Source organism: Haemaphysalis longicornis, unplaced genomic scaffold (assembly GCF_048455015.1).
Source record: "Haemaphysalis longicornis isolate Haplotype H1 unplaced genomic scaffold, Haemaphysalis longicornis Haplotype H1 scaffold_5, whole genome shotgun sequence".
Lineage (NCBI taxonomy): Eukaryota > Metazoa > Arthropoda > Arachnida > Ixodida > Ixodidae > Haemaphysalis > Haemaphysalis longicornis.
In genome coordinates, this window is record NW_027526385.1 from 18,219,280 (window position 1) to 18,363,458 (window position 144,179).

Below are 144,179 nucleotides of genomic sequence, written 5' to 3' on the forward strand. Positions count from 1 at the left end.
ATCGTTTACATAAATATTGAAAAAAAAGGTCCTGCAATAAGGTAGCAAATTGGGCGAGTTGGAGTGCGTTCATGATAGTCAGTGCCGACGAAAACCGGACAAGAAGAGTAAGGACGACAAAATGTCCTAAAATACTCCCTTCGGGGACACCATAGGCAGTCGACTTAATGGAGGCAACATACTTATTTATAGCTACATATTGATGACGATTAGACAAATAGCTTTGGATTAGCTGTAGGCCAGTACCTCCGAACCGGGGATATTGCAATTTCCGTAACAGTAGTTCGCGGTTCAGAGAATAAAAAGCCTTTGTAAAGTCTGCAAATATTTCGAGTACAATTTTTTGTTTTCAATTTTTTGAAGTTCTTTTTGTGTAAGCAGTGCAAGTTCTGTTGAACGCGCCTTTCGGAAACCGTATTGGGAATCAATCATCAGGTCGTATTTGTCTGTAAATGTTCATAGGCGCGAATGCAGACGTTTTTCAGAGGCTTTCGAGATAACCGGTAAAATTGTAACGCGTCTATATCTTCCTAAATTATTCTTATCACCTTTCTTATATATAACTGTAACCTTAGCTGTTCTCAGTGCCGCAGGAAAAGTACCAGTAGGCAGACAAATATTAAATATATGTGACAGCGGGTGGGCAATGATATGCGCGCCAAATTTTACTGGACGTATTTGAACATGAAAAGAATCCGGGTAGCTACTGTTTTTTAAATGCATAATAGTTGAGTAGACCTCAGCCTCTGGTACAGCCTGCAAAAATATAGTGTCAGAGCACGGGTTTGTTAAGTACCTTGAAATTTCCCCAGTACCGGTTGAAAAAGACAAGCTAACGAAGTAATCATTAAATGCCTCTGCAAGCTATGTCTCAGCAATCGTTTTTCCGCCAATGACCGCTTCAGTGATTGCCTTTGGCGAGCTAGCTGTTAAAAACACCGAGTTAATTTTTTCCCACCTAGCGGTTGTGTCGTGACAACTTGCATGAAATTGTTAGTTAAAGTAGTTATTCCTGGCCTGTTTATTTTCTTTATTATTGTGATTGCGAAAAGTTTTAAATCGTTTAAGCACCTCGGAATCAGGCTCTTAGCTTGCCCCCAAGTATAGACGTTTCTGATTGACATGACTGTTCCTTACACGACGCCGTGGTTGAAGTCAAGAAGAGATGCACACGCTTTCATAGTTTCATCTGGTTTGCTGCGAGGGTGAGCCGTTTGACGTGAATGTGTTTCAGTAGCTTACGTCCTGGCGATTAGTGTGGGCGTTAAGCATTTAAATTATAATACACAGCGCTCGTCAGCCGTTCAGTTTCAGAAGCGAAAATTCCGTTTTAACTGCTAGCGCACGCGGAATACTGACGATCTTTAGGGCTCAAAATACTCTTTCAACGCTGGTATCTACTGCGGGGTCACTTTTCTACACCCAAATTCTACTCGATTTAGGAAAACTAGAACTTATTTCTCTACTTTGTAAGAATAAAGTGAAAAGTGCCAAAGAGCAAGTTACCAAGCTTCGGCTTTTCGCGCTAGCGATCAAGCCCTTCAATGGGAGGCAAAAGTTGGAGTCATTTTCTGGTTTCGTGGTACAATCGATAGTAGGGTGCCAAATTCGTCCCTGCCGTAGTGCGATTGCTAACGTGTTCGGCTACTCTGATACCAAAGGGTAGGTCTAGGTGGGGCTCTTCGTAGGCGGCGGTGGTCGGAGGAGACGGCTAAGGTTGTGTCTCGTTTTGGTAAGACCTGGGCATTTAGAATTTGAAGGCAGTGGGCGAAACATCTCTTTGCATAACGTTGCTACTGCCTATTATTGCTTCTTATGTTCGCCCACTCCCATTTCTGGCTTTATGATTCGGCACGATGTTAGGCTGCGCATAGTCGGTAACCTCTGCTTTGCATGCAGGTTCGTCGGCGTTAGGTGCAAGTAAGTATTGGATGCAATCGTGAAAGGTATCAGCGCTAACCTTTGCTGCCTCAACTCCCGACGACACTGTGTCTCGGTAGGTGGCCACCTCCTGCTTCGTGGCCTGACTCCCAGTCCCCGATAGTCGCCGCTCGAAACTCCCCTGCTTGCTGTCTCCGGTGATGGAACGAGAAATACGCCGGGATACCGTTTCTTGCTTAGCCTCGAGGGGAGAGTATTGGACCAGCTGCTTTTCGGCAGGCCCCGTGTTCGAGGGCCCGAAGATGTACTTGCGGAACAGCACCCACAAGCACACGCCCAGCAGAGCCAGGACAACGATGATCACCACAATGGTTATCACTTCGGTGTACGGGTCTGCTGCCATGATGCAGACGATGTCCGGCGGTTGTGCTAAAGACGGGACCCTGAAATATTAGCCGGTGCTAGGTACCAGTGTAATGGCTCGTGCCCACTCAGGGGGATTGGCCAGGAAATGGGCGCCTTACCCAAAGAAATTATGTAATTGCATTAGGCCTGATCTATTTCCTTTTCGTCTTCACGATCTAGAGTATTCTGAGCGATGGCACAGCGGAGCGACATTCGCGTTGGGCGAGAGAGTCAGCCGTGTGCCCCGCTGGTCGTGACGTGTCTTCCCGTAGCTCTGCGATATCCATCGGAATCGGGAGATTTTGAGAGCAATCGAAACCACCCTTTTATCTTATGTGATTAACTAGATTCTGAGGAGTCTCAAAAAGCAATTATTACAGAAATCTGACCAACGATTAGATTTTTACAGCGACGACAAGGGGCGGCTTAGTCCAACCCCGGCGTGGCCGGCCCTCCTCCGCGCCAACATGCCTGCGGGTGACACGGAGCGAGCAGGACAGAAAGAAGTCCTCAATCAGAAGAAATCGAACGAGAATCGACAGAACGACGACGAAGAAGCAGAACAAATGTAATTTCAGGACCAGCAAGAAACAGCAGAAAGCTGCAGGCCCGAGATGTACACACTTCCCGAGGACCTACCAAACAAAAACGACACCTCATGGGCATACTGCCTGAGCAGACGTCAGAAGCAAGCAAAGCTTGCGAATGCTGCACAGAAACCGCGTAGAAAATAAGAGAAGACATCCAAGCCTCCCCAAAGAAGACGGGAAAATTATTATCAGACCCAAGAAAGGACGGCAAGTCAAGAACTACGCGGCGCAGCAGCTTGAAAGCCGTAGAACAAGGCTGCCCCAGCGGAAGCAAACACATGAAGAATACCATCGTGAGACCAAAATTTGGCTCGAACTTAATTGTTGTAAGCACCTCCGACCAAGAGACAGCTGACGGATTCAAAAACATCGATGCGCTCTACAACTAAGCGGCAGCAGGCACGAGGTCACCGCATACGTCGCCTTCACAGCGAACGTAGTGAAAGGCGTGACCCATGGTTGCGAGCCTGGAACTACAACAGGAGAATTAATGAGCTCCCTAAGAGCGAGGACGACCAAAACCAGAATAATTTACGCGAGGATGCTGGGCACCTGGACCACGGCGCTCATCACCTTTGAAGGGGACACAGTTCCAAGGGTTGTGTACGCCTGCGGAGGTAAAACTACCTGCTATCTATACAGGTCCACCAGGCAAGTATGCTTCACCTGCCTGAAACCAGGACACAGGGCAGACGTATGCCCCATCCCTGAAGCCAGCATCTGCAAACTATGCAGCAAAAAAGACCCGAAAGAACGACACAGTTGCATAAAGAAGTGCTCATTATGCAAAGAAGAAGGACTTGTTGCCAGCAGCAAACACTGCAAATTAAAACTCAAGGCGCCAGAAATTCCTTCTGGAAACCCGAAGAGGGAGAAGAAGGGACCCATGGTCACCAAGCTCAGGTGGTTCGGCGAGGATTGGCCAGAAATGGCGCACACCCCAGGACCAGAGGAGGTGACCGCACCTAACCAGAGCGAAGCCAGGATGTCCAGGAGCAGAACCCCCACAAAGAAGAAGAAAGAAGACAACGCTGCAAAGGTGAGCTGGGCAGAGGCCACTTCCCAGGGCAATAACACACAACAACGTAAAATGCCTAAGACAGATAGGGGGCGCTGTCAAAACAGCACACGACGAAAGGGCACGCGACAGAAGAGCACCGACATAACAGCACGGCGTCAAAAGGGCACCCGACAAAACAGCACGCGACAAAACAGCACGGCGTCAAAAGCGCACGCGACGGAACAGCACGTTGAGAAAACAGCACAGCGTCAAAACAGCACAGCGACAGAACGGCACGATTTTATGGAACGCCTAAATGGGCAAATATTTTTATTTTAACATGGATAAAAACACTTTAGTGGGCGCAAACTGCTCTCTCTGAGGTTCTCTTCACGTTTCGTTACTCTTTCTCGGGAAAAATACTACGGCTTTAATTATTACAGCATGTGGGATATCTGAAATGAAAGAAGCAAAAGCCAGGGACGACATTTGGTAAAACTTTTGTTCCTTTTTAGGTAGCCCTACAATTTTTATGATAATAATAATAATAATAATAATTATAATAATAATAATAAGAAGAAGAATAATTTATTTCCGAATTTGCCGCTTACAGTTCTCCAAGACTGGTAGGCCCGGATCATTTCGTCCGCAGGCTTTCACATCTCTCCCAAAGTGGACCGCGTTAGCACGCGCTAAAACCGGTGACCGAGTCTAAAGTCAACGCCTGCGCTACGAACCCAATGGAAATACTGTTCGCCCGGAATGCGATCAGAGCAAAATCGGTAATAAAAACTGCAGGGTAGTCTTGGTATGTCTGCTTTGCGCCGCAGAAACATTTTGCAATTTTTTTATACGAGCTTTTTATTTTAGCGCCGTCTATGAAGCGACCGCCGAAACCTCCGCGCTGGGCTGTTAAGTGGGCCGTTCTTTGCGTGCGTCTGCTCGGAATCCGTGCATTACCGAGTGAACCGTATGTTTGGCGTTAAGTTAGCGGTTGCAGTGCTTGTGTGTGTGTGTTCTGTTTTGTTTTCATCATCTGCGGACGGGTTTTAGGTCCTGATTTGCTGCCAGAGCGGGAAATTCCGACCCCGGCTGTTGAGACCAGCAGCAGTAGCAGTGTGGTGGTGGTGCCGGTGGGGCTCCGCAGTTCCGCGATGAAAACGTACCGGTATGGCACCGACTGACATAGAAATCGATATCGGGGAGTAAATACATGTTTTCAATGCCACCGTGCTTGTTATGTTCACCGATTAGTCATGTTTACGGAAGCGCGGACGTCGAATGCGGAGCGCGCATAGCATATGTGGGTCACGGTGATCCGTGCTCGCGATGGACTTTCGACGAGGCGATTGCTACGCTGTTGGCATTGCAATGCAATATAATCTTTCTTAACTAGACTTATGACGGTTACTGACGAAACGAAATTACCCGGGCGGAAAAATAACGCGACCGCACAACCAGTCAAATTACTATTCGAAGGTTGAGCAAAAGGGTTGACGTTCGGGCGAGTTAATATTGGTTGATCATGATCGTGATCATGATTGACCTAACTCTGCGCAGCGCATGTGGCCTGTCGCTCGGAGCCCACCTTTGTGAAACCGCTGCTTTCACCACAAATGCTTTACGCGACCAGCAGTAACTGTTTTGTAATTGTAATACTTTAGATTCCGTGGCAACGCAAAAGGATTAAAAGCTTTTCCTTTGACCGCGTTGTGAACAGGTTGAGCTACTTTCCAAATGCAGCGTTCACGCGTACCTCGAGCTGCGTTTCCACATTTGGCTGCCTGCTTATCCTGCTATCGACCAGCAGTGTGCGATGGAGAAAGTTATCCTTTCAAATCGTTTGGCAGTGTAATGCGTTGGCCTGAAAAAAAGTAAACAAAACGCCGTGATTTTAAAGGTTAGATTAGATTAAAAGGGGATGGTTTAATGCCAATCGGCTGTAATGACCAAACAATATATGGTATTTTAAATTGACTACAAGGAACCAGAAGTTATTGTAGTGTTGTATTGTATCGGCGCTCGTGAAAGATCCCCAAGTGGTCAAAATTAACCCGCAGCCCTCCACTACTGCGCGCCTCATCACCCATGAAGCGTCGGGGCGTTAAACACCATAATGAATGAATGAATGAATCAATCAATCAATCAATCAACCAACCAATCAATGCTGTATTGTAAAGGATAAAGTTGCTTCTAACATTTCAGGGGGTTCCGTTCCCTGTCGCAGCTTTGCGTGTGATAAATGGATTTTGATCCGTCTGCTTGCCGTCCAAGTGCACCCAACAAATCCTGGAGTTGGTCGTTGGTACAAAGTCGTTGCGATTTATCCGCTCTTTCCAGCCCCTACAGGTGGCGCTGCGGAAAACAGCAATGGCGGACGAGACAGTGATCGGGCCTTCGTAGCAGCATGTGCCCCAGCATCAATAGCGGCCTAAATGAAACTTCGCAGTTCCGCTTGAAACAACTACTTTATTGAAACATTAACACATGCATACGTTGCCGATTGCGAGACAACATTCGATTCGTTTCAGGGTGTCTGCTGCGGTGTAAAAAGCGCTGCATGCGAGGCAATCCGCTGTGCATGGCTCAGGCCTAACTGAAGTGGTTTGAGAACAATACCGCCTCATTGGGCAAACAACCTAATACATAATGTGCAACGCTAAATTTTGGGAGATTATTGCAGTGTAAGTCGCCGAAGTTGTTTGCGATTGGGCAAACAACCTAATACATAATGTGCAACGCTAAATTTTGGGAGATTATTGCAGTGTAAGTCGCCGAAGTGCACGTTTTACTTAGGCGTGTTCATTTTGCTGTGTACATACTAAGCAGAAGCCCATGCGCACAATGCGCGGGCGATATGTGCGTATTGCGGTGTTTTTCTTAGATGTCCTAAAACCTAGTTGTGACTTTGGGCAGTAAAACCGCGAAGACGAGGCTCCTATTACGTCGTATCAAGTGGTATACAAACGAACATGCTAGCATTATATATGTAAAAAAAAGGTAAGCGTACGTGTGATATTGAAGCGTACATGAAAATACACGCAGTACTTTACAGGTGCGCTTTTGGCTTGTGATAATTAGAGAAACCTCCTGGCTGTAAGTACGTTATGTTGATTTGACTGCCGGTAAGATTTTTAAGTGCGTGAATGCTTATAACCAAAACCAAAACGGGGGCTACAAAATGCATTCAAGAGCTCGCATTTGAACTACCAGATGAGGTTACTATATTGTCATTGCTAAAACATCTTGCTTCGACATATATATGTATTTTTTCAGTCATTCATCAATAAACGCATCCCCACATTTGCTTCTCGCCTTCGCGTGCAAAAACGTTTCATTTGTTTCTTTACTGAAAATAAAAGCAAGCGGATTGAACAGCCTCTGCTGCTTATATGTTTGAAAGCAGTGGAATGGAGCCAATTTAAGCTCATATAAGCGAAGATTGGTTGACACATTATGCGGCAGTGACTGTAAATAGTATCCGAAAAAGGCGATCACAAGGTTGTACAAAGTTCCTACAAAATCGGCGCCCTCACAGCAAATAACCAATGAATGTGTTAGCCATAATTCAGGAAAGAATAATTTAGGCACCACGCACGCATGTGTGGGTCCGAAAGACTTCCGTTTTTCTCCGCAGCAGACGCCGATGAGGCCTAAAACTCTTTCATTTACCTGCAGCTTCTATAGCTTCAAGAAAGTTGAGAGAATATAAACGCGCGTTCTGCCTGTATTTCCCGGTTATTTGCACGGCATTGTCGATTACTATACTTGCGATTACTATTTTCCTTTCGCTTCTGCGAGGCTGCAAGGGTGCCGCCGGCCGCCTCCGCCGGAGCGTCCGGTCCGCCGATCACCGTCTCCAGGCTTCAGACAAATTCCGCGCGGCGTCACTAGCGTCGCTGGAAAGAGCGAATCAACGGAATCCACCGATATCTCAACTCTGTGTGCGTTGGGAAGCGATGCCGCAGAAACACGCCGCAACCGCACTGCATTTTCTCCAGGCAGTGTCGTGCACATGCGTGCTGTCAGCGACTGTTTCTCGCTTTCTCTGGTTGTTCAATAACCCACCACCGCGCAGTGCTGACCAGGCGACGTTTGCGCCTTGAACGGCATCGCAGCATTGGCTAAAACAGTTGAAAGTTCCGCAAAAACTAAGCACGCGGTGCGAAATACTCCTGAACTACGCAGTGGAGCACACCACGCCGAGCCAGCCGAGCGATGTTAGCAGCCCAGCGCGCTCAGGCAACGCTGGTCGGCCGCCGAGAGAACTGGTTTGGGAGTATTTTCCTCCTTTCCCGGCTGCTTATGGAAAATGGGGTATAGCAGGGGGGCAACTCATTGTACGTCTCCGCGTGCGCATTGTACGCTCTGCGTTCCACAGCAGCCACTGCTCCTTTGTTCGTCTTGGCGGCAACAAAAGCCGATCCAACCCTCGTTTTCTTGGAGGAGAGGGAGGTGGTCGAGGGGAAACGAGAGGGGGCAGTTGCTAACATGCGCATTGAGTGGAGGGATTTTGAACACGAGCCAGTTTATTTTGAGAGCGGGACTTGGAAACAGGCAAAACGCGTTCGGGTTGTTTCGTGGTCCACCCGTTCTTGCATCAATCGTTGCATCAATCGTTGGCTTTTCATTGTACCATGACAAGTGACAGTCTTTGATTCTCGCAATTTCTGGGAAAGTAAAGCCGTCAGAAAGATGCACACGAACATGTTTATGTATTTTAGCGAATGAACTGCATATGTTTCTGCACAAATGCGGTTCCCAAAAACAGAGCTTGTTGTTTATGGTGGGTGACCTGTTTTCATGAGCTCACCTGCTGCCGTCAGCAATTGTTAGGCTCCCGCAACACGCCGGCAAATTGAACAAAGCATGTTAGCCAGCACTCTTCTAAGCCTTGCAGCAAGATAATAGGCGTCATAGATAATAGTTATATGTCATATTTTAGGGGAAAATCAAAAGTATCGGAGCTGCAAGCTGCAAAAGTATCAAGGTCCAAAAGCGGCACCTTAGTGCCGCTTCGCTTGATTCTAACTGCAGATATCGAAGCATTTCAGATGAAGAGCACAGTATCGCAGCTTAGGTAACGCAATAAATCATTCATCGGGTAAAGTTCGTTTTTTTTTTTTAAATAGCGAGAAATCGGTGAGCGTGATCGCTAGTACAGCTTTATGTTGTCTGATATTCAGTGGTGCCGGCCCACTCCCATTTTCGATACATCATGTAACCTAAATAATATTGTGCCTGTAAAAGCGCTCACTGCACAGCCTGAATCGTGATACTCGCTTCTCAAGCGTTAATAAACGAAAGGATACAAGCAATGGAAGCACGGGAGAACATACTCGTACGACGACAAATTCGCATGCAGCATTTATTTCAAATAATTTCAGCCTTAGCAAATATATTATGTACGGACCGATGCAAATACATTGTGCACAAATACAAACCTGTAAAGACAAATAAACTGACCCCCTCCCTGCTTCCCTTATACAGGCGCTCATGCATAGGTGAAGTAGTGGTGGGACATTTTTTTCCTACTTTGAAGTTGGGACATGTTTTCCGGCACCATTTGTTCCGGGACTATCAGTTCCGGGGCCAGTAGCTCCGGGACCATTTGTGCCGGGACCATATCGCCCGCACATCGTGCGTATGGTCTTCTGCTTAGCAGTTACGCAGGAAAAAAACAAACACGCCTCAAGTTTAACGTACACTGCGATGACGTACACTGCAAACACCCCACGAGATTAGCGTTGCACATCCTATAGCAGTTTTTTTCGCAATAAGGCGGGTGTTCGTGAACCACTTCCGTGCGGCCGGAGCCATGCACAGCGGATTGCGTATAACGTGGCTCTTTTACGCCGCACCAGGCACCCTGAAACAAATTTAACGTTCTCTCGCATTTAGCAACATATGCCTGCGTTTATCTTTAATAAAGTAATTGTTTCTAGTAGAGCTACGGGCTTTTGGGCCTCTATTGATGCTGGCGCGCATGTTGGTATGAAGGCCGGATCACAGTCTGGTACGCCATGATGATTAAGATGATGATTATGATGATGATGATTAGAAGCCCTCCATCTGTATAGGGACGTCCGTTGCCACCAACCAACTTGCCTGTCTTATTCTACTCATTAAACCTACCCTCTATTACCCTAACGAATTAGCCCTCCGCCTACCGGTTTTAAACTCGCTTCTCCTATTGCCGTTTTCCGCAGCGCCACCTGTAGGGGCTGGAAAGAGCGGATAGCGTTGAGCCGCCGAGCCAAAGAAAGCGAGTTAGATGCCCGCAATGGTGGTTGCATTTCAAATGAAGGAGAAGAGCGAACACGCCGGAGTGTCGCCGTTTAAATGCACGCGAAGAAGTGTGAAGTCCCTCACTGCGGAGCATCCCATATTCCAAATTTAGCGTTCTGGTTTTGAAGCCTAAAAAAGCTGAAAGAAATGAAAGCTTTTGTGTGCTTCTTTTATTGAGTCCGCACTGCGAATACAAAAAAAAAAAAACGGCATCAAGGCAAGAAAAGACCTTAACCCGGTACCGAGGCATGCTTTGCAGCGGCCGTGATCTTTCGGCTCCCACAAGAAGATCTTCTCTTGCTGCTGTTTTCTTTTTGTGCTGTTTTATCGAAAGTGTAAAAAAAGAACAAGTGCCAGTTGCAATAGGCATGCCTCAGGTTATCATGAGCCGCTGCAACCCAAATCACCTGGAATATGATGGAAGCGAAAAAGCCGAAGTGTAATCCTTAAGCGCTACTATTCTGACGGATTTGCTTCTTACTGAAGTCCTACACCACTTAATTCTAATTTATACATGGGGGTTTAATTTGTTTAACAGCACAGAGGAGCTCTTAGTGGGTAAGAAATATTTCCGCAACAATATTGCGCGTCAAAGCAGCGTCCGCGAATATGAGCTACTGTGGATCGTGGCTCATTGGTGACCCGGCAGCTCACATTCTTCACTTTAGTGAAAAAGACCGTCACTATACATCGAAGTTTTCAAAAGAATGGCTTCAATGAGCAAATGAACAATTCAAACAACATTTATAAGAAAAGTAATTAAATAATAGAGGATCCAGGAACAATCCCCAGTAAATTAACACAGAAAAAAGTGTTCACGAAATATGCAGATTCATGGCTCTGCGTTAAATTACCACGAAAAGGGCACAGATGCCGTCTTCATAAAAATAGATCCCTGAATTCATGACCAAAAACCAATCAATACAACGGGATCGAGGAACCACCTTTAATAGGCAATTACTGGAGTAGTCGTTTCATAGAAATAATTGCACATATAACCATGCGTGAAAAAGAAAGTAATACGAACAAGTAAAGTCTGTAATTGATATGAACGGCTCACTATTTTGTGTTGCTTCAGCCTATCACAGGTACACCTAAATCTCTTCCTGTACCGAAATCGCCCTCCACTGGAATATGCGGGTGCCTAAATGTCCATGTACTGATATGTTCCTGCACAGATAAGTCTTGTAAAAATAAGTTCAAATGAATGTGCTTTTCTATTCCTTACTTGCCGCAGAGTTTGGATTCCGTTCCGGCTAGTGCACTATGCCATACTACCTAGCAACGCCACCGCACCCAACTTTTACAGTGCTCATCTCTTGCAGTGTGCTGTTTTGTCGCGTGCTGTTTCGTCGCCGTGCTGTTTTGTCGCCGTGCTCTTCTGTCGCGTGCTGTTTTGACGCCGTGCTGTTTTGGCGCCGTGCTCTTCTGTCGTGTGCGGTTTTGTCGCTGTGCGCTCTTGTCGCTGTGCTGTTTTGACGCGTGCTGTTTTGACGCGTGCCCTTTTGACGCCGCGCTGTTATGTCGGTGCTATTCTGTCGCGTGCCGTTTCGTCGCGTGCTGTTCTGTCGGTATACCGACAGATAGATACACAGAAAAAAATAAGTGCACTAAAAGACCTTATACTATAAATAAAATCAGAAAATGCATTGCTAAAAAAACTAGAAAAATATGAGGAGTGGAACCCCCACAAGAGAAGCTTTAGCAAGTACATCAGCAAAAAGAACCACAGGAATCCGCCTACCCAAGAACAGACAAATGCAAGAGAGCCAAGCAGAAGCCGAACTAGAAGCCAAAGTGCAGCGACACCTTAACGAATACAGGAGCTGTATCCGTAAGGAGCTAAAGTTGATGCCTGACAGAATAATACAGCTGCTCGAGAAAACAACAGGATCTGACACATAGGAGCGAGCCACCGAAAGGAAGCTCCCAGGCACAGGACAAATCAGAAGTCCAAAACAAATGATGGCAGAGAACATGACTATATGGAAATAGAGACCGAAAGAGAAGAAGAAGGTGATGAAGACCCATAATCAGGCAAGTAATAAAGAACAGCTAGTAGTATGGTAGTGGAACTGCAGAAGCATACGTAACAAGAAACACTCCCTAGAAGCATACATAATAGGCATGAATCAGAATCCAGACGTAATATGCCTCCAAGAAGTCGAATTTCAGACGAGCCTCCAAGGCTACAACAGAATGAATTATTCCAAGGACTTCAGAGCTGCCATATTTGTAAAGAAAGACATATCCAGCAGAAAGCATCACCTAATCACCAAGGAGCCCACGGCAAACCTAGTAGAGATTATACCGACCCAAAGAGGCAAAAACAGCTACTACATCCTAAATGTATACAGTTCCCCCACGAATACGAGAGAAAACTTCATGCCCATATTCCAAGAGGTCACGCAAAGAGGAAATAAGAGCAACTTAATAACTCTAGCGGATATGAATGCACTGCACAGCCAGTGGAACTACAATTTCGACTCGGTGAAAGGAACAAATTTCGTAGAACCTATTGAACATCTTGACCTACAAGCTATAAACGATAAAACCAACCCCAAAAGAACGGGAAACCAGAGATGCAGGGACACCTGCACAGACCTGACTATAGTACCGATCACAGATAGACATACAACATGGAAGAACACCAAAGACAATCTGGGCAGCGACCCCAATAAAATAGAAAAAACCACGCAAACGGAGAACTTTAGAAGAAGAGCGAGGAAACAAAAGATCACAAACTGGGATACCTTCAGGAAAAAGCTCAGTACAACAATAGAGATAAAGAATATAGACACCTGGTGCCAGAAAGTAAAAGAAGCGCTCAAGACACCCACTAAGGAATTTGTACAAGAAACTGAAAACCTCTGCGTTGACAATTACGTTATAAGTCTATGGAACAATAAGGAGAAAATCACAAAATGTTGTAAAAAGAAGCGATGCAACAAAAGCCTAAAAGCCAGGATCAAAAACCTTACGAAGCAAGCCAGAGAATACGCTACCAAATTAGCTAAACAAAACTGGCAAGGCTTCTGCGACACATTGAAGAACACCTTAAGCACATCAATAACATGGGCCATAATAAAAGGCATGCTTAGCTAAGAAAACACCAGGAGCGAAATTAGGAATAGCCTAAGCAGAGTACCCCATGGCTTTGAGGGGACAAACTAGGAACTTATAGAAGCACTTAAAGAAATATTCGAGCTAAAAACGAAGATTCTCTCCATCACAAGACCATATTAGGGGCCGGCAAACGAAAAGCTAGACCGAGACATCCCAAAAGAGGAAGTATACCAAGCTATACAAAAGTGCAAAAAGAAAAGCACACCAGGAGAAGACGGCATCAGCAACATGATCCTAAGAAACTTGGGAGAAGAACAAGTGGAAGCGTTTGCGGAATGTATGAACAATAAGATGTGGAAACCCAACTACCTGCCACCGCAGTAGAAACACTCCATAATAACAACAATACCGAAACCCGCAAAACCCCTAGGCATAGAAAATCTAAGGCCAATATCTCTCACATCGTGCATAGGAAAGGTATATGAGAGAATCATCACTAGACTAAGGAGACACCTAGAAGGAAATAACATGTTCCCAGACTGCATGATAGGTTTCAGAAGCGGACGCTCCACCCAAGATACCTTCCTGCAGCTAAACCACGACATATTAGAGAACACTAACTCCAAAGATCAAATCATCCTAGCAGTCGACCTGAAAGGAGACTTCGACAACGTGTCACACGTGGCGATACTTAAGGCGGCAGCGAAAACAAGACGCGGCAAAAAATTTACGACTACATTGCCAACTTCCTATATAACAGGACAGCTAGCATAGGAATACGAAATACTAGATCCGGACCCTTCCAGATGTCTAACAGGGGAATACCTCAGGGCTCTGTTATTTCCCCCTACTCTTCAACCTGACCATGCTAGCAATAGGAAGAACGCTGGAAGAGAACACGCAGATTGGCAAGTCCGTCTACGCAGATAATATAACCATCTGGACCAAAGAAGGCACTCTAACCGAAAAGCTTAATACTCTACAAGAAGCCATAGACAGCATAATGGTTCCAATACAAGGCAACGGCTTAAAGTGCGCTCCAGAAAAGTCAGAAATAATTAGAATCAGCCCATCGAAGGAACGCATTTTCACAATAAGCATCCAAATATCCAAACAATAAGCATCCAGACGGCAAAGATATTCATTTCAAACCAACGGTCCGAATACTGGGCATGTACATGCGAGAAGACAGAAAAGCAACCACCACGCCCAGAAAAGGTATGAGAGAAGGGGACACAATGAAACTCATCCAATCACTCATACTGAGCAGGATTGCATACAGTCTACCGTTTCACCACCTGGACCAAAGACAACAAGGAGGAGTAAACGCTATCATCAGAACGGCTTACAAGATCACCCTCGGGTTACCCATCTACACCTCCAACGAGAAGTTCTATAACCTGGGCATCTGCAATACCTTACAATAAGTCCAATAAGCCCCCCTCGAAGCACAAAAGTTGTGACCCCAGATCCCAACCATGAGGCAGAGATAATTAGAAGGATCAGAATGGGGTGGGGTGCATATGGCAGACATTCTCAGATAATGAATAGCAGCCTACCATTGTCGCTGAAGAAGAAAGTGTATGACAGCTGCATCTTACCGGTACTCACCTACGGGGCAGAAACTTGGAGGCTCACGAAGAGGGTTCAACTTAAATTGAGAACGACTCAGCGGGCAATGGAGCGGAAAATGATAGGCGTAACATTAAGGGACAAGAAGAGAGTGGAGTGGGTCAGAGAGCGAACTGGTGTTAAAGACATATTAGTAGAAATTAAGAAGAAGAAATGGAAGTGGGCAGGGCATGTATTGCGAAGGCAAGATAACCGCTGGTCATTAAGGGTAACAGAGTGGATCCCTAGAGAAGGCAAGCGTTGCAGGGGGCGGCAGAAAGTTAGTAGGGCAGATGAGATCAAGAAGTTTGCGGGGATAAATTGGTCACAGTTGGCTCAGGACCGAGGTAATTGGAGAATAATGGGAGAGGCCTTTGCCCTGCAGTGGGCGTAGATAGGCTGGTGATGATGATGATGATGATGAAGCACAAAAGGAGAGGCTATTGAAAACAACAACCGGCAGGGCAATCCTAAGAAGAACGGGACACACCATTCACACCGATTTCGTACGAAGAATAGAGTTGCAACCAAAACAACGCAAAGCTCTTAAAATTTCACCCAATCCAAAGAAAGTGAGCCCTCTCTACAACACAGGTAGAAGACTAGCAAGAATTAACTATATAAGACGCACATAAGGGAAAAAAATTCCCTCGCACTTCCCCGAGGGGGAGAGTGTGTAAGTGCGAATGCACTGTTGTTGATTGCGCGATTACGGTGGATATCGTGATCTTGGAGTGGAGAGGAGGCGCCCAACACCCGCAGTCACTGAGCGGAGAGAGGAGGAGGAGAGTAGCGCCCGCCGTTACGGCGAGGGCTACACGAGCGCCCTCACGCGTCGGAATGCGGAGCGCCCGCTACGCGAGCGAGAGCTCTCCCGCCCGAAGTGGAGAGGAGGCGCCCAACACCCGCAGTCACTGAGCGGAGAGAGGAGGAGGAGAGTAGCGCGCACCCATCTCCCCCCGTTGCTAGGGAAGACGAGGAGGAAGACGAGGAGCGCGCGCACCCGCAGCTGTTGCTATGCGGACGACGGCGGCGGACGATTCAGGCTCGCTTAAGAAGTGCATTCGCACTTAAAATCGAGATGCAGTATACACGGATGCCGCCACCAACCACCACGGAATATGATCAGCCGCAGTTGTGGATGCACGGGGCAAACTTCTGGACTTTCTCATGAGCAGAAAACAAACATCTCAAGAGGCTGAAACCACAGTTATACTAATCGGTGTAAGATGGCGAAAATATAACAATATCCTCATCATCAAGGACTCTACAGGAGATAATAAAAATCTAATATGCGGTCTTATTTCCATTGAAACCAGGAAGATTCTACCAGCCGAACCGAAAGGTCAACATAGAATATTATGGAGCCCAGCACACGAAGGCTTTAAAGGAACTGAGAGATCCTACTCCCTAGCGTGGCAAATCAGCAGCCGCAATGAAACGGACCACTCTTACGCCCTCCCTCCCTTCATGTTGCTTAATGAAAGCCTTTACACACAAAGGCCAGCCAAAAAGACCATGTCCGCACCGCATCACACGTTAGATGCCGAAGAAGTACGAAACACAAGAAAACTACAAACCAACGTTTTCCCACACAAATACACACAGTCTCTCATGTTTACAGAGATATATAACGAAGAATGCCACAAATGCAAGTTAAGAGCAGACTTATTCCACACAGTCTGGAACCGCTCTATATTTTGGCAACAGACCCCGCACGGGGCACCTTGAGCAATCCTGGTGACGGTACTGGCGATACCGCGGACCCCGAGCCCCCAAACATAAGCTGGATCCAACCGTGGCGATGTGTTTATAGGTGGAGGGTTAGAAACCACGAACGGTGGCCGTCGGAGCCCAGGTCAAGCTCCGGCGGATGGGTTCCCTGTCTGTTTACCAGGCAGGGAGCTCCGGGACCTCTCAGGCTATCAGGGTAAGGTTTGAGAAGAAAGAACCCCCGTCCCCTGCTTCTATACTATGATGTATGGCATTCTCTAAACCCCCCCCCCCCCCCCCAAACGTGATCGGCCCTGAAAAGGGGCCGCACCGAAGTATCTTTTCCTTCATTGCCATCTTTGACATTTCCTGAACCAGATAATTTTTCTCGATTTCTTGTCATGGAATCCATCAATCCAACCCACCCTCTTGCATCTCAGTCAGTCTTCTTGATTGCGAAGTATCTTGAAGCCATAGTAGGAAAATCGTATAAGTGCAAAAAACAAAAGTCTGGTGAACTCCTAATTGAAATAAATGACAAGCAGCAGTCTGCAAAGCTTCTTGCTCAGACTAGACTGGCTGATCTCGACATCCGGGTCACACCCCATCGGAGCCTCAACAGCTCGCAGGGTGTGATATCCGAGACAGACCTCCTGAACGAAACGGATGCGGATCTCCTTGCCGGCTTGAAGGATCAGGGCGTCACTGCCGTGAGACGCATCACTATCCGCAGAGACGACAGGGAGATTCCGACCAAACACATTATCTTGACTTTCGACCGCGCAGTTCTTCCACAATACATAAACGCAGGTTTTATCCGTTGCTCCATCCGTCCCTACATCCCGAACCCGCGGCGCTGTTTTAAGTGCCAGAGGTTCGGGCACGGTACGAACTCTTGCCGTGGCCGAACGACGTGTGCAAAATGCGCGGCGCACGATCATCCGAGCGAGAACTGCCCATCCGAAACTCTCACTTGTGTAAACTGCGGGGGGCCGCATGCAGCGTACTCCCGCAAGTGTGAAAAATTCCAAATGGAAAAAAAGATAATTAACATCAAGGTCTCGGAGAACATCACCTTCCCAGAGGCGCGAAAGAGGTTCGCCTCTTTCCCTCTGGGGAGGTACGCAGACGCGGCTCGCCGGGGGGCGGAGCGGCGTCTGGTTTCCACAGGGACCCAGTTCAGCGAGTCTGACCTGGTCCCGCCCCCGCCCCCCGCTGGGTTGCCTCACGCAGCCCAACCCGGCACCACGCCGCTTGCTGAGGCAGCAGCGGTTGTGGTGCAAACCACTTCTGTCGGGACCGGTGCCGCTCCCGCCTCTGTCTCCCCGTCCTCCAGTCCGTTGGAGGGTACCGAGGTGATGGACACCACGGGCCCCGCACCGGCTCCCACCGTCACCGCACCGCCCGTGCCACCTCTGGTGCCCCGGACGCCCTCGGCGGTGGCTGCTCAAACGAAGGGCTCCCGAGGGGGGGCCAAGTCCGGGGGGCCCGGTCCGTCGGGCACCCCTCGGACATCCGACGACGAGATGGATGTCGGGCCGTTCCTGCCTGCAACGCAGCGCAAGGAGCGGCCACCGACTTCCAAGCCTACAGAAAGGCCTAAAAAGCCTAACCCCAGAGTAACAGCCCCGAAAGACGACACATGAACACATACACACACTCCATTCATTCTTAAACCTAAATAATGGGAACAGAAAACATCATTCAATGGAACTGCAGAGGCCTCCTTAAAAATCTTGATGATGTGTATGATATCCTCCATGCCAATCAGCCAAGTCTCATGTGTCTCCAAGAGACTCACCTCAATTCCAAACAGACGAATTTCTTAAATAGGTACATGGTATTCAGAAAGGACAGGGTTGGCTGCACACACTCTTCAGGAGGTGTGGCAATTGTCGCCCGGAAATCCTTAGCCTGCCACCCTGTCACTCTGAACACTGTCCTCGAGGCTGTAGCAATTCGAACAATAATATTAATAGGTTGGTAACGGTGTGCTCCATTTACATTCCTCCTGATCATGCACTTTCGACCTCTGATTTCGAGGCGCTGGTCGACCAGCTGCCCGAACCATACATCCTAACAGGCGACCTTAATGCGCACAACTCTCTTTGGGGCTCCTCCAGAACGGATGCCCGAGGTCGCCTGATAGAGAAATTTCTTACATCTTCAGGAGCATGCCTTTTCAACAAAAAACAGCCTACCTACCATAACTTAGGACATAATACGTACTCACATCTCGACTTGGCTATTGGTTCTGCAATTCTCTTTCCATGTCTTGAGTGGGGCGTGGGCACGGACCCATATGGTAGTGACCACTTCCCCACATCCCTAACATACAGAGGTAAAGGCCCATGCAGTCCATCTGCCCATAACAGGTTTAATGAATCAAAAGCAAACTGGAGTACATTCACAGAAACATCTAAACTACACCACACAACCATAAAACACCTACACGTGGAGGAAGCAGCCCAACTCGTCACGGCGCACATAGTCGACGCCGCCGAAAAGTCCATGCCCCAGGCCTCCAGTGCGTCCCGCAACCCAAGGAGGCCCTGGTGGAACGAGGACTGCAGGCGGGCGCGAGAGGCCCAGAACAAGGCGTGGGGAGTCCTTCGCCGGTACCCCACGTCAGATAACCTAATTTCTTTTAAACGGGCAAAGGCTTTGGGGAAGCGAGTGCGTCGTGAGGCAAAAAGGGAGAGTTGGCGCAACTTCCTCACTTTCATCAACTCATACACCGACACACACAAAGTCTGGACACGAATACGAAAACTAAAAGGACAACAGACACACAGCCTGCCCCTGGTTAGTACAACAGGGGACACACTGGAAGACCAGGCTAACACACTTGCACAACACTTCGAACACGTGTCCAGTTCAGCACAATACACAAACACTTTCATGAAACACAAGACATCTGTAGAAAAGAAGTCCCTGCGTGATAACAACATGTCGCACACTTCTTACAATTCTCCTTTTTCTATTCATGAGCTGAAGGTTGCTCTGAGCACATGTAAGCCTTCAGCTCCAGGTGCAGACAAAATCACATACACCATGATACAACACCTACACCCAGACACTCTTGAAACACTCCTACATCTATACAACAACATATGGCTTTCGGGGCACATTCCTCGCTTTTGGAGGGAGGCCATAGTAGTGGCTTTCCTGAAGGAAGGAAAGGACCCTTCCTCTCCTGCTAGCTATCGGCCCATCGCCCTCACAAGCTGCCTGTGCAAGCTCCTCGAAAAGATGATAAATAGGAGACTCGTGTATTTTCTTGAGTACAATGGTCTTCTCGAGGGCTGCCAGGCAGGCTTCAGGGCGGGGCGGTCCATGAACGACCAACTCGTCGCGCTCGAGTCCTATATAAAGGATGCTTTCCTCCACAAACAATATTGTATGACGGTATTCTTTGATCTGGAAAAAGCGTACGATACCGCGTGGCGGTATGGCATCCTAAGCGACCTCAAGTCCTTCGGCATGTCAGGTAACATGATAAACACACTTGCCAGCTACTTGTCTCAAAGAACCTTTCGTGTGCGAGTTGGAACTGCACTGTCTAGTGTTCATGTGCAGGAAAATGGAGTGCCACAAGGTGGAGTTTTAAGTTGCACCCTTTTTATTGTGAAAATGAATTCCCTTAGGAAGGCACTGCCACCGTCGATTTCCTGTTCAGTCTATGTAGACGACATTCAACTCTCCTTTAAATCCTGTAACCTGTCTGTCTGTGAGCGCCAGGTCCAGCTTGGTGTTAACAAGCTAGCTGGCTGGGCAGATGGCAATGGTTTTAAATTTAATCCCGGGAAGTGCACTTGTATTTTGTTTTCCAAGAGGCGTGGTATCCGGCCGGATCCAGACATTCAACTCCACGGTGTCTCTATTCCTGTAAAAAAGGAACATAAGTTCTTGGGTATTATCTTTGACGAAAAGCTGACATTCATCCCACACATAAAACAACTAAAACATAAATGCTTAAAAACAATGAATATCCTGAAGGTTCGGTCGCACATCTCTTTTGGTGCTGACAAACAACTTCTCTTACGTGTTTTTACCAGCTTGATAGGTTCACGATTGGACTATGGTAGTGTTGTTTATGGGTCAGCAAGTAAAACATCTCTCAAAATGCTGGACCCAGTGCTCCATCTCGGGCTCCGCCTGGCGTGTGGCGCCTTCCGCACTAGCCCGGTCGAAAGCGTCTATGTGGAGTGCAACAAATGGAACCTACAACGTCAGCGAGCTTACACAGATCTCCTTTATGCTTTTAAAATTTCATCCATGCCTCACCATCCTTTTAAATCAGTTTTTCATGATACGTCCATGACTGAACTCCTTTTAAATCGACCATCGATCTCTGCGCCCTTCTCTTACAGAGTTAGAGAGGAGGCGTCAGAGCTTGCTGTCTCCTTTTTAGATACAATCCAAAGTTCTCTGACGGATTTTATAGCACCATGGCATCTCCGCCCTGTATCATGCGACACATCTTTTACACATATAGATAAAAAGCGAGCTCCCACATGTGCAGTTCTGCAGCATTTCTTGTATTTGCAGCAGAAGTATGAGTGCTCTGAATTTTATACGGACGCTTCTAGAACTGCTACCTCTGTGTCCTGCGCGGCGCATGGGCCCGGCCTTAGTGTCACTCGAACTCTGAATGGTCATACTAGTATCTTTACGGCAGAGGCTTACGGTGTACTTCTTGTTGTCAATCATATACTTCAAAACCACATCCCACAATCCATTATCTATACAGATTCCCTCAGTGTTGTGCGGGCACTGTCGTCAACAGTGCCTTCGAAAAACCACGTTGTCAATCTGATTGTCAAGGGTATTATGTCTGTGTATGTACGCAAATTTGAACTGGTTCTTTGCTGGGTCCCTGGCCACTGTGGTATTGCCGGGAACGAAGCAGCGGACCGAATGGCTGCTGCTGCTACACTCTCGAATACAGTAGACATAACCACAGTACCCTACACCGACGTGAAACCACACATCAGACAACAACTTCGCAAAACATGGCAAACACACTGGAGTGAACAAACAGACAACAAGTTACACGTAATAAAACCTCAATTGGGACCATACACCACCGACACACGCAATAGATACCCTGAAGTCGCCTTGGCCAGATTACGGATAGGGCACACCCATGCAACGCACTCCTATCTGCTGACGGGATCTTCTAGACCCCAGTGCAGCAGGTGCGGAGAGGCCCTATCCGTAGTGCACATACTACTCACATGCAAGGCACTTCACACAACACGATACAAACACTTCAAAGAACTCTACAGACAACATATCCCACTACATCCATCGCAGTTTCTAGGTGACGAAGCCATTGTTTCTGTTAAACGTGTGTTTGAGTATTTGTCAGACGTTAAGTTTTTAAACCTCATTTCCTATCACGCATACTGAAATCTGGCCCTATACACCAGCCATCACCATTATCTGTAACTGATTTTATTATGTTCGGTTGACATTTTTTTTTTGTAACCACTTCATTAAACAAACTTCCCTCTGGCGCTCTTTGCCCTTAGGCGGCCTTGCGCCATAAAAAACCCAACCATCATCATCATTTTGGCTACAGAACACCTACCAAACCTCCAGAGAGTCCTGGGATTTAGCACTGTCCAGCTCGGACCTTTCGACACAGCGTGAGCTGCTAGAGAGAGCCAAGCTGGCCTTTGCTACTGGAGTACTGGAAATAGGTCTTTACCCATAACTCTTTCCACATTCCCTTCTCCATAATTTCAAATAGTTTTCTCTCTCTCTTTCTCCTTCTCTCTCTTTCTCTGATTGTTTCTTTGCATTAACGAGTGCTATACCCATCATAATTGCATGAAGAAGAATAGTGAGGATTATTATTGCAAAACAGGCAAGGCTTTTCAACTTGATGTAAAAATGTAGGTTTAAACATTTTCAAATATAATGGCGAAGGGGGAAATAATGCTGGGCTCGTTGAAGGAATTGGCTTTAACATTTTTCTCTTCTCACTCAAAAAGCAGATATTCCTTTGAAAGTTGTGACTTAGAAGCATGTGAAAAGGTCTGCAAGGTACGCTGACTTCAAACGTTTCCTTTTCAAGAAGAGACTTGTATGCCTGATACCCTTCACGCAAAGATAACATGTTTTAACTTACCTGCGGTAAGTACAGGTGCACTGTCGCCCCTTATCTATGTGGGTCATGTACACCATCCATGAAAGGCAAGATGCTTGGCGGTCAGAGATACTGAGGTCACGTTGATGGAACTGACGCACTAGCGCAGTATTTTATTTGCGTTAACAATCTTCCGGGTGTGTGCAAACATGAGAATAAGAGGGCACAGATTGACATTTGCCCCTTCAAGAACACGTTTTCGATTGCGCGCCACGGTTTTATGAATGCAGTGCTGCGATGTGTGACTTCGATAAGCATACGCGAGAGATCGTTGCACGTCAGCGCCGACCCTCTCCCTTCGAGTCGTACGTCTGAAATACCCCACCATGGTACAGGAAAAGTACCACCGATTGCTCTATTAAATGTTAATTCTCCCACGAATCGGTTTTTCAGAAGTGGGAACCAATAAGTAGCAGCACCCTCAAAAGCTACCTCCCCTCGCCATCCATCGCCAAGAGCGTCCTGTTCGCTCCCGTCGGTACCTAAATCTCTCAAGGGACTACACACTGATAGCAGCTGCCTGCTTTCGTATGCTGCTGTTTTCCTTCCCCGGCGAGCGCTTACGGTTGTCTGCACTTCCAAATGGGTTTAAAAAAGCATAGAAATCCAAGGTTTTCGTGTAATATCCGTCCCATATCAAGCGATTAGTAAAAAAATCAAACAGCGTGAGGGCAGCAGGGTTCAAAAGTAGTACTTACAAACGCTGTTGGCTTGCGGCAGGGTGCACAATCCCTTTTTGAATTTCCCATATCCGTATTTCCTACCACAGATGCACAAGCACAACATAACTTCCTCACTGTGCGATTTCACTCATCCGTATCTTCTACCATAGATGCAGAAGTACAAATTCATCAAACTTCAATTAGTGATTTATAAAACACAAAATACGGATTATGGTGTTTATCTGATTAGCTCCCCCGCGCCGTGCGCAAATGAAAAAGGCTGCTCAGTGCTGCGTGCGTTAAAACAAAACAAAACAAACAAAAAACATTAGTTGGTTTGGACGTCTCAGTGATCGTGCGGTGAGTCACTGCGTAAGTCCGGCCGCAAATCGATCTACACAGGCATAAGTAGCACTGGCTTTTAGGGGTTACACATCCCATTTCGAGTAATAGCACATCAAAGAAACCAGGATGGGTGCAAACCTTATATTCGCATATTACGCTACATTGGAGGAAATCAGATTTAAAAATGGCTGCTATTTATATGCAAAAAATTGTGTGCTAAGCCGAACATCAGCCTGGCGGTGCTGTTATCGTACAAGGTTTGGGGTGTAGCTTGGAACAAATAATCATGCCCACCACAACTAATTAGTCAGATGCGAGACAAACATGAGTCGCACGACACGAGGCGCTCACGTCATCTTGGCAGCCGCACTTCTGAAGGGTCTGTAAATAATCACTTCACGCTTCAAGACCCGTCGTTTTGTGGGTCGTTAGGTGACGGCTTTCCTGGTGTAGTGACCAAAGGCATTTCTGGGAACTTTCTGGGAGGGGATACGAACATGGGTTGATTGGTAGTTGTGGAGTGTCGGTCACCCGAATGTGACGCTGTCCTTCGGGGCTGAGAGGTTGCGTGGAGTCCCAGGTGAAAACACAGGTAGTGAGGACGGTGCGCATGGCGAGGGTACCACAAGAAGCTGTGCTTATTGGAGGCGATCCACAAGAAAATGCCAATAACCAACTGTTCATCAGCGCACTGTCTACTTCTTGTTGAGACCGTTCGATGATGGTCACTGGTGGATGACAGCTTTCGTGGAAATAAGTCGCGCCTCGGGCCGACGAATCTATGTACCTGGCCGTTACGGGGAGTCCAATAGGGGCGGAGGGTTTGGAGGGCTAGCGTTCCAGCGAGAAAATGTTGAAATTTTGTTTCGTGGATGGAACTGGCATTTCTTCCCTGGGCACGAGCTGCCGGTCCTTGGAGATAGGTGAGCACCAAGCTGGCGTGAAGGGCACGCCGGTTGTGTGTTCGTTCGAGAAGAACTTCAAGCTTGGGACAACGGGCGGAAGAGCACTCGGAGCAGTTCTGAAAACATGGAAGGAATATTCAAGAGTAAGCTTTGAGGACGATTGGGGGATTAGGCGTTTTGTGAAAAAGTACAATGAAAAAAGTGGCCTTGCATCTGCTCACTTCGTTGTGAATGGCGTTTCAGGACGATAAAGGTCTGGCAGTTCTTCCCCGTAAATAAATTCAAGTTTACTGCGTTTCATTCCTCCACTATGGGGCCTTTCCTAGACACGCACGCACCCCGCCGCTTACAGCGCTCCCAGAGAAGGCGCGGGCGTTCGCCCTGGCACCCCTCTCCACGTGCGTACCGCTACCATCCACTAGAATCTTTCATAACGGCTCAGAAACAGGGAATGCCCCCAGAAGCTCGAGTGGCGCGACGACAGCAGGCGCGAATGTATTAGAGCGATTGTACTATTTCATTTGCTATCCCAAAAATCAAGCATTCATGCATTTTATTTAATAAATGAACACTGCAGATGTTACTTATGTATTGATTCTATGCTGCAGGTCTTGCGTAAGTTCTAGTTTTTGTCCAACAAAGTTCACAAGTATGAACACTGCCACCAGATCTACATGCCCACGAGCGGTTGTGGGTACATTAATGTCTTGAACAAAGTAAGATTCACGTTGTCTGGGCGGCTTAATCAACAGACAAAAACACAGCGTTCAATTACCCCAAGAAAGGCTACCGTCTCTAAAAGAGGCCCAAGTACACCTAATCCTTGGAGAATTTTAAGCGTTTTGGAATGGACAGGAGAAGACGCCACAGAACGCTCGTATAAGAAGGAGGAGTGGCAGTGTAACTGCATAGTTCGCCGCAAGTGACGTCGAAAGACCATAGTCTCCTTTCGCCACTGCCACGTAAATGCCTCTCGTCTCTCCTCCACCCACTTCTCACTCTCTTCTGCCTCCGGTTGCGCTCCTCCCGCGATAAACACGGGGAAAACTTGCTGGCCAAATTTAATGTTTGCGCATTTTGCTACTCGCACGTGACCTCATAAAACCCTTCGTTATTTTAAAACTAGAAAGGGTGTCACGAAGTGAAGAATTGACGAATTGACTTTTTTTAGGGGGTATTTCTTTATTTTTTATGGGTTTAGGTCAGGACATTTGTTGCAGTGCGTATTTTTTAGTTGCTGTGGAAACAAATCAACCAGCCACGTATTTAAAATAAATGAACATGGAATATACCATTTATATATACATGTTTTGCCTTATATATGCCTAATGGTTTCTCTTTTAGTAAAATGAATTAACAAGTGTGAACTTCCATGAGTGAAACTTCAGCGCAAACAGACACAGCGACGAAAAACGAAAACGACACCAGCTCTGGTGTCGTTTCCCCTTCTCGTCCCTGTGTCTGTTTGCGCTTACGTTTCACTCATGGATGTTCACCAACTAGCTCGTCTATCCATTTTGCTTAAGTGTGAAATGTTTTCATATTTAGGGGTGAAAACATTCCGCCTCTACGACCCTCTCCTTCGTTATTCCATTCTAATTTCGGCCGGTTGGCTGAATTGAATCACAGACAGACAGACAGACAGACAGACAGACAGACAGACAGACAGACAGACAGACAGACAGACAGACATACAGACAGACGGATGGACAGACAGACAGACAGACGGATGGACAGACAGACAGGCGGATGGACAGACAGAGAGACAGAGAGACAGACAGACAGACAGACAGACAGACAGACAGACAGACAGACAGACAAATGTTCACGTTTAGAAGCCCAAGAAAGAATGCCATTTTTGAAATTGAAACGTACTAGATGCAGTGTAAATTTCAGACGCTGTATTGAACAAAAAGCCCTGTGCAGCTTCGCACAGAAGGCACACTGTGCTTTAAAACGAGGTAACTGTTCTGTGAAACGAAAATGCTGTGCTATAGAACAAAAAAAGCAGCGTTCCACTCGAGAATAGGCCGCTGCCTTGGGAATTTCAACCAGACTTGCCTGACAGCTGTTTCTCCAGCGGGCGAGCGTTCCCAGGAGAATGAGCCCGACCCTGGGAGAACTGCTGGTGTACATGCGTCGTTGACTTCCGTCCAGGAGCGTTCCTGTGCCGAAGCCTCTCGCAGTAAAGGGCTGGGCTTCGAGGCTGCTGCACCGCCGCCGTTAGGCTTCCGAGACCAGCTCGTAGGAAATGGGATGGCCTCGGAATTGCGGTGAACCTGCACGATCACGGCAACCAATACTTGTGAAGAAAAGGTACAGGAAGCTCCTTTTTTGTAAAGCGAAAAGTGTCTCAGCATGGGTAAATGTTTATCCGTAACCTCCCTGGATCATTTCAAACAGTGCCGGTTTAAGCTGGGGCTAAACGGGAAATATTCCCGGGCCCTCAATTTTATTAAACGGGCTCATGAACTGAAACCCTTCCCGTTCCACCGAGGTATAACGGGTATATATAATACATTGAAAATGGATGTTTGGTTTAAAAAAAAAAGTTACACCATTTGAAAAGAAAGCCTGTCACTGAGCGTGCCCGTGGCCCTGTTGGCATCAAAACCGGTGGCCTCAGAGTCAACCTTCACTTCAGACGGAAGCCGAGCGAGCAGCCCCGCACCTCATGGCTGGCAGCCTTCGTGTCCATTTCGAAGACAGCCGCGGTGGATTTGCGGCGAAAGTCCGGTAGAACGTTTCAGTAGTGTTTTCTGTACATGGATACTGTTAAAAGACGGTCTACCTAAGTCACCGGCAACCGAAGTTTATTCCGTTAAATTGAGAGCTTCGCAAACTAGGAACTGTCATTTTACAAGGAGTTCATTCTATCACTTCTATATTTAAAGGGAGGCGCTTCCCAGCAAGTACCATGACATCTTAATTGCGGCGACCGCGGCACTCGCGGGCAGATGATTTAGCAATGCGCTGTACCTCCGCGGTAAATAGAATAACCTCAAAAGGTAGTAGTTGGGGGGGAAACTAAGCTATTTCCTCTCAAAAAACTTTTATTTTTGTCTGCGTGGGATTCGCTCGCACGGGACGGACAGGCTTTTTATGGCAGACAGGTGCGTTCTACGCTACCTCGGTTCCTTCATGAGCCGTAGCAAAGTGCCTGAGCAAGTAAATGGCGTCCATCACTTGGCCTTGATCGACGAAATTTGTGGCAGCAGTGTTAGCACTATCACTGATAACCCGAGACTGAAGACAATATCTTGTAGAGACCCAGAGAACGAATACTATATGCTCGTTTTTTTGCTGGCGTGGAGCAATAATCAAGGCGTTATGACGAATTACTTTACAAATTGCCACTTTTTTACAATGCATCTGCTTCTTGAAATACTTTTTTAAATATAGAATGACGCTCAATCGGTTTCGTTAGTTCGAGTTCATAAAAAGATTGACTGTAAATCATCTGTGGGGGAATCCGAATTATTTCCTTAGATCGGAAAATTCCTAAGATCTGGTTTCGTTAGAGCTTGTTTTGACTCAATGTCGGTTGGATTGAGATATAGTTCACACATGCGTATAGTTGAATAATTTCCGAAAAACATTTTCTACTGCTTATAACCAAGGGACGTTCAATATAATCATTGACAACATAAGGGGACCTTTTGATATCGAAAAGATTTCAAGAAATTTAGCCTAGACGACTTCTCGACGTAGTTCAGTGCAATGACAAGGTTCAGTGGAATGATCATGGTAGTGGTGTAGTGGAATCCAAGAAGGGCGGCTTCGACTCTACTTTCTCGACTGAACTGGTACACTTTTATACCTACCTGAAGAGTTGGGGTTTCCAACTCAGAAGCGGGTGGTATCGTAAGAATGGAGGATCAAAAACATATTTGCGCTTTTCTTAAAGCGGTCATTGCTTTTCGCTTTTAGTAACTGTTCCTATACTCAGTAACAATGAGCTTCATCGATTGGAATTTGTTTTCCCCTCTGAAATCTGAGCTATTGATAGCCCGAAATCATCACCTACAAGCATGCAATGAAGAGTCAATTCAAATCATCCCCTCCCCTTGGTCAGCGCATATGTTCGAGCACTTCACGCAAGATGTTCGTTGTTACACACCAGGTTAGCGCTCGGTACGATCAGGTGATATGCATACTCAATACTTCCTCTAAGGTCCCTCGCACGCTTTGCCCCATCTTCAATTGATAATGCGGCATGAAGGAGGGACACCTTAACTGCCTTACACCGGCCTTTCTAGTGTCACGAGTTACATCGCCCCCACCTTTCTCTCCCCAAGAGCAACAGTGGAGCCATAGATGGCCTTATTCGCAAACCGTCAAAAAATTTCTCAACCTATGTCCACCACGACGACTAAGGTACCAGAACAGAATTCAGTGTTAAAACTCTTCCAGCATACTCTGTCCAGCTAACACCTCCGCCGCACTCAAACGTCGACATGACTGGCAAATTCACAACAGCGTGGTCACAAAATTCCGTCCTCATCTTAGGGTCAAATAGTCGTACCCATGAGCTATTAACACATCCCTCAGATATCTGTCCAATAGTATTGGAAAACAATGCGAAAACTAAATTTCTCGAAAAGTATTTGTAATTATACATCTTTGCAAATGATCAGCGAGCGTAACATATGGACTTCAAAAACTGCAGCGTCCTATACCACTATCTTCATTGTCGTCGTCATCCTTGTCGTGAGATGCGCAAACACCCACTAAGCACCGGGCCCCAGAAGGTATTAGCCCGGCACGTGTTTGAAAAACAGGAATATAACCAGTGCGCACTATTGTTAAACACTGGGAAAAATACTAGGGGTCTCCCAAAGCTCCTTGATAGAAAACGTATAGCAGCTCAACGGGCCTTGGAAAGAATGGTACTGGAGATAACAGTTAGTCATGACAAAAGCAGCGTGGATCGGGGAAGAAACGCAGATAAACGCTTCTTAAGTCAGGCGGATTCTTTAGATTATCAATGCTCCCCTAAATCAAGTGTTTATAAATAAATGAGTGCTGGTCATCTCTGACGTGATGCATGTGCGGAACGCCCTGTACAACCGCATTTAATTGATTTTGTGCTCCATGCAGGAATGTTAGTTGTGTACCTTAGAGTAAACTGAATGTCACTGCTATTTACGGTACGAAACTACTACACCCCCGGCGCCAATGTCAGTGAGCGTCCCGGGCAGGTAAAGCCAGCGAGGTCCGGGATAAGCCACTGCCTTCCAACCTTGTAACTGGAGAAGCAGTTCTAGGGAGCAGGTTAAATAGCGCGGCACTGTTGACAGGCTCAAAAAACTAGGCAATATATTTTCATCCACTGAACACGCTGGTATCGGCCACAATGAAGCATACATAATGCGGGGGATGGAAGGTGCTGTCCCATACTATCTTTATTTCGTACAACGTTCGCGATATCTTGTAGAGGTCTGAAATCATTCAAGTGAGCGTTGTTTTTTATGTCACCTCTCCCAAGCCAGAGTTTGTACCCGCAGCCTTATCTGCCCACACATGAAGCCGTTGCATAATGCAGAATTTCCAGAACGACGACCGGCTTGGGCTGTCGTTGATGATAGGCAAAAAGTTCTACTCACGGATTTCATGCGAGAGGTCTTCCTGGATGACTTGTGTGACCGTTTCGACCGAGTAGAGGGTGGTCGTTGCGCATACCCGCAGGAAAGCTGGGCTGCCGGTGGCTGTTCGGCATGAGTGGACGGTTTCTCGTCGCCAGCGTCCTCGACCACCGGTTTGGGCCATAAGTCCATGCTTGGCATGTTATTTTGCTTCCGCGGCGTCATACCTGTTGTAGAAATCGGGCGAGTTGGTATTGACTGGATTAGGTAAAAAAACAGCTCTCACCACGACAGAGTGGACGAGACATGCCGTTATTTCATGGGATGATACGTTTTGTATTGAACTTAGGATATACTAAATTAGATAGTAGCTAAAATAGGGAGTTTCTGGCGGTTTGCTGGAAAAAAAAGACGGATATATCTAGGAAATGGTAAACGTCGACGAGAGCGTTCAGGATTTGAAGGCGCAAATGTGAACCTGTGCTTTCAAGGCAGGCAGATTAGAATTGGGAGACGCCAGTATGAAGTTTTGATGGCGCAGCTATGCGTCCGGTATTGAATAAAATAATCCCTGGAATTACAAAATAAAACGATTTTAGGAGCGCCCATGCGTGTACAAAAAATGTAGCGTTATCACCGCAGAATGTTGGTTACTTGTCCATTGTAAACATTCCATAACCCCACTATTTATGGGGAAATGTCTTGGGAATGGAAGTACATTATTTGAGGGATGACAAAATATATTTGAGGAAGTGTAGTCCACAATTCACCCTATCTAGCGTAAGCGATTATCGCACGTGCATGGTCTTCGTGGGGGTCTCCTGGCAGGGGACTCGTATGTCTATGTAAGTGTAAAGGGACACCCCGTTCCCCAATGGGTACAAGCCTGCAGCTTAGGTTACGGGCCCAGCGCGATTTAATGTTTCGCTTTAAATAGTTATACTATTCTTTTCAACAACTGCGAAAAGCAACCTGCTGTTCGGCCTCAGATCCCCTGGGATTAAATAGCTCGATTTGGAGCGAACAACCTGGGTTCTATCCCGACCAGTGAGAAAACATTTGCACGACACGTGATTTTTTTGCGCACTAGTATGTTATTTAGCTCGATGGTGTGGATTAATTTCCTAAATAAGGTGTTGTGACTATCTGTTATGTCAGAACATGGCGGGATATGGCGTATAACCACGTTTATTACCGCCTACAATCCACCGGAAGCAAGTGTCTTCTATCTCTCTTGGAACGGGATATCACAAGTTTTAGAATCTTATGAACAAAGTTACATAAAAGGCGGGCAAAATAGAGCGATGTCGGGGGCATGACTGCTCGTTTTGTAGGAAAAGGAGTTAAACTCTCTCAGAATGAATTTTTGTGCCTTAATACGTGCGATACAATTCCCTACATGCAAATGGCGGACTTTATGTATTTACATAATTCATGAACTCAAAAAATGTAGCGTTATTCCTATCCCGGGGTATCCCCAAATCTTCCTCCCTCAAATAGAAATTCAAGAATGTGCCCTCAATATATGGTTTCAAGAGCCAGAAGATCTAAATCTGGGACTAGTTGGTTTTAGGTCTCTCATTATATTGCGCTATTTTACGACTACACAAGAATAAACATACACAAAATCCTGACAGCAATGGTTTAAACATGGCTCCATGACAAAGTCTAACGAGTGCACGACAAATAGCACGATTTAGCTGGGCGCGTTTTATTGATAGCCAGTGAAAGAGAAGTGACGGAGGAGGGCGAGAGTGGTTGACGCCACGTCAAGTGGCGTAGGGCTCGCAATACCACACAAAGAAGTAAATTAGTGTAATAAAATCTGGAAGCACAACAGCTAGGTTCTATTGCTCAAATCTCTTCCCGTTTGATACGCATTGCGACTGCACTTTCACCAAAAAATTCGTCGTCGATCTGCGCGGACAGAGCGGAAGAACCGAAATCGACAAAGCGCGTGAGGCATGGGGTGACGTCAGCCGTTCTGGCGGAGAAATTGTCCAGAAAGACGCTGCGTTCGCACCGCTGTGACTTTGTTGCTAAGGGAACGGGAAGTAGAAGCGCCACTTTTATTCTACGAGAAAACGCAAAATAAGCCATTGGAGTAGTTATTCATTCAGCAGTAGGCTACTTGATAGAACATTTGTGCATGAGACTGTTTTCTCGTTTAACGTAGCCCTTTTTGAATGGGCAACAGCGCAATAGAAGATGAATCTTCGCGATATGGTGAAGCTATAGAGGGATATCGAAATACGTCAACTGGTATGGTTCAAAACCTTGTAAAGACTCTCTACCCAAGTTCTTGAACTATAAGACAAGTCGGAGCATAAAAAAAGGTTAGCGCAGATCATTCGGATAGTCCATAAAGAGTGAAGGCCAGCTCAGAAGCGTGCATGGGAGGAAAACTGACTAGCGAGGATGAGTCTGTGGAAACGGGGGTTGGTACGAGTAGCAAAAGCATTCGGCTTATCTTCGGTGTGAACTCACTTTGAAAGTCATGTGCAGGCTTTGTAAACTTCAGCTCATACAATGTTCGTGAGAAACAAAAAGAACAATACAAGAAGTACCCTGTTAAGTTTGGGATATTTAATTGATGAAAGCCGCCCGTGGCTCATTTATCGGCGTTCCCTCCGCTTGCAACTGTCATGCTGCGTTCGTTTCATGCAACCGCAGAGAGGCGAAGTTGGGGGCTGCCTAGTGCAAGCTTTGTATTCCTTCCTTTTGTGTGGTAAAAGACAGGGGTGCTTAGCCCAAGTACCTTTGTTGCTTTGGTATGCGGTCAGCTCGACCGGGAGGTCTCAGTGAACAGAGGAGGGGTGCACAGCAGTGAAAACAGTTTTGGCGCGGGGTTCCCTCGGACACCGCGCACGCCGCTATTACGGCTTGCCGACATTGGAAGGTGGTTCGGTCGTTCGTCATGACAAGCTGACAGGAAGCGAAAGGATGGTGTCTCTTGGTGTCGAAAAGGCGCTCGGCGTAGTTTTTGAGGATTTGCAAAGCCGGCGTCGGTGCTGTTTGTTTATGGGTCATTCTCCACGGGAATACTCGCCCTGGGTGGAAGTAGCTCTTCCCGGTAGTCAGGCGGGGGCAGCGGCGTCCCTTACTCTGGATAAAGGTTAGCTTACGACTCTTTTTGTGCCGAAGCACGTGCGGACAAGCTCGAGGCGGCAAGGCGAGGACGCTGTAAGTTGTTAGCCGCGAGAAGACCGCTGTAAGCGTTCGGCTTTCGGTTTGAGCAGGCCCCCTCCGCGCGGCCCGTGACTTTAGGTGGCAGACGTCTTGTGTTTGCTTGTCGATTGCAATAACGTGCGCGGGAAACGTACTGTGAGTGCATGAGAGAGAGTGCTGGGTCATGTGACCGCAGCTGGGGACATGTTTGGGATTGGTTGGTTCTTGTGGCCAATCCGTGGTCTATATGAATCATGTTGAAAAGGGTTTTCGCTCTTTCTTGAACGGCGTTTTTGGAGCCGTGGTTTTTGGGATCAAAATACGTGTGTCGGGTTTTGTCGAGGGTCGGTCGGTCGAGAGAGAGAGTTCAAGTTCAGTATAGATCATGGCCGAACACGATGCTACGGGCAGAATGACAATGTAACCGTCATTCTGTCCTGTTTAAATACTTGAGTAATGGAAAATTGGAAATACTGTAAATAAACCTAATATCGAGCAAGAAAGTCAGTCCTCATCCCTCACCTGCTTCAAGCACCGGACGTCGGTCATCGGAGTGAGCCGAGATCGTCCTCTCGGCTCGGGTATCGAAAGAACTTCATTATTTCGTCTTCATCATTCACGACGAAGATGGAGAGGCAAAAACTAACTTACCCCAATGCATATTCAAGAATCTAACCATTTTTAAGTTTTACTATTAGACGTCTTTATTGTTGCAATACGAATTATGACCCCAGTTTTTCGACATAAATTAAGAGGTGGCAGATTACAAAAAATCAGTATCGTATTGTTGCGTAGGGCAGTGGAGCGAATGTGGTGCTATAGTTGGTTTTTTTTAATGTTGGGGTTTAGCTATACTCAGGATTTTTAGGATGAAATATAAAGACAGTGGAGCCATCTCTGCGTCACAAAATTAGGGCCCACGGGATTGGTGGGTGGAATCAATGAAGTTTTATTACAGCGCGGCTAAACCAATCACAGCTAAGTCTATAGTGCACCGCACTGGTTGCCGAACAAAACCACCCGGGATTGCGCCAAGTCGAGGAGAGAGAAATGCGTGCATGGCGAGGGGTAAACATGACTCGGCAAAGAGGCGGCGCGGTGGAGAGAAGTATGAAGCGGTGATGTAACGATACCCTCTCCGTAGATGGCCATGATTCAGTGTGAAAAGTGCGACGTGTTAAAGTCACCGTAGAAAGGCCAAACCTATTCAGATCTTCCTTAAGACGGCTTCAACTATGAACTCAAGTGCATTGCTTGGAAAGCAATTTTTTAGCCGCAATATAGACCGTGCTACATAAAAAATAGGAAGGCCCTGAGACATTGTTTGAACTTTAAATTTTTTTCAAAACGCTGAACACACGTCTTTGTGTGAATTTCTGCCACCGACGTGAGCGTTGCCACAAAAACAAAGGGCATTAACAGCGAACAGATAAAACTTACTTGTTGCAGACTTCGCGTCACATTTCGCCGGCGTTTTGTTGGTCTTAGCATGCTTCCTAGACGAGTGGCTATGACATGTCTTCGTGATGGGATCAAGTTGACCGGGTGAGTGAGGTACTGGATTCGCGGAGTCTTGTCTTTCCGACAACTTCGTGGCTACAGCCCCAGGCGTAGGGGTGGCCTTTGCCGGGGCCCGTAGCTCGAAGGGGTTGTCGTCACGCAACACCAACTGCCTCTCCTCCCCAGCAACAGCGTCTGTTGCTCCCGGTGCTCTGTTGACGCCGCCGTTGTGGCCGCCTTTGTCCCTCCCTGAGTTCTTTGTGACGTCACAATTGCTGGTAGATCGCGTTGACTGTGACGACGTACGGCTTCCCGTTTGGGCTGACGGTAGTGACGATGCTTTGGTGCGTCCGGTGGCGCCATCTTCTGCTGGAGAAGCGTCTCCTCCTGGCTTCTTCGCTCTGCTGTGGTCTTGAAGAACGGCATCCGCAGGACCCTGCGGAGAATGCGAACAGGGTAATTATTGTTGCCTGGAAATTTTGACGTCGAAGCCAGCTTTTTATTGCCATGTTGGCCAGGGCAACACAGTGCGGGAAAGCCAACTTATAAGAAGAGGTTACATCAATTCGCCTAAAGTTGGTTTCACCGGTGGACACAAAGACATTGCTGAGAAGACATCGATGGGAGTTCCTACACCAAATTAGGGTGAAATATTCTTCCGGACATAGAAAGTATGACTTAGGAAGTGCGCACATGAAGCAGAACGATAACAACTTCGTTCCTCCCCTCATGGCAACGCAATGAACACAGCACTTTCCTATACAAGGGAACAAAAGTTGGTGATGGCCAAGGGGCGAACTTTACTCATTAGTTTATTTGTTGTATTTGGGTAAGTGCTTTATGAGGCGATGACGTTGGCGAGGATCACATTAGCATCTAACATCATCACCTAACGTTAGGATGTCACCTTAGCCGCGTCTGCTCTTAGTCATACAAAACCAGATGAGCGAGAACCGCGAGATTTCCGATTTCACTCTTGAGAGCTTTGCAACCTGCTGTAGAACCAATTTAGACCAGACCGCAGGATAATGCGCGGCATTATTCTGTTGACTACACAACAGGGTAATGTTCGGCTTTCTTCGTGACTACTACGGTATGGTTGAGCCTTATTTATTTAAAGCGGCATAGCAGATACCAAAACATACTTGGTTACAAATTATCGAGTGAAATTGATCCAGGAGAACATTTCGAAGTACGAAACCAACTTCGGAAGAAAGAAACGACAACTGCTAAGACTCGAACCCAGGCTGTCAGCGTTAACACCCGAGACTCAACCACTGTGCCACGGTAGCCGACGAGAGCAGGACCCATTTTGGGAGAATCTCAAAGTGGAGAATCTCCCCGGGGTCTGGTCCCCAAGCTAAAGCTGAACATTTTTCTGTGATTTGGACCACAATATAGACATCTCGAACACTTATGGTCGTACAGTTGAGGTAAATCGCATTTTTAAATTCTTCCTAGTGTGAGGCCACTCCTCATCTACCCGCGTACAGTGAGATCCTGATGAAAAGGACTAAGCAAGGGCGGCAGTCTCCTGATTAACGGCTTTACTCACGGTACCAGGCCTAGGACGCGTAACGGCCCCATTACTTCGCCGATGGGGCGAGCGGACCTCCAGATTGGTTGCGACGAATGCCGCCCCCGCAGCTTGGTTCCGATCCGGGCACAGAGTGGCTTCCAGGGAATGTCTAGGAGGTTCTTGCGCCTCGGTTTCCTTCTGGGTCGCCGGGCACGGTGGGTGAGCCTCGTTTTCGGCCAGCTTCGGCTGGGAGCGACCGAGGAGGTACTTGCGTAGGAGGAGCCAGAGAAGTGAGACTATAAGAATGACGGCCGGCACAGTTAACAGTATGAAGATCGCTGCGATGTATAAGTCGGTCATGGCTGCGGTTGGCGAAGGTTCCACGAGCCAGCGTAGGGCAACTGCATGAATACGGTGATGATGCTCTCCATTTTTTTCGACTTTACCCACAAGAGGGGTTGGACAGGAATAAATCCCTGATTTTACTTCGACGGGAGCATAAAAGATTGTTTTTATTTACCTTGGTAAACGACACAAAAAGAAAGTTAACTGTAATGAAAGCCTTAATTAGTCCATCATTGCGTATACTTTACTAGTTCAAGCGACCCGAGAGGTGGTTCTTCAGTGCAATAATGTTGGTGCCACAAGAGCAACGGAACCCCTCGAACAGAATCAGGAGAAATAAGATGTCAAGTGAAACCCTAAGTGAAATATAAGTGGAACAAAATAAAGGAGAATAAATGTAATCTTTTCTTAGAGAGGTGGGAGTGCTTGCTCAGCAGCGGCCGGGTTGACGACCAGGTCAACCTAAGTAACCGAGCAAAGGCCGCGGCTGCAGCATTTACCAACATTTATTTGTAAAAAAGGGCTTGTTTATGCCAAAGGTCATAATATTGCATAAAAAAACGACTCCCCTCTTCTCGTATTTCTCTTCTTTGACCCTGTTCTTCTCTTTAGAAATGTTTTACAAACGAACGAAAAAAAGAGAAAATAGAGTTGTTAAAATGATTTTATTACCTAATACACACAATATGATTGAATATGATTGAATACAGAATATTATTGAGAATGGCCGAACATGTAAATACGTTGTAGTTAGAGGTTCAATGCCCTGATTTACGGATTAAACAGTTACTTGCCTGAACGGGATTCTCAAGGAGAACACGAAGTCCCGATGCCTGATGTGACAGGTGTGAAGCCGCTGTGGCTAGGGCGTCCAATATACCCTGTCTGAGGACGTTCTGTATTAGGCTACGTGTCGTAAGTAGAGGTGGAATTAGTCACTATCCTAATCAGCATAAAAAGAGAGGAAGTATGCAACTGGTGCTGTTGAATTAGTATGTATGGCGGCCACGGAGAGCCACAGTAATACGTAATTTATTGATTTTGCTACGTCATCGTCGTGTCAGTCCTTGGCCACGGGGGGTTTCCCCGGAGTCTGCACTCAGGCACGTAAATTTAACGCTGTCGAGAGGGGAGAGGAAGTGTTAACCCTGAAGACTACAATGTGTTCTCAAGGAAGTGTTTATGCCCTTTTTTGGTTCCATGCTAAGTTGGAGAGTGTTACTGTTTGGTGTATTGGATTTTTAGATGCGAAGCATCTAATGCTTGGGGCTGTGTCCCTCCCTCCTTTGTCGTTGTTGTCCACCGTCCGCACACCCACTGCGCATGCCTGGCGAGGCACCGCTAATAAAAATTGCGGCAGGATGCCCCTAGGAATATGCTAACCAAAGAATCCATCACGAGATAGCTTCGCGTTCAAGCACCGTCGTCATCTTCCCGTAGGGGAACCCTGAGTACCACACCCCCACTGCTCATGCCTGGCCAGGCACCGCTGATGAGGATTGTGGCAGGATGCCCCTAGGGATTGGATTAGATGCGTAGCATCTCATGCACGGGGCTGTGTCCCTCCCTCCCTTGTCGTTGTCGATGTCCGCCGTCCGCACACCCACTGCGCATGCCTGGCCAGGCACCGCTGATGATGATTGTGGCAGGATGCCCCTAGGTATTGGCCAACCAAAGAATCCATCACGCGATAGCTACGCGTTCAACCACCGTCGTCGTCTTCCCGTAGGGGAACCCTGAGTAGTATACGAGGCATTCCTCCTCTCCTCCGTGACACTCCTCTCCTCTCCGGCATTTCTCCTCTCCTCTCCGAAGCTGCTCTCCTCTCCGGGATTGCGCAATGAATGGCAGCACCTGCGGCGCCGCGCGCGATAATGCGTAGCAGCTTAAGGTTAGAGACGCGACGGTAGCCGCTGCATACTCCGCTGGGGGCGCCACTGTAGCTCCGCGGTATAAATGACGCGAGCGTGCGCTCTGCTCCCCTCGTTCTTCTCCCGCAACGCCGCGATCGAACTGAAAACTAATGGGAACTTCAGTCGACCCCATGGCTGCTTCGCATACTACTCAGGGTTCCCCTACGGGAAGGCCATGGGGTCGACTGAAGTTCCCATTAGTTTTCAGTTTTTTATATAGTTTGCGTTAGGTTGTTAATACTCTTTACATGACACTCTTGTGCGATGTCGACTTTCCTCGACAGTTAACTGATCATTAATCGTGCCTAGGTTTCTCCCGGAAACAGCCTTCGTCGCAGTTAGGCCATACCTGCCACCAGGTTTCCAGAATTTTGCGGGAGACTCCGAAATTTTGACGGTTTTGTACGATTGTACGACCGAAACGAAAATCTCCAGTAAACGCACCCGTCTTTGGCCAAATCCTTTTCCCAGTCTGGCCCCAATGCGCCCGAGGTATACCTGACAATCCAAGCCAAATCCAATTGGCGTCGTTATTAGCGAAGTGCTTAAAAAGCGTAGACGGCCATGCGCAGACGGTGAACCTGTTCGTCCCATTGTTAGTTTAGTGTTTATGGAAACGCAGCGCCGCCGCCGCTTTCATTTACGCACGAGAACTGCCATTCTGGACTCTACGCAGTGCCTTGTGCGGCGCTAGGGTCCGATTATTTTATCGCAGTTTTTCTCGACTTGCGTTTGTCTCTTGTTGCTGCAGGCAGCCGCAGCACTGGCAGCACTACGCTTTCTCCACCCTCATCCGGGTGCTTTGTGTGCTTTCTGGTGAGTCCGGTCACCTCCCTGTTCTGTACCCGAGTCTGGTGTGGTGATGCATGGCTTAGCCAATGCGTTGAGCAAAGAGCGTAAAAAATATCTGCAAGTATTTTTGAAACAGTATTACTTTAGAGTTTAGGTGCAGTTTGGCGTCACGCAAACGGGAGAATCATGCCTTCTGCACTGCGTGCAATTGTGATATTAGCATGTCACACGGCGGTAGAACTTACGTCGCTACGCACGTTGCATAGAAGAAGCACGCCAGCAGCCTTCAGAGCAAAGAGAAGAAACATCATCTCCAACAATTTTTCGGTAGACAAGACAGTGACAGCGATGTAATACTTGCAGAATTCCTGATCACGGATTTCTTGCTGGAGCAGATCATCCATCAGAGTGCACCTGAGAACGTCGGACCATTGCTGCGCAAAATGTTACCGAAGTCGGACGTTGCGATGCGCTGCGGATATTCTAGGACTAAGACCACGGCAATCTTCAGTGAGATGGCACGCGACGCAGAAGAAAGCACGGTGGGTGCTCTGAAAAAAAAAAGGGTGTTTTCAGTTGCCATTGACGGCAGTAACGACAGCCAAGTTCAGTGGTACCCCATTGTCGTTACGTATTTCGTTAAAGAAGTGGGCTTGGTCGAAAGCAAACTGCTTGCGTTGAGCACCTTGGAGGGCCATTCTACAGGGCGCCACATCGTCGCATTGATTACAAATACCCTCACTTCAATGAAAATACCGTTGTATAACTGCATAGCTTTTTGACGACGCCAGCGTAATGCTGGGAAGATAAAATGGCGTGGCGGCTGTGCTGTCGGAGGGAAAGGAAAATGTTATCATAATTGGTTGTCCATGCCATTTGATAAACACTGCGGCTAAAAAAGCAGTGTCCTGTCTTCCGGCTAACGTGGGACGAAGTCCTCATGGATGTTTGTTTTATTGGGAAAAGACTGCAAGAAGAAACTTTCCAGAAACAGTTCCACGAAATGCAACACGTAGTTTCGAAAAATCTTCAAGCACGCGCCCACCCGGTGGCTGTCGCTGGGGAAATGCCTGCAAAGGCTACTAAATCAATTGGCACCTCGGTGGAGTTTTCGCCTTTATGAGGTGAAGAAAGAATGCACAAGTCCACATTTTCTGTCGTTCTTGGCCTCAGTGTCCACTGCACATTCAGAGTCCATTCTGTGCAACCAGAAGTGAAAAAAAAAAACCGCAGAAACAACACCAGCGACCATGAATAAGGCTAAGAGCACTGTTGTGGCAGACAAGACTAAAGGGTTACCATGTGTGACACGTGAGGAATGGCTGTTCATGTTCTTCAGCTCTGATCTCGAGAAAGTATGCTGCCTTTTTTGAAAACCACTATCCTTGCTTTTGAGGCATTGAAGTGCCTCCTGGAAGCGCAAGCACCTAAAATACACGTGTTGCGATCGCTGCTCTGTGGATTTCTTGAAGAGCTCCTTTCAAGGTTCTTAAAGCCAGGCTTGATAAAGAAGCACAAGGACCTACTTGCGATTTGTTACAAGAGCCGCGGTGCACAGAGGGATGATGAAGACACTGCGACCGGGCAAGAAGCAAACAAGTTGTAGATAGGCTCTTGCCAAGTGAGCGACAACAATTTTTCGGGGCAGTTCGAAGAAATATGGTCACTGCTTGTGACTATATTCTCCTCAAATTTCCATTAGCTCACGATGCATTCTGTAACGTACGTGTAGCGGACCTGAAATCCATCGAAACCATGTCATTTCGAAACAACCTCTTTTTTGAGGAGTTGTTTCCAGCCATATTGCCTGTGGAGCAGCAATAGTCTAAAGACGAAGCTCTCAACTTTCTGGAGATTGAATTTGTGAAGCTGCAGGCGTTTGACATTCCTCCAAATGTGCTTAAAGAGGAGCGAGCTGATTTCGAGTGGAACACAATTTTCCACATCAAAGGTGCAGACGGAGTCCTGACGTTTGGCCGTATCTCAGAAGTAATGCTTCGAATCCTGTCAATACCACACAGCAGCACTGAATGCGAAAGGCAGTTCAACGTAGTAAAGAAAAATCGCACCCAGTTGCGCGAATCTATGTCTGACACAACCCTCGGCAACGTTCTTTTGGCAAAGTGTCACAGGGGCGAACATTGTCATGCCCGACAGTATACCCAAGACTTCCTGAAAAAGGCGGCGTCAGCCACGTCGAAGATTTAGGAAGTCTCCAGTGGTGAAGCTTGTTAGTTTAGACGAAACAACAAAACAATTCAGTTCCTGCTGTTTTTTATTGCGCTTGGCAGTACTATTTCCAGGACTTTCGGAAAAGGATGGCGTCAGTCAGGTCGAAAATTTAGGTGGTGTAGCTTGGTGGTAGTTTTGATGAAGAAACAGTTTAATTTTCTGCTATGTTGTAAGTAAATAAAAAATGTGTGTAAAGTTACCCATTATGTTGTTGCTACTACTCCCCTCCCCGGGTCAGATCTTCTTAATGCCATCCCGGGAAACCTGGATGGTATGAGCTACTGAACAACGTGAGGGTTCGAGCTAGTTGGTACTCCATAGTGCAAATTTAAAGCGCAACAAATTTAAACAAAAGACAAATGACACAAGGACAAGCGCTACTTTCAACTGCAAATTTATTTACGAAACAACATATATATGCAAAAAGGTGAAAAAATACAAAAAACCAGTGCATGTGGGCATCGTACTTAACTAGAGTATGTGCGCACTGTACAGGCGCACACACGCTCCTTATGGCATGGGCGTACCCAGGAAGGCCAGCTCTTTTGCTGATAAAGACACGGAGGTCGTGCTCACACAATCTTCGCAACCACGATGTATCTCAGCCGCCTCCACAATCTCCCGTGTGCGCTGATCGGGATCGCGAAAATGTCCAGTTGAAAGTAGCGCTTGTCCTTGTGTCATTCGTCTTTTGTCTAAATTTGTTGCGCTTTAAATTTGCGCTATGGAGTTACTGAAGTTCGCGATACTCAGCTTCGCCTGGAGGTTTCCGGTTTGCAGCAGATGAAGGCATTTGGTTGATGACGGCGCGTGGATGGTCGTGGAACCATGGGGGTTGCTGCTTCTTGCTCGGGAAATTACAGTGCAGTAAGATTCCGTTTCCTTGCGCGTGCAAGCCCGGCCTTTGCTGTGCGTACCACGAAACACCCACTGCTTCACCTGAAGTGCTCCTTCTATTATTTTATGCGAACTCTGCATTCCTTGTTCTCCATCAGAAGCCTTACGGGTATAATCGTGGTTTGTACAGCAGTGGCCCAGTCTTTATTGCAAAAGATAGTGGGTTGTAGCACCCGCTAGCTTGACGCCCGTAAGCGCAAAAACCCGTGCCAATTTCCACAGAGTGGCACACAACATCAAAAATGTAGCGAACAGGCACGAATGGCCGGTAGTCATTCCTGTCCCTTGCAAGTTGGCTAGTTGAAAGGTTCAGTTCAACTAAGACTAAGCTAACAAAGTTATCATTCCGTCCTAAAGAAAGCTGAGAGGTCCGCGCAAGCTAGGAGGGCGTCCAACCTTCGCTCAAATTGGTCCAATCGGTCGTTAAATCTTCAAAGACCCAAATCACAAACGAGGAACCAATACATGGGATGGTTTCGCGTTCTATGCATATCTACGAACGATCCGAAGTGTATACCCAATCGTGGTTTATGTGGTAAAGCTGTACTACTGTAATCCTTCATGTTCGATGCGTGTATTGGCTCATCTTGTATTGTTCCTTTTTGACAATTCTCAAGGAACCATTTTGACATAATAGATGCCCGTTTGTACGCACGCTTCGTGTTTCCAGTGGTCCCATCAGAAGCTTTTCGTTCGATAAACCGGTATATGGCGGAAGAATGCCATCGGTCTCCCTGAGAAACCTTTTCTTTAAAAAAGAAGCCACTTTCACCGCTCAGAATTGCTCAACTGGAGTTGTATTTTCTATACCGGCCACATGCAGGAAGGTATACGTGGGCTTGCTGGCCGCAGTGTCAGTGACCGCTCGAAAGAACACGAGCGAAAAACAAACAGCTTTGCTCCTATCATCACGTTGTATAGTTTCTGAAAACAATTGCTACGACTGCCGATCTTGAACAAAAGTGCTGAGCCGAAGCCGGGAATGCGTCGTCCGGGAGTTGATAGAGGCCTTCCTTGTACGCAAGACACCAGCAAATTGTTTAACAAGCGTTATCATGCGTCGCATCTACATGCGACGCATCCCCATGCGTCGCATCAACACAGGGGTTCCCGCGAGGGGAGGTGGGAGAAATTGTCTACGAAGCTGAACCAGGGTTATAGGAAACTTAATATCGTAATAAAAACTTTGTCATAATATTGAGTTATAAGTCAGCAGTGCCATCACTAACTGGTTACAGAGATAACCGTATTTTATCATTTCGGTAATGTTGCCGAGGAGCACGCTAAAGCCTTGATGTAGTACAACAACGCATAGGTTGCAGCCACTCGGTACTTTATGATCAACCACAGTTACGCGCAGTTAATTTACTCATATGACGCGAAGCAGAAGAAAAAGCGCTAACTTCAAACGTTTCATTTTCAAGACGAGACTTGTATGGCTGATAGCGATCACGCAAAGGGAACATTATTTACCATACCTGCGGTACGTACAGGTGCACTGTCGCTCCTTATCTACGTGGGTAATGTACACCACCCCGGAAAGGCAGGCTCCTTGGCGGTCAGAGATGCTCAGGTCGCGTTGATGGGATTGACGCACTTAGCGCAGTATTTTATTTGTAAATAATCTTTCGGGTGTGTGCAAACGTGGGGATAAGATGGTATAGATAGTCATTTGGCCTTTCAAGAACGTGTTTGCGAGTGAGGGCCACCGTTTTATGAATGCAGTGCCGTGATATGTGACTTCGACAAGCGTACGCGAGAGATTTTTCCCGTCAGCGCCGACCCTTGCCCTTTATCTCGTATATCTGAAATACCCCACCATGGTAAAGCTGAAGCGGCACCGTTTGCTCTATTGAATGTTAATTCTTCCACCACATCTTGTTACGGCAGTTGGAGCAAAGAAGTGGCAGCACCCTCAGGAGCTATCGCCAAGAACCTCCTGTTCGCTTCCATCGGTACCTACATCTCTAAAGGAGGTCCCCACTGCGGCTGCCTGCTCTCATATGCTGCTGTTTTCCTTCCCCGCTGTGCGCTTACGATTTTCTGTATCTCCAAATTGGTAAAATAGAACATAGAAATCTAAGGGTTTCTTCTAATATCCGTCCCATATAAACTGATTGGTAAAAAAAATTGAACACTACGTGGGAAGCAGGCTTCAGAAGCAGTCCTTACAAATTCCGTTGGCTTGCGGCAAGTTGTAAAATCCATTGTTCCCTTTGGAATTTCCCCTATCCGTATTTCCTACCATAGATGCATAAGTACAACAGAACTTCCTCACTGTGCGATTTCCCACATCAGTATATTTTACCATAGATGCAGAAGTACAAGTTCGTCAAACTTTAATTCGTCGTTTACAAAACACAAAATACGGATGCAGGTGTCTACAGGTTTATCTCCCCCGTGCCGTGGAAGAAAGCTGCTCAGTGTTGCGTGCGTTCAAACAAAATAGGTTTTCACGTCTCAGTGACCGTGTGGTGAGTCACTGTTTAAGTCCGGCCGCAAATCGATATACATAGGCATATATAGCATTGACTTTTACGAGGTGTATATCCCATTTCGAGTGATAGCACACCAAAGGAACCATTCTCTTATTGCGCTATATTGGAGCAAATCAGATCTAAATGGCTGCTATTTATATGCAAAAAATTGTGCGCTAAGCCGAACCTAAGCCTGCAGCGCTGCTCTTATACAAGGTTTGGGTTGTAGGTTGGAACAAATAATCATACGCACAACTATTTGTCGGACGGGAGATAAACATCAGTCCTACAACGCGAGGCGCTCACTTCACCTCAGCAGCCGCACTTCTGTAGGGTCTGTAAAAAATCACTGCACGCTTCAAAACCCGACGTATTGTGTGTCTTCAGGTGACGGCTTTCCTTGTGTAGTGACTAAGGGCATTTCTGGGAACTTCTATATGATGATGGGTTTATTGGTAGTTGTGGAGTGTCGGTCCCCTGAATAGGCTGTCCTTTTGGTCTCAGCGGTTGCCGTGGACCCCAGGTGAAGACACAGGTGGTGAGGACGGTGCGCATGGCAGGGTGCCACAAGAAGCTGCGATCATTTGAGGCGATCCACAAGGAAATGCCAAAAACCAACTGTTCATAAGCGTACTGTCTAACTCTTGTTGATCCCGTTCGATGATGGGTCACCGGCAGGGTGAAGGCGCTCGCGGAAATAAATCGCTCTGCGGGCCGACGAGGCTATGTACGTGGTCGTTTCGTTGGAGAAGCGATAGGGTGGCTAAGGGATAGGAAGGCTAGCGTTCCACGAGAAAATGTGGAAATTTTGGTTCGTGGACTGGAGTGGCGTTTCTTCCCTGTGCACACGGTGCCGGTCTTTTCTGCCAGGTGAGTACCAAGCTAGCGAGTAGGGCACAGATGTTGTGTGGTCGCTCGCGAAGATGTTCACGCTTGGGACAACGGGCGGAATACCCCTCGGCTCAGTTCTGCAAAGATGAAAGGAATATTCAAGAGTAAGGACGATTGGGGAATAGACGTTTTGTGAAAATTACAATGAATAAATTGGCCTTGCATCTGCTCAGTTTGTTGTGAATGGCGTTTCAGGACAATAAAGGTCTCGAGGTTCTTCCCCGAAAACAAATTCAAGTTTGCCGCGTTCAATTGCTCCACTATGAGGCCCTTCACGCTAGGTGTCCTGGTGCAAATGCTCCTCACCACTCCCAGCTTTCTAGTGAAGGCGCCAGCTTGCGTCCTGGCGCACTTCACGTGCGTACCACTCACCATGTACTAGAATTTTTCATAACGGTTGAGCAACTTGGAATGCCGCCAGAAGCTTGAGTGGTGCGGGCGACAGCAGGCGAGAGCGCAATATAGCGGATGTAGTATTTCATTTGCTGTCGCAAAAATCAAGCATTCATGCGTTTTATTTAATATAAATGAACACTGCAGATGTTACTTATGTATTGATTCTATGCTGAAGGTCTGCATAATGTATAGTTTTTGTCCAACAATTTTGACAAGCATGAACACTGCAACCAGATCTACATGCCTACGAGCGATTTTGGCTAAATAAATGTCTTGAACAACGTAATACTCACATTGGCTGGGTGTCTTAAACAATGAACAAACAGACAGACAGACAAAAACACAGCGTTCAATTAGGCCAAGAAAGGCGACCGTCTCTAAAAGATGCCCAAGTACACCTAATCCTCGGAGCATTTCAAGCGTCTTGGAATATGCAGAACAAGACGGCACAGAACGCTCGCATAGGAAGGAGGAGGAATGGCAGCGTGTCTGCTTACTTCGTGGGAAGTGTCGTCCAAAGACCATAGTCTCCTGCCGCGAGTGCGTCGTAAATGCCTCTCTTCTCTCCTCCGCCCACTTCTCACTCTCTTCTGCTTCCGGTTGCAATCCTCCCGCGATAAACACGGTGAATGTTTTGCCCGTTCTGCTACTCGCGCGCGATCTTATGAAACCCTTCGTTACTTTAGAACTTGAAACCGTGCCAGCAAGTGCGGAATTGTCGTATTGTCTTTTGGCAAGTCTTTCTTTATTTTTTTCAAGAAAATTAAAAAGAGCGCAAAGGACGAGGACAAAGAAACACAGTAGACGGGACGCGCGCTCGTAAAGAGCGCAAAGGACGAGGACAAAGAAACACAGTAGACGGGACGCGCGCTACGAGCGCGCGTCCCGTCTACTGTGTTTCTTTGTCCTCGTCCTTTGCGCTCTTTTTAATTTTCTTGAAGCCATGAACCAACTCGCCCAACAATCCATTTTATTAAGTTTTCTTTATTTTGTTTGTGGTTTTAGGTCTGCATAGGTGTTTCCGCGCGTATTGTTTTACTTGCTATGGAAAAACATCAATCAGCCATGTATTTAATAAATGAACACGGAATATCCCAATTATGTATAGATGTTTTGCTTTAAATACGCCTAATAGTTTCTCTTTTAGGAAATTGAATACTGTTTTCAAATTTGGGGGTGACACAGTTCCGCATCTACAACCTTCTCCTTCATAATTCGATTGTAATTTCGGCCGGGTGGCTGAAGTGAACGACAGACAGACAGGCACACAGACAAATGTTCACGCTTATAAGCCCAAGAAAAAATACCATTTTTGAAACGGAAACGCACTAGATACGGTGTAAATTTCAGACGCTGTATTGAACAAAAAGCCCTATGCAGCTTCTCACAGAAGGAACACTGTGCTTTAAAACGAGGTAACTGTTCTGTGAAACGCAAATGCTGTGCTATAGAACAAAAAAAGAAGCGTTCCACTCGTGAATAGGCCACTGCCTTGGGCATTTAAATCAGACTTGCCTGACAGCGATTTCAGCGGGCGAGCGTTCCCAGGAGAAAGGGCCCGACATTGGGTCCAGACCTGTTGGTGTATATGCTTCGCTGACTTCAGCCCCGGAGCGTTCCTTTGGTGAGAGAGAAAGAGAGAGAGAGAGAGAGACAGACAGACAGAGACAGAGAGAGAGAGAGAGAGACAGACAGAGAGAGAGAGAGAGAGAGAGAGAGAGAGAGAGACAGAGAGAGAGAGAGAGAGAGAGAGAGAGAGAGAGAGAGAGAGAGAGAGAGATAACTTTACTTTGTACATTCTGGGTTACTGAGGTGTGGTGACCGACAGCTGCACCTTGCCTGTGACCTCGGCCGCTGGTTCCGTTAGATTCTACTGAACCTGCAGGTCTGAGCTGCCCATCGCCTCCTCCCAGTGCTCGCCAGTGGGTATTAATGGAAAAGGGTCTTTGGGGCAATTTCACATGAGATGAGTGACGGTGCCGTGTGCACCACATGCAGGGCAATTGGGTGAGGGGTACAGAGTAGGACAAATTAAATTCAACCTGGCGCGACGTAGTAGCGTATTAGTTTGCATGAGGCGCCACAGTCGCTCCTTGGCGTTAGTCAGTTACGGAAGAGCAGGCTGGTATCGACGGCGGGCAAGGCGGTAATGCGCAGTGACATCGTGGAAGCTCAATAGGCTGTCGCGAGCCGACTGGGCTCCATGGAGGAATACAAGACTAGGTCCTGGTTGTGACGGTGAAACGTAGGTCACTGACCAAGTCAAAGAAGCGGTTTGATGTTTCGGTACCCCTACGGGTACCTTGATCACAATGAGCATGTGCGTGGACAACGAAGCTATATATTGGGCATGAGGCGTCGCAATGAGGTGGCATAGATACGGCGCAGATTGCCGTCTGTTCTGTTGATAGTGTCGGCCGTCGTCTGAATGATGAGGGCTTCGAGCAGCAATCGGGAAGACAGATTGCGCTCGGTTGTCAGAACTTTCGCCTCGTCCCAGTCGACCACGTGTCCCGTTTTCTCACAGTGCTCCGCCAGTGCGCTTGTTCTTGCATGGCCCTTGTTTACGTCGTTCCGGTGCTGCGTTAATATTCTGTGAAGATTGCCCGTTTCGCCGATGTACACTGATTTGCAATCGGCGCACGGAATCTTGTAAACAACACCTGGGAACTTGGAGCGTGAGAGGGGGTCTTTTACGTTGACGAGGTCAGAACGCAGTTTGCTAGTTGGCACGTGCGCGATGTGCACACCGCGTTTCTTGAAAATGCGTGCGAGAGCTTCACTGATATGTGGGACGTAGGGAACCGCAGCACGCTTTGGCGCGCTTCTTGTGGACGCTTCTGCTTGCTCACCTTGATGCATAGTTGTGTTCGTCGCCCTCTTTGGCTCTTTTCGGATAAAGTGCTTTGGGTAGACATTCCGTTGCAGGTCTCTTTCGATCTTCTTCATTTCTTCTTTCAGGCTTTCCGGTTCAGAGCACGTCCGTTTTGTTCTGTTCACAAGTGATGTCACCACTGAACGTTTATGGGACATGGGGTGCGCCGAATGAAAGCTCAGGTACCTTCCGGAGTGCGTAGGTTTCCTGTATACGCTGAATGATAGTCCACTCGGGGAGCATTTTACGAGCGTGTCCAGAAAAGGAATAGAGCCATTGGATTCCTCTTCCACAGTAAAGTTGATTGAAGCCTCTGTATCATTCAGATGCTGTAGGAAGCGTCGAACATGCTGCTTGTCCATGACGCAGAAGCAATCGTCGACGTACCGTACGAAGAGCTTCGGCTGTGGTTGAAATGATTCCAATGCTCTTTCCTCAATCGCTTCCATCGTCAAATTTGCGGTTGTGACCGAGATCGATGCCCCCATGGCCGTCCCAAACGTCTGCTTGTAGATGTCGCCGTTATACGTAAAAAATCCTCCATTTTTGCCTAAGCAAAAATGGAGGAGCTTGCAAAGCTCGGCGGCATCAAACGGAGGGCGGTCCGGAAGCCTTTCGTCCAATTCCAAACGTTTTCTGCAGGTTTCGACTGCCAGTTCGACAGGAATGCTTGTGAACAGTGAACACACATCGAAAGAAACCAGGGCGTCGTCATCTTCCAGAACTATACCCTTCAACGTGCCAATAAAGTCTTCCGAGTTTCGTAAATGCGTACCTGTATTCCCCACCAGCGGTGCAAGGACCTTGTGCAGGTAGCAGGACAACCGGAGGAGCGGTGAACGTGTTAAATCCACAATTGGACGTAACGGGGTTCCATCCTTGTGAATCTTGGGAAGTCCATAAATTGCAGGCGCAGACCCGTTCGTGCATAGAAGGTGGTAGTATAGGTTTTTCTTTGACGGGGGTAAGCCACTGAATATCTCGGAGAGCTATTTCTGCAAATCCTTTTGAATTCTCGAGGTGGGATCTTTTGTAGCCATGGAGTACGTCGTACGGTCCTCGAGTAGTTCCGACAACTTGTTCTCGTAAGCAGAGCGGTCAAGGACGACTGTAACGTTTCCTTTGTCGGCAGGGAGCACAGCAATATCTGCGTTCGACCGCAGAGACTGAATGGCCTTCTGTTCCGCTCTAGTGATGGCCTGTGCATCTCTTGATCCTCGCAACCTGGAGAGAACACCGATGGCGCTTGTGCGTACTTCATCTTGTACGTCTTGCTCCAATAGTTGAACTGCGCTTTCGACAGCGCATATCATCTTGCGGGCATCCGGTGACTTGCCTTGGTTGAAGTTCAGGCCCTTTCCGAGAACTTCAGCCTGACAACCGAGAAAGTTCTGACAACCGAGCGCAATCTGTCTTCCCGATTGCTGCTCTAATCCCTCATCATTCAGCCGACGGCCGACACTATCAACAGAACAGACGGCAATCTGCACCGTATCTATGCCACCTCATTGCGACGCCTCATGCCCAATATATAGCTTCGTTTTCCACGCACATGCTCATTGTGATCAAGGTACCCGTAGGGGTACCGAAACGTCAAACCGCTTCTTTGACTTGGTCAGTGACCTACGTTTCATCGTCACAACCATGCTTTTACCTGACCAGACGGTATTCCGTCAAACTCTGGACTATGTTAACATACGCCTTCAACATGTACAAGAAGGTGTCAGTGGAATTCGACGATATTTGGGCACCTTAAGAAGAATACCGGCGTTTTCGACCCACCTACGCTTCAACCTGCGTTACAAGTCTGGCCAGGTGATTCCAAGGTCCCTGCGGCTTAAGCGACCTGTTTGTTCTGCATTCGGCCACCAAGTGGTGGCGAAGGCAGAACGCCTGCTTCTAGAGGCACGCATTGAAGAATGCAAAGGCACTGTCAGGCGGCTTCAGAATGAGGCATTCTTTGCGAGGCGGAAACTGGAATCCATGATGCCGGATGTCTTCCCTGGAGTGCAGCTGGTAGCGAACCAGCAGGTGCGTCAGACGAAAGAAAAACACGGGGCTTCTCAGGCGAGCAAGCTAAATGCCCTACTGACAGAAGGTGGTAAGAGGCAGACTCTGCCTAGCTTCGAGGTGCGGAACATGTCGTCGTAGGAGCTATCGACCGCAGAGGCTCAAGCTCTCGGAAAGGGCCTGAACTTCAACCAAGGCAAGTCACCGGATGCCCGCAAGATGATATGCGCTGTCGCAAGCGCAGTTCAACTACTGGAGCAAGACGTACAAGATGAAGTACGCACAAGCGCCATCGGTGTTCTCTCCAGGTTGCGCGGATCAAGAGATGCACAGGCCATCACTAGAGCGGAACAGAAGGCCATTCAGTCTCTGCGGTCGAACGCAGATATTGCTGTGCTCCCTGCCGACAAAGGAAACGTTACAGTCGTCCTTGACCGCTCTGCTTACGAGAACAAGTTGTCGGCACTACTCGAGGACCGTACGACGTACTCCATAGCTACAAAAGATCCCACCTCGAGAATTCAAAAGGATTTGCAGAAATTGCTCTCCGAGATATTCAGTGGCTTACCCCCGTCAAAGAAAAGCCTATATCACCTTCTCTGCACGAACGGGTCTGCGCCTGCAATTTATGGACTTCCCAAGATTCACAAGGATGGAACCCCGTTACGTCCAATTGTGGATTTTACACGTTCGCCGCTCCTCCGGTTGTCCCGCTACCTGCACAAGGTCCTTGCACCGCTGGTGGGGAATACAGGTACGCATTTACGGAACTCGGAAGACTTTATTGGCAAGTTGAAGGGTATAGTTCTGGAAGATGACGACGTCCTGGTTTCTTTCGATGTGTGTTCACTGTTCACAAGCATTCCTGTCGAACTGGCAGTCGAAACCTGCAGAAAACGTTTGGAATTGGACGAAAGGCTTCCGGACCGCACTCCGTTTGATGCCGCCGAGCTTTGCAAGCTCCTCCATTTTTTCCTAAGCAATACGTATTTTACGTATAACGGCGACATCTACAAGCAGACGTTTGGGACGGCCATGGGGGCATCGATCTCGGTCACAACCGCAAATTTGACGATGGAAGCGATTGAGGAAAGAGCATTGGAATCATTTCAACCACAGCCGAAGCTCTTCGTACGGTACGTCGACGATTGCTTCTGCGTCATGGACAAGCAGCATGTTCGACGCTTCCTACAGCATCTGAATGATACAGAGGCTTCAATCAACTTTACTATGGAAGAGGAATCCAATGGCTCTATTCCTTTTCTGGACACGCTCGTAAAATGCTCCCCGAGTGGACTATCATTCAGCGTATACAGGAAACCTACGCACTCCGGAAGGTACCTGAGCTTTCATTCGGCGCACCCCATGTCCCATAAACGTTCAGTGGTGACATCACTTGTGAACAGAGCAAAACGGACGTGCTCTGAACCGGAAAGCCTGAAAGAAGAAATGAAGAAGATCGAAAGAGACCTGCAACGGAATGGCTACCCAAAGCACTTTATCCGAAAAGAGGCAAAGAGGGCGACGAACACAACTATGCATCAAGGTGAGCAAGCACAAGCGTCCACAAGAAGCGCGCCAAAGCGTGCTGCGGTTCCCTACGTCCCACATATCAGTGAAGCTCTCGCACGCATTTTCAAGAAACGCGGTGTGCACATCGTGCACGTGCCAACTAGCAAACTGCGTTCTGACCTCGTCAACGTAAAAGACCCCCCTCTCACGCTCCAAGTTCCCAGGTGTTGTTTACAAGATTCCGTGCGCCGATTGCAAATCAGTGTACATCGGCGAAACGGGCAATCTTCACAGAATATTAACGCAGCACCGGAACGACGTAAACAAGGGCCATGCAAGAACAAGCGCACTGGCGGAGCACTGTGAGAAAACGGGACACGTGGTCGACTGGGACGAGGTGAAAGTCCTGACAACCGAGCGCAATCTGTCCTCCCGATTGCTGCTCGAATCCCTCATCATTAAGACGACGGCCGACACTATCAACAGAACAGACGGCAATCTGCACCGTATCTATGCCACCTCATTGCGACGCCTCATGCCCAATATATAGCTTCGTTTTCCACGCACAGGCTCATTGTGATCAAGGTACCTGTAGGGGTACCGAAACGTCAAACCGCTTCTTTGACTTGGTCAGTGACCTACGTTTCATCGTCACAACCATGCTTTTACCTGAACAGACGGTATTCCGTCAAACTCTGGACTAAGACTAGGTCCTGCTCGGATGGTAAGCTCTCGAGCTGCTGTGTTGACCGCTTCATTTCCCCCCCGCCGTTTATGGGCAGGAGTCCAGATCAGCTCCACCTGGGAGGTTGGAGGATTTTGAAGGAGAATTTTGAGCGCCAGGGGAGAAATAGTACCCTTGGCAAAGTTTTTAATGGCCGTTTTCGAATCAGAATTTATAATTGCCGGGGTCGGCCGATGAGTTATAGCCAGCGCAATTGCCGCAGGCTCTCGCTGTGAAGGGCTGGGCTTCGCGGCTGCTGCACCGCTGCCGTTAGGCTTCTGAGACCAGCTCGAAGGAACTGGGATGGCCTCGGAATTGCGGTGGACCGGCACGATCACGGCAGCCAATACTTGTTCAGAAAAGGTACAGGAAAGCGTACTGTTTTTGTAAAGCGAAAAGTGTCTTAGGATGGGTAAATGCTTAACCATAACCTCCCTGCGTTATTTCAAAAGTGCCGGATTAGGCTGGGGCTAAACGGGAAATATTCCCGGGCCCTTAACTATCAGGGCCCTTACCAGACAATTTGAAAAGAAAACCTCTCACTGAGTGTGCCTCGTGGCCCTGTTGGCATCAAAACCGTTGGCCGCGGTGTCCATACGGAAGCCGAGGGGGCAGCCCCACGCATCATGGTTGACAGCTATCACGTGCATTTCGGTGAAAGCCCTGGTGGATTTGCAGTGAAAACGCCGATTAAGGTTTCGGTATTGTTTTGTGTACTTGGATACTGGTAAAACCCGGTTCAACGAAGTCACCGGCAACCGAAGTTTATTTTGTTAAATCGAGAGCTTTGCAAAATAGCGACTGTAATTTTACAAGGAGTTCATTCCATAAATTTTATATCTAAAGAGAGGCGCTTTCCAGCAAGTGGCATCACATCGTAATAGCAGCGGCAGCGGCACTCACCGGCAGAGAGTGTAGCAATGCGCTGAAACTCCGGGTTATATATAATAGCCTTAAAAGAGTATTAGTCGGGGGAAACGAAGTTATTTCCTCTCAAAAAACTTTTATTTTTGCCTTCGTGGGATTCGCTCACACAGTACAGACAGGCTTTTCGTGACACAAGCGCGTTTAACGCACTGTCGGTTCCTTCGTGAGCCGTAGCACAGCGCCTGAGCAAGTAAATGGCGTCCATCACCTCGCCTAGATCAAGGAAAGGTGCGCGAGCAGTGTTAACATTATAACTGATAACCCGGGACTGAAGAGTATATCGTGTAGAGATCCAGAGAACCGATACTATATGCTCGTGTTTTTCTGGCGTGGAGCAATAATCGTGGCGTTCTGACGAATGACTTTACAAATTTCTACTTTTTTACAATGCATCTGTTTCTCGAAAAAATTCGTTGAATAGGAAATGGCGCGCAATCTCTTTCGTTAGTTCGAGTGCATAAAAGCATTGACCTATAAAGGCATCTGCGGGGGAATCCAAATTATTTCGTTAGATCGGGAAATTCCTAAGATCCGGTTTCGTTAGTGCTTGTGACTCAATTTCGTGTGATTGAGACATGATTCAGATATGCGTATAATTAGAACATTTCCGAAAAACATTCTCAATTGCTTGTAACCAAGGGTCGTTCAACGTAATTATTGACAACTTAAACGGAACTTCTGGATTCGAAAATATTTGAAGAAATTTAGTCTAGGGCACTTCCCAATGAACTTTAATGCAATAGCAAGGTTCAGTGGAATGATCAATAAAGCTAGTGGATTAGTGGAAGCCTTGAAAGGCGACCTCGACCCGAATTTCTCCGCTGAACTGGTATACTTTTGTACGTACCTGAAGAGTAGGGGTTTGCAAGAGAGAAGCGCGAACGGTATAGTTAAAATGGAGGATCAAAAACATTATGTGCGCTTTTCCTGAAGTGTTCATAACTTTTGGTGTGATAGTTAACTGTTCCTATACTGAGCAACAATGGCGTCATCGATTGGCATTTGGTTTTCCCCTCTCAAATCATCACCTACAAGCATCCAATGAAGAGTCAATTCAAATCACCCCCTCCGCCTGGCCAGCGCATATGTTCGAGCACTTCACGAAAGATGTTTGTTGTTACAATCCAGGTTAAGGCACGGTACGATAAGGTCATATGCATACTCAATACTGCATTTCCCCAAGTCCTTCGCACCTTTCTCCCCATCTTCATTTGATAATGCGGCATGAAGGAGGGACACCTTAACTGCCTTATCCCGGCCTTTCTAGTGTCACGGGTTACATCGCCCCCACCTTTCTCTCCCGAAGAGCAACAGTGAAGCCATCAACGGCCTTATCCGCAAACCGTCAAAAAATCTCTCAACTTCGGTCCACCACGACGACTAAGGTACTAGAATAAGGCTTACGAAACTCGGTTTTACAACTCTTCCAGCATAATCTGTCCAGCTAACATCTCCGCCGCACTCAAACGTCGACATGACTGGTAAATTCACAACAGCGTGGACACAAAACTCCGTCCTCATCTTGGGGTCCATATTTTTGTATCCATGAGATGTTAGCACGTACCTCAGATATTATCCGCCAGAACCGGGTTAATATTATTATATTTACGCTAAGCGCAGATAATTGATTTTGTGCACCATGGAGGAATTTTTGTTTTGCACCTTATAGAAAACAATGTCATTGGTATTTACGGAACGAAACTACTACACCCCCGGCGCCAATATAGGTGAGCGTACGGGGCGGGCAAAGCCAACGAGGTCCAGGATAAGCCACTGCCTTCCCTCTACGTAACTGGATAAGCTGTTTTAGGGAGCAGGTTAAATAGCGCGGCACTGTTGACATGGAGAGGGGCTCAAAAAACTAGGCAATATTTTTTCATCCACTGTCCACGCTGGTATCGGCCACAATGAAGCATACATAAACCGGGGGATGGAGGGTGCTGTCCCATACTATATTTCGTACAACTTTCGCGATATCTTGTGGGGGTCTGAAATCATTCAAGTGAGCGTTTTTTTTTATGTAACCTCTCCCAAGCCAGAGTTTGTTCCCGCAGCCTTATCTGTCGACCTATGGAGCCGTTGCAAAATGCACAACTTCCAGAACAACGGCAGGCTTGGGCTGTCGTTGATGATAGGCGAAAAGTTCTACTCACAAGTTTCCTGCGAGAGTTCTTCCTGGATGACTTGTGTGACCGTTTAAACCGAGTGGAGCGTTGACGTTGCAGACGCCAGGAGGCATGCCGGGCTACCGATGGCTGTTCTGCATCTGCGGACGGTTTCTCGTCGCCTGCGTTCTCGGCCACCGTTTCGGGCGATAAGTCGATGTTTTGCTGGTTATTTTTCTTCGACAACGTCACACCTGTTGTAGAAATTGGGGCAAGTTGGTATTGACTGGATTAGGTAAAAAAACAGCTCTCACCACGACAGAGTGGACGAAACATGCCGTTATTTCATGGGATGATACGTTTTGTATTGAACGTAGGATGTACTAAATTAGGTAGTAGCTAAAACAGGGAGTTTCTGGTGGTATGCTGGAAAATTTAAGACTGATATATCTAGGAAACGGTAAACGTCGCAAAGAGCGTCAGGATTTCAAGACGCAATAGTGAACGTGTGCTTTCGAGGCAGGCAGATTAGAATTGGGAGAAGCCAGTATCAAGTTTTGATGGCGCAGCTATGCGTCCGGTATTGCCTAAAATAATCCCTGGAATTACAAAATAAAACTTGCTTGGAGCGCACATGTGTACAAAAAATGTAGCCTTATCACCGCAGAATGTTGGTAACACATCCATTGTTAAACATTCCACGGCCCCACTCTAGAAGGGGAAGTATCTTAGTAATGAAAGTACATTATTTCAGGAATGACAAAATATAATTGGTGAGGTGTGGTCCACAATTTACAGTATCTAGAGTAAATGATTATCGCACGTGCATGGTCTACGTGGTAGTCTCGTGGCAGGGGACTCATATGTCTAGGTAAGTCTCAATTGGCACTCCGTTACCCGGTGGGTACAAGCCTGCAACTTAGGGTAAGCGCCCATCGCAATCTACTGGTTCGTTTTTAAGAGTTCTACTGTTCTTTTAAACGACTGCCTAAAGAAACCTGCTTGTCGGCCTTAGATGCTTTGGGATAATATGGCTCGATTTGGAGCGAACAACCTGGGTTCTATCCTGACCAGTGCGAAAATATTTGCATGACACGTGATTTTTTTGCGCACTAGTATGTTATTTAGCTCGATGGTGGGGATTCATTTCCTAAATAAGGTGTGGTGACTATCTGTTATGTCAGAACATGGCGGGATATGGCGTATAACCACGTTTATTACCGCCTACAATCCACCGGAAGCAAGTGTCTTCTATCTCCCTTGGAACGGGATATCACAAGTTTTAGAATCTTCTTATGAACAAAGTTACATAAAAGGCGGGCAAAATAGAGCGATGTCGGGGGCATGAGTGCTCGTTTCGTAGGAAAAGGAGTTAAACCATCTCACAATGAATTTTAGTGCCTTAATACGTGCGATACAATTCCCTTCATGCATAAGGTGGACTTGGTCTTAACGTATTATGTATTTACATAATTCCTAATATCAAAAAAATGCAGTGCTATTCCTATCCCGGGGTATCCCCAAATCGACCTTCCTCAATAAGAAATTTAAGGAAGTGCCATAAAGATATGGTTGCAAGAGCCAGAAGATCTAATTCTGGGACTAGTTCGTTCTAAGTCTCTCCCTTTATGTTGTGCTATTTTACGACTACACAAGAATAAGCACACAGGATACTGAGAGACATGTTTTTATCATGGCTTCATCACACAGCCTGCACGAGTGCACGACAAAAAGCACAACTGAGCTGGGCGAGTTTTATTGATAGCCAGTGAAAAAGAAGTGTAGGAGGAGGGTGAGAGTGGTTGACGCCACGTCAATTGGCGCAGGGCTCGCAATACCACACAAAGAAGCTAGGTTCTATTGGTCAAATGTTTTCCTGTTTGATACGCAATGCGACTGCATGTTCACCGAAAAATTCGTCGTCGATCTGCGCGCACACAGCGGAAGAACCGAAATCGACAAAGCGCGTGAGGCATGGGGTGACGTCAGCCGTTCTGGCGGAAAAATTGGCCATTGGCCAGAATGACGCCCCGTTCGCACCGTTGTGACTTTGTTGCTAAGGGCGTGGGAAGTAAAAGCGCCACTTTTATTCTGCAAGCAAACGCCAAATAAGCCATTGGAGTAGTGATTCTTTCAGCAGTAGGCTACTTGATAGAACATTTGTGCATGAGACTCTTTTTTCGATTAACGTAGCCCTTTCTGAATGAGCAACAGCGCAATACAAGATGAATATTCCCGATATGGTGCAGCTATAGAGGGATATCGAAATACATCAACGGGCAGGGTGCAAAGCCTTCTAAAGGCTGTCTACCCAAGCTCTTGAACCACAACACAAATCCGAGCATAAAAAAGGTTAGCGCTGATCATTCGGGTAGTCTATAAACAGTGAAGGCCAGCTGAGAAGCATGCATGAAAGATAAACCGACTGACGAGGACGAGTTTGTGTAAACGGGAGTTGGTGCGAGTAGCACATGCATTTATTTATTTATTTATTTATTTATTTATTTATTTATTTATTTATTTATTTATTTATTCAAAATAACTTACAGACCCCTTTGCAAGGCATTGAATAAATGGGGTAATGTGAGGTATTACCTATCATTCAGAATTTTTTCACATGATACATAACATAGCAGAACCTCTGATCGCCACGAGATTTGCAAGATAAGTTAAAGTCGGAAGACCATAAGTAGAGGAAAGAAAATTCGATTGCATACTGCACACACATGAAATCTACGCACAAGAATGAAAAGTGAACCGAATACAATCAGGGTAGCAGATGATGAAAACAGCAACCAAAGATAGCCGACTATACTGACGCGATGCGCACCAATCAGTTGCTATAATTTGCAGTACCGCAAAAGAAGTATTCCAACAAAGAACGCCTAACCTATGCGCACACGCAAAACACATTTTCAGTGTACAACATTCATAATCGGGCACAAAGTGCGACACCGAAAAAAGAAAACAAAACAAGAAAGATTGTGCTGTGGTACAGAGACGACAGGTTCCTGTGGCCTTCAAGTACATTTTTAGAGGTACATACGAGGGATACAGGACATGGCAGAATAAAAAAATGTGCAAAACACTGGTAAGATTTTATTGCGAGAAGAGAGTAAGCTGGAATTGACGGAAGGAATTATTGTCTGCAGATACTTATGCGACGTTATCTGGAAGACCTTTCCACAAACGTATGGCGCAAGGAAGAGCCAATGAGTTTAACGCATCAGTTGACCCATATAACCGCGTGAAACTGAAGTGATTATGCAACCGCCATGAAGTAGTTGAGGCAACATTAAGGTGAAGTGGGAAAAGTCTGTTGCTGTGCACGTGTTTGCGAAAGGGGCAAAGAGAAATGTCGCGGCGAATACTAAGGGGTTGAAGCATTCTGCTCATCTTCGGTGTTCAGTGTCTTTCAAAGTTATCTGCAGGCTTTGTAAACTTCCAGCTTATATAAGTTTCTTGACAAACAAACCGCACAATACAAGAAGTAACCTAATGCTGATTCAAGCATATAACTATTGTATAAGTTTTACTTTCAGACGTTTTTGTTGTCTCAATACGAATCATCACCCTAGTTTTCACACATAAATGAAGAGGTTGCAGATTACGAAAAATCAGTGCCGTATTGTTGAGTAGCGATGAGCAGCGAAGGTGGCGCTTTGGTTGTTGTTTTTTTAATGTTGAGGTTTCGCTATATTGAGGATTTCTAGAATAAAATATGAGGACAGTGGAGCCATCTTTACGTCACAAACGCAGGGCCCATACGATTGGCGGGTGGAATCAATTAAGTTTTATTACAGCGCGGCTAAACCAATCACAGCTAAGAGTATGGTGCACCGCACAGGTTGCCGAAGAAAACTGCCGGGATTGCGCGAAATCTAAGGAAGAGAGATGCGTGCATGGCGAGGGATATAAATGACCAAGGAAAGAGGCGGCGTGCCGGAGAAAAGCTCGAAGTGGTGATGTAACAATACCTTCACCGTAGATGGCCATGGTTCAGCGTGAAAAGTGCGATGTATTAAGGCCACCGTACAAAGGCCAAGCTTATGCAGATCTTCCTGAAGACGGCTTCAACTACGAACTCAAATGCATTCTTTGGAAAGCACTTGTTCAAGAGCAATATAGGCCGTCCCATATAAAAATATGAAGGCCCTGAGAAATCGTTTGAATTTTAACTGATTTTTCCAAATGCTGAACTCACGTCTCTGTGTAAATTGCTGCCACCGGTGCGAGCTTTGCCGTAAAAACAAAGCGCATTAAAAGCGAACAAATAAAACTTACTTGTTGGAGACTTCGCGTCCCATTTCCCCGGCGTTTCGTTGGTCTCTGTATGCTTCCTAGTACCAGGGCTATGACATGTTTTCGTCATGCGATCAAGTTGACCGGTTGATTGAGGTACAGGGTTCCCGACGTCTTGTCCTTCCGACAACTTCGTGACTACAGCCCCAGGCGTAGGGGTTGCCGGGGCGCGGAGCTCGACGGGGTTGTCACGCAACACCAACTGCCTCTCCTCCCCAGCAACAGCGTCTGTAGCTCCCGGTGCCCTGCTCACGCCGCCGTTGTTCCCGCCTTTGTGCCTCCCTGACTTCTTTCTGACGTCGCAATCATTGGTGAATCGCGTTGACGGTGACGGCGTCCGGCGTCCCGACTGGGCTGACTGTTGTGACGATGCCTTGGTGCTGCTGGTGCCGCCATCTTTTGGTGAAGAAGCGTCTCCTCTTGGCTTCTTCGCTCTGCTGTGGACTTGAAGAACGTCATCCGGGGTACCCTGCGGAGAACGAGAAAGGGGTAATTATTGTTGCGTGGAAATTTTGCGGCCGAAGCCAGCTTTTTATGGTCATGCTGCACAGGGCAACACAGTGTTTGAAAGCCAGCTTATAAAAAGCATTCACTTCAATTCGTCATAAGTTCGTTTCACCGGTAGGCACGAATACATTACCAGGAAAACAGCCATAGGTTCATACAGCAAATAAGGGTGAGTTATTGCTTCCGGACTTAGGAAGTATGACTTAGAAAGTACGCACAAGAAGCAGAACGATCACATTTCCTCCCCTCACTCATGGCAACGGCAATGAACCCGGCACTTTCCTAGATATGGGAACAAAAGTTCTTGGTGACGAAGAGGTGACATTCCCTATATTTGGGGTAAGTGCTTTATGAGACACTCACGTTGGCGGGGATCCTATTACCATCCAACCTCATCACCTAACGTTTGCATGCCATTTTAGGCGCGTCTTCTCTTAGTCATACATAACCAGACGAGCGAAAACTGCGAGGTTACGGATTGCACTCTTGAGTACTTTTCAAACTGCTGTAGAACCAATTAAGGAAGAAACTATTCTTTTGACCAAACCAGAGTATAATGCGCAGCACCATTCCATTGACCAGACGCAGGGTAATGTTCGGCTTTATTTTAGAACCGTACCACGGTATAATTGAGCCTTATTTATTTAAACCGACATAAGAGATACCAAAACGCCCTTGGTTACAAATTATCCAGTAAATTTGATCCACGAGAACAATTGGAAGTACGAAACCAACTTCAAAAGAAAGAAACTGCGACGGCTAAGACTCAAACTCAGGTCGTCAGCATTAAAGACCCGAGACTCCACCACAGCGCCACGGTAGCCGACGAGAGCAGGACCCATTTTGGGAGAAGCTCGAAGTGGAACATCTCCTCGGGGTATGGTCCCCAAGCTAAAGCTGAACATTTTTTGGTGATTCGGACCACAGTACAGGCAGCTCGAACAATTAGGTTCGTACAGTTGAGCGAAATCGCATTTTTCAATCCTTCCCAGCGTGAGGCAGCTCCTCATCTACCGGCGTACAGTGATACCCTGATGAAAAGGACTAAGCAAAGGCGGCAGTCTCCTGATTAACGGCTTTACTCACGGAACCAGGCTCAGCCGGCGTAACCGCCCCACTACTTCGCTGATAGGGCGAGCGGACCTCCTGATTGGTTGCTCCGAACGCCGCCACAGAAGCTTGGTTCCGATCCGGGCACAGAGTGGCTCCCGGGGAATGTCTAGGAGGTTCTTGCGGCGCCGTTTCCTTCTGGGTCGGCGGGCACGGTGGGCGAGCCTCGTATTCGGCCAGCTTCGGCTGGGAGCGACCAAGGAGGTACTTGCGCAGGAGGAGCCAGAGAAGTACGACCATAAGTACCACGGCCGGCACAGTTAACATTATGAACATTGCTGTGATGTATGGGTCGGCCATAGCTGCGGTTGGCGAAGGTTCCACGAGCCAGCGTTGGGGCAGCAGCAAGAGAATGGGGATGATGTTTTCCATGTTTTTCGACTTGTGCCCACAAGAGGGGTTGGACAGGGATAAATCCTTGATTTTACTTCGATGGGAGAACAAAGGTTGTTTTTTTTCCTTGAGAAAAGACGCAAAATGAAAGTTAACTGTAATGAAAACCTAGCTTAATTACTCCATCATTACGTATACTTTACTAGTTCAAGCGTGCCGAGCGGTTGTTGTGCAGTTTATTAATGGTGGTGCAACAAGAGCAACGGAACGTCCCGCACATAATCGGTAGAAATAAGATATCAAGTGAAAGCCTAAGCGAAATATAAATAAATCAAAATGAAGGAGAATAAATGTAATCTTTTTTTCAGAGAGATGGGAGTGCTTTCTGCGCTTCGGCCGGGTTGACGACCAGGTCAGCCTGAGTAACCGAGCAAAGGTCGAGGCGGCTGCATTTAGCAAACATTTATTTGTAAAAAAGCGCTTGGTTATGCCGAAGGCCATAATATCGCATTAAAAGTTTACTCCCCTATTCTTGATTGATTTTATTGTAGGGTTTAACGCGCCGGCGCAACACGGGTGAATAGGCGCGCCGTAGTACAGGGCTCCGGATTAAATTTGAGCACCTGGGGATCTTTAACGTGCACCAAAATCTCGAACACACGGGCGTTTTTGCTTTGCGTCTCTATCTGAAAAGGGGCTACCGCGGCCGGGAATCGGACCCCCGACCTCGTGCTCAGAAGCGCAACGCCTTAGCCACTGGGCCACCGCTGCGGGTTATTCCCCTCTTCTCCTACTTTTCTTCTTTAACCCTGTTCTTCATTTTAACAAATGTTTTACAAACTAACGAAAGAAAAACAGAAAATACTGATGTTAAATTAATTGTAATACCTAGTATACACAATAGGATTGAAGTTAGTCGAGAAAATGGCGGAGCATGTAAATACGTTGTAGTAAGAAGTTCAATGCCCAGATTTTGGGACTAAATAGGTACTTTCCTGGACGGGATTCTCCAAGAAAAAACGAAGCCCCGATGCCTATTGTGACGGGTGCGAAGCTGCTGTGGCTAGGTTGGCCAATATGCCCTGTCTGAGGACGTTCTGTATTAAGCTATGTGTCGTATGTAGGGGTTGAATTAGTCACTATCCTCATCAGTATAAAAATAGAGGAAGTATGTGACTGGTGCTATAGTGTTAGTATGTATGGGGACATCGGAAAGCCACAGTAATACCAAATTTCCTGTCTTTGGGATGCGTCGTCGTCGTGTCAGACCTTGGCCACGGGGGGTTTCCTCGGAGTCTGCACTCAGGCTCATTAACTTGACGCCGTCGACAGGGGAGAGGATGTGTAACCTTAAAGTTCTCTCAGTTAACCTTAAGGTGTTCTCAATAAAGTGCTTATGCTCTGCGTTGGTTCCATGCTGAGTTGGAGAGTAATACTGTTGGGTGTATTGGACTTTTTATATCGTTTGTGTTGGGTTGTTAAGACTCTTCACATGGCACTCTTGGACGACGTTGACTTTCCTCTTCAGTTTACTGATCACTAATCGTGCCTAGGTTTCCCCAAGAACAGCCTTCGTTTCCCGAATTTTCCGCGTGATTCCCTTATTTTCATGGTTTTTTACGATTGTACGATCGAAACAAAAATTTCCTGAAAACGCACCCATCTTTGGCCGAATCTTTTTCTCACTCTGGCCACAATGTGCCGGAGGTATACCTGACAATCAACCCGACACGAATTGGCATCGGTATCAGTAAAGCGCTTAAAAAGTGTAGTTGGCCATGCGCAGACTGTGAACCCGTTTGTCCCATTATGAGTTTACTGTTTATAGAAACGCAGCGCCGCCGCCGCTTTCATTTACGCACGAACACGTCCGTTCTGACTCTACGCAGCGCGTTGAGTGGCGCTGGGGTTCGAATATTTTTATCGCAGTTTTTTTCCACTTCCGTATGTCTCTTGTTGCTGGAGGCAACCGCAGCATTGGCAGCACTAGGCTCTTTCCACCCTTATGCGGGAGCTTTGTGGGCTTTGTGGCGAGTGCGGTCACTGGTGTCTGGTGTGGCCATGGAGGAAAAAAAATGTTAGGAGGGAGCATGACGTCAGGCGGCCCAGCTTTGGCAAGCCAACCTTTTCTGACGCCGCATTCTCTTCTCTTCGGGCTCCTCCCGCGCAATGCATTATGGAAGATGCACCACTCTCAGGCCCGCGGTAGCATTTAGTGGCTCCGGCTGGCTGCCGGTGGAGGTGGAAGGAGGAGGAGAAACACCTTATTTGCAAACTGGGTCTAGGGGACAGGGGTGGAGGAGGATGCGATGTTCTCCGCGACCTGGGCGGCCCGGTTGGTTAGTGCCAACTGCACTTCCGGGTCGGAGCTCTCCAGGGCCTGCTCCCAGTGTAAGGGGGAAGGAAAAGGGGGAAATGGGTCGTGGGGACACTTGCGAAGGGAATGGTAGCGGGTATCCGGCTGGAGACATTGAGGGCAAAAAGGCGAAGGGTAGAGATTGGGGTTGATGCGGTGTAGGAGAGTTCGGCAGGGGGTTGTGTGGGTTTGTAGTAGCCGCCAGTGGCGAGCGGCTTCGTGGGTGAGGGAAGAGTGTGGGGGAGGATATAACCTGCGGAGGAGGCGGAAGTGCTGGGTAATGTCCCGGTACGAGACTAGAGCGTCCCGGAAGCTGGGGGTGCCGTGGGTAGAGCCAATAGAAGGGCCTGCTCGGGTGACAAGAGCTCGCGCTGTACGGTGGGCTGCTTCATTGGCGTCTGTTCCCGTGTGGGCCGGGGTCCACAGCAGAGCCACGGGGTGGGATGGTGTTCTGCGGGAGAGGATTTTGAGGGCGAGTGGGGAGATTAGCCCTGCAGAGAAGTTGCGAATTGCCGACTGAGAATCCGAAAGGACAACTCTGGTTGTGGGAGACTGTACTAGGGCGAGGGAGATAGCCGCCTCCTCCGCAGCGGTAGCTGATGTTGTATGTATCGTGAGTGCGTCCAAGGGACGGCTGTCGAGCGATGAAATGACGGTTGTCCGGCTTATCGTGGTAGCTAGCTGCGTCGACGTATAAATGATGCTGGGAGGGAGGGAATGTGCGCTGCAGATGTCTAGCCCTGGCCAGTCGGCGGTCGGCGTGGTGGTGGGGGTGCATATTGCGAGGCAGTGGACGTACATGCAAGAGTTGGCGTAACGTAGTGGGAATAAGGGAGGCCATAGGTGAGGGGAAAGGGGAGGTCAGGTGGGCCGCTGCGAGAAAGGCGCGGCCGGGATGCGTGCGCGAAAGTCTGGCTATCTGGGCTGTGCGGTGGGCTTCGATGATTTCATCGACGGTGTTGTGAATGCCCAGGGCTAATAGACGGCTGGTGGGGGCGCTGGGAGGTATTAGAAGAGCAACTCGGTATATGCGTCGTAGTAGGCAATCTAGTTTTGTTTTGTCAGAGGCATTGAGTTTGCAGTACGGGAGGTAAAACGTAAAGCGAGAGAGTACGAAGGAATGAATAAGTTGCAAGCGTTCAGGTTCGGAAATGCCGTGACGCCGTGTGGTGATTCTTCTTAGGAGGTTGAGTGTTTGAAGTACGTGCGATCGGAGTTTAGTTAAGGTGGTCGCGTTGCCCCGGTTAGCCTGAATGGTGAGACCTAGCACGCGGAGGGAGGAGACATGAGGGACGATATGGTTGTCAACGTAAACTGTGATGGGGGGTTCCGTGGGGGGTTGCTTGCAAGGGGGGTGCAAAAGAAGTAGCTCGGATTTGTGCGAGGAGCACTGGAGGCCTAACTAAGACGCAGTTGATTGGACAATGTCTGCGCCTTGCTGGAGTGTGTGTTCGATTAGAGCATCGATACCTGATTTAACCCATAACGTAATATCGTCTGCATAGATAGAGGTGTGGAGATTTGTGATGGAGGACAAGGCAGTGGCCATGGGGATCATCGCCAGATTTAATAGAAGGGGAGATATGACCGAACCCTGAGGTGTACCTATTGCGGGGAATGGGAAGTTCGAGGTTTGGAGGGGTCCGAATCGTAGAGTGGCCGTGCTGTCCCGAAGAAAGGAGGAGATGTAAGAGTAGGTACGCGCACCAAGTCCAAGCCAGTTTATAGAGTTAAGAATGGCAACGTGAGAGACGTTGTCGAATGCTTTGTGGAGATCAAGTGCCAGAATGGCCGAGGTGTCCGCCTTGGAAGGGTTAGCTATAATGTCATGATAGAGCCGGAGGTGCTTATCCTGTACGGACAGCCCTTGGCGAAAACCAGTGAGAGTGTGTGGGAGCAGGTGATGGATTTCGAGGTAGGTGATGATCCGCGTGTTGATGATATGCTTGAGCAGTTTTCCAAGACAATAGGTGAGTGATATCGGACGGAGGTGCTCCAATGTAATAGCTTTGTGTGCTTTAGGAATTAATGAGATGTCAGCATGCCGCCACGTTGATGGGAGCGTGCCTCGAGACCAGTGGTGATTGAAAAGGGCTGTGAGGGAATCTATCGTATGGTCGGGAAGTTGTCGCAAGATCTTATTGGTGACCTTGTCGGAGCCTGGAGCGTTTTGTCGACGAAGTTGGGATATAGCTTGCCTGACCTCAGCGACAGTGATGTCCTGATCGAGGGAAACATTCGGAGGTCCGGAGTAATGGGGAAGGGAAGGGTTCTGCGATGAGGAAGTAGGAATGTACATGGATCGAAGCTTGTCTAGAAGCTCAGCGGACGTGCCTGGGTAATTGTTTATGAGCGAGTGCAGGCGAGTACTTGTGATGGTTTTGGACGACGTAGGGTCAAGGAGGTGGCAGAGGAGGGCCCAGGTCTTTTTCATGGAAAGGCATCCGCGCATGTCGTCGCAGATCTGATACCAGTGAGTCCGAGCGAGTGTGGCGGCATGAGCATGCATGGAGACTTGCAGGCGAGCACGTTTGCGTTTGAGCGCCCTTGGGCGTTTGCGGGAGCGCAAGCGCTTTTCGATACTCTGGTAGGCTTCAAAACAGGTGGAGGAGGTGGGAATCCGCATAGGGGCTGGGAAGCTCTAGGTCAACTGGCTTGTCGTGACTGTGTTTTATTTCCATGATATCACGAATCCATTGCTCGAGCGATCCTTCATCGAAGTGAGTGAGGGCAGGTAGCGTAGCACAGTCAGTACGGAACGCGTGCCAATCAGTGATGTGTTGGGGTGGTGGGGTGTGGGTAAAATGATGGGCAAGATGGAGTGTGGTCTGAATGATGTAATGATAACTACCCAGGGTTTCTGGAAGGGTTTGCCAGGACACTTTTGGCGCTCGATACGAGAAGGTTAGGTCGGGGGTGGTGTCCCGTTGAACACTGTTGCCTATGCGGGTAGGGGTTTGGGGGTCTGTTTCTAAGGTGAGGCGGAGGTTGTGTGAAACTTCCCAAAGTAGACGGCCCTTGCGCGTGGTACGAGTGTAACCCCACGCTAAGTGTGGAGCGTTAAAATCGCCAACAATATTTAAGGGGTTGCGGCCGGCAGTGCGAATAGCGTGCATGAGGAGGGTGTGGAAGTTGTGATGTTGTTTGGGTGTACTGTAAATATTTAGGATGTGTATTGAAGGTTGTGAGGGTTTGCAGGGAAAGATGGTCACTAAGAGGTGCGGTATGGTGGTGACGGGGAGGGATGTGACGCAAGCCCAACGTTACTAGATAGGTTCAGTTGTAAAACTCTCCCCATGCGCCGTGCATCCCGGTGTCTCCGTTTCTCGGCGTGCCGCGAGAGGGCGGGACCGCCGCATTTTGCTCTACCCGGCCGCTGCTCGTCGCCTGCAACGGCGCCTCTCCCAATGCCTCTTCGGCCTTTTCATGACGTTAGCGCGCGATAATATTAAAGACTACCCGCTACCCGCCAAGTTATCCGCGTCCAGATTACTTTCCAGTAGCTGCTCAGGATCGCTTAATGTGGGGCGTAAAAGCGGTTAGTTACGGCTCATTGCTTTGCTTTCTTCAACAGGTCAGCCGAAGCGCATCGTAGTTTGTGCGCGCTTGCGTCGGCTGCTGCTGCTCGCTGGCAGTCAACCACGAGCGTGAACGGTCTGCAGCGAGCTGGTAGCGTAGAATAAGCCTCCGTTAAAGCTTATTTTGATTGACTCTTCAGAATTTTATAAAAAAATCATGAAACCGCTCATTTTATTTCCAGCCAAAGAAGCAAGGTCACCATCAATTGGAGCTACGTCACTTTGTGGCTCTAGTAATTAAGGCCACTCGAAGACGAAACTTCCTAATTTTCTCGACGTCCTTTTTAGAATAGTATCTTTTCCATGTTTTGCCCTGACAACAGTTAGCTTTACCAAACGTACGTCACTAAGAAGCGACATTTCTGCAAATGCGAAATATCTCTAATTGAAAGGATTATTGAGTCATTTAACTGACGAAGTTAAACCAGCTTCCATGTCAATAAGCATAAAGTTCTTTTCAGCAATTTATTGGTTTTCACAGTACACACTTTACGGCAGACACAAAGTAGAAAAATATATGCAACGTTTTTTTTTCATTTACAATCAACTCCACATCGTTTTTGCTTAAGGTGAATATGGCTCATCAAGAGAAACAAAGTAATGAATAGAAACATGCAAGCATTTTTATTTAGAAATCAAATCATATTTTTTGCTTACGGTGAATATGGCTACAAAATACCAAAGCATGTTGACAGAAAAAAAGTAATAAATAGATACATATGTATGCAAGGTTTTGTTTTTCATTTAAATCGAACTCTACAACTTTAATTGCCAGCGTGCTTGCAGTAGCTTAGCGCGTTTGTGCGCCCACTTAACCTGCACATTCAAGGCACGTTCTCGCTGAAGGAATCTGGAATAGAAATGCACGTCACCAAATACGATTTGATGAAGCGCGCAGAGAATTCCTCAGAGAGAACGTCATTGCATGTACGAACCATTTGTCGATGTCCTATTCGTGAAAATGGCAGTCGCACACTTTGGACTTTGTCGAAAGCTTCTTATCCGCTACAAAGGAAGGAATAGCGCACATTTTAACGAAGGACGGACAGAGTTACACACCACAATGCTTCTTCGTTAAAATGTGCGCTGTTCCTTCCTTTGTATCTGACCACCAACTAGCCCGACATGGTATCATTTTCCTGATCCGCACGCGGGATGGCCTTATGCCATAGCGAGCAAAGCGTCGCATCTTTGGGAGCCGAGAAGAAGTGCCTGTCCGTGTTGCTCTTAATTGTTGCTGCTGGTACACCCGGGAACGAAGCAGGTCGGCATTGTCTGCCTCAGCCTCACATGCAGAGGCCCACATCAATGGAATACAGTCGCTGGCAAATCACTAAACGTGCCAATCGAACGGCATCGCGCATTCAACACTACTGAGAAAGACCGCGCGAACAAGAAACGCCGGAGACCGCGGCACTGAATGCGCCGGCTACTGCGAGTACTGCTCCTCGGCAAAAAAAAGGACCCGGAAGAACCACACAAGGGGCGAAAAAAATGTTATTGTGTCTGCTGTTCATTGTAGCTATTTGCTTCCGAGAATGTAATAATTACCAGATGTGTGCGCTCACCCAAGCGCCCGCGCACGCACAAGAAACGTACGCGCCGAGCGCTGAACTAGGAACGTGAAGGGAGAAGCATAAGCGAAACCGCCTGCGAGCGCCCCGGCTGCCGAGCCGGTTGCGACTGCAGCGCCACAGAGAGAAGGATCGGTGGCGGTTCCGGGCAGCGCCGCCCAGTTTTACAACTGAAAATAATCTAGTAACGTTGACGCCAGCCCGCAAGTTGCGTTGTACCAGGGCGGCTACAGTGGGAAAGCGGGGGTCTTGGAAGGACTGATACCCGCAGAGTTTGGTGGCGGGGCGTGTTTCCTGCAGTGCAATGACAGCTGGGAGTGTAGGAATAGTGGTGATGTATGCCTGGAGGGCAGCGCGTTTGGATTGGAAACCCCTGCAGTTCCATTGCCATAGTACGAAAGATTTAGAGGCCGGCATCAGGTTCGGGTTCCATAGGTAAGGGTACATTGGAGGGCGCAGAAGACGCGAGAAACGGGGAGTTGGATGGGAGCAGTTCCTTGATACAAGAGAGAAGCTCATTGTGTAGGCCTGTAATGGAGTCCTGCATGGCTGTTTGTGAGGCCATGAGGGAGTTGTGAAGGTTTAGGTATTCTTGCCTCTGCGCGTGGAGGGCTTCCGCTAGGACAGGGTGAAGGGGTGTCGGGGTAGTGGGAGGGTCGTCTTGGGGGGCCTTGCGCTTGGTGGGAGGCGGTAGGTGCGCGTTGCTGTCCGTAGATGTCATGTGACTGTCTGGGGAAGAAGGTTTTCCGAGGGTAAGCTCTTGATTTTGTCGCCGGAGAGTCTCATTTTCTTGGCGAAGCCTGAGTACTTCCGCGCGAAGATTGCGTATTTCAGCTAAAAGGGGTGCGTTGTAAGGGGGACGTTAGGCTGGGAGGGGGGTGTAGTAACGGGGGCAGTGGGCGCCTGTGGGAGCCGGCCCTGGGAGCTCACCTGTACATTGGATATCGATGATGTAGTGTCTTGAGGCTGTCGGGCGGCCTGGCTGTAGGTCTTGCCGCCAGCAGAAGAAGCAGAGGAGGAAAGTGGCTCGCTGTCGGTAGTGCGAACAGGAGTTTTTGAAAGTTCAATTTGCGCGTCGCGAAGCAGGGGGGGTGGCTTCTGCTGGCGGCGCGGTTGAAATCGTTTGGTGCATCCAGCAGCTCCTGTGAGATGATTCTCGCCGCATAAGACGCACGTGGGGGTGCATGGGTGCTGGTCCGTAGGGGAGACGGTGGCGCAGGTGGTGCAGCGGGGGGTTGGCGGAAGGTGTGGACATACATCCTTGCGATGGCCGGGTGTCCAGCAGTTGAAGCAGGCTTCTGTCTTGCGCTTGAACGGGTAGCAGCGAAGAAGGGCGGCCCGGTATCGAACTCAAAAGGGGACGACGGTGCCGCTGAACAGGACTTGTACTAAGGTGGACTAGTGGCGACGCTTAGCGTCGAGGATTTGGAGAGCTGGGTTGTATTCGATGAGGCTGCGCAGGATGTTGTCGGCGGAGTCCATGGGAGGCATGTCGAAGATTACCCCAGTGGTGGTGTTCGACGGAGGCGGAATGTGGTTGGCTAGCGGGAATACGGTGCCATTGAACGCAAGAGACGTCAGCGAGAGGTATTGTTGAGCACGGTTTTCGGAGGGAGTGCTGACGATAACGAAGTTGGAGCGGTAGTGGATGCGAATTTGATCCTCGACGGTGGTTGGGATATTGGCCTGAGACTGAATCGCATCCGCGAGCTGGACAGTTGACACGCTGTGGAGCGCTAGGCCACCCTGCGGGCGCAGAATGACCTTGATGTCATCGTCGGGCAGGGGGTCTCCAATGGGGTGAGCTTTGCGGTTAGGACGCTTGGGCCTATTGCGCTTCTTGGTCGGTGGCCGTCGCGGGGTGTTCGCCGGAGGGGGTGGCGTGGTTGACGCGTTGGTGGACTGCTGGCGATGCTTGCGGCGTACGCAGAGCCAGCCGGGTTCGTCGAGTTCTTCGGGAGTGGCGGCGCGGCCTTCTACGGCGCACTCCATGTTGGCGAATGAACGTCGGCGCACGTGCCGTTAAGGCGCATGGCCAGGCGATGCTGTTGGGGCGCGTGGCGAAGTGAGGGGGACGGGGCGTAGCTTGCGAGCAACGCCGCACAGCTAGTGATGGGCCGGCGTTATAGGGTTAGCGTGGAGCGGTAGCGTGGTCTTCGAAGAATGGGTTGTCGCTCAGGGAAATCTTGATTCCAGCTCACCTTGGGTGGTATTCGAAGAAAGCGGGTGACGAGCTGAATCGATAGGTGGTAATTCTGGGTGGCTGCAGCGTCGCAGAAAGCTCATCAGGCTACAAAAAGCCGGAACGAAGCGGGGAGCGACCGATCTGCTCGGCCACCTGGTGGCGAGTCCCAAGGAGGTGGAAGCGAGTGGCGTTGCCGAAGGCGCCGTACGAGATTTTTCGCCAGCGTTGCGCTCCCACCCTCGTATTGTGGAAGCACTGTCGCTGTTAAAAGCGACATGATACGTAGATCCCTTGTTCAGGGAGCACCTTCGCGAGCTGCGAACTGAATTTGACGTTTACCGCTGGAACCACGACCGGGTTTGCTCGAACGCGCCGCTGTAAACATTCACACGCACGGAGCGGCCTACGGGTGCGTGGTGTTTGCCAGGTGTGCTTTGACGACTGCGTTTCGAATTTTGCTGGTAGTTATCGCGCCACCTTCCCTTTACATCATAGCGCTGTAACGAGTGTCCCATCAGCTGAGAGGTTGTGCGAGAAGCTTTGGTTTCGCTCGCGTGCGCATTTGCATACATTCGCCTTATCGGTGCTCCGTCATGGTGGCACGTTGTACGTGCCACAATTGTCGTGACGACGGCTGCTTTGCGTTGCTGTCTCCTTCAGTGCATTAGAAAACAAAAGGTGCAGAACCACTGATGTTGGATGCGGGCGTGGGAAGAACAAACCATTTTCCGCCTCGCGTCGCAGGCAGAACGCGGGCTGGTTGTCCGAGTACTGCTCAATCCGTGCGATAGGTATATGGGTAACGAACGCTAAATTACGCCTGGGAGGTGAAAAGACAAAATGACCAGAACCATGGAAGTGAGGTGTCTTTTGTGAAATAAAGTGTTAGGCACGGATGTCGTACTCTGACATCTCCACTTTTGCACTGCGGCGGAACACGACACTTCGACTGCGGCGTGAACTTCGACGGATCCCAGAGCTCAATAAATAAAGATGTTTTCTGTCTCTCCCGTCCGAACACTTTGCCGGCACGATCAGCCCGCTGCGCGTTTAGGGTTGCAGGCAGTGCTGCGCGCAACGCCCGGACGGGGACTCGTCGCCGAAACCCGAATACCCGGACGGCCCGGCAACCGAACGCACCGATGCACGCACGCAGCGTGGGCGGGCGGGCGGCCACATGAGACGCAAAGAACTACCGCTTGCCTGTCACGTGAGGTGGGGCATCTCCCATCAGTTTTTCCTTTTTATTTTTTATGACTAGGCTTCACGATAGTCCCGTGACGCTCTCTCCTAAACTTTTCTTTCCTCCATGGGTGTGGCGGTGCGTGGATTAGCCATGGCGTTGGAAAAAGAGCGTAAATAATATCTGCTAGTATGCTTGAAACAATATACATCAGAGTTTGGGTGCATTTTTGTGTCACGCAAAGGAGAGCATTATGTCTTCTGCACTGTGTTCAATTGTGATATTAGCATGTCAAACGGCGGTAGAACTTACGTCGCTACGTACGTTGCATCAAAGAAGCACGCTAACAACCTTCAGAGCAAAGAGAAGAAGCATCGTCTCCAACAATTTTTCGGTAGAGAAGACAGCGACAGCGACGTCATACGTGCAGAATTCCTGTTCGCAGATTTCTTGCTGGAGCAGAACATGCAGCTGAGTGCATCTGAGAACGTCGGACCTTTGCTGCGCAAAAACGTTTCGGAATTCCGACGTTGTGAAGTGCTACGCATGTTCTAGGACTAAGACCACGACAATCTTCGGTGAGATGGCACGCCACGCAGAAGAACGCACGGTGAGCGCCCTGAAAAAGGGGGTGTTTTCAGTTGCCATTGACCGCAGTAACGACAGCCAAGCACAGGTGTACCCGATTGTCGTTACGTATTTTGTCAAAGAAGTGCGCTTGGTCGAAGCACGCTTGCGTTGAGCACCTTGGAGGGCCATTCTACAGGGCGCCACATGGCCGTATTTATTACACATACCCTCACTTCAATGAACATACCGTTGTATAACTGCATATCCATTTCAAGCGAAACAGCGTGCCCCGTCTTAGTCAAGAAAGTAGCAAGAGGAAGGCATCGCGCCTCGAAGCATCGACGCAGGATAAAGCAGAAGGCATCTGCCACCTCTCGGTTTCAAAAGAATGACATCGGACCACCACCTACGGAAAACCTAGACTAGCGTGATCGGCACTTCACCACTAGTGTCACCGTCGGGGGTGGGAGTATGTTGCGGATTTAGTGAGGAAGAGGGCAAAGACGCCTAACCGCCTACTATCATCACCATTTGGGTTAAAGGAGAAAGAAGCGAATAAACCTCGGTTCAGCTCAGTCATGGACTCGCGTTCACGTCCCGTTCCGCAACATTATCTTCGTGTATATGGTTGTATTTTCTTTAAACAATTACTTCTTCATGCCTGCATCTTCATATACATTACGTCTCAAAGCCTGAAACGGAGCAACCCACTCTGGTGTGCTTCTCCCGTCATTAGTGGTATTAGCGGTGTCAGAAAAGAAAGGTGGAAATTGGTGATTCCAGAACACCACGTTATTATGTTCCCCAGCATCTCGATTTCTCGATTCCAAGGTGATGATGGGATGAGGCTGGTCGACCTCGATCTTTACCTTGATTTTCTTGTAGACCTTGACGTTGAGTGGGGTCTTGACCTGCATCGCGATCACGAGCTTTCGAAAACCCAAGAGCAATGTCGGAAATTTTTGTGCTACCTTTCGGACCGATGGAACACGGTGCATTCTTCGACCAAGCCGCGCCGAATGTCTGGATCCTTGCCTTCCCAACGTGTAGAAAGGGAGTCCGGCTTTAGTTTATTAGACTTCATAGTAGCTATTTAGTGAGGGTGGTTGCACACCTTGCATATTTTGTGCCTATCGTGGTTAGCGGAGGCTGTTTCTTTGTCACATCTTGCGCACAGATGTGGCTTCGGTGTCTGGCATGCGTCTTCTCGGTTGCCAATGACACCACATGTCCTACAAAACGGCGCCGATTTATGGTAAGAACGGCATCGAGTTATTATCCCCAGTACTTCAACGTAGAAAGCACACAGAAAGCAAATATAGCATTGCCGCCGACCGGTTGAAAATCATCTAACCGATACTATCTCATGGCTTGGTGCTGCAATGTACTCCATTATGTTGTAATTGGTCAACAAATCAATTATTCCCACTACTACGGGCAGGGAAGGGTTTATCGCACCCTCCAGAACAGCCGTGCAGCACGAAGGCATAAGGGCACGTGTGGCGCGGGCCACGAGGACCGAGGAGTGGTGGCTGGCTGTTCTCTCAGTCAGGCTTAGCCATCTTCGTTGGCTAAGCCTGGCTGAGAGAACAGCCAGTGACTGATGCCGCCTTCAGCTGCATCGATGCGGCCTTCAACTTGCTAAAAAAAGCCCACGCACCAGTCAGAGTCCGATGTGTACAGATTCCGCTTCACATGGAGGTTCCGATTATGCCTGTTTCGTATGTACGATGCAAAAAACCAGCACAATGAATAAAAACGCGGGAGCCCTCGCGAAACGCTTCCACATACCGCGGCGCCTTAGCAGCCTTTCCTACGTCAAAAAGAAAAAAAAAAGCAAAAGCTGGCGCTGTTCCAACTCGGTCTTTGGTGGTCGAATTTTTCAGGGTGTGCTTTGTGTTGTTCGTTTGCTACCGTTCTGCGTACGGTAGTTGCCGTTGTTTGGACCATCGTTCTCTGTTAGAACTCATGTTGTTTTTGTAAAGCTGCTAAGTTGTTAAGCCTACAGTCCGTCGATTATTGCTATTCGTGTGGGCGGAAGTGGAGTGTGCAAGCAAGCGCACCACTAAACCTAGTTACTGTGTTCTAGAATATAGACAGCGGCAACCTAGTGACGAACGTGTTCGACATAGAGCCCGTACTTTGGACAAGAAACCGGGCAAAATTTGTGAAGTAACAAGTGGATAAAAGACATATGGCGTGGCTTCAGCATATGGTATTCCAGCCAGTACAGTTTCTACAATATCGAAAGGCAATGACGACGGCACCTGCGCCATTTTGTCGGTGAACTCGTCACACAAGAAAGCGCTAAAGTCCAAGTGGCGGCTGAAGACGCTCACGAAGACGTTAAAGATATCGACACTCTGGTGCCACCGCCGGGTGAAATGATGGATGTCCTTAACCTGCTGCGGATGTTCGCCGGAACGGCCGAGGATACGGAAGACGCGCTGACACGCTACAAGGTTGCGAGAAATTCATGAGGCCGTCGATTACAAAGCGCACGCAAGCAAACATCACCGGCTTGTTTGGTAGGAAATTAATTTATCCCCCCATGGGGGCAGGTTTTGTTTAGGTAATTTTTTAAGTGCGAATGCACTTCTTAAGCGAGCCTGAAGCGTCCGCCGCCGTCCGCATTCCGCCGCCGTCCGCATAGCAACAGCAGCGGGTGCGCGCGCTCCTCGTCTTCCTTGGCAACGGGGGGAGATGGGCGCGCGCTGCCTGGCCGCTGACATGGCACATACCCACGTGGGGGATTGGCAAGGAATCTCCTCGTCTTCCTTGGCAACGGGGGGAGATGGGCGCGCGCTGCCTGGCCGCTGACATGGCACATACCCACGTGGGTGATTGGCCAGGAATCGGGCGTGAGAAGGGCTAATGCGCCCGCTTAAACGAGTACTGACACGAAATTTCAAAGCTCAGATCCGCTCTAGCAATCAAGTACAACGACAACACAAATAGGTGTCTGTGCATGGCACATACCCACGTGGGGGATTGGCCAGGAATCGGGCGTGAGAAGGGCTAATGCACCCGCTTAAAGGAGTACTGACACGAAATTTCAAAGCTGAGATCCGCTCTAGCAATCAAGTACAACGACAACACAAATAGGTGTCTGTGAATAAATGCATCTTTCTTTCTTTGTAGTTGTGTGTGTGTGTGTGTGATCTCTCTTTCGCGAACATTACCGAACCGCGCAAATTCAACTCGTGCATTCGCACTTTCACATTCTTCCCCTCGGGGAAATGCGGGAAATTTTTTTCGTCAGTTGTCTCTACGCGCTGGCCTCATTTTTATTTTCAGAGCAACAAGTTTTGGCAAATACCACGTCGAATAAAGTTGTTGGATTACGCTACACTATGTGTTCAAATGTACAAAAAAACTTACCAGGAAATGCCTAACTAGACTAAGCGAAGTTTCTGATTTAACAAAATAATTCACGACGTTCCTCGACATCATTAAGTCGAGTTTTCGTTGTAATGTAACAATTGTAAAGATATGTGTGGCCGGATTTTCGACAGTACAACTTATACGTACTGATGATCACTGGTCGTCCTTCTAAGCAATGCTTCGTATACTTTTCCTCTACTGTTCTTGATGATCGCATACCCGACTATATGTTTTCTGGGCCTTCGCCAACAAAATGTTTGCGTAGACCGTGCTCTATCATCGAACACGTCTACAACAGAAGGCCTGTCACAGTACTTATACCCTTGAAATCTGCAGTGAAGCGTCGTCATGGAATACAATTAAATGATGCAAATACAGCAGTATAATAAATAAATGAGGAAAATGTACGTCACGCTGTCCCTATGAACGACGTCCAGGTGTCCCATCAAGGGTTTCCACCCACACACACGCACACGCGCGCCCGCAAAGAAACGCAAACAGATAAACAGACAAAGAACGAAACAAACAAACAAGTAGTAAAAGGAGCAGGAGTAGTACTAGTAGTAGTAGCAGTTGTTGTCGTAGTAGTAGCAGTGGTAGTAGTAGTAGTAGTAATTGCAGTGAGCTTTATTTCATAAAAAAACAAGCAGAAAGGGCGAAAGATCAAATTTTTTAGTTATTTCTGCCCAAAGCAATTCGTCAAATCCTGACTGTAGAAAACACCAGTTTCCAGTCAAATTTTTTTGCAGTCGTCTTCATTATGCATTTTAAAACTTACGTCTGATTCTGAACTCATAGATGGTTTTCGTCAATATTTACCAAACACTGCTCGTTTCTTCAGCGCTCAGCTGGCTGGGGTACGGCGTTTATAAGAAGTAAGTTTGATTCCGCCCAGGAGGAAATCCTGGAATGCGGACTTATGTCCCGGCTCTTTGCGGTGTGTGGCAGTCCTTGCAAGAGAGTCGTCGTCCTGGTTACCCATTAGCCCCATACGGGCGGGGAGTCAGGCAGGTGTGTGTTTGTGTTTTAGAATGACTGTAAATAGTTTTAGATGCGACGCTGACAGGAGCATCTCTTGCCGGTGGCCCTGTCCTGTGTGCGTCGGCGTCCGCTTCCGCACAGCTGCGTCTCTCCTCCTCCGCTCACCCCCTCTGCTCTCTCCGATAGTGAACACTCTCTCTCTCTCTCTCAACATCTGCGGGCGTGAGGCGCAGCGCACTCTGTGTACGGCGCTGCGCGCTGTGCGCATGTGCAGTACTCTCTCTCCCGCGATCTCCTCTCCTTCGGGTGCGCTGCGCATATACGCGGAGTGCCGCGCTCCGGACGGTCTCTCAGTCGACGGTCGTCCGCGCTACGCTTGCTTTCTCTCTCTCTCTTTCTCTCTCGCATTACCCGACGATTGCTCACGCAATTCGAGTAATCGACCCAACGGAAACGCACAATGGAACCCCCTTCAGCGTCGCATCACACCAGGGTTCCCGCGAGGGGAGGTGGGCGTAATTTTTAGTACACCTGGAACGATGCTGAAGTTTCGTCTGGCTGTAGTGGAGTAAGGTATTTTTGTTGAGGTGGAATTCCTCAATTCCTGCCGTCTAATTGCTAGAATGGTGGCAGTGGTTAAACATTTATTTTGCTCACGACGATAATACGCATCTTCGCGTGTCTGTTAGTAACTACTGCCGATGTGTTGCCGTGCTTGTCTACGCCTGTATCGGTGTAGAGAACGTTTGTTTTATCTTTGTTAGTATGCTTTTCTTATGTATCGTCCTCTTACCGTTCTGATGGTTTTATTGTTAGTTGGGTCCATTTTCTTGGAAATGAGAGACGTCTTGATACAGCTTCCTTCATCAGGATTTAAGTCGATTATCGTAATAATGAAGGCTCTATGGACCTCTTGTCCAGATCTTATAACAATTCCTCTGCTCGTTCTGGTTTGGAAGAGACGTTCTTTCTGAAAATTATGAATACGCTTACTGCTGCTTCCTCACAGTCTGTACACTATCGTCATTGCTAGTTCATATAACATAAGTCACAATCACAACCTCTACATAATCATCATCACGGGTTTAGTTGCAGTGTTCATGCAGTCATAATTTTGTGATTGTTTCTTTGCATTGAAGGCGCTATACCCATCAAAATTACATTAAGAAAATACAGTGAGGAAAAATATCGCAAAACAGACAAGGCTGTTCAACGTATGATGTAAAAATCTATCTTGCAATATTTACAAATACATTGATGATGAAACGGGGACTTTATTGAGTAGGACAGTAGAAGAAATTTTTATGAGAATTTTCCTCTGTATCCCTCTCTCACAAAAAAAAACACATTTTGCATTTATAGTGATGACGTCAGGATTACGTAAAGAGGTCTACAAGGGCTGCATTTTTTGTGCCTCAATTTCAAGGAGGGTCTGCCTTGATTCGTATGCTATGGACCGTGTCCATCCTTTTCTCCTAAGCTGAACCAGGGTTAAAGAATACCAAACATTGCAATATTGACCCGATAACTGAGCAGCGGTATCGGAAACTGGTTACAGGGCTTGTTAACTGTATTTTAATGTGTCGGAAATGTTACCGAGGTGTATGGTGAAGCCTTGCTATAACTCAACGCAGAGGTTACAGCGAATCGGTAGTTTATGTTTAACCACCTTACATAGGACGTGAAGGAAAAGAAAAGGCGCCAACTTCAAACATTTCCTTTTCAAGACGCGATAAGTATGGCTGATAGCAATCACGGAAAGTGAACATTTTAAAACTTACCTGTGATACATACACGTGAACGTTCGAAATTTATCTACGTAGGTCATGTACGCTCCCATGGAATGCCGGCTCCTCGGCGGTCAGAGATTCTGAGGTCATGACGATGGAATTGAAGCACTAATGCACGATTTCATTTGCGTCAAGAATCTGCCGGGTGCGTGTAAACATGAGAATGGCACAGATGGAAGCTTGGCCCTTCATAGCCACGTTTGGAAGTCCACGCCACCATTTTACGAACGCGCTGTCGTGTTGTATGACTCCGATATGCTCACACGAGAGATTATTGCATATCAGAACCTGCCCTGGCGCTTCATGTCGCACGTTTGAAATACCCCACCTGGTGACGGCACAACGACCACCGTTTGCTCCATTAAATATTAATTGTCCGGCGCCCTCTGTACCTTGCCAAGAAGTGGGAGTCAAGAAAGGAGTGCCAATCAATTGATGATAGCGTTCTACAAATTTTGCAGCTTTATATTTAAAAAGCGGTTCCGCAGAAGTGATGCCCTTTGCTCAGCTTCTTACATTTCGCATTCACAGTGGAAGCGTGCGATAAACATTTAAAAAAATGCTCAGACAACGGCAGACCGGCAAGCAGCAAATTCTCAAATCACGCGAACCTCGCTCCTCTACCTTCAAAATTTTCAAGTCAATGTAAAATTGAAAATCTAGTTGAACCTTCGTCGATCATTGCTGGTGCGGAAGTCACCACTTGACCAGCCCTTTGGACAGGACCTTCAGAAGCTAACTCCCCTCGCCATCTATCCCGAGAAACCTACTATTCACCTAATTCCGAACCTTCACCTGTCGAGGAGGCTCATACTGCACACGTAAAGGGGCGGCCTACTTTCCAACGCTGCTGTTCTTTTACCGGTGTACGCTCATGGCTTTCTGTACTGGGTTCAATGAAACTGGGTCCAATGAAACATACAGATCTAAGGGTTTCTTTTGATATCCGCTCCCACACCAACCGATTACTAAACCAATTGAATACCACGTGGGCAGCGGGTTTCTGAAGAATTCCGTACAAATGCCGTTTGCTTACGGCAAGGTGCAGAATTCATTGAGCCCTGTGGAATTTCTCGTATCCGTATTTTCTGTCATGCGTAAGTACAAGATATCTTTCCTCCTGTGCAATTTCACACACCCGTGTCTTCTACCACAGATGTGATGTACAAGTTCCTCAGACAATAATCAGCCATTTCATCATCATCATCAGCAGCAGCAGCAGCAGCAGCGTATCTAAGCCCACTACAGGGCAAAGGCCGCAGCCATAGATCTCCAAGGATCCAGGTCCTGTGCTAACTGCGACCATTTCATCCCTGCAAACTTCTTGATCTCATCCGCCCATCTAACCATGTTCCACCCCGTGACACGCAGGCCTTCTCTAAAGATCCACTCCGTTATTCTTAATGACAAACGGTTATCTGGCCTTCGCATTACATGACCTGCCTACAACGATTTCCTCTTCTTAATTTCTACAATATGTCCTTAACACGCCTTTCTTTCCTGAGCCACTCCGCCCTCTTCTTGTCCCTTCATGTTACACCGATCATATTCCGTTCCATTGCTCGCTGAGTCGTCCTCAATTCAATTTGAACACTTTTAGTGCGCCTCCAAGTTTCTGTTCCATAGGTGAGTACCTTTAATATGGAGCTGCTATACACTTTCTTCTTTAGGGGCAATGGTAGGCTGCTATTCAATTTCTGAGAATGCCTACCGAATCCACTGCACCCCAATATTTATTCGACTCCATTATCTATGTAAATGGAATAATCTAATCAGTCGTTTATTAAACACCAAATGCGGATGAAAAACGCTATCTGATTAGCTCCATAGCACGGAACACAAATGAAGAAGGCTCCTCAGTGTGGCGGGCTTTCAAAACAATTAGCGGGGCTGCATGTCTCACTGATTGTTAACGGAGAACGACCGCAGCGAGACCGAAGCCATGGCTGCCCTTAGCGGGGATCATAACTTTACTAACACGGGAAATCTACATGATGATGATGATTGAGTGGCGCATACCCTTCGGGAGATTCAACATCCTCCCGCGCCCGCAACGTGCGTATCTGTCCTCACACAAACGCTGTCCCACAGACCGAACTTTCTAGCTGTTCAATAGCTTCACCAGCTGGCTCTGTGGCTCATACACGTTTGTCGATGCAGTTTCTCGAAGCGCTGCTTGAGTGCTTTCGCCTCGGGACGATTCTCGCGCAGGTTGTCCCGCAGTCCATCGAAAATCTTGAGCGGCAAATGGGCTCCTCGTAGCAGTAGCCATGGCGGCGCCGCTTTGACGCGTCTGGGACACCTCTGCGCTGCGGCACAAGTTACACGTGCAGATCCGGTACACGTCGTCTTCAAGTAAAACCAGCTTTAGTTCTTTGGCGCTTCATGAAACTGCAAGGTTTGCGCTGCGGCGCGACGGCTGTGCTACCTAATAGGGCGAAGGGAGCTGAACGGTGGCGAAGTATTAACAGGCTTCTCAACCTTCCGCGTATCTCGCAGCTCGTCCTGACCCTCGCTGTGAACGACGGTGGTTTCTTTTGTGGTGGCTCAACAACTGGGAACAACGAATGCGTCTTTTGTCGGTGCGTACGAACGGGTGGCTTTGGCTCCGTTGCTCCTCAGGACGCTGAAATTCATCAGGTCGAAACAGCTCCTCCTATTCCCTCTCCCACCCGTGAGAAAATCCTTCTGGGGTTGAAGAATTAATCCGCAGCCATAGTGTAGTGTCTTTCTTTCCATAAGGTCATTCCTTCGAAAGCTACCCTGAATTGCTGTCACCTCTTTTGCTTCCAGCGGTGCATCCGGCGTTTCGCAGCTTTCACGACAGCTAAGCGCCGCCAAGGTGAAGCGGGCGACAACCAAACTGTTCTCCAGGTTCGCGTTTCCTGTCCTCCGGTTATGTACCTATTCTCGTGAATCTGATGCCCGGAAGGTCTCAGTGGCTCATGGTACCTGCAGTTCTTATGCAGCGAGTCAGCCAGTATATTCAGATTTGTCTTGTCCCTGCCTCGGGTTTTCCTCTTGGCGGATTCCGATTCTGTCGAACTTGCTTTTGGGCGAGGTGTTAGCTCAATATGCGTTATTGATGTTTCTTGGCAATGCTTCGTTGTTTCGTTACATTGACCCGATATGGTCACCAATAGCGGTTCAGACTTCCTAACATCAGGAACACAGAACGAACCAGACTCGAACCTGGGTGAAGCGTCCCGTTCTAACTTGACGATTGGTGATAACGGGATTTTAGGAAGCTGCGTTAAGGATTCCTCATTCATGAAGTCTGGGACGAAGATATACTCGAAAGTGTACGGTGGTGGCTCTACGCTTTCTTTCACGTCATTTACCTTGCCTTTTTTGTCGTCTCGTTGAGCAGAAACAGCTGAGTAGTCGTTGGCTGCGGCAGGCGTACCCTCGTGTTCCGCACCCCCTTCCTCAATTGGTATGCTCAACGCTACCTCCGAGCTGGCTCCCACGTTGACAATACCTGGAACGTTCGGGTGGCTGTGGTCCGTCGTCTCGACACGGCACAGAATCCCCTTGCACCCACGTGGCTCACCCTTGAACGTTGAAGACTGCAACTTCGGCAGGGCAACGTCCGCGTTGACGGGTGTGAGCCGCAGTGAGGAGGATGGTCTGCATGGGTGGCTGGGCGAACACCGTTGCACACGACGGTCAAGGGTCGAGGGTAATTTGGCTTGCCTGCAGTGCCGTTAGTAGTGACCTTCCTCGCAGGCGCCTTCCGAGAGTTCAAGGCCGAGCGCAGGTGGTTTAGGACAGTACATATGCTTCCTCGATACGCCGGTGCGTCGAAATATTCTCGCTCAACTTCATCATGGTCCAAAAGCTCGATTATTTTCTTTTCGGTCTCGTACAGTGCCGCGTCATTTCTCTTGAGCAGATCAATGGCTGCTTGAAGTTCATGCGGATGCGGTGAGGCGGCTTCCAGAAGATCCGTCGCTGCCTTGAGCAGTCGGGTACCAGCGCCGCGAAGGATACGCTGCTGCCGGCGCAGCTTATCAATCGCACGCATTCGGTCGGTCGTCACTAGGTGGTCAGGGCCAGCCATGCTCACCTCCGGCTGAGGGCGGGGCTGAGCAGCGTCAACAGCAGTCAAAGGAGAGGGTTTCTGACAACCTCAAGCCGGAGGGGACGTCGGTGGTCTCCTTCGTCGCGTGCGGTCGTCTTCCCGGGTTTAACGGCACCAGAATGTTAACGGAGAACGACCGCAGCGAGACCGAAGCCATGGCTGCCCTTAGCGGGGATCATAACTTTACTAACACGGGAAATCTACATGATGATGATGATTGAGTGGCGCATACCCTTCGGGAGATTCAACAGTGATCATGCAGCGAATGACTGTGGTAGTGCGGCCGCCATTCCACATACACAGGCATATGATGCATTGGCTTTTCTCTTACACTGTGTACATCCCATTTTGAGTGATAGTAAGTCAAAGGAAAAAGGAGAGCTGCGAACTTAATATTCCAATTTTACGCTATATCACAGTAAATAAGCACAAATAGCTGCTACTTATATATAACAAATCTTGTACGCGCAGCCGAAATAAGTCTTGTGCTGCTCTCATAAAATGTTTTGGGGTGTAGGGTCCAGCAAATAATCATACCCACCAACACTAATCAGTCAGACGCGTCACAAACATGTGTCGCTAACGATCTCAACACCAGGCGGTCACTTGATCTCAGGAGCTGCACATCTGAAGGGTCTGTTAAAAAGCACTGCATAACGCAAGGCCCGCTGTGCGGCGTGTCTTAAAATTAGGGCTTTCGTGGTGCAGTGATTGACCGAGCGCATTTTTGGGGACTTTTATACGAAGGTGGGTTTATCGGCACTTCTGGAGTGCCGGTAACCCGATTAGGCTGTCCCTCTTCTGGGCTGAGCTGCTTGCAGTGGGCCCCAGGGGAAGATATAGGTGGTGAGAACGGTGCGTATGGCGACGCTGCCGCAGGAAGCTGTGCTCGCTCGAGGCCATCGACATAGAAATGCCCTGAGCCATCAACCGATCAGCGTACCGTCTTCCTCTTGTTGAGTTTGTGGGACAAGGATCACCCGTGGATTGAAGGCTCTCGCGGAACTGTATCGCTCCTTGGCCAGGCGAGGCTATGTGCCTCATCGTTACGGAGAGTAGCGGAAGGAAACAGGGGCTTGGCGGGCTAGCGTTCCAGCGAGAAAATTTTGATCTTTTGGTTGGTGATTGGACAGGCATTTCTTCCCTGGGCATGAGCTGCCGGTCCTTGAAAACACGTGAGTAGCAAGCTGGCGTAAAGGCCGCAGTGGCTGTGTGGTCGCTGGAGAAGATGTTCAAGTTCGGGACAACGGGCGGAATGGCACTCGGCTCGGTTCTGAAAACGTGGAGGGTAGATTCAAAAGTATCCTTTGAGGATGATTCGGCCATTACACTCTTTGTGAAAATTACAATGCAAAACATTGGCCGTGCATCTGCTCACTTCGTTGCAAATGGCGTTTCAACACGATAGTGGTCTGGTGGTCCCACCCCGTGAATAAATTCAAGTTTGCCGCGTTCCGCTTCCCTACAAGGCCCTGCATTCTACGTTGACTGGATGCACATGCTCCTCACAGCTCGCAGCGCACCCCAGCGGGAGCAAACGCGTGCGTCTAGATACCATACTCCACGCGCGTACCACCCACCATCGACTAGAATCTTTCATTACGGTTTGACAAATTAGAATGCCGCCAGAAGCTTGAGTGGCGCGGGCGACAGCAGGCGAGGACGTAATGCCGCGGATGTAGTATTTAATTTGTACCTTTTGCGGGCAGGCTACAACGCCTAACCCGTGTCAGTTATCTGGCACTGTACGACATTCGACAAGGGAGGAGCAGCCCTGCTTGATAAATGGCCACTGCCATCTGACGCTCACGCGCACTTACTCCGGAGTAACGCATCCTTACTCGAAGCAGTAAGCAGATACGCATTAGAGAGTGGTATCTACAAAGCAGTATAGAGGGAGCCTGACCATGTGTTTTTTTAGGCGGCACAGAAGAACGAAGACGCACACGAAAGCACCTATGATCCCACAATGAACTTTAGTGGTATCCCCCTTCATCCCCTCGCTACTTACCTCTTTCCCCCCCAAAGGGCTCCGCGCCTCCTTTAAATAAAGCATATTCATTCATTCATTCATTCATTCATTCATTCATTTAATTTGTTAAGGCAAAATTCAAGCGTCCAGGTATTTTTCAAAAAAGTGTTATCTCAACATTTTAGGCGTCTTAAAATAGGCAGACGAAGACGCGACAGAACGCTCGTCTAGATAGAAGAAAAAATGTCACCCTATCTGCTTACATCGCTGCAAATGCAGTAGAAAGACCATAGTCGTCTGCCGCCGCTACCACGTAAATGCCTCACTTCTTTCCCTCACCCACCTCTCACTGACTTACCCCTCCCGTTTCTCTCCTACCACGATAAACACGGTGAAGGTTTGCTGAGAACAATTTACTTTTCCCCGTTCCGCTACTCGCAAGCGATCTTATGAAACCCTTCGTTAGAGTAGAAGAGTAGAACTTGAAATCTGTACCACAATTCCACAATTGTGGTATTTTTTTTTGGGGGGGGGGGGTATTTCTTTTCTGTGTAGTTCTGGGCGAAAATAGTTTTTTTCTGCGCTGATTTTTTAGCTTTTATGGACGAAAATCAATCAGCGACCTATTTTTGAAATAACGAACACTGCACATACCATTTACGTATTGACGTTGTGCCTTAAAGGGGCCATGAGGACAAAATACAAGTTTGTTTTATTCGAAAGATTTCGTGTTCTGTAGCACCCACAGCGCTTGCCCAGAAGCAAACGATGCTTTATCCAGTGATTAATTAATCAGTTGCAGTTAAAATTTTGATTCTGTCGCAATAGTGCTTTTTCATAACGTCTGCAATGCCATCACAAGAGCAGGTCTTAAACCTCAACACAGTGTGGTATGGAGCCTGATTAACCGTTAGTCAACCTAGATGGTGCTACCATATCGCGGCGGGTCGTTTTCTGGATTTGCTTTGTTTTTGGCCGTATTTGTGCCTGATTAGTTTTTGTTAAGGTAGAAAATGGTCGTTTCGTGAAACATGGCGCTCGCTTGAAAAATATGGTGACGTAAAACACAGTCGCTTACGCCAATCGGCCAGTGTCGCCTGATACAACCCCAAAGCGCCTCAGTGCTTTGCAGCTAAACCAAGCATAGTGCACGCAGTTCCAACCGCAGTACTCATCGGTACTTCTATGTTTACGTGTATATTCGTAACTTCCACTGTTTACCCCACCATTTTTCCTGCTACAAAAAGAATGGGCTCTAAATGTAAATATTATTAGCTCGTTTGGCAAGCTTATAAGTCCGGCCTCATTGGCGTTTGCTTTAGCCGTCCTCTGCAAAATGGAGAGCTGATGAATACGACATCATAGGTTCTGTTGCTGGATAGAGCTGGTGGGTCGCATGGCACTACCCTTTTTCCTAATTATTTAGCTTATTTGAGCGACGTTTTCGTGAAAGGTGGTGTCAGAATAATTCTCGCGACGCAATCTTCCGAATGAACCGAAATTGTGTTTTGTCTGTATGACTCCTATAAATATGCCTAATGTTTTCGGTTTGCTGGAAAGTGTCAGCAAGTGTGACTTGTGTTTTCAGACTTAGAGGTTTGAAAATGTTTTGTCTATACAACTTCTCCTTCATGACTCAATTTTAACTGTGGCCAGGTGGCTGAATTGACAGACAGACAGACCGACAGACAGACAGGCAGACAGACAGACAGACAGACAGACAGACAGACAGACAGACAGACAGACAGACAGACAGACAGACAGACAGACATATGGACAGAAATTTCTGCATTTGGTAGCCCAAAAATTACTGTTTTGAAACGGAAACGCGGTTAGGTACGGTGTAAATTAAAAACGCTGTATTGAACAGAAAGCGATATGTAGCATCGCACAGAAGCCACACTGTGCTTTAAATAAAAGTAACTGCACTGCGAAACGAAAATTCAATGCTGTAGAACGAAACGGAGCGTTTAAATCGTGACTAAGCCGCTGCCTCTGGCATATTAAGCGCACTTGCCTAACAGCTATTTCTGTGGCAGAAGAACGTTCTCTGGAGGAAACGTCCAACCCAGGGGCCAGAAGTACTGGTGTATATGCGTCCTTGACTTCTCCCCGGTACTGTTCTTGTGCCGAAGCCTCTCGCAGTGACAGAATGGGCTTGGCGGACTCTGCACCGCTGCCGTCCGGTTTGTGAGACCAGCTCGAAGGAAATGGCATGGCCACGAAAGAGCGACGAAGGTGCACGATCAGGCAATCAATAATTGTGCAGACACAGTGCAGGAATCGCTTTCCTTTTTGTAAACAGAAAACTGTCTTAGAATAGGTAAATGTTAATCCATTACTTCCCTGGGTCATTGAAAACAGCGCCAGATTACGCTGGGGCATAAGTGGCAATATTCCCGGACCCTTAATTATCAGGGCCCTAGCTAGTTCATTTGAGAAGAAAAACTGTCACTGTCGCCATAAAAACCGGAGGTCGTGGCCTCAACCTGGACTTCATGCGGAAGCCGAGCGGGAAGCCCCGCACCTGAAGGTTTACTGCGTTCGAGTCCTATTTAAGCGAAACCCTCGGGTCTTTTATGTATAGGACATTTTTGTACAGTTTCATCTGTACATGGATACAGTTAAAACCCAGTGTAATGAAATCACCGGCTACCGAAGTTTATTTCGTTTAATCGAGAATTTATAAGGATAAGTAATTTTACACGCCAATGATTCCATAAATTCCATGTCTAAAAGGAGCCGCATCTCAGCAGGTATACCATGACATCGTAATTCCGGTGGCCGATAATTTAGCAATGCGCAAACATTTGGGGTAAGTATAATAACGAATTAACGCTGGGGGGTCGGGCGAAAGCGACTTTATTTCCCGACAAAAAAGGCGATTTTTGCATTCGTTGGATTCGTTAGCATTGGACGGACATGTTTTTGTAGAAATCAAGCGTGTTCAACGCGCCCTCGGTTCCTTCGGTAGCCGTACAAAGCGCCTGAGCAAGTCATAAGCGTCCATCACCTAGCCTGGATCGAGCACAGCAGTTACAGCATTTCTAGGACTATCACTGATTGAAAATCCGTCTGAAGAGTTTATCTCGTAAAGCTGCAGAGAACTGATACTATATGGTCGTTTTGTTCTGGCGTGGAACTATAATCTTTGTGGCATTATAAAGAATCATTTTGAAAATTGCTACTCGTTTTAAATCCGTCTGTTTCTCGAAATGGTTCGTTAAATCGGGAACGGCGCTGAACCTGATTCGTTACTTCGAGTTCATATAAGCATTGTATAGTCACCTGCGGGGGAATCCGCATTTGTTTGTTAGGTCAAGAAATTCCTAAAATCGGGTTCGTTAGATCGAGTTTTGACTGTATTTTGGTGTACAGAAAATTCGGTGCATGGAAGTTCCGGTTCAAAGAAAGATTGAGATATGCACATAATTGAATAGCTTCCGAAGAACACTCCCAATTGCTTATATTCATTGGACATTTACTCCATTAATTGATAACTGTAGCTGAACTTTTGGGCTGAGAAATCCTTTATCGCCAGCCGCAGCAAAATTATTCATTTTATAGCGCTTCTCAACGAAGTTCAGTGAAATGGCGACTCGGTCAATCTGCCTAGCGGATTAGTAGACTCGTAGGAGGGCGATCTCGACTCGACTTTCTCCGCTGAACTGGTCCCCTATTTTTTTACCAGGGCGCTTGCGGTTTCCTAGACAGAAGCGCGAGATCTATATTAAAAATGGAGGAGCAAGAACATATTATTTGCGCTTTTTCTAAAGTGTTCATTGCTTTGTGGTTACAGTTAACTGTTCCTAGAGCGAACAACCATCAGCCTCATCGATTAGCTTTCGTTGTTCCCCTTTGAAACCTGAGCTCTTGCGGGTCCGAAAGCATAGCTTACTCGCATCCAATGAAGATCCAATTCAAATCATCCACCCCCTGGTTGGTATCTCGCTCAAGGTATTTGTTGTTAAAATCCAGGCTAACGCACGGTACGATCAGGTCATATATATGCAAACTCAATACTGCCTTTTTTCAAGTCCCTCGCATGCAGCTCCCCCTCTTGAATTGAAATTGCTGAATGAAGGAGGGAGATCTTATCTGTCTTATCTCGGCCTTCCTAGTGTCATGGGCTACTTACATCGCCCCTAGCTTTCTCTCCCCTAGAACGACCGTCCAGCCGTCGATTGTATTATTCTCAAAGCCATCATGAAAGCTCTCAACCTATGTCCACAGCCATGACTAAGTTAAGCTTCCACAATTCGCTTCCAGTTAACAGGTCCGCCTCACTCCAATATAAAAATGACTGGTATAATCTCAAGGCCGCGGACCCGAAACTCCATGCTCATCTTGGGGTCAATATATTCGTATCCGTTAGATAGTAATATGCACGTCAGTTATTATCTGTTCTATAGTACAACAATTCAACCGAAGAAATTAATTTCTGAGAACTTATTAAAGTGATGCAATTTTTGCCCCTCATCAGGGAGGGTGACATATGGGCCTTCAAAAATCGCAGCGTTGTAAGCCAATCATTATCCCATGCATCATCATCAACATCGTCGTCGTCATCGTTAGTACATAAATCCGCAGTTAGCCCCGAACTTCAAACTTTTTTTCACCTCACTGATTATGAAAACAGGCATATAAACAATGTGCACTTCAATGACCTACTGCGAGAAAAGCTGGGGGTTTCACTAAGAGCCACGAAAGAAAACCTATCGCAGATGAACGGGCCATACAAAGAATGGTGCTAGGGATAACACTTAGTGATGATATAAAAGCAGCGTGGGTAAAATATAAAAGCAACAAACACACAGGAACGCTTCCTACGCCACGCGCATTCTTTAGCATAACAATGCTCTCCTAGGTGAAGGGCATAAAATATGGAGTGTTCGGCATCTCTGAGGTTCTGTACGTGTGGGATGCGCCTCCCAATTGACGATGTGCACGGTGCAGAAATTTCGGTTGGGTGCCTCACAAGAAACGGAATATCGCTTGTTGTTACAGTGCGAAACCCATAGGCACTCGGCGTCGATTTCATCGAATGTCCGTGCCGGCAAAAGCTAGCCATGTCGGGGATCGGCGGCTGCCTTGGCACTACAAAATTGGAGAAGCGGTTGTAGGAAACTGGATCTATAGTGCAACAGTTTTGGGCATCTTGATGGGCTGAGTAAACAAGGCGGTATTTTTTCATTCGCAACACGAGAAGGTATCTACAGTAAGAAAGCATATATAAAACTGGTGATGGTATGTATATTTGTCGTACGCATAGATTAATCCTTACAAATTTCACTATAGTCTGTGCGAGACTGATATAAATTAATTAGTCGTTGATTGAAATATCACCTCTCGACCCCCGGAATTTGTGTGTGCAGCCTTATCTGTTGCATCCCCCATGCTGACATTGGATAGTGACAATTTCCGCAACCACGATATGTTTGAGGTGCCATTGACTCGCGAAAGAGTTCTACTCACGGGTTTTCCGACGTAGGTCTTGCTGGAGGAATTGTGGGACCCCTTCGACCGAGTGGAAGGTCGTCGTTGCGCATGCGCGAAGGGAGGCGGGGCTGAAGGGAGGCAGGGCTGCCGATTGCTTTCCTGCATCAGAGGACGGCCTGTGTTCGCCACCGTCCTCGCTAACCGGTTTGGGCCTTAAGTCGATGTTTGCCGTGTGCATTCTCTTCAGCACCATCGTACCTGTTTTGGAAATTGGTGCGAGTTGATATTGACTGAACAGGATAAAAAACAGCTTTCATCACGAGCGAGGCGATGAAACAAGCCGGGATTTTATTGGATGATACACTTTGTATTAACTTAAATTGGATAATTTATTTGGTAGCTAAAGTAGGCAGTTTGTAGCGGTTTGTTGACAAATGCCAGAGGAGTTTATTTAAGACACCTTATGCGTCGCACCGACCGTTTACGACTTGAAGACGGAATAATGAACCTGTGCTTGGAAATCATGCAGAGAAGAATTCGGAGACGTCAGTATTAAGTTTTTATTGCGTGGCTATCCTTCGTGTATTGCGTAGCAATACTCTCCCTAATTATAAAAAAACGTACTTAAGAGTGTGGAGTCATGGACCTATGACACGCGAAATCGAAAATATAAACCAAAACACAAACATAGCGCGATTTCTTTTCAAGCAAGTCAGGATGACGCGTGGCGTAGTTGCAACAACAAATTTTGGAAATATGGCTTCCCTATCATACCATTAGCGCGCCATTATTGAACCTCGAAGAACCGTATTCTGCAATTTTTGCGTGATCTGTTTCATATTTTTGTATTCTCACTCTATTTCTATATGACTGCACGTACGTGTACAAAAAATGTGTGCTTATCGCCATGCATTGTTGGTTACACATCCATTGTTAAGCATGCCAGAACACCGCTCTTTATGTGGAGAACTCCACAAAATTAGAGTTAGCCAAACAATGGCTGAAAATAACGCGAAAGGTATGGTCGACAATTCACGCTTTCTAGCATGAAAGATTATCGCATGTGCATGGCCTACGTTGGATTGTCCTGGCAGCTGACTCGTGAGTCATTTTAAGTCCGAAGAGAGATTCCGCTTCCCCGTGGGCACAAGCCTGCCACTTCCTGTAAACACCCAGCGCCATCTACTCGTATCCTAATTCTTTAGTCGTCCCCTTGATAGAACATTTGCCCATAAGACAGTTGTCTCAATAACACAGCGCTTTTGGAATGAGCAACAGCGCAATAAAAAATCTGGCTGATGCCTCTTTCATAGGAATTGGTGAAACACGAATGTGATGTGTGCCTTCAGAGGAGCATTTATTGCGCGTACAAATAACACTTGCACATCGCTATTTAGATTACGTCGGTATGGCACCGTCACACGCATCAGCGTTAGACACTAGATTGCACGCGCCGGAACATTGCGTAAATCAGAATGAAACCACAGTCCCTTGAAAACCGGGAAAACGAAACGGAACCGAAACGGAAACCGCAAGCTGTAGGTGGCAGAGTGCATATAGCGCAGGATGCCTCAATTCACTAGCGTCCGGCGTACCAGAAGACGCTGGCATCGAGGCGCCAACTTTCGGCGCTCATTAGTGTCGTGATGAACTAATTCGCTTCACTTTTCCTAGACGGCAGCATCTCCTAGACGGCATTTGAATGAAGAAAGTAGTGGGAAAGATATACCGCGTGTTTGTAAAGGTACTTGCGCTTGAAGCGGTAGCGCAGTGGCAGAGCGCGGTGTACCACCTGTTGTGGCGAGAGAGTTCGTGGTTCCAATCCGGGTGCAGCCGCGTCAATGGAACTTATTCTGGGTACGTCATTTTCGTGACGGATAATGCACCGGTCAGATCCTGGTGTACTTTTTGTGATAAAATAAATATTTGCAATATAGTGAAGCTATGGAGTGACGCAAAATACGACAACTGGTACTGTTGAAAGCCTTCTAGATGGCAGTCCACTCAAGTTCTGAAATCTCAAATGTCTCAGCTTAACATTTGGCTATCAGAGTTTGCGTGGATCATATGGATAGTTAATACCCAATAAAGATAAGGTGAGAAGCGGGCGCAAAAGGAAAACCGGCTGGCGCGGACGAATCTGTGGGGAGAGGGGTGCCACGAAGAAGAGCCGGGATAGCGCAATTTCAGGGGAGGGAGACGCGCATGGCGAAAGGTTGGCTTGGCTTGGCATGACTCGACAAAGAGACGACAGGGGGGAGGGGAGTACAAAGTGGTGCTGCAACAGTACATTCTCCGTAGATGGCCCTGCTACAGTGGGCAAAGCAGAATGTGGCAAAGCTACCTTATAAAGCCTAAACTAACGCAGATCTTATGACCTCAAACGCCTGCTGGGCAAGCATTTTTGGGGGGCAATATGAGCCATCCTTTATCAAAATAGGAATATATCCGCAGACTTTCATTGATTAAATGTTTCAACATGCTAACCACACGTCTCTGTGCAGATTGCTGCCGCCGATGCAAGGACCTGGGGCCTAGGCGAAATATAGCCTTGCTGTAGAAACAAAGGGCATTAAAAGCGAAAAGAAAACACTTCTTGCGGACTTCGCGTCACATTTAGCGGGAGTTTTCTTGATCTTAGTATGGTTCCTAGGCGCGTGGCCATCACATGTTTCCGTCATGTGATCAGGTTGACTGGATGAGGTAGGTGCAAGGTTCTTCTTCCGACAACTTGTTTACTACAGGCCCAGGCATAGGGGTGGCCTTTGGTGGTGCCCGAAGCTCGATGTCGTTGTCGCAAGAGAACAACGACTGCCTCTCCCCCCTAGCAACAGCGTCTGCAGCTCTCGGTGCTCGCATCACGGCATCTTCGCGGTCGGTTTTGTGCCTCCCTCGCTTCTTTGTGACGTCACAATAGCTGGTTGATCGCCTTGACTGTGACGACCTCCGGCGTCCCGCAGGGGCTGATAATAGTGACGATGCCTTCGTGCGTTTGGTAGCGCCGTCTTTTGGTGCAGCTGCATCTACTCCTGGCTTTTTCACTTTACTGGGATCTTGAAGAGTGTCACCCGCGGCACCCTGTGGAGAATGAGAAGTGGGTAATAATTGTTGCCGGGACATTTTGTGGTCGAAGCGAGCTTTTTAGGTCATGCTTCAATGGGCGACAATATGTGGGAGGGCCAGCTTATAACTGTTTACACCAATCCGGCTAAAGTCGGCTTCATGCGTACACATAAATGCATTGCTGGGAAGGCATTTATGGTGACATTGGGGGAATAATTTCTTCCGGGAAATTTTGCTATCGAAGGCATCGTGTTAGGAAGAAGGTGGGCCCGCAGTGGAAACGCACAAAAATAAAGAGCAGAACGTTGGCGAGACCGGACTAGTAGGTACATATCATTCCGTCTCTGCTCGGAAGGACTTGGGGACATTTGTTAAAAGGGGCATGAATCCAAAATTACAGGTGTGTTTTCAGAAAAATGACGGCAATTTTAACTCAAGCTTGGCAGACTATTAAGGAAAACGGTTGAGGCAATGGTAATCAGCAGCCGCTTCATAGCTGGCTCTCATGGTGTCACATAAACTCGCTGCCGGTTCACAACAAAATTTTGCCGGTCGGATAATACTGAATCTTGTAGTTCTGTTTCGTACTATTATTGAATTGTAACGTGCACTTAACACACTTAATATTCCGCCTTTAGAACCTTCCTTAGGTCATCGTGCATCGTGCAATAGAAACGCTTTAATTATTCGAAGCTTTTTCCCACGAGTAAAACATCTTTTTGCAACGGAATTGATCTGTTTTGCAATGACTAGTTACCAAACGCAACTAGCCGACTGAGCGTTACACAACAATTGCAACTTCTTTGATTACGCTCGTGGTGTGATTGCTAAAAAAGAAAAGCAGTGGGATCGAAAATAATCATAATTTCTATAGTATCATTCTTTTGCGTACAAAATGTATGAGGCTTGTGAACCGCTAAGAACACGGCACCTTCGTGGGTATCGGAACAAAAGTTATTGGTGACTAATAGGTGAAAAGTGCTCTTCAATATATATCTTCTATTTGGAGTGAGTGGTTCATGAGACCCACAGGTTAGGGTGGATCACCTCAGCATCCTACATCACTACCTGGCGTTAGCATATCATCTTAGCTGCGTCTTCAGATAGTCATACCTGTCGAACAATAGGTGCGACCTTTCCGATTCCACTGTTGAGTACTTCAGCAACAGCTGTAGGACCAGTGGAAGCAGAGGCTATTCCTTGGACCGGAGCACCGGGTAATGCGCAGCGTTATTCTGTTGACCAGACCACATACTTATATTCCAGTTTACTCGGAGAACCGTATCACGGTATAGTTGAACCCTATTCAATTATCATGACCTAACAGATACTAAACAACCCTAGTTCACAAATAATGCAGGGAATTGATTTAGGCCGGCACTTCGAAGTACGAAATCAACTACGTAAGAAAGAACAAACTGCCACGACTCCCAGACCGTCAGCATTAAAGCCCTGGACAACCTTGCGCCACGGTAGCCGACGAAAGTGAGGACCTTTTGGAGAAGCACACTACGGACCATCTCGTGGTCGTCTGGTCCAGAAGACAAAGCTGAACATTACTCTGTGGTTTAGCGACCACTAAGTGGCCTCCTGAAGAGGAAAATTACATTGTTTAAACTTTTGCAGCGCCAGGGGACCCCTATTCTACATGCGTACTGTGAGATCCCGACGACATGTACTGCGGACGCACGGCAGTCTTGTGCTTAACGGCTCTACTCACCGTACTAGGTCCAGGCCGCGCAACGACCCCACTGCTTCGCCGTTTGGGCGAGCGGAGCTCCGGACTGGTTGCTCTGGACGTGGCCCCAGTAGCTTGGCTACCATCAAGGTACACACTGGCTCCCAAGGACTGCGTAGAAGGTGCTAGCTCCGACTGTTTCTGCTGGGTCGCAAGGCTGAGTGAGAGCGCCTCGTTATCGGTCACCTTCGGCTGGGAAAGACCGAGGACGTGCTTGCGGAATAAGAGCCAGAGAAATGTCATCACTAGAATGACCGCCATAAAACGTAATATTATGGCTATCGCTACAATGTATGGGTCGGCCATGACTGCGGTTGGCGGAGGCCTTGCGAGCCTACGTTGGTTGGTTGGTTGGTTGGTACCAAAAATCAATGGCGCGTACCCACTCTGAGGGATTGCCCAAGTCAGGGGGCAACAGAATGATGGTGATGGCGCTCATGTTTTCCTCCTCGTACCCACAAGAGGGGAATCGCCAGGGGTAACTCGCTGATTGTACTTCAATTGGTTTGACTCTAGACACCCCTTAATAATGAAGATTAATACAGACGTACATACTTCGACTTATTTTATTTTTACAACGTTATTTTTATTTTTTACAAAATACGCTCAAATTAAAAGTTTACTAATAAAACTAGTATTGCTCTATGACAATTGATACGATAGCTGTTCAAGCGACCTAGAAACTTGTTATTCAGTGCAATAATGGTAGAAAACTAGTATTGCTCCATGACAATTGATACGATACCTGTTCAATCGACCTAGAAACTTGTTATTCAGTGCAATAATGGTGCTGCCACAAAAGCCGCGCATGTACCCACAGAAGGTAGGCAGAAAAAGCTATTTTCAAACCGGAGTGAAATATAACTGAACTGAAATACAGAAGATTCAAAGTGAAATATGATTCAAAGTGAAATATGATTCAAAGTGAAATATTTTTGAGAGAGAAATTGGAGTGGTTGCTCCGCAGCGGCCTGCATGATGACCACGTTCAACTGACTAACGAAGCCTGAACTGCTGCGACAGCACTTAACATACTTGTAAAAAGAAAATGCTAGTTGATGCCATATGACATAATATTTCATTAAGAACGTTTTTGTTTTTTCTCTTCTTTAACCTCATTCTTCTATTTAAAAAGAATCTGCAAACGAACGAAGCAAATAGACAAAATACTGATGTTAACATATTTAATTTTAATGCGTAGTAAACGCCTTACCGATTAAAAGCCCACAGAAAATGTCTCCACGTGTATGTAGGTTTCAGTAACAGGGCCAATGACCTGATCGTGGAATCAAACAGTTTATTGCGTGACCAGCATTATCCTTTCCAAAACAAGCCCTGATGCCTCATATGACAATTGTGAACCCGCTTTCGTGGTTCAGCAGCTAACGCGGCCAACATAGCCGCGTTTACATGAATGCGACAAGTGGCGCATCGCATCGCATCGCATCAATTTTCTAGCGCATCGCATCCTTGTAAACGGGGCTAATGCGCTAGGAAAGCGCGTCGCATTAATGCGCCAGACAGGGGTGGATTGAGACGCGTAAGTCGACTTTTGAAGTGCATGTATACGCGGGCGCATCGCATTTGGAATTATGTCGACAAGAAAAGTAAGCCGTGCAAACGCAGCTTTGCATTTAAAAATGTCTGAATCGAGTGTAAGACGCCAGAAAATGCGAGTCGTGAAAAAAGAACAAGAACCAGCCGTGCCGGAAGCTTTGGAACCGCCAGAAACGCTGCTTTACCTTCGATGTGCGACACCGTATGGCGCCACCATCGCACCTGGGGTAATGCGGTACATGTAAACGCTAGCGCATCGCATTACTCGTGATGCGCTAGGAAATGTGACGTGCTGCTATCGCATTCTGTCGCATTTATGTAAACGCGGCTTATGCCCTGTCTGAGGACGTTTGAAATTAAGCTGTGTTTCGTTTGCCGCTATCCTCATTAGCCGCCATCGTCATCAGTATAAAAAGGGAGGAAGTATCGAACTGATGCTGCTCTATTAGGATGTCTTCGGCGTCTATAAATATGACAGTCACGGTAATACCAAGATTTCTTGGGTTTTGTCTACGTCGTCATTGTGTCAATCCTTAGCCGTGGGTGATTTCGTCAGAGTCTGCGCCAAGCCACGTAAATTTGACGCCATCGAAAATAGAGAGGATGTGTCAACAACTAAGGCTGCGATGTGTTGTCCATAAAACAGCAATGCTGTTTTTTTGTTCCATGCGTGGGCCGAGCGTTGGGTGCGTTGGATTTTTTATGTTGTTGTCAAAACAATATATGGATATGCACGTATTTGGCAGGGGCATAAAAAATACACAACAAAGAAATCACGGTTACCTAGTACGAACATACCTAAGAAGTATGAAAAAAAGTAACAACGTTATTGCTATTTTCAGTGTCGCGTGGCAACTGGGGAGGAGAGTGATCAAAAGAAGATATTCTTATACACGTATATGGCACACATCTGGCCATACACATCTTTTGTAAGAGTCAGAGTCAGGGGATCGAAGCATGAAAGAGTGCTATACTTGGCTTCTGGTGGTGGGAGGAAAGGGTGGCGTGCACAAAAGCAGTCAGGCATGGAGTTTCCACAGGAAATGAGTGTATATTCCTAAACAAAGAGCACAAGAAGCAGGGAAAAAGGGAGATAGAGACAAACAAGTCAATAAAAGAAAACAAAGATAACAGAAAGCAGATGCTTGCACAGGACACGCACCTGGAGGTACACATCAGGTCGACACATAGTGGCCTCAGAGGACGCCGACGTGGTCAGCAATTAATAATACAAAACAGGAATACAAAAAAACAAGGCGAGGCAAAGCGAATAACACACGCTCGCGTGCAAAAATAGATTACGAGGCGAGAGTATCGAAGCTAACAATGGTACGGCAGTCTGTCAAATTTGGTTTAGTGAAGCTACTGTGTAAAGAACGCGCTGCTAGAACGCGACTACAACCGTATACTTGGGGTTACCAACTCATGGGATAATATTATCGAGGCAAAGAAATGACCAGGCATAACACTATCCTGAGAAATGCAGAATTCCAGCTTATGAATAAAAAGAAAAGAGGAACGAGAAGGCGAAAGCCGAAATTTTAATCGGAGAAAAGACAAGTCGTTTCCCATAACTTTCATTGATGCGAAGCGACGCTGACTTAAACTTATAGATAAGAGAGGACTCACAAATCTCGCAATCGTGGTGCGTTTTAAAAATAGATTCGACAATTGTGGCCTTCAGCTGTTCAAAAGAATGGTCATGCCCACTTGATAGATTGGCCCACAATTGGGAGCTTTCAGGAGCTAATGATGATGATGATGATAGTTGGGTTTTATTGGCGCAAGGCCGACTATGGGCAAAGAGCGCCAAAGAAGAAGTTACTGAACTGTGATGAGACCGTACATACTATGACATGCGACTAAAAGTAAAGGTGATGCAAAACAAAAGACAATGGAGATGGCTGGTGTATAGGGCCAGGGTGATTACACATGATATGACAAGAGCTGCAGAAAGTTTACCTCAGCTAAAAACTTAAAAACACGTTGACTAGAAAACATTGGTTCGTCGGCTAAAAAGTATGATGGGTGCAAAGGAATGTGTCGTCTGTATAATTCAGGGAAATGTTTGTGTCGTGTTGTGTCAAGTGCCTTGCATGTGATTAGTATGTGGACTACGGATAGGCCCATTCCACACCTGCTACACGTGGGTCCCGAAGTTCCAGTGAGCAGGTGGGAGTGCGTAACATGTGTGTGGCCTATCCGCAGCCTAGCCAGGGCGACTTCAGTGTATCTGTTGTGTGAGTCAGTTATGTAGCGTCCCAGTTGTGGTTTTATTACGTGTAGTTTGTTGTCTGTTTGTTGACTCCAGTGTAATTGCCATGTGTTACGAAGCTGTCGTCTGATGTGTGTCTTTAGGTCGGTGTAAGGTACTGTTGTAATGTCAACTGTAGTCATGAGAGCAGCATCACCAGCCATATGGTCGGCGGCCTCATTGCCAGGGATTCTACAATGCCCTCGTACCCAGCATATAGTTATTTCAAGATTTCAGGCATATGCAGACATTAGTACCTTGAAGAGAGCATTTATCGCATAGTTTTTAGATGACCTTCCTAATGACAGTGCCTGTACGACGCTTTGAGAGTCTGTGTAGACGATGGACTTTGGAATCTTATGTTCGAGGATGTGATTTGACACGAGTAAGATGCCATACGCTTCTGCCGTGTAAATACTGCTGTAAAAATTCATTGTTTTGATAACTCTAAAATTTGGTCCATGCGCTGCACAAGAGACAGTAGAATTAGTTTTGGACGCGTCGCTATAGAATTCTGCGCACCTGTACTTGTCCTGTAGGAACAGGAAGTGCTGCAAAATTGCATTCCTCGGTACCCTATTTTTTTCTACACGAATGAATGACAGGTCGCATGTTACAGGACGAAGATGCCATGGTGCGATGAAATTATGAATGGGTGTCTTGTGAGTGTCTGAAAGGGGGACATGGAGTGCAGAAGCCTCTTCCCTAACTCTGAGAGAGAACGGTAAGGGAATAGATGGCCTGTTTAAAAAGAGTTGTAAATTTGATGTATCGTTCATGATGGGATTAAAAGGATGGTTGGTCAGAGACACGATCTTGGATGCATACAACAGGTCAACATACTCCCGCTGATGCCCTAGGCACCATTTGTCGCACTCGACATAAAGACTTTCAACAGGGCTAGTGCGGAATGCGCCACATGAGAGGCGAAGGCCAAGATGCAGCACTGGGTCGAGCATTTTCAGTGCTGTTTTTGTAGCCGACCCATACACGACACTGCCGTAGTCGAGCCGAGACCCCACCAACGCTGTGTACAGGCGCAGCAGGAGTTGTTTGTCGGCCCCATAAGATTGATGTGAGACGACCTTAAGAATATTCATTGTTTTTAAGCATTTGCATTTGAGCTGTCTGATATGTGGGATGAATGTAAGTTTTTCGTCGAATAAAATACCTAAAAACTTGTGTTCCTTGTTCACAGGAATTGGCACATTCGCAAGAGTGATGTCTGGGTCCGGGTGGACGCCACGCCTCCTGGAGAATAGAACACAAGAGCTCTTCGCGGGATTAAGATTAAAGCCATTCTTGTCAGCCCAGCCGGCAAGTTTCTTGACGCCGAGCTGGACTTGACGTTCGCAGATGGACAGGTTACACGATTTAAAGGATATCTGCACGTCATCTACATACATAGAATAAGTGATTGTAGGTGGCAGTGCCTTTTCAAGAGAGTTCATTTTTGCTATGAAGAGAGTGCAGCTCAACACTCCACCTTGCGGCACGCCATTTTCTTGCACATGTACCTTTGACAGTGCAGAACCAACTCTGACGCGAAAGGTTCTCTCCGACATATAACTACAAAGGATGTTCAACATGTTGCCCGCAACACCGATTGACTTTAGGTCACTGAGGATACCGTACCGCCAAGCGGTGTCATAGGCTTTCTCTATGTCGAAAAACACCGTCAGACAAAATTGTTTATGCACAAAGGCATCCTTTATATATGTTTCAAGAGCTACGACTTGATCGTTCGTTGATCGCCCCGCCCTGAAGCCTGCCTGGCAGCTCTCGAGAAGACCGTTGTACTCAAGGAAGTACACGAGCCTGCGATTTATCATCTTCTCGAGAAGCTTGCACAGGCAGCTGGTCAGGGCAATGGGTCGATAGCTAGCAGGAGAGGAAGGGTCCTTCCCTTCTTTCAAGAATGCCACAACTATGGCCTCCCTCCAAGACTTTGGAATGTGCCCCGAAAGAAATATCTTGTTGTAAAGGTGAAGGAGTGTTACAAGAGTGTCTGCGTGTAAGTGCTGTATCATTGTATATGTAATGTTGTCTGGGCCTGGAGCTGAGGGTTTACACGTGCTTAGAGCAGCCCTCAGCTCATGTAGTGAAAACAGGGAGTTGTAAGAGGTCTGTGATTTGTTGTTGTCGCGAGGGACTTCTTTTCACAACAGGCTTTATGTTTCAGGAAAGTGTTTGTGTAGTGTGCTGAACTGGACACGTGTTGGAAGTGTTGTGCGAGTGTGTCAGCCTGGTCTTCGAGTGTGTCCCCTGCAGTGCTGACCAGAGGCAGGCTGTGTGTTTGTTGTCCCTTGAGTTTGCGTATTCGTGTCCATACTTTCCTTGTGTCTGTGTAGGAGTTTATTGATGTTATGAATGTACGCCAACTCTCTCGTTTTGCCTCACGGCGCACACGTTTTCCTAACGCCTTGGCCCGTTTGAACAAGAGGAGGTTTCCCGACGTGGGATACCGACGAAGGATACCCCACGCCTTGTTCTGGGCCTCTCTCGCCCGCCTACAGTCCTCATTCCACCACGGCCTCCGCTGGTTGCGCGGGGCACCAGAGGCGTGGGGAATGGACCTTTCGGCGGCGTCGAGGATGTGCGCCGTGAGGAGTCGGGTAGATTCTTCAACGTGTAGGTGTCCTATGGTTGTGTGGTGTAGTTTGGATGTCTCTGTAAATGTATTCCAGTTAGCTCGTGTTTCATTGAACCGATTATGGGAAGATGGACTGCATGGGCCTTTACCTATGTATGTAAGTGAGGTGGGGAAGTGGTCACTGCCATATGGGTCAGTTCCCACACCCCACTCGAGAAGAGGAAAGAGAACTGCGGAGCCAATCGCCAAGTCAAGACATGAGTATGTGTTGTGTCCTATGTAGGCTTTTTATTGTTGAAAAGGCATGCTCCTGAAGATGTAAGGAATTTCTCTATAAGGCGACCTCGGGCATCCGTGCGAGAAGAGCCCCAAAGAGTGTTGTGAGCATTAAGGTCGCCTGTAATGATGTATGGTTCGGGCAGCTGGTCAACCAGCGCCTCGAAGTCGGAGCTCGTAAGTGCAACATCAGGAGGAATGTATATGGAGCATACCGTTATCAACCTATTAAATATTATTAAGCGTATTGCTACAGCCTCAAGGACGGTGTTCAAGGTGACAAGGTGGCATGCTAAGGATTTGCGGGTGATTATGGCAACACCGCCAGAAGAGTGTGTGCAGCCATCCCTGTCTTTCCTGTATACCATGTAACTATTCAAGAAATTTGTGTGTTTGGAATTCAGATGTGTTTCCTGGACACACATTATACTTGGCTGATTGGCATGCAGAATCTCATAAATGTCGTCAAGATTATTCAGAAGGCCTCTGCAGTTCCATTGAACAATATTTTCTCTTCCCATTATTATGTGTTCAGAGCTACTGGAGTGTGACTATTTATGTAGGGTCTTTCGGGGCTTGGACTCTTGGAAGGGGTTTTCTGGTCTTCTCTACTGACCTGGACGTCGCAGCCCGTTCCTTCCGCTGCGATGAAAGCCGGAAGGGCTCGACGTCCATGTCGTCATCTGAAGGCAAGGGGGTGCCCAGCGGACTGGGCCCCCTTGACGTGGTACCCTTTCGGGTGTTCTTTGCCTGTGCTGCCAGTGCCGAAGGCGTGGGGAGCACCACAGATGGCACAGGCAGTGAGGCGGGGGAGGGGGTCGCTGCGACTGCCTCCGTCTCCATCTCGTCCGGGCCCTCGCGTGTGCTTCGGGCCGGTAGAGAGGGGGAAACGGTGGGTGCAGCAGCATCCCCACCGGACGTGGATGCCACCACAGCCGCTGCTGGCTCAGCGAGCGGTGCGGAGGCGGGTTGGGCTGCCAGAGGCAACCCACGGGGGGGCGGGGGCGGGACCAAGTCCGACTCGCGGTACTGGGTCCCCGCCGAAACCAGACGCCGCTCCGCCCCCCGGCGAGCTGCGTCGGCGTACCTCCCCAGAGGGAAAGAGGCGAACCTCTTCCGCGCCTCTGGGAAAGTGATGTTTTCAGTGACCTTGATGTTAATGATTTTCTTTTCTAATTGAAACTTTTCGCATTTTCTGGAGTAGGCCGCATGTGGACCCTGGCAGTTTACACAAAGAAGTTGTTGCACGTTGCAGTTTTCGGCCGGGTGATCGTGCTGGGCGCATTTTGCGCAGGTAAGTCGGCCGCGACAGGTGTTTGTGCCGTGCCCGAACCGTTGGCACTTGAAGCAGCGCCGTGGGTTCGGGATGTAAGGCCGGACTGAACAACGAATGTAACCTGCGTTGATGAATTCAGGAAGGGTCGCCTTGTCGAAGGTTAGGATGAGGTGCTTTGTCGGTATTTGTTTATCGTCTCTGCGGATGGTTATGCGCCTGACCGCTGTTACGCCCTGACTACGAAGGCCCTCCAGCAGGTCAGCTTCAGATTCATTGATTAGGTCATATTCGGAAATCACGCCCTGGGAGCTGTTTAGGCTGCGGTGGGGCGTGACTCGGATGGCCAGATCGGCGATGCGGGTTTGTGCAAGTAGTTTATCAGCCTGATCCTGGCTACTGACTTCAACAAGGATTTCACCGGTTCTTTGTTTTTTGGCTTTATATGATTCGCCGATGACACCTTCAAGAAATTTGGAGACGAGAAATACTGACTTTGAAGCAAGAGGGTTCAACTGGTCAACTGATTCTATTACTAAGAAGCGAGGGTAGTTGTTCGGTTTCGAAATACTCAAGTTGGGAAGTGGTGGGAACGAAGCTTCGGTGCGGCCCCTTTTGGGGGGCCGATCACGTTTGGGGGGGGGGGGTTTGGAAAATGCCATATGATACATTGGAAAGCAGGGAGACGGGTGTACTTTCTTCTTTGACCTTACCCTGGTAGCCAAAGAGGTCCCGGAGCTCCCTGCCTGGTGAACAGACAGGGAGCCCATCCGCCGGAGCTTGACCTGGGCTCCGACGGCCACCGTTCGTGGTTTCTAACCCTCCACCTATAAACACATCGCCACGGTTGGATCCAGCTTATGTTTGGGGGCTCGGGGTCCGCGGTATCGCCAGTACCGTCACCAAGATTGCTCAAGGTGCCCCGTGCGGGGTTTCAGGAGCTAATAAGCCCGGTTAAAAAAATTCATCACAGTGAGAATTTGGAAATTAAAAGTTGAAGCAGTGCGTGCAGCATAACACATGAACGTGATTGATTGATTCTGGGGTTTAACGCGTCGACGCAACGCAGGCGATGAGGCGCGCCGTAGTGGAGGGCTCCGGATTAATTTTGACCACCTGGGGATCTTTATCGTGCGCCGAAATCTCGTACACACGGGCGTTTTCGCTTCTCGCCTCCATCAGAAAAGCGGCCGCCGCGGCCGGGAATCGAACCCGCGACCTCGTGCTCAGCAGCGCAACGCCTTAGCCACTGAGCCACCGCGGCGGGTAAACACCTGAACGTGAAGGCAGGGGTTTAGGACAGGTGCACACCAGCCTCGCAGAACCCCAATTCCAGGGAGGCTGTGGTGTTGACCAGTCTGCTTGCTGACTTAGCTCACTAAGAAATTATAGAAAAACTGACGCAAGCACGGTATAGCTCAAAAGAAGCCAGGCGCAGTAATTCCTGCCAAATGACACAAAAAATGAAAGTGAGTAAAAAGAAATAACTACATTGTATCGGTAAAAAACGTCGTTAAAACGTACTGCCAAGCTTCCGCCTTCACAGAACGTAAGGAGATTTAAGTGCCATAAGGAAATTTTGTGTCGAAAAGCTGGCGAATGGTTTTGATAACGTTACACCGAGCAGCAATCATTTTGAACGTGGCGCGTTTCCATCACAGGGTATCTTTTTTTTGCTAGTCGGTGTCATTCACGTGTAATTCCATCGTCTGCCACCGACGGCACAACAGGGCAGAAACGGCTTCTTAGGACGAAATTTTCAAACAAAAAGCTCATATGGATGTATTAATTAAATAATAGATGTAATTTGTATTGAATTACAGATTAATAAAATAAAAGCGAGATAAAGTAAACTGGTTGGATTTGCACACGCCAAGTAGCCACCAATGCAACAGCGGAGCCAAGGAACGCACTGACAAATGCGGCACGACCCAGTCGCGCCTTTTTGGAGTGTGCTGCCCTGTACGGGTTGCATCACCCCAATAATCAGCAAATAGCATCAATCGCATTTTTGAAACACATGAACTCCGGCTCGAAATATCATGTTACGTGGGCGTTGCTAGAGCTCGTATCTCTCAAGTTTCACTCAATCTGGGGCCTTCTGCAATAGCAAGCCTGGTCAATAGTGCACGTATCCTAATCAAAGTACGTAAATGCAGACGTACAGGGTTTTTTCATTCACGTGCTTGCTATAGTTGACTAAACATTATATATGAATGATGGCCACTACAACCGATTAGAGCCCCTGTGTCGCTCGCGATATTGTTTCAAGATAGCTACAATTCCAGAAGTAGCGGTGTGATGCTAAACGTTAATTAACCGTGTTTATTTGCGCGCCCAACCTCTAAATGGACCTGAAAGATACCATACCGCGTTTATTTACAAAAATTTGGCGCAGAATTGAGCTAGGAGAAAATTTTACAAAAAAAAATCACGGGTCTTGGGAAAGTAATCGGCAGTGCTGGTGCTCGAACCAAGGGCAGTAGTTATAAAACCCACGATTCTACTCATGTCATTGTGAGGCAGAACCACGGAACCCTTTTAGCAGTTGCACATAATAGCAGAAGCGCTTCAAGCGAAGCAGTATATGCCGCTGGATGCGCACATTAAATGCCGCGCTCGTACCCCCAAAGGTCCAGAACTACCCGTGCCGCACTGAAAGAAAAAGGCGGCACTGTATCTGGTGTGCCAGAAAACCAATTCCCGTGTTACCGTCTAAGTGATCGAATATTGTAGCGTGTCGGCGGGTGAAGCTCAGACGCAAAGCCCACATGTACACGCACAGAATGTATCTGCCTGAATTGCACCGAGCAAATCAATTTTATTACGCAGTATGTCAAGGCTCAAGGAACGTCGCAAAAATAATATCAAAATCATGCCCTGGGTAGAACAATGCAGTTGGTACCTATTTCAGTAAATTGATCTTTTCGCTGAAAGAGCAAAGTGCTACCCTAACAACTTTTGTTAGGTAACAACGATCGTTCCAACAACGTTCGGCAGCTAAAATGGCATGGCCCTGCAAAAGATAGTCACCTCGAATAAATTGTGCCGAACACGTAACGTACGGCAGCTGTACACGGTATGAGGAGACAACAGGCCCGTGAACGCGGAAGCCATGGCCCGCCAAATCCCACAATGACCGTACAAACTCCAACGTTCATAGCAGCTTCAAGAGAGGCCGGTTATTGTGTCACAGGATAGGCATTTAACTGGCGCTTTTCGGCGCCGAAGTTGCGGGAATTTCTTTCTCTGGATCTGTGCAAGGAGTGGCGTTCAACTTAATAGGCTTCCCGTTCTTTTCGCTCAGCGGCTGGACGTGAGCTTCAGGCGGTTTTGGCATCGAGTAAGGAGATCCTTCCGTGTGGTCACTGGGCTGGCTGGTGATTGTCGATGAGGGTGAGCCGCTAAGAGCGACCACGGCAGCGTGCGTCGTTGATTGAGCCCTGTTTGGTGATGCAGATTCCTGGGGTGAATGCTCTTGCGTAAATGTAGCGACAGTCGGCAGGGCAGGGCCAGCTGCTTGAGCCTCGTCGAGAGCAGAGGGGAAGCTCGGTATGGCGTGCGAGCGTTCTAGTGTGAAGATGCCCGTGTTGGGCGTCATGGGTGTGGCTGGCTGCTCTAATGACCCGACCGGATGACCCTTGGCGGTAGCTTCAATTAAAAGTGGAGTGCAGGGCACGGAGGGTGTGTGCTCACTCGAGAAGCTGCCCATCTTCGGTACCATGGCCAGACAAGAACTGGGATCACTTCTAGAAAACGACAAAGAAGATTGGGGAATACCTTTGAGGCTAGGTACTTTTTGAGTCAATCTCAACAAATTAACTTGAAAATATGGGCAAATCCGTTTCAATTGTATGGGGAAGATATTTAAAACGTCTTGAGCACGCTAAGGTGAATGGGCCACAAAACAGGAGACCGGGGAGAAAAAACGCATCTCGAACATGAGTATAGAAGGCGCTTAACAGAGTTGGCGAAGGTAGAAAAATAAAAACACAACCGAATCACTCCCCGCCAGGTACAGGGGTGCATTCGATACTAGCCTAACCACATGAAACCTTGAAACAGTTCCTCCTGAAATCACTGTTAAACGAAATGTACTATTCTTGACTAACCACAAGGCAACCCTCGACCAACCCTAACCCAACCCAACCTTTGTGTTTCCTCCGAGCTTAGAGCGAGCGGAAATGCCCTGGGTTTGCGTTTCTATTTTTGTTGTTGTATGTCCTGCATTTTCTCCCCGGCGGTGCAGACAAAGGATGGCCTACCCATGGTGCGACCGGTGCGCGCGGAGCGAGCTAACCTTTTTTTTATTTACGGAAGAAGGTTGTGTCTGTATGGGGCGACCCGGCCCACCACTTGTGGGAAGGGCCGCCGGAATGCGGGCACTGGAGGGGGGGATTTCTGGCCAGCAGTACTGGGGAAGAGATTTTGGCGTGTGGCGCCAACACCGACGGTGACACGACTCAGTAAATGCAACGTCCCCTTGTATCCATAAAAGCAAGTAGAAATGCTGTAAATAAACACACTGTATTCACCATAGCGCACCCTGCAGGTTCGCAGGGAACAGCAGTTAAGCATTAAAACTACGGTTCAATACCCAATTATTACCCGTATTGAACATCATTTCATTACTGCTCGCGTCGAACATCCAAAAACTATGAATTAGGTACGTGAGGCCATCATAAATATGCATAACTAATAATACGTAGCTGAGTACCGGCAAGATGCAGCTGTCATACGCTTTCTTCTTCAATGACAATGGTAGGCTGCTATTCATTATCTGCGAATGTCTGCCATATGCGCTCCACCCCATTCTGATCCTTCTGATTATCTCTGCCTCATGGTTGGGATCCGGGGTCACAACTTGGCCTAAGTAGATATATTCGCTTACCACTTCCACTGCCTCGCCACCTATCTCAAACTGCTGTGCTGTCCCGAGGTTATTGATCATTACTTTAGTTTTCTGCATATTAATTTTCAGGCCCACGGTTCTACTCTGTTCACCCAGTGCGGAAAGCATGCTTTGCAATTCGTCCCCCGAGTTACTTAGCAAGGCAACGTCATCAGCAAATCTGAGGTTACTGAGGTATTCTCCATTAACCCCTACTCCCACCTGTTCCCAATCCAACGTTCTGAATACTTCTTGTAAGCATGCTGTGACTAACATTGGAGAGATTGTGTCTCCTTGTCTAACACCCTTCCTTATAGGTATTTTACTGCTCTCCCTATAGAGGATGATGGTAGCTGTAGACCCATTGTAGATATCCTCTAGTATTCTTACATAATGCTCATCTACCCCCTGGTTCCGTAATGCCTAAATGACTGCTAGGGTTTCGACCGAGTCAAATACTTTCTCATAATCTATGAAGGCTATATATAGGGGTTCAGCATACTCAGCGCACTTCTCTATCACCTGATTGATCGTGTGAATATGGTCCATTGTTGAATAACCTTTACGCAACCCTGCTTGTTCTTTAGGTTGACTGAAATCTAAGGTTGCAGAGATTCGGTTAGCGATTACCTTGGTAAATACCTTGTAGACGACTGACAGTAAGCTGATCGGCCTGTAATTTTTCAAGTCCTTCATGTCGCCTTTCTTATGGATTAGGATGATGTTCGCGTTCTTCCAAGATTCCGGTACCATTGCGGTCATTAGGCATTGCGTTTACAGGTTTGCCAGTTTTTCAAGTAAAATTTCTCCGCCATCCTTCAAGAGGTCTGCTGTTATCTGATCCTCACCAGGTGCCTTGCCCCCTTTCATTTCTTTCAAAGCCATCCTGTCTTCTTCGGTCGTTACTGGTGGGATGTGTGTCTCGTCTGAGTTACTGTCTCGTTTGGCATTATCCTGGATGTCCTTGCTACTGCACAGATCCCTATACAACTCCTCGGCCACTGTGACTATTTTATCCCTATTTGTGATGACATTGCCTGGCTTATCTTTAAGTGCATACATCTGATTTTTACCCTCGCCTCTTCACCGTTTTCAGGCTACCTCCTTTCTTTACAGCGTATTCGATCTTCTCCGTATTTTACTTTCGTATGTCAGCTGTCTTGCGCTTATTGATTACCTTCGAAAGCTCCGCTACGAGGCAGAAACTTGGAGGCTCACCAAGAATGTTCAGCTTAAAGTGAGAATGACTCAGCGGGAATGGAGCGGAAGATGATGGGTGTAAGATTAAGGGACAAGAAGAGAGCGAAGTGGGTCAGGGAACAAACGCGTGTTAAGGACATATTAGTAGAAATTAAGAAGGAAAAATGAACGTTGGCAGCGCATGTTATGCGAAGGCAAGATAACCGTTGGTCATTAACGGTAACAGAGTGGATCCCAAGAGATGACAAGCGTGGCAGGGGGTGACAGAAAGTTAGATGAGCAGATGAGATCAAGAAGTTTGCGGGGATAAATTGGTCGCAGTTGGCACAGGACCGGGGTAATTGGAGAATAATGGGAAAGGCCTTTGCCCTGCAGTGGGCGTAGATAGGCTGGTGATGATGATGATGATGAATGATATGTAACAGCGAGGTAGCACAAGCAAGGCCTCACTACGAATACATGAAATGATTTTTAAAGCAACGAGTATGTTCTATTATCGCAGCGGCCCTTTTCAGTTCGGTTTCACGAAATTGTTTTCTTTTTGTTTCTTTTTGCTGACGCAGAATTGCAGGTGATATTTAACGGTACCGTTGCACTGACATCGCTTTTTTGGAGGCGAGTTGAAACAACGAGGAATATATCAATTCAATCGCATTAGTGTCTCTTAGAGCTGCAATAATGAAAATTTGAGGAAGCAGGCTGCCCAGCTGAGACGAGATTCAGGAGGCCGGACATTCCGATATCACTTCCGTACCGTGGTAATACAGCTGCCGGGGTGCTTGGTAGATGCATCTATTAACGCGAAGTTTTCTATGCGTCACTGGTAGCTTTGTGCATCTGAGCAAAACAGATGGCAGGAAAGCTAATGATGACAATAATGAAAAACTCTGCTTTAAAGGAAATCTTAAACACACGACATGAAAGCGATAATTATATTTTAAAAGCTTTTCAGCACCTTGCAGGAAAGGCACCTCTCAACACACTGCAGGAAAGCGTTGATGATGATGAAATATATTCTCTAAACAGGGTTGGGCTTCGGCTTTAAACTTCGCCTAAGTTGAGGGACACTTTGGGTTTTGGTTAGGCGCTTTTCATGTCGGACTTTGCGAGACAGGATTTTGGCCTTTGGCCTCGACTGACGTGGTATGGGTGGAAGCTTTGTAATTTTCCCATCTTTCTCTCAGGAAGGGGATTTGAATTGTAAAGCAAGTGTATCCTAACCATAGATGTGGATGCTATCACCGTTCAAGGAATCCGCGGTAAAGGGGAATTTTTTATCCTTAGAGCCGTGACTCGAGCACATACGATCTGTAAGGAGCTGTGAACTAGCGCGTATACATCAACCACTTAGCTTCGAAAAGTAGCTGAACTGCACCAGTAATTAGTTATGTCTTGGAAAGTAATTACGTTACAAAACATTTCCCAAAGTAATGGAGTTACTTTTTAATTAACGTTTAGCTTTTCAACAACAAAAGAACCACTTTGATCCATTCAATGTTTGTAAGGTATCTAGATGCATTTATCACACCCACGGCGCAACACAGCATCAAGGTGCTCCTCACCAAAGTTTGCCCGCTTGAAACAAAAGTGTCTCCCAAAAGGAAAATGAAAAAATAAAAAGGTGTAAAATGTAATAAACATCAAACTAGAAAAATGAAAAGCGAGAACAAGGAATTGATCGAAACTATAAACAAAAAATTAGTGCCACTGAGGAGCCTCAACGTGAGCTACAATACGCTTTGACTGAGGCTCAGTCCAAGGACTGAATCAAACAAAACACGTTTTTTTGTGTGTTTTGCGATTCAGTGTACTGACTAGGTGAATACCTGAATGAAATTTGGACGGACTATAGTTTTTTACCAGCGGACGAACATTGGGCTCTCTGTTTTCCGCCCATAAAAGCACAGGTATTCGGCAATACAACTACACTGCAATACTACACTACACTGCAACTACACTGCAATTCCGCAATACAACTACACTGCGAACAAACTATTTGGGACAAAAGTTAGTAAAACACGGTGTAACGATAGTGTCGTATCAGCGGGTAACTGATATAGAATCGGTTTCAGGATTGTTGCAAAATACAAGTATTAGATCAGTTTTTTTTTCTAATCCGTAGAATAACATGCTTCACCGTTCAACCGGCAATGTGGGAAAGCCATCTCACAATAACCCGGCTTACACGCTTGCTTACACCGATTAACTTAAAGTCAGCCTCACCTCCAAACACATTTGCTTGGATGACCTTTTTTCAGGGAAAATATAATTCCTTATTAGAAAATATAAAGGCCCTAGGGCGTATTTTTTAGTTTTTATGAGATTTTTCCGCACGCTCAAAGGTTTGAGCGGGCACCATGGCGTTGCACTACGTTCGCTTGCAATTTCAGTCGACATTCCTCCGTTGCCGCATACAATCTGCCGTATCTCAGCCATAAACACTTCGCATTAAAACACCGGGAGACATCCTACTCTACATAGATCCCCCCTCTAGATCTCCGCTTACTTTTCCCATTATGTATACTTCCCCTTACTTCTAACTCCGCGTCAATGAGGTTTCTTCACTCATGCTTACACGGTTTCAAGAGAACAGTGTCTCGCGTACCAGAACCGCCGCCACCTATCCGTATAGACCTTTGCATTAAAAAGCCATGTATTCGCTCTACCAAGCTGCGTTTGAGACTATCAATGAGGCTTACCCGTACCGAGTAATTAGGGCACCATGCGACAGCGATTGAGACCCAGGATGTGATGCGGGATCGCAGGGTGAATGCTCTTGCGGAAATGTGTGGACAGTCGGCACTGCGTAGGCGGGTGCTTGAGCGTTGCCGGAAGAAGCCGGGGTTCCCGGAATGACGGGTGTGCATTCCAGTGAGAAGATTTCCGTAGCCGGCTCCGCGGCTGACTCTATGGCTGGCTGCTGTACCGATGGCCTGAACAGCTGACCTTTGGCGACAGCTTCGTGGATGAGTGGAGTGCAGGGCACGGAGAGTGTGTACTCCCACGAGATGTCAAACTTCGAAACCACGTGCGCAGGAGCACTGGGCTCGTCCCTGGAATGATGGAAAAAAAATTTGGGAGTTTGCCTTTGATGCGGTTTAATTCTCTACACACTCGGCGAAAGATAAATTAAGAAAGTGGCTTAATCGGTTCTAGTCGTTCGTACGCGACGCAGTTTCAAACATCTTGAACATGGGGAGATGAAGACGCCGCAAGGGTGATCAACGGCATAAGAAAAACGTAAATACAAGTTCAAATGCAGCCATTTCAGCGCTCTGTGTTCCCCGACGTGCAAGTTTGGCATCGCAAGGTGCATGAGTAGGCATTGAAAATACTTTTCTGCGACACAGAATGGCAAGTTTTGAACAATATCTGGGACTGCTCACGTCTAACACCAAAAACGACACACAAAAAATATTGCGCATGAGACGATTCTAAAATGCATAAGCTCTTCTGAGTTGTAGCACTTATAGCACGAGTATAGCCTTCCTAAGAATACACGAAATCATTTTAAAGCAACTAATACCTTGTCTTATCGCCGCGAACCTTCTCAGACCACTGTTCTTTCGCTGAGTTTTGCATCATTTGGTTGGCGGAGGATTCCGCCAGTTGTTTGACATTCCTTGGAACCCCCATAATCCCCTGTACAGCTCATCTGGACCACCCCCCTTTCTAGGGGTCGTGGGTAAGGTTGCGGTTCATAATATAGCCCGGGGACATACTTTCAGGACTGGGCCGAGCCCATATTTGTACCACTGCTCCTGATCTGCATGAACCGTACGATCGGGTACCACGACATTAGATAGTTTTAGAAGTCTGTCTGTTCCGTCGTGTACGTAGTTACCATGTTACCACGACATTAGTTACCACGACATTCCTACCTCTTACCTTCTGTCTCGCCGGATCTATCTTCACGCAGGTGAATCTTTTCCATTGCGCGAGCCACCGCTCGCGCAACTCCCGATTGGAGACTTCCGTATTCCGGTCATTATGATCCACATCCAGCCCCGTTTTTACCCGACCTCGGCGTGTTTCTGGTGTGGTGTCTATGCCAATCTGGCCCACACCATCTAGGCATACCCCCAGAAGCCTATCCCCTAAGGCCCTTCTGAGGAGAGATGAGAGTCTTCGCTTTGCAGCTGCTACCCAGATCTATACATAGGCCTGGTGAAGAGGTCGCCGAAAGGCACCGGAGTATGGTCCTCACGAGCTGGCCCACCTAACTGAAGGAGAACGGGTCCTCGGGAAGACGACTTTCAATTTCCGGCCAACAACCAACATCACGACTTCTAATCTCTTTGACATTATTCCTTACCCAAAATTATGTATCTCTCTCACTCTTCTTTCTGCACTGGTTTTCTGAAGGCCAGTTGATACAATATAGAACATTTTACTTCAAAATAACCATGTCTTCTCACTGTTTTATGCATCTGTAATCTTGAGATGGAGAGAAAATTGTGGCATGAGAGGGACTGCACCTAACAGCTTCGAATAAGGCGCCCATGCTTTGCAAATCAGCTACTGAGGTGGCTTCCTGATTCATTTATGAGAAGCAAGTGTATGCTACGCATGGGGGGGGGGGGGGGGGGGGGCTGCCAGCACTGTTTCGCCAACTCCGGGTGAGGCAGACCTTTTTACACCAAAACCTTTCTTACTCCAGGCTCAAACGGACAAAAGCCTTGTGCCGCCAATGCACAACTAAAGCTCAGCCAAGGTAAAGCCAGCGCCTTGTACGCTTGTGTTCGAAACTTTCTAGTCGTTCGTTTCAAAGGGGTGCGGTCAGAGAGGGGCATGAAAAAAGGGTACGGGCACGTGCCATCAAAATATTACCACAATGCGGAATCCAGAAAAAAAGAATATGTTTGCACTATTTACGACGAAAGCTAAAAGCAGCCAAAGACCGCGATGTAGGGGAGGCAGAGCGTTCGTCGCCGTCGTCTCGAGAGGGAGCCCTTCAATACGTTGCCGTAGCCTTCATCTTTCACCTTGCATCCGAGTCACCGTCTTGTGACAATATGATTCAAGGAGTTTTTCCTCCATCCAAACCCACGGCGCATTTTTGCCTGGATCGGTGACTGCGCAGAGCAGTATTTGGTTTTTGTCGTGCGGTGCAAGTCTGTGCGCTTTAACCACTGCGCAACGTTGGCGACGAAACCAAGCTCTCGCCTAACGTGAGTTAATTGCGTTTAACAACGGCAGACAAAAACAGAAGGGCCGTGACTCGCACACGAACGGCTTGACTAGAGCAGTGGTCTAGCGGGCAACCACAGAGGTCCGGGTTGTTGATCTATCGTATGGTCCGGCACTGCGAGATCGTGGAATGAGCGAGTAAATAAAAGCCAGCGCCCACGAAAGCCAGAGTTAGTAGCCCACATCTACAGCAAAGCTTCATTCTCAAAGCCTCAAAGCCTCATATGTAGCCAATGCATCGGTAGCTGCCACGGGCATTGTAATTCATCGGCACGACTTGCCTTTGAAGGGTATCGTCGTTAGACGAATGTTCCCGAGACAAGGTGTCCAGGTTTGCTGCCATAGGCGTCGTCGGAGCGGGGGTCTTTGATTCCGCCGAAGTGTATTCCTGCGACGGAGTATCTAGCAGAAAAGTGCCCGTCTCGATGGCCGCGGGAGTACAGGTGCGCGCCTGGCGAGTCCAGCTCGCAGGAGGTGACACATCCTCGGACCAGCTGCCAGGCTGCACGATGACGGTGACCAATACATTTACAAAGGTCAATTTTTGGTAGTTCAGGGAAGAAGTCAGTGAACATTTGGCAAACCACACCCAGAGTGCAATTTCTCAACGTGAAATACAAAGTAGCGTTTACCATTGATCGCAAAATGAGCGTAAATTGTGGAAATGTCACCGGTTATAAGGAATGAGTTGTTTGCTGCTGTTGGTGCGGCACAGTATCACCAGAGTCCGTCAATGAAAAGCATTAACGGACTCTGGTATCACTGAAGCGGCAAGGACGGACACATCTATCGTGCGGCAAACCTCAATCATTCGTTTATATTTGCACAATAACCCTTTGAAAAAAACAACAGAATTTGTTGGGAGCCTCGAAGAAATCTTGTTAGGAGTGAAGTGTAGACGATATTTCTTATGGTTTGATTTTTTGTCGTCCACGATTTCATACCGTACTTGTAAGAGATGGCATTCTGATGAGTTACAGCGCTGCGATACACTTTTATAAAACGAACAGTGTGCTTTTGAGCGCAAGTGTCCGAATGACACCTCAGTAAGTGTAGTTATCCGTCGGATGGAGAGGGGTATACAAATAGCCATGTGCAACATGCACGGTAGGCACGCCAACATACATTTTAATGCAAAAGCCTTATAGAGCCCGGTAGGGGGGAAATTTGGCATTGTGGTCACCAAGAGATGAAACATAAAGCGGGTGACTTCAGAAAGATTAAAAATTAGGCAACGAATGTTCAGACTGGCACCACGTTTGCCTCATAAACGCCCGTAAACAAAGTAACTGAGTTTCAAAATGGGCCAATATTGTTCAATGGGGACTCTAATCCGGGCCGTGTGGAATGACAGACGACCACACATCCCCATTACCACAATAACCCGGATTATCTGCTGAAAAGAGGACAGAATGATTGTGCTGCAAACTTTCACTTCGAAACTTGTGTTAGAAACAAGCTCTAAGGCTTACTCGTAAAATGTGAACATGTTAAAAGAGAACTAGCCATTAGACGAACACGAAACTACGTTCTGGCTAGGTGTTCTCTTTGCGGGACAATGTGCACTCGGGTATGTACCGAGTGATAACGTAGCAAGAAGAGAAAGGTGCAAAGGAATATTATGATAATATAATGAAGGTGTATGATCGGCAATGCAGGGCTAATGTATGATAGGAGGACTCATTCTGCAAACTAACATTATTTCCCTGAATTAAGTACATTGTACTAAGTGCTTAGTTGTCGTCGTGATATTAAGGCGTAATCTGTGTATCTTTTATTCATGAAACGCATGATGTACGGTAAAATTTCGCGGGTATCTTCTTCGTTAGCTGCAGATGTCGTCGAAATACCTCAACCATGGTGTCACCAGAAAGTCATTTACCATAGCGCACTCTTCGTCGAAAAGAGGAATCTCTGACACCAAAAGTGTCCCACTTACGGGTTGGCCTCCAGAGCTTGTACTGCTGAATTTTGACCATTTCGACCGAGTGGAATTTCGTCGCCTCGGATGCGCACTATGAAACGCGGCTGTCGATGACTGTACTGGTACTGCGGTTGTTTTTCCATCGTCACCTGCCTTGGTTAGCGCTCTCTCTGGTAAGTCGTGTCTTCCCTTGGGCTTTAGCTTCGACAGCGTTGTATCTGTTGGCGAGTAGGAAAGTCGGTGAGAACAAAAAACGGATCGCACGGCAACACGAAACAAGCGAATACCTCGGGAATGCAGTGGAACGTACAACTCCTCAGTGGTTTTATGCTAGCCTGTACATAAACGGATTCTAGTGTATCCAGTTGCTTGGTGGCTTGCTGTTGATGAATAAGGGTATTTGTAAGGTACGAAAATAAAGGCAAAGAGGGTCTTCGTCGGCCAAAAAATGGCTGCAGCGTAGCTGCGCTAACCTTGGATATGCAAGGCAAAAGCTTGGCTTTGTCTGGTTGTGCCTTTGTTTTGTTTCGTTAACCTTTCATTTAGCGATATTGATGACCACGTGTTAAGCCGTTCGGTTCCGTGCAACGCTCACAGAAGGAGGACGGGCGATCGCGGCGTTCATTCATGGCGAACGCACCGTTCCTCTTCGCCGATCGCGATACGAGTCACGTTGCCTGAAACTCTCCCAGCGCCGCATGCATGGGAAGCTGCAGGGGGGTTGGGGGAAGGGGTGGCTGGCTTGGCCGCAGCGGCAATGGCGACCGCTGTCGGCGCCCGCAGTCGCCGACAGCGGGCCCGGCGAATGGCGCGGTGCGCTTCGAGGGGTGTGTTTCCGGTCAAAAGGTCATTTGCGCATCCTCCACAAAATCGCCGGACGAAAGTAGTAAAGCGTTGCTTTAAAAATATGCTTGAAAGGGAATAGTAAATCTGTCTCTTCAGTACAGGCAGAGGTCAATCAAGGTTTCAGAGGCGCTCCTGGCTTTGTCCATCACCCTGCTGTGGCTTTCTAAAACTAACATGTCTAGCGATTTCATACATACACGAACCAATAAATGTTATCAACACATAGTGTTGGTTACGCATTAAAATGCAGTTCTCTAGGGAAAAATCCGGAAAAGTATGAGGATGAACAACACCTGAACGACGCTGGTATTGGGCGAGAACGTTCACCGCGAAGTGAACTGATTTCTCAACCAGAAGGAAAAATAGAGCGCGAGAGGTATATTTAACCATTCGCACTTCGCAGCGTAACTGCGGCGCACACATGTGTACCATATGTTGTATCCTCCTGAAAGTCGATTCATGTACAATGTAAGGTCGAACAAGTCGCGCAATGAGGAATTTCAAAGAAAGACGGACAAAACAGCAGTGAATTTGTCGTGGAAAGTAGGCTGCGTGCATGAAGAAGAAATAATGACTTTCCACTAAGTTTGGCGCAGCTATGCACGTAAAATTTCCACCAAGCGTAGTACGAAAATAAACCGAGTAGAAGACTTCATTGCCTATTTTTGAACGTGCCAGCAATGCAGCCATCCATAACCTTATCTCTCTCGATTCTCCGTAGATTAGTGTTTGAAAGAACGTCTGTTCCGTCTCATCCCAATAGGCCCCTAAATGGCAAGTACTCTTTGGAAATATTTCGAATTATTAATAGCGTTTTAATAAACCTAATTAACCACTTCCTTGGATAAGTGAAAACTATGAACGGCTTCAAGTTTACGGTTTACAGGCTGCTTCAAGTCCGTATTCTGAAATTTTTTGAACAAATGAAGGAAACGTAAACCATCCGAGAAGGTATTCCTTGCAGTGCCTACATTCATACACAATTCACGCAGGAGGGCAGAACCACGTGGAATGGGCGGAGTGGAAGATTTGTGCTCTGAAGATATCTATACATGCGACTGGGACAGCCTGAGACAAACTGATGGCAGAGTAGAAGAGCAGACGAGCATAACAGAAGAGCAAACTCGATCAAGGGAGCAGTGAAAAACGTGAACAAGTGGGCGTGCTTTAATTATTGATGGGGAATATATTTTGCGACTGTGTGAAGGCTCCGTTGCCACAAATTCCTCCACAAAGAAAGAAAACGACCCATTGTGTGTAAATTTATGCTGACTTCAGTATCAAATTTCTGATCGGACTTAGTTCAACTCCTGTCACCCTGATTAGGAACCATAAAGACTTTGATGTCCAAGAAATAAAAATGAGAGGTTGCAAAGTAAGCTAAAGGAAAGTGCAGTGACAGTGAACAGAAAACACTCACTCTCGTCACAGTTGATGTCAGACTTCGGGAATGGCTTCGGATGTTTCTTAGACGCATGGTCGTCGGTGTCTATCACACGCTCCGCTTTTTCGGTTAAGGAAGGTGAGACGTTCGTAGCATCTTGTTCTTCCGGTAACTTGTATACCTCAGCGCCAGGCGTTGGGGTGGCCTCTGCCGGGTGCGGGACCTCGATGGAGCTGTCGCCAAACGACACCGACAGCCTCACCTCCACAACGATAGCTGTTTCTCCTGCTGCTTCATTCACGGCCTCTTCATGGTCGCCCGTATGGCTCCACAGCTTTTCTGTGACCTCAGAATCGCTGGGCGATGGTGTCACTGGTGAAGAGGTTAGGCATTCCTCTTCGGCTCGCCATGGTGACGCTACGATTGCGCTGCTGGTGGGGACATCTCTGAGTGACCCTGCGTCTACTACCAATTTCTTCCCTTTATTGTTGTCTGTATTTCCAAGATCATCGCCTGTGGGAGCCTGCGTGAAAGTGGAAATGGGTAATTGGTTTCGCTGGTGCATTTCCGCATCGAAGCTAGCATCGCCACCTCGGGACAAGGGTTGGACTTCTCGGAGGACGCAATAGAAATAATGCGCGAGTGTTTGTATTTGTGTCTAAGAGAAACTGGACAGAGTGTCTTTTCTGGGTACAGGGTGGATGGCATTTCCTGACGTTTCACTGAACACGGAACTGGTAGGTATGAAGAGTCAATTCTGTGACTTCAGGGGAAAATGAGGTAGTCTACAAGGACCAAGAAAGATCGAAAGTGTCTTGGTATGAAAAATGGCGTGCGCTTTCAATATTTTTGAAGTACTAACCTGATTCCGGTAAAATATTATAAGATAGTGGCCTTATGATAATCGTCTTTGTCGTAATCATGATTAGATTGGTCACCATAATTGTCATCAAACTAAGACAACTGCTAGACATAAAAGACTCATTCAGGCTACAATCTCCACCTGTCCAGGTCATCGGGATTCATTTTTGCTCAACCTTTGCGCAACATACACTCTGCCGAAAAAACGTAATCTCCGTTGCTCGTATAAATGACCTAAGCTTCTTTCAACAAGCCACCGCCCTATCTTGCTGCCGTTAGCATGGTAAATGGGTGTTGGGTGTATACAATTCTTTTCAGTGACATCGGTAACCTTCCATTCATACTTGAACTGACTCTTGACCATCTGGACGAACGTAAGGTACACTAATTGCACTTTGTGGTGGTTTAGATGAGCACTCACAACATATCAAAGATGATTTGATTTATCCAGCTGAATAATCATCACCGAAGATGAAGAAAAACATGTTGTAGCTGGATTTTAGATTCTTCAACCATTTGGAGTGTCAGCAGGGTCCTCACGTACCTGTGCACTCAATGGTCCCGATGACAAAGGCTGCACAAGGGGAACAGTCTCTTGTTTAACGGCTCGGCCCGCGTCTACGGAAGCAGACCTCGCAAGGGCCCCAATGCTTGGCTGTTGGGGCAAGTGGACCTCTTGGCTGCTCGATGCAGACGTGGCCCCAGCCGACGGGTGGCTATCTCGGCTGCCCTCCGCTAAAGGGTGCGTAGAAGATGCAAGCGCGACAGCTTCCTGCTGGATCACGGGGCATGACGGTGCGTCGTCGATCGTGGCTGGCTTAAAATCGAAATTAACAAGAACAAACTTTCTCAAAATACGCCACAGGAGCATTATCACCGCCACAACGGCCACCAACGTCACCGAGACGATGATAACTCCGATGAATGGGTTGGCCATCAGTAGTGGTTGAGGAGACCTTCAGGACGAGCGTACAGGAAGAAGCGTCGGTCCGTGAGTCCCGATGTTGTTGTTGTTGTTGTTGTTCCTTGATATTGGCGCATACCCAATCAGGGGATCGGCCAAACATCAGTCGTTAATTCGAATGGGATTACTGCCTAAGTGGATGATTCAAAGAAAATTAGAAAAATTTGGAAGCTTTTTTTTTCTTGTGTTGGAGTAATTGAGTTTGGAATTTGGTCAATATTGAAACAAAAAAAAGGAAATAAATAAATAACTAAATAAAGAAAAATAAGAAGAACAAGGAGAAAAAGAAGAAGAAGAAAGGGAGAGGAGGAGGAGAATAATAATAAATAATAATATTAAAAAATCAGAAATGGATGCTTCTGGAGGGCTCAGGTGAGGTGCCAGAATAAGATGCGAATTAGGTTGTAAATCTTTTGGAATTTTCTATGAAGCGCAGAAGAGCAGAACAAACATCCCGGCGGCAATATCCCGTTTCTGAAGCCCCAAATGATAAGAGAGCCGGCACTGATAATGCCAACCCCAGGCGATGCAGCGGCACTTCAAGGAGCTGACGTCTGAGGCTTGAAAATCGTCGACATGACTAAAGGAAATGGTCGACAGACTCTTCTTCATTACAGTAACTGTACATGGCAGACTGCGCCAGACGAGACCTGTGTAGGTATCTATTCAACTGGGGCACACGACATCGAAGGTTCGTTACAATCGCCTCCAGGTCGCTTGAGGGGCACCAATTCGGATTCCAGGAGAATTTTAGATGAGAGAAATCTTGCAATGACAATAAGACTGATTCGTGCTGCCCTTGCAGCTTCAAAAATCTGCGGAATCTTACGGCGGCTAACGATTCTCATTCGTTTACTTCTACTTTGGGGTAATAACTCACACCCACATACAGGGATTGGCCATGGCTTGAGATTAATCTAGTTAGTAGCATGTTCTGCGCGTTTTTCCCCTTCTTTCTCCATCTGGCGGGCTAATTGAGAACATGTCGTTATTTCACGATTACGACCCCCACTGGCGTGCCTGTTGTAGCCATCGGTCATGACTCGCTGGTGAAAATTCGTAACCGTGGATAAGCTTTACAACCCAGCAAATGGAATAAAAGTGAAAACTGCGATGCAGGTTTGATAATGGTAACAACCACGGTAAATCATGGTGTGAAAAGCTCATGGTGAAGGAACATCTCTTGATTTTGAAAATTAATTCTGACGTTGAGGAGCTATGATTAATGACATTGTCAGACCGGTTGAGTATGCGTTTCGAATACGCATCCGCGATAATGGGATGCGGGGTATATTTCAAAATCATTTACTCTATATTTTTTGGTTGTGCAATCCCCTGAGCAGCGCGGCAATTATTACGCAATATTTAATTTTCTGACCGACACGGAACCGGCATTAATTACATGGTGTAGAAGAAAATTTATTAAGGCAATTGGCGCGTTTTGGTATTCAAGGAATCAATATACACCCAAGCCAATCTTATATTTAAAATTAAATTCTGTACAATAATTTAGGACAACATTTCATGAACAAATCTTTGTGCTAAAAAAACTGCAGTTAAGTAGACTTGAAATGACTGCGTAACCTTATTTCCCCCAAGCTTTCCTGTTGCGATAGAGCCGAGAGAGAAACCGTTTTGGCAGCTGTTAAAAATAGGTAGTCTTCATTGCGAACTTGTAGATAGTGGTGAGTTTGTAGACCGACTTGTGGTTTTCTATGGATGGGGGAGCAAAAATTGCCACCAACGCACAAGTTATGTGGATCCCTTATAGCATCATTGTGTTTTCTAAGCGGAACAGAACCGATATTTTTTGCTACCACCATAAAAAAGTTTGCTTTTAATCCTACCAAGATTATTTTGATCCACTGCTAAAATCACTCGCCATTGCACCTCTGTTGCTTGGAGTTGAACTCTGTGATTTCAACTGGGGCGCCTTGGGCTCGAGTCCCCTGGCAGAAATTTTTTTTTCTTTTATGCCTAGTGTTTCTTCTAGAGAAGTGTTCTAATTACGAAGTAGGTATTTTTGTGCATACAGGGGATTGGGTATATTTTAGGTAGCTTTGGGCGCAGTGGGCAGCCTATCACGGTATTCAAATGACGCTTCGTACCGTGCACGATAGCCTATTTCCTACTGTTGGAATAATGTGGTGTTGCTGGAATCAGCTACGATGTTCGGATCCGTAAAATTAGCACCACCGACATCATGAAGATATGTATCTGCGTGAGCCTACTTTAACCGAAATCTTTTGTAGAGCTGCCATATCCAGAAATTTTATAAGATTTCATATAGTTTTTGATTTTCTTAACTGCTGTTTGAAGGTACGTGTGCCAGGTTATGGCCATGGCCGGCGCTTATGTGCTACCTCGCCCTGAAGTTATTCGATTACAGAAGGATGCAATAGTGGCGTGCGTTTTCCGGTCAAAGAACGTGCAGGTGACAACAAATTCAGGCCAATTTTAAAGACGATGGTCTTTTTCCGGGCTACTTGAACGCAAAAATTTTGGTCAGCCAGCTTTTCTGTCTGTCTGTCTGTCTGTCTGTCTGATCGTATGTATGTATGTATGTATGTATGTATGTATGTATGTATGTATGTATGTATGTATGTATGTATGTATGTATGTATGTATGTATGTATGTATGTATGTATGTAAATAGATTCAGATTATACACTTACAGCCAAATTTAAACATCGAAGTCCGGTGCCAATGTTATTCCTCGTCATCATTCTTGAGCAAAAACAAAACATTATGCAAATTCAATACATTAGTGATATTTGCAGTGTACCTTTATAAAAATTCATGTATTGTTTATTTTTCTGATAGCAAATGAAATATTATGTCCACTGGAGAAAAAAAATCACTTCGTTACTTTCTGTCGCCGCGCCACTACAGCTCCTGGCGGCATTTTAAAAAATCAAACTGCAACAGTAACAACTTAACACCCTGGATGAGCTTGAACATCAGCGCCGCTCCGCCCGCCAGCACAAACTTGGTTTTGTGGCGGAGGCAGCGGCGTTGCCCGTATTACCAGCACACCCTCGAACTAGGCCGTCCTGGCTGTACCAACGAGTCACCGCCAACCGGCCGCTCATTTGACTCCACAGTCGGTCTACCAGAAAAGCAGAAGCGCAATTCGCGGGCGTACCATTACTAGCGGCTGTGAACCATCCCCAGGTTGTAGAGGCATTTGTGGACGCTGGGGCCCAAGACGGCGTTTTAACTAGGGCGATCGAATGTCCCTCTCATCCAAAAGCGAAACAAAACTGTGCGTATGAAAGACTCCGCACCTGGCCGTCTATGCTCGCGGAGCTCACAGCCATCCGGGACGGACTGCACGCGCTACTACCGGCACTTCTTCAAGCCCTGGAAGTCTTAAGGTGGAAATTTACACGGGCTCAACCGCGGCCGTACGCGACTTGGACCGTGTAGCCTCCAACTCGTCTGTGTCAAGAGACCTTCATAAACTAGTGGACTCGTACCCCCACCCCCTCCGACTATCGTGGATCCGGCGTAATACTATCACTGCTCATATTGCGGCGGAGAGTTCCTATCACCTTACGTCGGCTCCACGACCGCTGCCCTTGGTGACAAGTGACCCACATGAACAGTTTCTCCAACTGCAGGAAGATCTGCGTCGCGCCACACGGCCACTCATCCTACCGTGTCGAACAGACCATACCAGTGGGTTCGCTCGCTGGGAGGAGGTCCTGCTGCGTGGGCTTCGAGTTGGGCTGACCTCTCTCTTGCGGTATTCCAGCCGCGGCCACCGCGATTCCATGCCCCGTTTTGTAACAACTGCCCCTTTTGTACGGCCCCTGCCGAAGACGCCGAGACCAAATACCTGTTATGGACGTGCACTTCCCTTAGTGCATCGAGATCTCGACACTTTCGCGACACAGGCCTGCATCCTGGGAGACCCCCCCCCCCATCTCCAGCGATGGCTGTTGGGGCCCCACCACCGCTGTCTTCTATCTAGACTTCCTCCGGGAAACGGTGCCAGCGTGTACCTTTAGGACTTAATGCCAAAGGGCATAGTATCGCAATTAAATAAAGGTTCCACTAGATAACTTCCATGTTCCCCTCCGAAGGCACGCGGGCTAGGGCAACGGGGTTTTATAAACGTTGGAGGAGGGTGCCTCGATTCAGACGCGTCTCCACCGACCGGCTGCCATGACATGGATGCAACCTTCTGGAGCAGTGGAACGCGGTAAATTTAAATTTACTTTAGCAGACCTCCAGCGTGTTAATCTTTGGGAGAAGCGAGACAAGAGCGGTACAACATGGGAGGTGAGGGGGAGAGAGAAGGAAGGCATGTATACTTGGCAGTAGAGCCAGACGACTATCGCCTTTAAACGAATTTTGGAACAAAAGGAGCATATATGCGGCAGTTTTTATAATCTTATCAGCTGCGCATCCGTTTCAGGACAATGTGACACTTTGATCACCCAATCTTTTGTCACAGCTTATCGTTCCGTTATTTCGTGACACACATCTGGTTGGAAATTAGGCTCCCAAAATTCCTTCCAAACAGTTACTGACCTTTTTTACGCCATTCTTTCTTTTCTCCTCTCTTCTGTGCTGTTGTTGGGCGTTTTCCCTCTCCCTAGACAACTAACCGGTACCTGCCGGTACACGACCCGTACCTGCAACATTAACCGGGGTATTACCGAGGGTCTCATTTGTTCATATGCTCTCTTCAGAAAAACGATATCCTTTAATACAAGAGTGCTTTTCCCCCGAAAGAATTAAAAAAACGGATTTCGCGCTGGAGCTGTTCCTGCTGTACTTGTGTCAGCCGTCGGATGTTGCGGGAGTGCATACGCAGGTTGAACCGCTTCTGCCGATGACTCTCCTGGATCTGCGGATGAGGTTTATTCCGCAGGAGTCTCAGTTAGTGCTTTCTTTGGGGAAACGTTGCTGTACTAAAGACAGCGTAAAACAAATAAACCCCTTTCCACTCACTGTAAAATCGGCTGAAACAGCAGAGCTGTGGTTCTCTACTAGGGGCTCGAACGTCAACGTACGCTGATCCGCGAACGGCACTGCCATCGCCGCGGAAATTCTACGCTTCGCGCAAAGTAATAGGCAGTTAAACTGGCTTCTCCCGTGTTCCTGTCCTATTGGGAGGGAGAGGAAAGGCCACAGCGAGACCACTGCTCCTTCTATGGGTGATCCTAAGATCTACCAGAAAGGCCGCTCCCAGACAAACCATAGAGGGCGCCGGGGGTGTCAGGAACACTTCTTGTACCCCAATGGGACGAGCGAACTAGCTCAGATGGATGAAAAGGCTTGACATATACTACAGCTCCTGTGCTAAGAACGGAGATTCAGGAGCTACTTTCATCTAAACTATTCACTGCATCGACTACAACATTTAGTTGAGACGAGCAATAACACCAGGTACAGGGGGAGATGGGCAGGCAGAGAAGGAATTAAAATACGGCAGCGAGATGGTGCGGCGGACCAGCCCCTATCAGCCATAAAGGTATGCGTGTACGGCCTGTTCCGCCGTGCACGCGCCCACAGGTGGAGTATTGGGGGGCTACTTCTCGAGAAGGGAAAAAAATAAAGCCTAGATATTAAAAACAACGTTTTATGTATTCATGTACTCATTCATCGCGTCAGAAATGGCCATCGTTAATTGATTATCGTGTTTAATGCGCAAAAGCTACACCTCGGCTTTTAGACGTGCCGTAATGGATGGCTAGCTACTACACGGAGATCTTTAACATGCGCGCAAATTTCGACAGGCGGCCGTTTTGGATTGCCACCTATATCACAAAAGAAGCCACCGCGGCCAGTATCGAACGCGCATCCTTTGACCCAGCTGCTCAAAAGGTTCCTACGGATTGGCTACTGAAGCAAAACGGGTCTATCTTGCAAGGGGTAAAGGTTAGAAACATCCGTTGTTTCGGTGTTTTTGTACCAAAGTTTGGAACAGCGCACTTGCCTAAAGCGGGTGAACAGTGGCAGGCATCGTAATGGATTGCCAGGTTGCTGCCTTGAACTATCGCAGAGAATTTGGATACTCTCGAAGGCGATCAACGGTATGCAAACAGAACAAACTTGCCGGCAAAGAGGGGTATGCGCCCTCAAACGTCTTGCTGTAATCGTCGGAATTGCCCGTATGGCTCGCGGGTAAAGAGTAGAAAGAGAGAGAAACTTCAATGGAAATGGGTTCCGCCGTGCACTTCTTGTCACTTCTTCTTCAATGGAAATCGGCGATTTTCACCGAGCCGTCGCGCTCGCTTCCTACGCCAGACGATAGAAGAAAAAGAAAGAAATCATAAGAAATAACCATAAAAATTAACAGTTAGATCATTCGCCCAAAATTCGGAGTCACATGTAAAAACGTTTTCGCAGAAATATATCCAGTTATGTCCTCTGAAGAAACTCAAGCGAGCATTGGTAGCACGTGCAACCTGCCTGGGACCAGGCCAAGGACCAAAAACAGCCCTCAACTCGAGTCACTATTCAAGTGCTTTGCACAAACTTAATACGAGTTTATGCCTTTGTGCGATGTACTTTGGACCAACGCATGTAATATGATGGGTGTCACCTGGGGTGTCACATCTGGAACGAAAAGGTCAAGATGCCTCCTTAATTTTGTAGAGGTAACATCCTGCGTAGACCACATTCCAGCGTAGTCTATGCAGACTGGCTTCCTCAGGCTTTAAAAGACCAAGCGGCATCCTGAAGATGAACTTGGAAGCAGTCAGGGGAAGAGGTGCGCATTCCAGCCTTCTGTCAGTCCACAGCTATCCGCGCTTTCCATGCGGATGATGAGGCGACTATTGCCGCATTGTTGCTCGAGAATGGGTTCGGTAGACCTCTAGCAGACACTGGGAAGATGAGGCGGCTTTGTAAGCTGCGTCGTTGTCGGCAACTCCGCAGTGAGCAGGAAGCCACTGCAGATGCACGGTGCGCCGTCTTCGTATTGTTAGTAGGTGCCGAAGATTGATTTCCCAGGCTATCTGTTCATTTGGAAGCCGATTTTAAGCTTTCTAGAGCCGACCTGGAGCCTTAAAACCAACTCATTGATTGTCGGGCTGCTTTTCAGTATAGTGAAAAGCAACGGCTGCAGTCAAGCGAACGTAGCAACCGTTTTGGAGGATATGTGGCTAACTGGGACACAATGGTATCGAGCAACAAAGCAATCCAGATCCCTACCACCGACTAAGTAGGTGTCACTGAGCCATCAGTGTACACGTACATGTGACCTTTTTAGTCGTTTTTACTATGTTCCAAGGCAAGCGACTTGAGAGCTGAAGATGGTATATCAGGGTTCCACATAACTACAATTGGCAAGCTGACGGAGAAGGTAGTACTGTTATCTTTAAACTGGGATCTGACTGACACAAGCGTTCATGCGTCACCGAAGTCTGCCTTCTGCAAGGGCAGCATTTACAATGTAATAGCTCTTGCAACACATATGAAGTACGCTGAGATCCGGCGGCGGCACATTACCATTGCAGTCTTCATTGCCATAAAATCGGCCTGAGACTGCGTTCTTCATTATGCTAACCGGGCAGATATGGGGTGTGTGGGCACCTCGGGACGCATGAGTGACTGTTCGTCTGATGTTTTATCTTGTAGGGACAACTACATGTCTATAGCGGATCATGAGGTATGCCCCCGTATCGCGACCACAAGGTGTCCCTCAGGGTGGGGTATTGAGCCCGAGTTTCTTAATAAGCCGCTAATTTGCCTTGAGAGATGTCTGCCGAAATCGGTGTAAATCGTCATGCACGCAGATATCTGTATCTGGTGTTCGTGGCGCACCAGGCGTGTGCTCCAGTCGGGGCTCCAGCGTTCCGCAAGCTCGATATAAATCCTTCTCGCGACACATCACCTTGTTATATCCCAGTCCAGTTGCGCCGAAATTGCAGTCTCAAAGCGGGACGTCACAAACTACCAGTCAACGGCCGCAGGCGTACCTACACGCTCATTCAACTATCAAAGGTTCTTGGGTGTTAGCTTCGAATGCCATCTGACATAAACGCCCACATCCAGAGTGTAAAATGAGAAGTTCACGTCACTTGCGCACATTGTCGGCATGTTTTCCAACAGCACTGGTGGATGTAGTGACAGCTATCTCTACGGCTTTACGACGCCCTCTGCGAAGGATTACTTCGCTATACTCTAAGCCCTGGCTTCCCTCGCCAAAGAAAATTTTAAAATACTGGACTGATTAGAGGCCCGAATAGTAAAAATATGTCTTGGTGTTGCGAAGACTACCTCCAAGGTGGAAACCACAACGCAGAGCAAATGGCTTCCACCCACGACTTTGCAGGCATCAGAAGAACTTCGCATGCACCTGCGTATTGTGGCAAGACCGCCTGGGCATGAACTTGCTGGCATAAGTGGCTCTAATATACGACACGATCAGCCTTCCCAGTATCAGCCTTCAGTCTTTTCTGCTCACCCTCTGTGGGTATATCTCCCAATGAAAATTGACGAATCGTAGAGAATGAACTTGTACGAATCGCAATGAAATGCCCGCCGGTACAAAAAGCTCAACCTAACCACTGTTCCCTCCTCAAAATGCTTTATTCGGTTGCCGCATTTTTTAACGATAAAGCCACGGAAAAGACGGCCGAAAGGCGTTGCGCAGAAAGCTGCCGACGCACAAAGGCCACCCTGTAGTACGCCTGTCCTAAATTCCTACAAAGCGATTCAGTATCGCCATATACCCTTTAAACCAGAATTACACATTGGCCAGATTTCTACTTTATGCACGCGTATCATGTCAATTTCAAAGTTCCAGCTAACGGTCAGACAATATCTTATCACTTCGGCCCAGCGAATTATGCTTTATCGAACAGAAAATACCAAAAATAATTCGGGTCCTGCCTGCAGTTTGGCCTGTGACTTCTCTTGAAGCTTTATCGGACTAGTAATTTCGAGTACCTCCTGATAATCACAGGCGGCTAGGACCGACGAGCAGACATGTAGCGGCCATGAAGTTGGCTGTGCTCGTACAACGTGTCCGGTTCATTGGTACGTAAGTTCCAAATTTCATTGGGCCTTTCTCTGTCTTTTAGTTGGATGCGCAATACGTTAGGTACGAACGAAAGTCAATTAATGTTAGTAAGTGAGTTACACATCCTCAGTACTTTTCGTCTCTTTGTGTGAAGAGAGAGAGAGAGAGAGAGAGAGAGAGAGAGAGAGAGTGCGGAAGCTATTATGAAACGGCAACTACGCAGAGCTCCCCTTTTATAGCGGTTTTATATTTGGATTGCTTACAGCAGTGAAATTAACCTGGTAGGTCATTTTTCTGTGAAAGAAAAGGGTAGAGAAGCATCTGATTGTGTATTTTACCATACACCATCTGGCAACCTGTGTTTGTGCTTACATAGGTATCGAAGCGTAAAAGTTGTTGCACTGAAATCTGACTGCTTCGTCAATTTTATGTCCCAAATTTGTTTTCAACCGCAGCGCCAACTCAGCACTCTAAAATGTGTCCTTTTTACAATTTCGATTGATTTTATGCATGTTGATATAAAGGCTTCAAATAAATTGGGGATGTATATTACAACAGTGTAATCGTGATAAAGAAGAGGTATCGCAGGCTGCCTTTAGCTTAATCACGTAACATAATAATTATAAGACATTTATTACACAGAACAGAAAACTAGATGATTTTAGAATAATTATTCCTCACTAAATTAGATGCAAGTGAAGAGGAATTAGAAATGTTAAAAGAAAAAATAAAACCAGCAGGTTAAGGGTTGCATTTATGTTGCGTAGGTATCTGTTTTTGAGAGATTATTTAAATCGCATCCGTCGGAGAGATGCACAGTTTCTGATTTCGAGGGACGGTGCAGTATCTTATAACACAGACAAGAGTGTGGATTAACGCCGTTGAATGTTATAGCATATAAATCCAGGCGAAAATTTTCTGTGTTGCGAGCTATCTAGAGCCACTGTACTGAACGTGTTTCTGGCATCACAATAATGGCATCACAACATCACAATAATGTTGGCATTTTTCCAGGCTATGGCCAATTTTCAAGTCTTCAAATATTCCGAAATTAGTGCAGCAAGCTCTTCCAGTAAAATATCTCCGCTCTCTTGCAAAAGATCCGCGGTTATGCCATCATCGCCTGCAGATTTTCCTGTTTTGATGCTTTTGGGAGCCTTTTGATCTTCCTCTTTGGTTACTAGCGGGACACCGCAAGTTGAGCTCGCGCTCTCATTAGTTTCCCCTACACTTCGAACCTGGTGTAGAATCGTTCCGGTACCTTTGTTACCTCATTCAACTTTGCGTAATGTTACTCTGCCTGTCTGTTAGTGCGTGCATCCTGTCTTTGCCGATGGCTAGGAAGTTTAGTTGCTTCACGCGTTTGCAGCGTTTTCTCTATCCCTGCCATGTTATATGTACGAATATCGTTTACTTTACCTCTCTTAATCACGTTCGAAAGCTCCGATAATTCAATACGATCATCGGTATTTGACATTTTCATGTTCTTACATTTGGCATTTAGTTTCTTCGTTTTCTTAGTTTTTCAGATTGTTCCCAACATGATTCACTCAGCGCCGATGTTCGGTTAACTGAATGAACTATGCAACCCAATATAAAATTCTAAACTAATGTTGTGTTTATTTATGATCTCATTTCCCCAATACCGAATTAAAAAAGTTGTATCCTTTGGTATATATATGTTGCCGGTTGTCGTGAGTGTCTTCTCCTGTGTATCGCATAAAGGTCTTCTGTATCCTGGGTACGAAAAATCCAGCGGTAAGGCAAACATGAGTCAGGTAGAGAAAGTGTCCGACATTATTGTCTAACCATGAGTACTGACAAAAGCACTACGTCCACGTAAGCATAGCGAGATGCAATCGGGCGGAATGCCTAACTGTAACCTTTATCACTCAGATAGCAAATGTTCATCAAACAGTGTATCGTGGGTTTCGGAAACTTATCTAGCTGGGTGGTTTCTGGGGATTCTTATGACGCCGGTAGGAGCCATCGTGTTTGAGCGCCACTGAGTGCCTCGGCCATAAGCCTAGGTTGCTTGAAATATTATCGCTATGTTCGCGTTTTTTGTCACCTACGAACGCAACCAACCTACTGCCGGTGATTACATACTCAGCTGAAACATAGCGCCTTACTAAACAAGTCGAAAGCAAACTTTGGTCGGCTCAACGGGCAATGGAACGAATTATGCTAGTAATCACACTAGAGAACAATAGACGAGCTCTTTGGATCAGAGAACAAACTAGAGCTGACGATATCATAGTTCAAAATAGAAAAAGAAACTGACTTGTACTCGTGATGTTGTGAGACGACCCGACAACCCCCCCAGGTAGCACAGGACTGTTCGGCCTAAAACAGGCCGGTGTACTTTGGCCGGTGATTTTCTTTCCGGCCGTTTTCCGGCAGCCATGTTCGGCCCATGTCCAAATGTGGGCCTTTTGGCCGTATACGGCCGTACTCCCATGGATGTCCAACGGCCAGTGTCCGTCGGCCAGTCGACCGGCTTACGGTCATACGGCCAGATTCCAGCCGTAGGGCTCCGGCCATTCGAAAGCCACCCGTGTACGGCCGAAGTACGTCCGCCGGAGGACAGCCGAGATGAGGTCGTCGGACTCCAGCCGGACTACAGCTACCGGAAATACGGCCGTGCAACGGGCATTGGAATTCAGCCACAGTACGTTAGCTGTACTCAGGCCGGTCACTGCATGTTGTGCAAGCAGATGATTCATTTGCGCAGTGCAGAAGCAGCACAAACCCAGCATTGTGGGTCCAATACAGCCACATCAAAGTGAGCTCGCGCGCAACCACCAGCAGTCAAGCTTTCATCGCAGCCTTGCTTAATTACCAGCCTCAGTTGACAGCAAAATTCATTTATTAAACAGTGCTCACAAATTGTCGTTCCTTTAATTGCTGTGCCTCATTTACTGCCGAACACAGAAAATATTCAGTTCTTTGTAGAGCTTGAATAGATGTATTGTCCAGGTCCTGATATCCTCTGTGGGGCGGCTTACCTGTAATAAACGGGGAAAGAGGAGGGGGGGGGGGGCGGCGGAGGGCGCATACTTTAGTGGGTTGAATTTCAGAGAGATAAATTGCGCCGCTTTTAGCCAATTTCTTTTAGGGCAATATTCCAGAACACTTTCATGCTATGACTACATAAACTATTTTTATTACAGTTGCTTGACCAATTTTGATGTATATAAAACCGGCGTGAATGCCTTTACGAAGCGTTTTGGTTCTCAACAAAACACTCAGGAGCATTTAATATAACTCCTTCACAAAAAAGTATATCCAGATTTTGCCCATTTTTCTTGCAAAGACATTTTCTACCCGATCAACTTTTCTGATGATCTTGCGCAGGGCTGATCCTAAGAAGGAGCGAACAAGTACTTTCATTTTCAATCTATTTTAATGTTGTTTTCTTGAGTATACGTCCACACCACTTAGTCCAAAAGAGCTTAATTTTCTTCTAATGTCATACTACGTTCAAAACATTCTAGACGCGTCGCGAATGACGCCCTGCTTCAGGTGGCTGCAGCTCTATCCCTTTGTGTTCACGCAAGGAAAGGCGTAAAATTAGAGTTACATAATTTGTTTCAAACAAATAACATAGCAATGGTAGCATACATACAGGAAACCTTGCATACTGCAACGAATAGGACAATAAATATTTTATTGGTCAAGGTTGAATGCGTAGGGTTCTCAACCCGTCGGAGGCAAACTTGCGCCTCTGGAAGTTTGTTTATTTATTTATTTATTTTATTTGTTTATTTATTTATTTTTTCATTTATTTAGTCATTGCTTTATTTTTTATTTATTTATTTATTTATTTATTTATTTATTTATTTATTTATTTATTTATTTATTTATTTAGTTATTTATTCGATGCCTGCTTGCCTTTGCATGCATTACAGAAGGGAGATACATAACACTAAGCCTTAAATATGAGACAAAATAATAAAATAATTATACAAAGCGCGCTGAAAATCGTCAATATAAACAGTTATGCAATCCTACGTCGAAGATAATTACACTGCAGTATTGATGTAAAATAAAATGAATCGCGCAAGGCGTCACCTTTAAAGGAAAGTTAATAATTTGCTTTAAGCTAGCGGTCCCACTTTGCGATATATAGAATGGCGCTTGGACATACTTCTCCCCTTCTACAACAGTTTTCGAATGATAGATATTACGAAAAAAGTTCAACCTGTGGTTTCGTCTGTGATCTTTCACGTCCTGCCATTGCAGTTTACTTTTACTTTCTCTCATGCTAAGTTGAGCGTGCCAATTACCTATACCGATCGCACTGACATATTCTGTATGTTTTCGAGCGTATCAACGAGATCTTTGGTGTAGGGATCCACGAAAACACATGCGTACTCCAAGATTGAGCGCACATGAGTGAAATACGGTTGTTCTTTTCAGTTAGATGGTGGTTCACTGAAATTTCGTCTCAGAAAGCCAAAAACATATGCAGCCGTAACTTTTATGGTGTGAACCTGCCTATTTAACCTCTAACCACTCCCTAAATAAACTCCTAGGTATTTATATTCCTCGGCCGTTGTCACAGCAGCATAATTTACGGTATACGTATCCGATTGGAATGAAGGTTTTCTTGTGAAGTTGGCGTTAACACACTGTTTAACATCCAAAAACTTTTCTGAATCAGCACACCAGGATGTTATTAAATTCGAATAAAGCTGCAGGTATACGGAATCACGTTCATTCGCTATAGTCCGGTTAACTACACAGTACTTTTGAACAAAGCTATAGGGCCAATAGTAATAACAATGCAAAATCCGATTCATTCAGTCCATAGGATGAAATGTACTACGCAGAAGGTGATATGCAACACCATCATTTGCTTTTTTGCAGTCCAAGAATAGCTTATCTATTGCAAGAGCCAAATCGTGCGTGAACTCAACAATATGCGTTGAGCAAGAAAATCCTGACAAAAGCCGTGTTTGCTAGGATGCTGGCGATTATGTTTACCCAAATGAGTCATATCGCAAGAGTAGCTGAGCTCACCTTCAAACATCGGAACTAAATTAACAGCTAGCTTCGTCAGTGACAAGGCTCTGTTGTTATCGCAAATTTAAAATAATTTTTTTTCTAAATAGGCAGTCGTAAAATCCCCTGAAGTAACATAGTGCAGGGCATGAAGTTGATCCAACCAATGCACGAGCGAGCCTCTTCTACGTTTATCACCAACAACATAGTGCAACATTGCTTGTCGCAGTTTAATTGTAAGCAGAATAACTTGCGCTTTTGCTCGCACTTGCCTTTTTTTGGTGGGGAGTCCTTGACATGGTGGCGGTTTAGCTCCTGCGTGGTGGCCGCTTGCTCGACGCCCTTGAAGGCCAGTTATTTTGGTGAACCATCTCCATCTCAGATCGGACATCTCTGGCGGGTCGATGTCTCCAATGCTCTCCATTTCTTGAGCGGGCGAATAGCCTCGAGCTGATACGTCGACGAAGCCGGCGGCAGAGGCGTGGTAGCGGCGATGACTGGTGAGGCTTAGCTCACCCGTCGGTGTGGCACAGTCTTCTTGTGGCATTAAATGACATTTCGATGGCCTAAAAGGTTCCCTGCTAATGTCCAGTGAGTCCTTGCACCTTGCCCGTTCACCGAGAACACTCATTACTGTTTGACGAACGATGTTCGTTCATTTAAAACGTAGAAACACGGAGAGGATGAAAAACGCGTCCCCGTCGTTCGACTCCCTAACGGCTTTTTCTCCTCCCAGAAAAAAACCGGTCGGTCTCCTTCCAAACACGTCTGTGCATGAATTCTCGGCGCCCAGGCGCGAGCCGTTTTTCGGCTGTATGCCGTTTGCCGAAAAAATGACGTATAACCAGATACCTTACATAGGCCGGTCTCCTCTTGAACACCGGTTGCCAAATATTCTGTGGCCATTCGCTTGCCGTAATTCGGCCGAGGACAGCTAACCGAATGAAAAACGTATATTCTGGGGCCGTACGTCCGCCGGACGCGCGGTTCACCGTTGAAACAACGAATGCACGGCAGCCGCGCTCCGGCCGGTCTCCTTTCGAATACCAACTGCCGCAAGAATACGCATATTCTGTGGCCGGTCGCTTGCCGTGCTTCGGCCGATTACCGCTTCCCGAAGAAAAAACGGATGCCCTAAGGCCGTAGTTCGGCCGTTCTCTTTCTCAACATCGGCAGCCGTAAGAGAACTGAATATCTGGCAGCCGGTTAGCTGCCGTTGTGCGTCCGGACACGGGCGGACGGAAAAATGCCGAAGCGCTGGTTGCCGAATGTTGGCCGTTCAACGCATGATCAGTGGCTGCCAGAACCTGGATTGTGGCCGGACATGCCAGAAAGCGGCCATAGACAGGCCGGTCTTGGGGCACACTTTCTGTGCCGCCTGGGCCTGGACTATTACAGCAACACAGTGGGCAGAAGAAGGGTAAAGCCAATAACACGAAGGAGGGATGAAGTGCGGAACTTGGGGGGTAAACAGTGGACTCGAGTACTGAAGGTCAGGAGAAGTTGGACATCATTGCGAGGAGCCTTCAGCCGGCAGTGCACCTGAGCACGCAGAGTATTATGATGATGAGTAAACGCACTGGGCAGTTTCGTTGTAAATCTTTCTTTATGTGGAATATTTGATAGGTTTGGTTGGGAGAACCACCTTAAATGATTCTCTTGTTGATGGACTGTGGAGTACAAGCGGCGGTTGCACATTTTTACGCGGATTGTGCAAATGTTTGAGAACCCTTCCTAAAACGGTATCCTGTAAAATTTTCATCTTTATAGGAGGTGATAGCAGAGCAGCCCATGAGAAGGAAGCAATGAAGACTGGAGTGGCCATTCTTGGTGTTTCATTCGCAGGTAGTGTGACAATATAAAACCTCCGCAATCAATATTTCTATTTTTTAACCAGACGTATACTAAAAACCGTACTCTTTCGTCAGCTAATTTATTCGCGAGCGATGATTTCAGTAAAACATTCGGTGGCATTAATGGCACTATTACAACATGTTGCTTCGGTCAATAAACTCGCTTCGTAAGCCTATTAGATACCTGCAGTCCATATGGTTTTCGCCCTTCGTGCTTGGGTGGGCAGTATTAGTCAACCACCCATTTATGAAAAAAGTGAACACCTCTGTAGCAAGGTATTACTACAGCAGGGTGGAGCAGGCATCACGTCTGCATTTTTACATGAGCATGTAGGTGTGTAGGGGTGGCGTCTCACCCAAGCTCCTGTAAATGGTTATGACTTGGTTGCAGGCTAGTTTGTTCATTGCAGACAAACACAGGAATACTGCGCGAAAGATGGCGACGAAGGCAAGATGGAGACAGGTCGAGAGCAACTGCCTCGTCCAGTATTCCTTTCGTCTTCGTCCTCGTCTTTCATGCAGTATTTAGTTCTCCGTCTGTATATAACTGTGCCGAAACCTGTTGTTTACTGGCCTCCGAGAGGACTGAGCTCAGCGGACAGTTACAGATCTCCCGGGTTTCTTCTTTGCTACTCTCGTCTGGTATGCCATTGAAATGTGCATCTGGAAGTGAAAAAATAAACGAAGCTAAGGTGCTCGACATGGACGCGCCATTTTTTGACGCAAAAGTTTCTGCCGCAACAACTAACTTCCAACGCGGCAAAGAGGGGGAGGGCGAATTTTGCAGACGACCACAGAGGAAGATAAAAAGGAGCGCCGACTTCGCTCTCTCCGAAGGGCCCTTAATGTCCCTCACTCACAGAACACACTGTAGATGGCGCCGCGAATGGGCGCTAATATCCAGCGTTCCCCGCGCCCCGGTGCCTGCTCACACCGGCGAGCGCGATGGCGGGACCGATTCCGTCGGCTATGTCATCTGCTTTGGCGACGGTTGTTTTGGGGCTGTTTTGGCGCGGCTTCGTGTCCATTGCGAGCTTCCTTCGCACGCCTTGATTAACTTGTTTCACAGCCTCTCCTGGGTAACCAGGACCCGACGGAACTAGTGGTCGCAATGCAAAGCTAGTTTTAGGATTGGATTGGAGGGCCGGAAAACAAAATATAGAGACCACTAGAGAGACACTCCCTATTGCACACCGCTTTCCACGAATGGGACTCCGTTTCTTAAATTTGTGAATACCAATTTCGTTGTGTATTAACAGGTAATACAACAGACGAAAAGATCTACTGGTTATGATAAATAGCGATTATAAAAGTTCCCTCAGCTTATTCGCAATTCCCAAATTTACTAAATTAACTAGTATAAATCGGCATAAAGCGAATAACTAAGATAACATGCCTAATTGTGTCGGTATCTGCGCTTGGGTAGCCTCCGCGGGCTAGCCCCGAGCTAGCGCATCAGGATGACTAGATCGCAGGTAACGGCTGCAAAGATCTCTGGTTTGACTCTTTGTTGTGCCACGTCTGTGAATTCAAGTGACGTCACATGGGAAATTGTTGTGAGTGACAATTAAAGCTTTTCATTCAAAGAAATTGGAGCATATTTTTATTCAGCTTTAAAAGGAACTCTGTCCTTACTGCTTGTACAGGCATGAAATTTGCGACCATAGTTTTCAGACAATGGAAGCTAGGAAAGCTTCTGCGGCTACTGAAAAAAACAGGATTATAAATTGTTTGACGTGTTAGGTATTCAGAGAACAACGTAACTTTCTCGAGTGATGTGACTGTTCCCTCTACATAGCAATGTTCGCTAATACAACGTACAACATGCACCGTTTACCTGTACTAACTTCGGTTTTCTCTCTGTTCATCCCAGTGATCCTGCTTCAAGGCTGCAACCATTGCCGAGCAATGAGCTGCGGGGAACCACCGGAAGGATGTCCGCCTGCAACTGCGGAGAACAACTTGACACTGTACTTCTATGACTACGAAATTGGAGAACAATGCTACGCCGTCAAGACAAGTGGATGTGATGGCTACGGGTGGGAGGCATATTTTCAGTGCTTGGAAAACTGTCGTAACCTGTGGAGTCAGTAAAAACCGTGAATAAGGAACAGTTCTAATAATAGAGAAATGGTTCAAGGTTTCTTGCTAACTTCTTGGCATGGTCGCCATGTTGATTGTGCATCTTTAGGAGACAAATAAACCTGCATACTCGTGATATGATTTCGAAAAAGCTTATTTCCTCGATACAACAGTTGGAAGTTATGATGGAAACACGCACGAGCATTCGAATATCCGGCAAGGCCATCAGGCAAAGGGAACACGAAAGCAAAGGTGGTGTAGACTATTTCCTAGGTCGCGTTGTGATTTTTTCGCGCATTCTGGCGCTGTTGCTGAGATAGTATTAGGTTTCACCATTTTTTCGGCAAGCGTTCTGAAAAGGCGTTTTCCTGCCTTGTCTCTGTCGCTTGGCTGGTAAAGAATCAGCCTTCATTGTTTAGCAGCGATGGCGTTAAACCATCTGACACTTCACAGCGAATTGGATATCAGGACGAATCATAGCCTCGCTCACTACCAATGGAGATGTTTCTTGTCGTTGGTGATTTGCTTTCCCTTCGTGAGCCAAGTAAGCCGTTGCATGAAACTTCGGATGCATGTAATCGTATTCGTTGACGAGGAGACTGGTCAGGATAATAATCTTTAATAAAAATTATCGCGTCCATCATATTCATTGATGCTTGTGCAGTCCGAAACCATCACAATTATCATTATTCGCGTCACAGCCTTGTTGGTAGCAGAAGATTGACCATACGGGTAATCGTTATGGGACGTGATTTGTATTCATAGTTACATTTATTAGCCCACCACCTCCGCCACCTCTGTCATCATCATAAAATACCTATAAAAAATAGACAAGGCTGTTCAACGTGTCATGTAAATATGTAGGTTTCAATATGTACACATCGATGATAAACGGGGACTATGTGGGTAAGGCAGTAGAATTTTTATAAGCATTTCCTTCTATATTCTTCTCGACGCCCCATTCACGATGCAGAAGCTGGAAGCTTAACTCCTAAAGCTCACACGAAACACCACCCCAGGCAACGACCAAATTTCCAACAAGCTTCTCCGGAACCGTGATCACGCGGTAATTGACCATCTCTTAGATTACTATGCCCACCATTGGGCTGCTGGCACACTCCCCCAACAGTGGCATCATGCGGACATTACGCTGGTCCCTAAACCAAACAAACCCATTACCACCGCAAACCTTCGTCCCATCTCCCTCACGTCCGGTGTTGGCACGCTCTTAGAACACATGATGCTTAACCGCCTCACTCCTTACATCGAGGACAACGGTTACCTCCACACTACCATGTTTGGATTCCACCCACACCTCTCTACTCAGGACATCCTCTTACAAATCAAAGCGGACATCATGGATATCCTCACCACCTCGAGCAAGAAGTCTATCCTTCCTGTTGACGTCAAAGGTGCATTCGACAACGTCACACACGAGGCCATCCTCAAAGGACTAGCAACCACAAACTGCGGTCCGCGAATGCACGCCTATTTCATTGCATTTCTCCAAAACCTCACGGCCACCGTCCGCATCGGGCATCTCCGATCCACGACTTTCACTCTCCGCTCCAGGGGGACACCGCAGGGATCAGTGGTGTCCCCGCTACTATTCAACCTAGCGATGCGATAGTTGCCACCATTACTTAGCGCAATACCCTTGGTCAATCATGCTCTGTATGCTGACGACCTCACACTGTGGATTGCACAGGGCTCCACCGGCCAGCAGCAAGATTCGCTTCAAACTGCTATTGATGTCATTCAGGAGTACCTGCAGGAAAGGGGCCTCAAATGCGCCCCAGAATAATCTGCGCTCATCGCACTGTGCGCTCGCACGTACAAGAAACGCACCGACCCAATCCCAGATCCTGACCTCTTCATCGACAACCACCCAGTACCCAATGTCGCCTCACTAAGAATACTCGGACTAAACATTTCTAAGAACGGTAGCGGCTCAAGCACCATCCCCCAACTCCAGCGGATGCTTACCCAACTCACTCAACTAGTCCGCCGTGTTGCCCACCGTCGTTTCGGCCTTCAAGAACACGATGCGGTTTGCATCATCAGGCATTACTGACCAGCCGCCTTATGTACAGGACTCATGCCTGGCCATAAGACCTGCGGAGTGAGACAAGCTCAACGTGACCATTCGCCAGGCTTATAAAGCCGCGCTCGCCCTTCCGCCCACTACATCCACCCGCAAGTTGCTCCAATTAGGAATCCACAACACCTGGGAAGAACTTCTTGAAGCGCGCAAGCTGCCACAGCAACGACGCCTTCTAATTACATATGCGGGGCGCTGCACTAATCAACGCTTTTGTTATGACACTACCCCAGCTCACGACTGCCCGGTTGGCATACCGCCTGACATCTGGAATCGAATCATGGTGGCTCCTATCCCCAGAAATATGCACCCGGAATACAACGTCGCCCGCCGAGCCACTCGTGCGGCCGCGTTGCACCGGCTACATTCCACCAGCTCCATCACTCGATACACGGACGCTGCCCGCTACTCCACCCAGCGAGCTTTTGCCGTTGCCTTTGTCGACCACCGCTTTCAACAACTTTTGGCAGCCAATATCCGCACCACCACTGCCACAACAGCCGAAGAAGCAGCCATTGCACTGGCAGCCACTACAACCAAAGACTACGTCACCGTACTTAGTGACTCGCAAGAAGCATGCCGCCGATATCTTCGCGGTCGCATTACTCCCACAGCTCTCCGCATCCTTCAGGCTGATTCCGAACTACCCGACATCCAACTAATTTGGGCACTCGGCCACGCTGACGTCCCCGGAAACCATGCGGCCCACGCCGCTGCCTGCGAGTATGCACACCAGGCCGTGTCCGACCGGCAGCCTCCTTGCCCAGATACTGCTCTCACCCCCCTGATCTCCTCACCCACTACCGCCTCAGCGCCCGCAGATATCCTCCCCCTCACCCTCGCCTTAGTCGTCTCGAAGCCATTACCTTCCGAAGGCTACAAACAAAGTCTTACCCCCACGGTACCCTCCTCCACAAAATGTACCCTACCCAATACTGCACGACCTGTGCCTAATGCCCATCTCCTGGCACCCTATACCACCTGGTATGGGAATGCCAGCAATCCCCGTCCTTACCTCTAATCCCCAACCCTACGTACGGGCAGTGGGTGGACCGGCTGACCAGCTCGAACCTTGCGGCGCAACCAGAAGTCGCCGCTAGAGCCCGGGCAGCCAGCCAGGATCAGGGCATCCCGGAATAAGGACGCCCCCACAGGGCTGGTTCCCTTGACATCTAGCACCAAATTTGCTCGTTTTTATTAAACGTTTATTTCTTTCTGTCTCTGCTCACTAGAACACATTTCGCTTTGATAGTCATGACGTAAGTTCTATGTGAAAAGGTCTACAAGTGTTGTGTTTTTTGCGCCTTAATTGCGCCCGTAGCTTGATTCTCATGCTACGGGCCATTTTCATCCTTTTCTACTAAGCTGAACCAGGATTAAGAAAACTAAACATTACAATATTTATGGGGTAATTGAGCAGTGCTATCGCGAATTGGTTACAGGTATTGTTAACTAGTTGATAATGCTACCAAAGAGTAATGTGAACTCCAGGGACGTAGCCAGAGGGGGGGGGGGGGTTTAGGGGTTCGAACCCCCTCCGAAATTTTTTCCAGGCAGCCCGCGAGCAACACTTAGTGCCCCTTTAGGCAAATCTCCTCCCTTCTGATAACCCCTAACCCCCTCCGAAAAAAATTTCTGGCTACGGTCCTGGTGAACCCTTGTTATAGCTCAACGCAGAGGCTACAGCCAATCGGCAGTTTATGTTTAACCACCTTACATAGCACGCAAAGGAAAAGACAAGGCGCTAACATCAAGCATTTCATTTTCAAAACGCGGCGTGTATGGCTGATAGATATCAGGCAAAGAAATCATGTAACTTACCTGTGCTACGTACAGGTGCACGTTCACTTACTTATCGACGTAGGTCATGTACGCTCACCTAGAAGGCCGGCTCCTTCGCGGTCAGAGATTCTGACGTCATGGTGTTGGAATTGAAACCCTAATGCACGATTTTATTAGCGTCAAGAATCTACCGGCTGCATGTAAACATCAGAATAAAAAGGCACAGGTCGCAGGTTGGCGCTTCATGGCTACGTTTGCGAGTTCACGCCACCGTTTTACGAGTTCACTGTCGTGTTCTGCGACTTCGATAAAACCCACGCGAGATGTTATTGCATGTAAGCTCCTGCCCTGGCGCTTCATGTCGCAAGTTTGAAATACCCCACCGAGTCACGGCACAGCAACAACCGTTCGCTCCAATAAATGTTACTTCTACGCCATCCTCTCCATCTTCGGAAGTGGAATTCAAGAAAGGAGTGCCAGTCAATTGATGATAGCGTTCTACATATTTTGCTCCTTCA